General features: G+C 38.8%; 3 protein-coding genes across 18 annotated transcripts in view; all 3 read left to right on the top strand.

Annotated features, from left to right (window-relative positions):
- The window catches only part of HSDL2 (hydroxysteroid dehydrogenase like 2), a 15,773-nt gene extending 13,993 nt beyond the window's left edge, over positions 1-1,780 (top strand). For both annotated transcript variants that reach the window (XM_014889222.2, XM_088156644.1), the window contains exons 9-11: positions 292-480; positions 904-1,032; positions 1,487-1,780. In XM_014889222.2, coding sequence (XP_014744708.2) covers positions 292-480; positions 904-1,032; positions 1,487-1,599 — 431 coding nt within the window. In that variant the 3' untranslated portion in view covers positions 1,600-1,780. The remainder of the gene's footprint in view (positions 1-291; positions 481-903; positions 1,033-1,486) is intronic.
- A 31,146-nt stretch (positions 1,781-32,926) lies between these two features.
- PTBP3 (polypyrimidine tract binding protein 3) lies at positions 32,927-84,210 on the top strand. The gene is made up of 15 exons (XM_014889216.2): positions 32,927-33,067; positions 36,652-36,743; positions 53,720-53,791; positions 56,398-56,561; positions 57,416-57,562; positions 60,476-60,640; positions 64,115-64,225; positions 66,320-66,494; positions 69,518-69,595; positions 70,248-70,369; positions 72,931-72,964; positions 73,598-73,690; positions 74,197-74,413; positions 75,456-75,533; positions 76,223-84,210. The coding sequence occupies exons 3-15, from the start codon at positions 53,767-53,769 to the stop codon at positions 76,353-76,355; spliced, it is 1,542 nt and encodes a 513-aa protein (XP_014744702.1). The 5' UTR covers positions 32,927-33,067; positions 36,652-36,743; positions 53,720-53,766; the 3' UTR covers positions 76,356-84,210.
- A 137-nt stretch (positions 84,211-84,347) lies between these two features.
- SUSD1 (sushi domain containing 1) lies at positions 84,348-134,401 on the top strand. Of its 15 annotated transcripts, none has more exons than XM_088156782.1 (17): positions 84,348-86,695; positions 96,005-96,136; positions 97,629-97,784; positions 98,438-98,590; positions 99,904-100,080; positions 101,192-101,245; positions 102,014-102,193; positions 103,829-104,008; positions 109,115-109,209; positions 110,800-110,989; positions 111,971-112,065; positions 113,142-113,328; positions 123,666-123,759; positions 124,855-125,110; positions 128,608-128,647; positions 130,654-130,747; positions 133,313-134,401. In XM_088156782.1, exons 1-17 carry the CDS (start codon positions 86,503-86,505, stop codon positions 133,434-133,436), a joined length of 2,400 nt encoding a protein of 799 aa, XP_088012908.1. In that variant the 5' UTR covers positions 84,348-86,502; the 3' UTR covers positions 133,437-134,401. The 15 variants fall into 15 exon arrangements, 10 of the variants coding, with proteins under 10 accessions (XP_088012908.1, XP_088012907.1, XP_088012909.1 ...); XM_088156781.1 differs by having other exon boundaries at positions 133,298-134,401; XM_088156784.1 differs by lacking the exon at positions 84,348-86,695 and adding an exon at positions 94,065-94,285 and having other exon boundaries at positions 133,298-134,401.
- Positions 134,402-144,179: the final 9,778 nt, after the last annotated feature.

Raw genomic sequence — 144,179 nt, 5'->3', positions numbered from 1 at the left:
ATTAGAAAACTGTTGTGTGAGCATCTGTAAACAGTCAGAATTAGAATTTTACTGGGATTATATTTTCACTTTTCTTTTGATCAATCAAAAGTCGAAATTTATTGCAGAATTTATGTTCAGATTGCAGGGTGGAGAAAGCATCCTTTATCAGTGTTCAGTCTGAAATGGTAAAACAATAATTTTCCCTACTTTGAAGCTTAAATCTTTTCAAATGGAGTTCTCTGTATATGTTTCTACATTCATTTTTAAAGTGGTTTGCATTTGAAAGAGAAAAATAAACCTTTCTCATAGGTGCTTCCCAAGAGGAGAAGAAATTGAGCGGATCCCAGCAGGAAGGAGCCGATGGAGCCAAGATTCAGACAGAATCTGCTGCAGCCAAGCCATCGGGTCCTGTTGCAGAGACATTCCGAGTTATTCAAGGGGCAATGACTGAAGAGTATGTGAGAAATACTCAGGGCGTCTTCCAGTTTGAGCTGTCTGGTAAGCCCCTCGCTTGTGCAGCCCAGCCTAGCAAAAGGCACTGGGTGTTTTCAAACAAAAACACTTTGGAAGCTGCTCAAGCTGCGCTGCTGCCCCACACAGGGCTGGTGTGGCCCCAGACAGACAGGGCTGGTGTGGCCACGGACAGACAGGTCTCGTTTGCCACAGTCAGGGCGCTCTCAGGGGCACAGGAGAAGCGCCAGCTGCCAGCAGCTCAGTGAGCCAAGAGCAGCCTCTGGGCTCTCCTGCCCATGGCCCCAGCACGTGGTGCCTGGGGTGTCACAGGGGACAAGGGGTGACTCCTTGCAGAGCACTTGCTGGCGTGTGGACTGCCACGGAGCTGCTGCGAGCACACCGAGGGGCAAGGGAGAGGGAGGGCCCAGCACTCTTTGCTGCCTTGTCACCTCATTTCACTCTGTCCAGGTGATGGTGGAGGCACTTGGTACATTGACCTGAAGACCAAGGGTGGGAGCGCTGGCTTCGGAAAGCCTCCTGTGGCAGCTGATGTGGTTATGAGCATGTCAAGCGCCGACTTTGTGAAAATGTTCACAGGTGAGGGACAAAGGCCTTTGTCAAGGGACGCACGTCCCGGGGCCCAGAAAAGCCTCTGCTCTGGGGGAGTAGAGCGGCTTCTGGCCTTGTGATGTGGGATTGGAGGAACTTCCAGCATTTTGTGGCTCAAGGGAAAGCGCAGGCAAGAGCCGCTTGGATTTTTCTGTACTCCTGTGTCCTGAGAACAGGAAGAGTACCAAAGGTTACATTGCTTTTATTAACCAAGTACTGACATTTTAGCAGCTAGTGTATCTTCAGAAAGAATCCAGTCAATGTGTTGGACTTGTGCTCTGCACATGTCTGAGCAGTGTTTCCTAAATGTCCACTGCTTTTACCAGGAGCATTTAGTAGCCATATAGATGCTAAGGTTTCACTGTGGTGGCGTTACGTTTTCCTGTGCAAAGGTTTTTTCCAATTGGTTTGATATTCTGATGGTTCTGTTTCTTCTTTTTAGGTAAATTAAAGCCAACTCTCGCCTTCATGTCTGGAAAATTAACGATTAAAGGAAACATGGCACTAGCAATAAAGCTCGAGAAGATGCTTTCGCAGCTTAGTTCTAAACTGTGAGGGGAAACCCATAGTAGCACAACAGTGGCCTTTCATATATAACTGCAATGCTGTTTAAAATTTTTAGTCCTTGTTTTTCTGATGCAGTATGAGAAATACTGATAAAATGTGAGATTTTTATAGAATAACTCAGTCTCATTAAGAAGGTGTCCATGATTAAACTAATTCCTTCTCAAGAATACACTTAGGTTCCAGGTGTTTTCTTTATTTCTGCTCCTCTGGATTAATGTAGGACATTTGAAGGGACTTTTTTCCCACACAGTTGATTGTGTTCATATCCCATAGAAAGGGTGGGTAGAGCAGATGTCACCCTGCAGATCAGTGCTAGAAGTGCTATGCCTGATTTACTAAGCTATCTTAGAAGTAATGTAAATAGTTTAACAGAGCTTCAGTTACACCTGGTAAATTAATATATCAATTTTTTCTTTCCTTTCATGAGTTTATTACCTACGTGTGCTCTCATACCTCTGCATTGCACTGAGTTTGGCTGCACAGCCATACTGAGTGATAAGCAGGTTTTCTTCTTATGCAAAGGTACACTCGCACACATGCATGCTCATGTGCTTTCTCTCTTCCCCTACCCTCCTACATCCCTGCAGCCAGTCATTTCCCTTTCCTTCCATTTGGCTGGTAAAGATTTAAGCTCACTGGTAAAATGATGCATGCCTTCACTTTGTAAGTGCCCGAGTGCACACATGGGGTGCTGCTTCATGTGACAGCATCTGCAAAGCCAAATGGACCAACCTCTTAAAATGGTGGCCAAAAAAACTGCCCAGAATCTGGATCATTAGCTCTTCTGAGCAAGCTGAGAAGGTTGCAAGACTCAGGATTTATTTCTTAATTAACTTAGAAGTCCAAAAGTTTGCAACTTTTTGAAGCCTGTGCTTGTTTAAAACTGCTTGTGACCTGCATTGAGAAGGTCACATCTGTATTGTTTTATCACAGTTCACAGAATCACAGAATGGGTCAGTTTGGAAGGGACCACATTGGGTCATCTGGTCCAAGCAGCACTGTCCTAAAGCACATTGCACATAATTGAGTCCAGATGGTTCTTGAATATCTCCAGTGAGGGAGTCCATGCCATCTCTATGGGCAGCCTGTTCCAGTGTGCAGTCAACTGCACAGTAAAAAAGTTCTTCCTTATAATTTGAGTGGAAATTCCTGTTCATCAGTTTTGCCCATTGCCTCTTGGGCTATTGCTTGGTATACTGAAAAGAGCCTGGATCCATACTTTTGGCAGCCTCCCTTCAGATACTTGCAGATATTAATGAGGTAAGGCAGTTGAATTCTGGTATAAAACTAATTCAGCTCTGCCCTGCAATCTCTGGAATCTTGAAAAACAGTAAGATAGGTTTCTTTCTCACCAGGCACAAGGGTCTGGGGTGCTGAAGGAGGGAGATGACTTATCCTGTGTTATGGCAGCACAGCCAAGGGTGGCTCTAGCCAGGGGGCAGTGCCAGTAGGCTGTGAAGTGACCACTCCCAGTCCAGCCCACACACTGGACTGGGCTCCACGGCTCTGCTCAGCTCGGCCAGCAGCCTGAGGCTCCATGAGGTTTGTGTGCCCTAACCACCTACCAGTGCTACCAGTCCCAGAGGCTGTGCCCAAAAGATTCAGACTTCACTGGGCAGCGTCTGCTTGCCATCCCCATTGTGGTGTCTGAGGTGGTCACCACTCAGTCCCTGACAGCTGGACTGCTGACTCCAGATTACTGTCAGTCTTCTCAGATCTGGCAGCTGAAGAATAGCAGGAGTGCTGTCATGTGCATGGAAGCAAAGGCTGTACGTGGGATTGGAGGGAAAAATCCGGCACTGGAAACCAGAATCCTCTGGAGGAGATCAAACATCTTAAGTGATGGTGATAATGCATACATACTGCTGGTTGCTGTCAAGAAATCCAGTGCTCTGCTCTCTGCACTGCAGAAACCTGGGGGCAGGGGGAGGACACCCCTCTGCTCTCCCAAATGCCCTTCCCTCCAACGGAGCAGCATCCACCTGGAGCTAGCTCCTGACCCCGCAGCTGCTCGCAGGAAAACGTGGAGCGCCCTCACCTTTCAGGAACTACTCCTTTAATGTTGGTATTTTGCCCGTGGTCCTTTTACCTTGCCAAGGCCGCCCTGGCTGTGCCCGCTGCCCTGGCTCAGCGCGCTCTGGCAGCGCTCCCTGCCCTGCTGCGGCTCAGTGCCAGCCCTCAGCCCGGGCTGGGCACGGGGAAATGCAGCCTCGGGAAGGAGGTGGCGAGCAAGGTCCCGGTGAGCACTGTCAGCTGGGCCCGGAGTGTCCTGGAGACAGTGAGATGGGCTTTCAGCTCTGCAAACACCGTGTGGCCTCCACGGGACAGTCCCAACATGCTTGCAGGTCTCTTTGAGTAGTGTGTAACCTGTGTATTTACATGCTTCCTCTAACTCAGTTCCATTAACTCTCATGGGAAAATCTTGATTACCTGTCCAACGTTTAGAAATGTGTCTTTGAGGAATGCAAGATTTGGCTGAATCTTCCTATCATCTTGCCATTGAACAAACTGTCCCTGGAGTGTACTGTTTTCAGGAAGGAAGAAAAACTTCAGTTACTTACTTTCTTTTCCATCTGAGAGACCTTTTTGTTTATGGTGTAAACTTACATAAGCTCATTTAATTGGAAACATTTCTACTAATTTAAGAGGCATTACACCAGCCACAGTGAATGTATGGTACAGGCTTCCAGGTACTCTGGAGACAGAGGAAGTCTATTCAATTCCACTAGCACTTCTAGAGCCACTCCACGGGTAGAACATATGCTTCTAGTGGCTCACATCGGCCTCTCTAGGATGATTGTGGCAGAGATCGTTTAGTGGCAGGAAATTACGACATCAAGTGCCTGGCACAACACTTGTTTGTTCAGTAACAGGACTTCGAACTGAATTATAGAAGATTGCAGGTTTTTTTAGAACTGGAGTTTGCAAATGGCAATACATTTCTTCTACCAGTGTTTTAAACAGCCAAGCATCTACCTTAAGAGCGTCTTCTGGGGAACAGCTATTTGCTACCACTCCCTCACAAACAGTCTGTTTAACACAGCAAGATCACATTTTCAGTGCACAAGGATGAAAATATTAATGACTTGTACTGCATAAAGTTTTATATCTATTACCAAAATGGGGAAAACGAGGCAGTTTCATGAATAAGTTACAGTAACTTATCTACTAGCACATTTAATTTACCAGGATTGATAGTAGTGTTTCTTTTTAGGATTCCTTTTCAGCAGTGATATAGACACAGGCAGGAGACTAGTTACCATATCAGGCATTTGCATCTGTTCCAACTTAGAGAAACTCCCAAAACTGCAGTCCTATTTAGTCAGAATTCCATTTATTTAATAAAAAGAATGTTTGAAATCTAGCTTTACTTATTACTCAAATAGCTCATCTCTATTCCCTTGCTTGTGGCCTTGTATTGGTTTCACATTTTGCACCAGCATTAGCACTGCGTGTGCTCTAAGATTGTCTTTTTCCCCTCTTTTGCCTGTACACCATACTCCAAGCTTTCCTGAAACAGTCCGGGGTATTTGATTCTCATTAATTTATGTCAGTGTTCAGAATAGAGGAAGAAATAAAAATCTGCCAGCTCAAGTCTTTTTTAAGTTATTGGATAGGAGATTAACTTTGATCTGGTTATGCATGATCTGGTTAATCATATCCAAGTCTAGCCAAATTAGTCCAGGTTTGTATCGCTACCAGCTACTCCTCACTGACTGTGACCACCAGTGCTCTGCATGTGTATCCACAGCTTGGCTCTCACAAGGGGGAGTAACCCCTTCAGACACAGACAAATGTATACTTTGCAGCCCTAAGTGGCATATCACATTGGATAGAGGCAAAAATATGAGGAGGCTTAGAGAAGGCAGCACAAAGCACCAATATCAGGTGCCTCTGCAATGTGGCTCAGGGCATTATGAGGACCTTTCCAAGATGGAAAGTGTATTTGTGGGCTTAGAGAAAGTCCCCTGTGGAGTTGAGAAGATTGTCTAGGAGATCATGATCTGGGATCTTCTGATACAGAGCAAATGAAACAAAAGACCAGCACTTAGAGGTAGGGTTGATGTTCTCCTGTGCCAGATCTGCTATCCATGATTTTTCTATTTAAGATCCCTACTCCTCCATGTTTTAAGGTGACAGGCAAACTATGAACAGAAAAAAATCCTCTCCATTGCCAGCTGAAGCACTCCTAGTCTCTTCCTGTGTTTTCCAACCAAGGTACCTCAGCTGTGCTGGTATAAAACTGTGGTCCTGCTACGAACCAGAATGGGAAATGCAACCAGGGAAATTATGTGTTTTTTCTTTAAGTTAACCCATATGAATTCTGCAACTTTGTTAAAAAGAAAACAAACAACATAACAAAAGCCAAGAACAAAACCAAAGCAAAGCAAACCAGTGAAATCTTAAGCCACAAACCAAAAAACCAACCAAAACCACCAGCCCACAAAACACAGCAAAATCTAAACAAAATAGCAAAACCAAAACAATAGAGAAAGATGGTTATGTTTTGTTGCACAACAGTAGAAAATAAGTATTCAAAGCTGGATATGTAAAGCTGGGCAAGCATGGATCTTTGTGCAGAACAGAAAGTACACTATGAATGTATATGCCTTCACCAACACTGTCACAGTGCAAGCTGTCTTGTAGTGGGCAGTTAATTTGGTCATGTAAGGGAGAAGCAGCCTGGCCTGACAGACCTCCAGGGAACAGAGATAGGACAGAATTGGAGATAGACAAGGATTTGATGCAATGAGTCCCAACCTAAGCTGCAGGAGCTATTAGTCAGAGAGCTGAGAAAAGACGCCAACCTGAAAAGGTATCACCAAACACATAGAAAAACTAGAACACAACAACAGAGAACAAACCATCTTTTCAACAAATGTAACAATTTGTTACTTGCCTCATGTCTTAAGACAGTGAAAATGAAAATTAAAGAACTTGACAACACCAACCAAGGTGATATGAACAGCAATATTCACCTTCAGCAGAACTCAATATCTTCTTCACCCACCTCCAATTTAACTTAGCCAAAGCCTGTATATTTTGCAAACATTACTAAGTTAATATTTGCTTTGTTAACCTGGTTTTTTTAATGTTGCAGTGAAAATACCATGCCAGTACTGCAAATATGGGTTGCAGTTTGCTAAATATGTCCTAAAGTGTGTAGTACAATGTGTGCTGTTATTGTTTGCAAATGCTGAAACCAAAATTTCACAGATCAATTATTTTACAGTTGCTAAAAAAGTATTTTATCAAATCAGCCATCCTGAAAATTTTAAAAATCTTACTTACTCTAATATTATGAGTTCAACAAAACAAATCTCTGTGGATCAAAGTTTTCTGAAGTACCTACCTCTTATCACTTCTGTTTACAATGTTTAAAATTTATTAAAGGTCTGTTTCAAAATATAATAGAAAATTTTCCCTAGTCTAAAGTCTCAACTCTGGCCACATTGAGATTTTAACTAAGCAAAATGAAATGTTTACCATCAAAGCCTTCTCAGTCTATTTCAATGTTGGCCAAATTGAAATTTGACTGACAAGGAGAGAAAATTATAAAATCCAGATATTTCTGAGTTTAAAATGAAAATAAGTAATTTTGACTAGCTAATTTAGCCTTGCAAAAGGTAGAACTTTTCCTTTGGGATAAACATGAAGAACCTTATCCAGAGAAGATTATCCTAAGTTATTATTTAAAGGAAAACTCTTCAACAGTATTGAACACTAAAATTGGATTGTAATATATCAGCAACTATAATTCTCACCGCATAGAGGTAATTTAAAAGTGTATGTTTTGTCCCTGTTCTAATTTCTAAAAGAAAGGGGGAGAAAGGATAGCTAGAAACACGTGTTCTTAATTGAAACAATTTTAAGTTAAATGGTGTATTGTTTTTTTAATAAAACAAAGAAAGGGGAGTAAGGAATAAAGGAAATATGTATGTTCTTATTTGAAATGATTTTAAGTTAAATGGTTTCTTGTTTTTTTAAATGTTAATGGTTTGGAACTAAATGGTTCTTGTCTAATGTTAAATTGTAACATTGTAGTTATTAAGCATTGAGCCTGTAACATGTCAAGCTGAAAATTAACAGTTTTCTAAATAAAAATACCACAACTCAATGATACATCATGCACATCAATAATTTGGAATACTAAGCTTCTAATTCAGTAACAAAAATTTAAGTTCTAGGGAATTGTGGCAGTAAATACTGCGACTTTTCTGAAAGATGCAATTTGAAACCTAGCCAGCCTGTTAAGCAGGCAAGGTACCTGGGTGAAAATCCCAGTTCATCTATTGGACCTTCAGAGCTCGTGTATCATTGGTTGAGAATGTGAATGACAGAAATTGTACATACCATCCTACGCTGGGATGATTAGTATCAAGCTCAGTTATTTTTTTTCCTTAGAAACAGCTGGCTTAATTGCACGTGTCCTCTGATTATTACTATGCAAACAAAAATGTGGAATAGCAAATATCCTGCGTTAGGATAAGGACAGCTAAAACACAGAATTCTATCAGAATTCATTATCTGGTTAGGAACCACATTTTCCACTGCAAGGTGGAAATTATCAATTCCAAACAATTTTTGAATCCTTAAAAAAGGATTTCTATGATCTTGCTGCAATGGAAACATCTTTCTATACATTCCATAGTCTAAAATCTGAATAGATTTGATGATTGAGAGAAATGAAGTTCAATAGCAATGTATGAAAGCTTCAAAAACTGATAGAAGGCTAAAGAGCCGTAAAATGGAAACTGTGGTCAACTTTATTAGAACTTTTACTGCCATTCAAGCAGTTTTCCTATATGGTGTGGTGCAGTGTGGTACAGCATGGTAATGGTTACGGGTGTGGTGTGACATGGCATGGTATTGTGAGTATGGTGAGGTATGGAAAGACCATTGTGCTCATAAATAAAGTGCACAAGATTACCTTCACACGAAATAGCTTCCCTTGTGAAACGAGACTGTGTGTTAGTAATTCACCTTTGATAAGGATTTTCTATCTTCTCTAGGGAATTTTTAAATAAGTGTCTCTTTAAGGTCTACTTGTTTGGGCATGGCTTCAGTGCTTACAGGCAAGCCCCCCTTTTTCATATTCTTCTATCTAATTCGGTCGTACTGTGCAAGTCAACGAAGTTTATAAAACCTATGAGTCACACCGCCAGCCTGAAAAAATGAAGCACGTGTGGTGAACGATGGTCGCTGTTGAATTTTTTATATATTTTTTTTTTCCCAAAGATCTTTGCAGTTGGGTTTGAGGAGTGAGGGAGTTTCTGCTCTGGAAGATACGTGGAAGCTGGGGGAGGGCTGGAATCATTGGGTCGGTCGGCTAGAGCATGGTGCTAAAAGCCGTGCGCTCGAGCAGCCGCGGCCCAGTCATTAAGAGCTGGACTCGACGATCCTTGTGGATCCTTCCCAACTGCGAATATCCCGTCAGTCTGTGAAGATCCCCGGAGGAGGGCACGATGGCTAGCCAGGCTCTTCTGCTCTCGCTGCTGTACCCGGGGAAAGCGGGAGCAGGAGGGAACGACGCGGAGTTTGACCACACGGGGGTGCGTGTGGGAAGCGAGGAGGAGGCGGCCGCCGGAGCGTTTCGGGAAGCGGGACACTGGCAGGGAAAACCCCAGTGCCCAGGGGCTTCTGCGGACTGCACCGAGCAACCAGGGAAAATAATCACCATAGTGCCTGTATGTACTCTAGGCAGTAAGGATATAATAACTTCATGCTTGAAAAGCAGTCACTTTAAAACACCATGTCAGACCTAGAGGAAGTAAAATATCACTTTTTATCACATGGATAAAGTTAAAAAAAAAAAGAAAACACAAAAAAATTCCAAAACCAACCAAACAAAAACAAAAACAAAAACAAAAACAAAAACAAAACAAACAAAAAAAAAAAAAAAAAAAAACCAACAAAACAAACAAAAAACCCCAAACCACAGAAAAAAACACGGACGAGAAAAAGAGAAACATAGTGCACATTCAATTTGGGGATGCCAGTCCAAGACACACAGAAGATACCCCGAAGATCGTAACATTCGTGTGTGTACTGCTGCAAGGAAATGTTCCCTTAACAGCTAGCATAATGAGGACAATGCAGCAGCAGAACACTAATCTGCAGAAGAGATCCTTCTTGATGCCTTAGTAGAAAACAGATCTTGCCAATAGGCATGAAATTCAAAACAAAAAAATATGTAATGTAATGTGTAATCTGTTCTGGCTGAGAACGTCAGTCTGGAGCAATAGCATCCTGCAAAAATATTAATTATTAAAACTCATCAAAGAAAGAAGTAAAAGACATTTGAAACATCTTGAAAATTAAGCAACATCCATCAGTTTTATAGCTGCTGGAGGCACTTAGTGGTGTTTTCTTCTCATCCTGAGCTAAAATGAAGAAGAAATACATTAACTTTTTTGGGGGGGCGGACCACAAGGTCATCTTGACCTATTTCACAGATAGAGCATATTTCTAAACCCTTGATGTTTTTACCTGACCTTGAAGATAAGAGAAGAATCTCAGAAGGACCAAGTAGTAGAGAACTGTTTTTAAGTTATGAGAGAAGTTTAATCGTTCTTGACTTGAACACTTATGAATCAGGTCAGGAGGCTTATGATGAAAATACTGCAGCAATTCCAAGGAGAGAACATCAAAGTCTCTTCCTTTTTTCTTACTAATCAGTAGATAAAGGAAAGCCTTCCGTTATTTAAAAAAAAACCCAAACTAGTGGGAGACTTAATTATTATTAATTTGAAGCCAGGAGACAAGTCATACATTCAAGAGCTAAAGGGTAAGACTTTGATAAAGTAGTGATGAATATGTAAGATGTGTATATTTTTGGTAAAATCTTGTTACATTCATTCAGCCTGCGTTGGCTGAAGCCAAGAGAAACTTTTAAGCAAGATATACTGATAAGTGTTTTGGCTTTGCCTCTTGTTTTTAATAGACTAAACCCATGAAACCTGTTGGGAAAGAATCCTACAAAACTATTTCATATTGAAAGACTGAGTGGCATTTCTCAGGGACTGGAGTTGGGACCAGTGGTCTTTGAACATCCTTGTTGGTGCCACAGAGAGTGGGGTCGAGTGCACTCTCAGCAAGTTTGGCAGTGACACCGAGCTGTGCGGTGCAGTCAGCGCACTGGAGGAGGGAATGCCTTCCAGAAGGATCTTGAGGTTTGAGAGCTGGGCTTATGAAAACCTCATGAAGCTGAACAAGGCCAAGTGCAAGGTGCTGCACCTGGGTTGGGGCAGTCCCAAAGACAAACACAGGCTGGGCAGAGAATTAATAGAGAGCAGCCTTGGGGAGAAGGACTCGGTGGCTGGGAAGTTTGACATGACCCAACAATTTGTATTTCAGCTGAGAGAGCAAGACGTGTCCTGGACTGTATCCAAAGCAGTGTGGCCATCAGGGTCAGGGAGGGGATTCTCCCCCTCTGCTGTGCTCTGGTGGGACCCCACTTGGAACACTGCATCCAGCTCTGGGGTTCTCAACAAAAGAAGGATCTGCTGGAGTGAGTCCAGGCCACAACCCCTGCCACAGCACGGGGCTGCACTGCCTTCAAAGTATTTTCCAACATAAACCATTCCATCATTCTGTGACGAAAATTATGATTTTCTGTTTTGACAGAGTAAATGAGGAAAGTCCAATTTGTACAAGTCGCTGAAGACTACATCTGTAGTGTCTAATCCTGCTGGCATTTAAGTGCATCTTTTGTTCCAGTATTTCAAACATCTCACAGACACTCATAAAGCTGAGACTTCCTCTTTTCAAGATTATGAGAAAAGAAATATTTTACCAATATAGCAGAATTGTTTGGCTCATAGGAATTTTTTAATAGGATAAGATGCTATCAGACTTAGAAATTTGACAGCGTTATACAAGTTTTCTAAATTCATATATAGGATATTCTGTGGTTGCATTTTGAAAAAAGATTACCATTTGCCATTTCCTATGCAACTCTCTCAGGTTGTTTGTACCAATATTGTAGTTCCACCAGGCAAAGGGACTGTAAAAAATGTGCTACGTAGCAGTATGTTTTTGATTTAAATGTATAGCAAGAAATTTCTGTAAAATAGAAATTGCATTAACAAAGCTGGCACTTGGCCACAATTGACTCCATTCTGGTTGCTGCAACCTGTATCACCTGCAAGGTTGTTTACTTATGGAAACAGGTGGAGCACAACTTTTCCCACTGCTGTCCTAAGGAGCCTCTGGTACACATACAGAATATATGGCCTAATCTCAACTTCACACTGCAGATCTTTTGTGTTCATTTCTACTTGTTATAAAAGGGTGACTCTTGCAAGCATAGTGCTGTAGCCAATTGCTCTAATGCTTAGAGAGAATTCCAGTTTCCTACTTTACCTCATCTCTTTCTCAGCCTCTTCATACAAAAGCATAACTGTCAGCTGTGTCAGAGGAAAAATCCAAGTGAGGGAGTGAAGGGGTGAGGGAAGGCTACCTCTCTTCAAAACATTCCACTAACGTTTATAATGAGAGTCTTCTTTTAAAAAGCAATAGAACACCTCCTTTGCTTACATCTTGAAATGAACTGTCAATGTAATGCTATCAGAGTTGCTGCATCTTTTGTCTTCAGGCACATATGCAGGGAGGAGGGTACAATGTTTTCCTCCCTCATTCTTTGGACAAAGGATTGAGACTAACTGACCTCTGTTAAATCTAGAAAAGCAAGTTATAATGACACGTACTGTGCATCCTAAACACAGAGAGCAAGTGAGTATTTGGTTCATAGAAGGTTCTCTGCACGGTTTTCTGTTTGATAACTTGCAAATCAAACTTTCTAACTTATTAGAAATTGACAATAAAAATGCAACAGTGTACCTTTCACAGCAGTAGAGAAGAAAGGTACCAGAATACAGAATTAATTAATCAATCCATGGGGTTAATAAATCTGAAGTATTGGTGAGAATCACAATTAGAATATGTGTTATGAAGAATAACGGTTTGAAAATGAAGATGTTATGAATCATATACTTAAAAGAAGACAAAGTCAAATTAAAAGCTAGAACCAAACAAAAACTTTATATATTACATGCTGTTTCTTTTGCTAAAAGGTGGTTTATTTCTACAGTGATGGTCAGTAAGTTACAAGCTACTAAGCAGATATACTGGAAACAAAATATATTCTGTGCAGCATTTCCAGCATCAGAAACAGAGATACCTACGTATTTGCCACCTTAAAACTTTTCGTGATCTCGGGTAGAAAAATATATATTATTTTTACAGTTAGCACAGAGTTTTAACTATGGGCTGGAAAAGAAGGAACAATGCAAATAATCTGTAAAATGTCACATAGAAGAAATACTGCTGTATTTATCAATTATTTTTGAAACTTGACTGAGAATTACATTCTGGTTTCATTGATTATAGTCCTCCTGAAATATAACTACAGGTAGCACTATATGAAGAGTTATAACTAAAAAGCTAATGCGTCACCTGGGAACTGAGCTGCAGAACAGAAGCTTGTAGCTGAGTCCCAGTTGGTCCTTCACTCTGCAGGTGTGTTTGGCCTCAGTGGAGAAGATGGAAATGCAGTATCTTTGCACCATTTTGTGTTATTTTTGGGCTTCCATAGGGTTTATTCAGCCTTAGTAAGGGTGTATGTTAATAGAAATGAATGTGGATTAGTTAGTGTATTTGCACTTTGGTGAGGGTGGGGGTGAGAAAAGGTAATTCAGATTTCAAATTTGAAATCAAAAGGATTTCCAGTGGAAGAAAGGGTTAATACAGGTTGAGTGGTGTGCAGTGAAGAAAATACTTCGAAAAAGAGTGCAGCAAAGACACTGCAGACTGTGATTCTCTTGGCAATCACTAATACATGAGGCATGTTCCAAAGGAAAGATTTTTCTAAAAGAGGAAACTGACAGGAAAATTGCTCCTGTCTGCCACACCACTGCCCTTCTGATGAAAAATAACATTAATGGTAGTTGGAGAGATTTATTGCCACACAGATCATGCATTGAATCAAAGCATTACTCTGTCACGTTCAAAAAAAACCCCACAGAGACAATCTCATTGCAGTGTTTCAGAAAAGAAGGGAGCCCCTGAAGTAGCCCTTTAAGAGGCCCCTGGACAGGAGAGCTGCTTTTTCAGTCTCTCCAAGTATGCCTGCCACTGGCATCATCATCCATGACTGACTGGGTGTCTTGTCCATAGCAGAGCTGTTACTGCAGGTGTTCACAGACACTGGGGTTGAGGGGTCTCTCATAATCAGTCAAATAATATAAAACCACTGGCCGCCTGAACTCAGACAGACCTACTCTCATCCACTTTGCTTTTAGAATAGGATGAATTCTCTTGCTTTGTTGCCACATTTGCATGGGTCTGTGGCTGCCATGTTTGGGTAGCAGCAGGATCTAGGATCTCTGCCATGAGCAACTGACCGAGCAAGCAAGAAAGGGCAAGAGAAAGCAAAGAATAGGCAATGCTTGTAAAGGTATACAAATAAGTTGGTTTCCACTGAAACACCGACAGTAGGTCATAAGAGTTTATGTAAAGACAAATTACACACATTCTGCTGAGTGGTAAAGGCAGCTGTCACCTTAAAGTGGATGTTTCCAACAGCTGTTCTCAGTTACCTATATTAAAACACTGATGATTTATTTTAAAATCTTCCTTATGATCATTTCTCTCTAGTAAGAAATAAATCATCTCACCTTTCAAATGTGTTCAATATTCACTAACAACTGTAATTTCTGTTTCTTAAACTTGGATTGGTGAGAGGGCTCCTACATGGAATTACGTGCCTCACGTCTTCTGTAAAGGGCCAGGACTTTTCCTTTCCTGTTTGCCCAGCATCTGCTGAACCTGAACCCACACAGCCACACAGTTTACCTTCAGTATACTGGGCCTTGTACTGCAGTAGTTGCACATTAGCTAATGTGACTTCTTTCCAACAGGGATGCAAATGACTGGAGGCAATGTTTCATCTTAATCACAGCTTCCTTATTTCGAAGCTGCTCACAGTCCATTTTCTGTTTCACTTTCTGAATATCACTGGAACTTCTGGTCCCTAGCCTGCTAGGAGTATAAATTAAAGGAATAGTGCATCTTTTGTTCAGGCAGTCAACCTGCCCACTGAACTCATTACCGCTTACTTCTGCATGTTTCCTAAATGACCAACACAGCCCTGTCTCACACAGCTTTTACAATTACCTAGGAAATTATCATGCATGGATCATCTCTGTGTAGGACATCCCTATGAACCAGGAAACATGGTCTCATATATTGAAGCAATACACGGAGATAAATACAGTGTCATTCAGCAACTTCACAGTCTATCTACTACTGCCTGTCTCTGTGTGCCAGTCACTTGAATTAATATCCAGTGAAAACAGGCATGTAAGGATTATGCTTCAGTTTGTGACTTAACAAGTTGCCACAAGCATCAGGTGGGCTGGAATTTTCTCATGTAATCCTTAAGCAGCAGAGGGAAGATCAATCCTTTACAATTTACACTCAATACTGAGTCACTCTCTAAATACAAATGTTTGTAGTAACCCAGAACAATTCTAAGTTAGTCATCCATAAACGAGAATACTTGTGGCTAAAGGCTTAGCTCCTACAGTAACTCAGTCTTTAATTTTGGCTTTTCTCTTGTCTCCCTGTACTTCTGCAGATTTGCACTGATATTACCAGACTCACTGTGCAAATAGCAGAGTGCGAGTTCTTTCTATCTTTCCCCTCAAGATGCTGCTGCTAAGACTTTCATTCTGCATTTCTTTTTTCAGCTGATAAATTTTTTTCAAAGCCTTATTACTCTATATAAAACACTAGGGATCAGGTAATGATTAGAATATTGGAGCTTTCTATTGCATATACTCCTTCAAATGGAACATTGTAAAAGGAAAACTCTTTTGCACATCATTCAGCCCTCTTAAGATCCAGTCATGAAAGTTGTTGAGAATTCCTCATTGAAAGTCAAACTTGAGTGCAAGTGCACTGCAAACTTGAACAAGCCATCAAACTTGGTGAGGAGAAAGATAAACTTTTGCTCGGTGCTGTGCATTATATATGCCCATATGTATTTGTGTTTGTCTTAAACTTGGTCTTCAAAATAATGAGAATGAGAATAAAAATATGTGCACAAGGAAAGGCTGCAGGATCAGTAAACTAGTAAAACTAGTAAACTAGTTGGTCTCTAGCACACTTTTTTTCCCAAGTGGAATCACTCCTTTATAGTACTCCTGCAGAGTATTATTTTTATACATGTTGATAAGTCTTCTTCCTTCTCAGGCTATAAAAATTAGGCGTGATACACCTTGATGAAAAGACAGCCTATGTAATCCTATTGTTGTGCAAATCAACCACTGACTCAATTAGTAACTGCATTCAGCTAAGGCCAGTATAGGATTTATTCTGACATTTGTCACTTAAACAAATAGCCTAATTTTATTCTGAGCACGCAAAGCTGAGCAAATAAAGCTGATTACTTTAGTGAGGTAGGGCATCTGGCAGAGAAGGAAACTGTGCTGGTACCAGTTTCGTTTTTTCCTAGAAGAAAGAGAGAAAAAGTAACTGCAAAGAAAAACACTCCCCTCCACACACACAGAGACACATAATGCTGTGTGTGAAATGCCCACAGCCATATGAAGCACCATACAGCACTGTTGCAGGAAGTTAACAATGGCTCACCAGGAGTGAGTGCTTCTAAACTAAGAGATGTTCTTGCTAATACTAGACAAAGTTCTCCCTAGTGATAGGCAAAGCACTGCTTGATCAACCAAATGTTTCCTGCTACTGCACATCCACACAACTGTCAGCTCTTCCAGCCACAGTTCCAGAGAAAAATCAGGCTGTGAACACTTCCACTGGGTCAACAGCTTCAGCCTTCTGATTCATGCAGAAACCTCTCCGGGGAAAGGCATACTTTCTTCACAAAGAATTGCCTGAGAGGCCGTCTTATAGAGCAGTTATTTTATAGATCAAAGGGAAAAGACAGGAAATGTGCCAGCAATCAGAATTACTATCTTCTGATCTATGTGGTATTCTAACGAACAGGTCAAAGTAAAATTGTTAGAATATGTTCTAAGCTGTCTGCACCACTTATCTGAACATTATTTTAAAAACAGCAATAAAACAGAAAAATTTAAAAAACGCAAAGCAACAAACCCACAAACAAAACAAGCAAACATAAAATAAAATAAAGAAATAAAATGTTCCAAAACAAGGACACAAGCCAAGACACTTGAAAGAAATATCAATTAAAAATTCAGGAGAAGAGGAATTCAAAATAAATTAAGAAACCTTGTTTTTTAGAATAAACATAAGGACAGCCCCACCACAGTGAAATAATATCAAATACCAGCAGGACTGTCAAAAATAAACAACATGATTTATTTTTTACAAAGGAAGTCAGTTAATAATAAGTCACAGTGAAACACAGCGAATTAAGAAAGCTTTGATGCTAATGTTTGGAGCAATGACTTAGGTTTATGAGTATTCTTGATGAACAAATATTTATTGGAGCATGAGAAATATAAGATAAGCATATTCAAATACACAGGATCAGGACTGAATCAAACAACTTCACAGAAATATTAGTAATTAAGCTTATTAAAATGAAACCAAAACCTTACACAAAAGAATGATACAAAACTGTGGTTTCTGTATGTGATTGGATTGAAAAAAATCAGACATAATGTGTGTTAAAACTAATCTAAAATAAGGGAACAAAATACAACACAACCCCAAGCCCAGGAGAAGCTGGTAAAACAGGGGTTTTTGTTACCTGACACCGCAAGGTTATAAAATATTACTTCACATTAAGCCAAAGAGAATCTGTATCCACTAGCTTCAGTGGGCTTTATTATTAGAAAATGCTGCCTTGGTCTGTGCAGCTATTTTCATCAGACATTGTGTCTGACCACAGCGATCTAGCTGTGAGCTGGAGCTTGACAACGATGGCCTGTGATGGTAGCACCAGCTCCCCCAGTTAGCACCCCCAATTAGCCTTTCACCACTTTGCTGGTAGGCACTGCACTCATGCATCCTCAGTCAGCATCACCTTCCAGGCTCTAATCTGGGACCTCTTTGACTTCAAGTTTTCTGCACATCCTCCCTAAACTACAGTTTAGTTTTTGCACAATCTTATATTGACATCTGCATTCTGAAGTTCAGCTGTCTGCTCACTGTGTTTGGCCAGTCCTCTGTTTCCCACTTCTGGAGTAAAGAAGCTGTTTACAAGAACCCCAGAAAACTGAAACTCTCAGGTTCACAACGAAACCTTTCAGAACACCTAAGTTCCACATGCACAAACAAACTGATGGTGAGTTTTCTTAGTATTTCTAGACACGTAGAATCATAAAATGTTTTGGGTTGGAAGGGACCTTAAACACTATCTAGTTCCAACACCCCTGCCATAGGCAGGAACAATTTCCACTAGATCAGATTGCTCACAGCCCCATCCAGCCTGGATTAGAACACTTCCAGGGATGCAGCATGCACAGCTTCTCTGTTCCAGTGCCTCCCACCATCACAGTAAAGAATTTCTTCATAGTGTCTAACCTAAAATTACCCTCTTTACACTTGAAACCATTTATTCTTGTCCTGTCACTACATGCCTTTGGAAAAAGTCTTTCTCCAGCTCTTTTGTAGGAACTTTAGGTACCAGAAGGTGCTAGAATTTCTTCCTGGAGCTTTCTCATCTCCAGGTTTAAAAATCCCAACCCCCCTCAGTCTGTCCTTGTAGGACAAGTGCTCCAGCCCCTGCTCATTTTCATGGTTCTCCTGTAGGCTCATTCCAATGGGTCAATGCCCTTATGCTGAGGACCCAGAGCTGGATGCAGGGTTCCAGGTGGGGTCTCACCAGAGCAGAGCAGAGCAGAGCAGAGGGGCAGAATCCCCTCTCTCTCCTGCTGCCCACACTGCTTTGGATGCAGCCCACAATACAGTTGGCTTTATGGACTACCAGAACACGTTACTGGGTCATGTCCAGCCTCTCATCTACCCCAAGTCCTTTTCCTCAGGGCTGTCTTCAATTCATTCTTGTCTGGTCTGTGTTTGTGCTTGGTATTGCTCCAACCCAGGTGCTGCACCTGCCATCTGGCTTTGTTGCAGTTTATGACATTTCCATAGGCCCCTCTCTCAAGTCTGTCCAGATCCCTCTGGATGGCATCCCTTTCTCTCCAGCATGTTGACTGCACCACACAGCTCAGTGTCACCAGCAAACTTGCAGATGGTGCACTGGCTGTTTCACCAATAAACACACCAGTGGCCATCCCTGAGGAACACTACTCATCTCTGGTCTCCACTCAGATGTTGAGCCCGTGCTCACAACTCTTTGAATGCAACCATCTAGCCAATTCCTTATCCACCAAGCCTTATATCCATCAACTCCAGCTTAGAGACAAGGATGTGGTGAGGAAGAGTGCGAAAAGCCTTGCACAAGTCCAGGATAGATGATGTCAATCACTCTTCCTTCATCCATAACTGCTGTAACTTCATGGTAGAAGGCCACCAAATTCATGAGTTGTGATCTGCTTTTCAGCAAAGCCATACTGACTAAATTGCTTTCACTTCAAAAAGAGAAGTGAAAACCATTAGAATGACCCTAAACTTCTTTTAGTACAGTTTGTTCTTCCTTACAGCTCACTGGAAGCTGAATTGCTTTCTTCTAAGAACTAGAATTCACTTCTCTCCACCCACACTGAGATGTTAAAAATTGTCTAAGAAAGCAAAAAATCCGACTCCTTAATTTTTATAACAGTGCATTTCCCTTCTCCTCAGGTGATTGATATGGTGCACTTACAGGCCTCTTCCACAATTTTCTGCTAGTGAACATGTGCTCTTCGGAAATAGTTAACTTGTTCTTTTCCAGCACATATTTTGTGATTGTGAACAGGAGTCAACAGATTTTTATTACCAGTCTTATGCCAAGAGCTCTGTGGAGTTTTACTGTGATATCACAGTGTGAAGAAAAAGCTGCTGAAATGGGACTCTAGGTGAAAAGATTTTTATAAAGCAGTATGCAGTGGTCCTCTTTGTAAAAGCACTTCAGACCAGTACTGATGCAACTAAATGCGAGCTTCTTCTCTTTCTTGCAAGCAAGACATTTCCATGATAAACCTTTTGTTTGTCACTGTTACCTAATTTTGTATAGTGCCAAAAGGATTATTTAATTTTTTTCCCAGTACAGCTACTTTTAACTGAGCTGTGTTCAGCAATAGGAGTAAGTAACCTTCCAGATTCCTTAATCTACATCATTCATGGCAGCAAAAGCTTTTCAGTGTTGAAAAGCAAACCAAAATAACAGGCAATCTCATGATCTGACTATTTCTATTTTGACTGTGTTTCCACATGGTAGCAGTGGTGAGGATAATGTGCTGTATTCACTATGTGGATTCTTCATGATTTAACTTATGAATGTAATATACAGAAAACCAAGGGAAAAACATAGAAGGAATAGTTATGCTATAGTTTTCATAGTGACATATCTCAAAATAAGTTGATATATGGGGAACACTGATTGTAACATCTGCACAACTAAATGCAGATGGCCAGAAAAATCTGACTAGTGTCCACATGTAATTTCTTATTTCTGTTTGATATCTCACTGATGTAGATCTTAAAATTGTTTTCAAGAAAGCCAAGTTCACAGAAAACCAAAACAAAAAGCTGAATAAAGTCATTACCTTCTTCAAAGTTAAGCTTTTAACAAGTCTGTAATAAATTACCGGTGAGTACAACTAGCATAAAGGCTAGGCTGACAAAAATCTCACTACATAACATATTAACTAAGGTGCGGCCTCCCCTTTGTACGTTCACATATTCGAGCATACAAAGAAGCAAAGGGCCAATGTAAACATGAAGATTAATTAAAAAGACTCCTGCTACATTTTTCCTTCATTTGATATGCTGACGGTAACTGCAGACCAGGGCAGATAACCTGTGCCAAGCACAAAACTCACTGTTTCCATTTCCCCAGTGCCTTTGAAAACGAGGCACTCTTATTTCTACCAAAACTGTTTGTACAGCTTTGAACCATGGGGGCTCTTAATAGATGTATCTTATTTAATACAGTCTGAAGCATCAGATTATGAGTAGCCGTTTATGCAGAAGAAATTATACATTCTTTAAATACCTTGTGAGCCATCTAGTGTTCCCATTCTTGTAATTTTCTTCAGGAAGCTTTATTTACCTAGTTTTCTCATAACTATGGATCTTGACTACAGAATGGACAAGGAATGCAACAAAAGAAGCATTTCTATGGGGTGAAAAATATCATAGGGAAAGGGACTGGATTTCAGCCTTTGTCATGCTGCCAGCAGCAGGGAGAAGTAGGGCTGTGATATAACCATGCACTTCTTTATGAAGGATGTATCAGGAAAGGTATTTCAAAGCAGGTAAAAGTGGAGTATTTTATTCCAGTGAGACTAAGCAAAGCTGGCATGCAAGACAGACTATAAGGCGCAAAGGACACTGCAGGGTTTCAGCTCCAGCTCAGCTGTGTCACTTTAGGCAACTATTTCTATACATGTTCCTCTTTCTTATCTATCCGTATTGTGAACTCCAAAACACAGACCTTTTCCCCCACTACTTTCAAGGCAGCTATCTGTGAAAATGAGTGACATTTCTAGCACAGGAATATGCTAAAGTACCTACAATCATTAATCACACCAGCTTTAATATATCCACAGGAGAAGGACCTAAATCTTGGGGAAAAGTGAGTATTCAACAAAGGTTAAAAAATAGTGTCTCTTTCGAAAAAAGAAATTTTAAACAAAAATCAAGGTACCATTTATTAAAACCAGGTTTCTCAAGCTTTAAAAGAAGACTTGCTGCTTCAAATAATATGTTCATTCGAATGTGTTTAATTATTAGTAATAGTCATCAGGACTGTTGCTACTGTCTTATAGAAGTGTTTACAGAAATTAGCTGCAGCAAGGTTTACCTTGGCATGTTATTAATGCTCACATGCACTGCACTGTTAAAGAGCATACTAGAGTCTGAATATGTCTCCAAATACCTGAGAAATACTTGAAAGCCTAAAGTGTGCACCCTCCTCTGTTGTGCTGTAACCAGGATAAGACTCTTCAATTTTACAAGTTACATTCTATAATATTTATCCTGTAATTCTGACATCTGTGAATGAGGTAGTGTAATGCAGTATATCTGTCCATGGTTTACAGTTCTGCAGATCTTTCAAGACAGAATATCTTCTATTTGAACAGGTGAAATGCACTTCAGACCTTCACAAAATTATTATTTCCCATGCTTAGTGTGTCTTTAAACATTTCAAGGTTAAATAAGGTTTCTCCCCAGTTGCTATGATACTCTCAACAACTTCTAACCCTAAATGCTATCACATTTCAAGCTTGTGCCTTGGAGCCCAGCTTAGGCTTTGAACCTACAGAAAGATCTGCCACGCAGATGAAACCTCAGTTTCTCTCTTCTCTTACCATCTCTTTATGAGATGCAGACATGCAGCTTTATATTGAATGGAGTGGTGAATCAGAAGTTGTCTCTCTTCCATCCATCAACCAGTATGACTTTTGTAGGGTAAGAATGAATGCCTGACCATGCCCTCAGTGTCATGCTGGAGATCAACGCAGAGCAACTCTGTCAAAACAGCAGGAGATTTGAGTGTCCTATTACTTTCATACCGATAACTGATCTGAACTAGTTTTATTCACAGCATCCTTACAAACTCTTTGAAAGGACTCCAAAAGAGCACCAGTGTTGGAAACACCCTGGACAATTTCTTTGAACATTCCTCTGGCTAAGACACATATGCCTATTTATAGTACTCCACCTAAGACACATATGCCTATTTATAGTACTCCGTCCCAAGGAACCATTGAGACTGGCCCAGTTCCCTTCTGGGAACTTGGCAAGAGTTAGACAAAAAAAGCAACAATTTGTGATGGCACACTCTGGGTTTTGTTGTTGCTTAAGGTTATGCTAACAGGAACTAACAAGAGTGCTTACTACAGATAAGCAGACTTTGTTCTGAAGTCTTCTAGAGTGAGGTGAAGCACAGACCATTATGACTTTCTAATCGTCTTGGAAGGACACAGTTGCATAGGTAAAGAAACAGGTCAGCTACATGTTCAGTCCTGTTCAGGTAAGATGTGCTGGAAATCCCACTGGGTTCAGTAATACTGACTGAACATTGGGAAAACTGGACTTGACCCTAAGTGTGCATTGTTTGAAAACATTAACTCTTAAACATGAGTTTGTTTGTTTGCTTGTTTGTTGTGAGTATGTATGCACGTAACTCTACTGGGGATGTAAACAAATGGCAAGGTAACAAGAAAAAACTGACTTCAGATGAACAGTGAATCTGCTCCAGGCTTGCAGAAGTTACCTTGAACATATCTATGACTATTCTTGCATGTACAAAGGTCTGAATATGTGGACTCACTGGATTTAAATTTTAAAATACTCACAAATATGAACTGAGTAAGTTACAACCATTAGGATTCTTTCAAAACCCCATGTATTAGTACTTAGTATTCTTCAAAATGGTATTATTGTTAAAAAAGCTCTTAAGCAGTTTCTTGAATCGAATGTTCTCTGGCTGGAGTTTTCAATAGATATTTTCAGGTCCTCCTGAACATGAGAAAGTAAGATAAACCATTTCTCTGTCTTTCTGAGTTTACAACTATGTTACCTTGATTTTAGCCACCTTCCCTCCCCACTGCTGCCAAGTACTTCATGGTCACTTTTACAATAATAATGCAAGAAAACCTTACGGTTAATTAACTTCTTTCTGACACAATGCCCCCTCAAGCCTTCTCAAAAATAATTTCTATTGATACAACTGACCACATTTTATATTATACAAGTTCTGAAAACACAGTTTGAAACCAGAAGTAGAAATATAAACACACTTAAGCCCAGTATCCCCAACTCAGAAATTAACTCTGCAACTTTGATCCTGTATCTCATAGAGCCTGAATTAAGTCCTTGGATCTCAGCACAGAAGAGTTGCAGAACTAGGCTCTGGTTCTTAATGAACTGCCCTTACTGTAAGATTAAAATGACTGCCTTCCAGTGCATTATATAAATTTAAGTTCTATTTATAGCCAAATACACTAGGCCACTCTTTTACCACATTTTTTATTCCTTCAGACTGTAAAGGGCTCTTGATATCCCAATATATTATAACTGAAATAAGACATATTGTCTAAATCTGAAGTCTTCATACTATAGTCAAAAGATATTTGTACTTTAAAACAATGGGGAATAAACGTTTCCTACTCGGTCCAAAAAGAGGAACACAAAAGATACAAGAAACATATAAAGAGACTGTGTACTGCAACTGCTTGACAAAGTTTCTCAGTTGTCAGGCATTTCTCTGGAAGGAGTAAAATCTGCTAGGAGTATGGTGGATTGTTTCACTAGCCTGTTTTATCCAGTCAAACACTAAAACAGGCTTCCCAAAGAGGTGGTAGATTCCCCAAGCAATGCCCTTAACCAAATACTTTAGCTTTTGGTTAGCCTTGAAGGGGCCAGGCAGTTGGACAGGAGGTCTGTAGGTTCCTTCAAAAATTCTCTTCTCTTCTCTTCTCTTCTCTTCTCTTCTCTTCTCTTCTCTTCTCTTCTCTTCTCTTCTCTTCTCTTCTCTTCTCTTCTCTTCTCTTCTCTTCTCTTCTCTTCTCTTCTCTTCTCTTCTCTTCGTCATGTTGCTTATCTGTAATAGACTAAAGACTGAGTCCTGTAGGTCAGTTGCTGGGCAAATATAGAGTGTGTGACTAGCCCTGCCCTGAAGAATGGGCAACCTAAAGAGAAGCAAGAGGCTGGGTACACAAAATAGCAGACCAACAATACAGTCATTAATAGAGCTGCTCTAAGTCTTACAGATTATGATTTTTGACAGATGTTCATCACCTTTTGATAGCATTATCAGAGATACCCAACTTCTCCAAATGAGCATCTTCTCCCACCTGTGTTCAAGTACAGTCATATATAAAGTTGATTGGTCATTCCTTAAAACTGTATGAGAAAAATGAGTCATTCAGAAAGAAAAAAAGAGAGGGGAAAAGCATTCTCTTAAAAGCTGTGCCAAATCTCTAATGTCAGTTCTTCTTCCCCACACTCACTTCATCTCCTGCTGGATTATCACCTTTTCTTTAGTGCTACTAGGTCAAGCATTTGTAAGACTAATCTGAGCTGCTTGAAGAGTCTTCTTAAATAAAACTAAGGACACCTTTTTCATACTATTTTTTAGTTTTTCCTAAAAGGCAAAAGAGCTCCACTTCTCATGCTCATTTTGCAATTTTCTGTTTCCCCTGACAGTTAGTTAAAAATGCGGAAGAGAACTATGAATGGAAATACATTTTCACTAAGGCAGATGTAGCCTTGTAAATCTGCCAGGAATACGGATGGCTCCCTGAGCAGAAATAACAGGGCTTATCAAAAGATCATTCAGGAGAGTCTATGAACAATTTGGTATATGAAAGAAAGCCTTGGTTTAAGTCTAGGGTATACACTGTTACCAGCAGCAATTAAAAGCTCTTCCAATGGAAGAGGCAAAAGACAAAGCGCAAAATTACCAGATTTGGTCTCAGTCCTTCAGCACTTTTCTAGGCATTCAAACCATTACTTGAAAACAGACACAAACAGACACTATGCTACAGCCTAGAAAGTCTTGGCATAAACAGCTTAGTTTAGAAACTACTTATTATTTAGATCCACAGGACTGCAAGCAGAGAGATTAATCTTCAGAAATGGCCCATATGCCAGCTGTGACCTGTTTGTGACTATGTATGACCAAAACACATGAGCGAGTTCAAACTCTGCAACTCTGCGAATTCTTCGGTACCAAGTAATTCCAGAGTTGTGGAATAGAATTATTAACTGTAGCAAGAAATACGTACAAGTAACACTGTGCAGTTACAAATGATCCATATTCTACATGTCCAGAAATTAAAGCTAGAGCAGCTGTTTCCGTGGGTAAAATTCCTCACCATGTGTATGCTGGAACACGTAGCTATTTACAAAGTTCATGTGAGATAGTGCTTCTGTATCTGTTTATGAAACAAAGTTTATAGAGCAAGAAACAATAATTTGCTAAGTATAATGTGGGAATAAACTCTAAAATCACACTAGAGCACCCTAAGGGTGTATACATCTGTCTAATGACAGATGTATAGAAATAATAAGTTGTAAAAATTATACTCTTTCAAATTAATCAAAGTCTGTAAGGGAAAATATGAATACTAAGAAAATTTAAATTTGCAGTTACCTACCAAAAATAGATTATTTGAATATTTGGAAAGAAAAAAAAAATAAGTATGCTAGACATGTAAAATAAGGACCTGCTTCAATTGTTAGAGCCATGCACTGAGAGGAAATTTGGTCCACTAATGAAAGTTGCTACCATAAAGTCATCTGTAACACTGGAAGAATGTCAAGAAAATTCTTCAGGGAGAAAAAAAAAGGTGCTGCGTGATAATGATATTCCACTATAACAGTTATCAGATAATTGGCCATCTTGGAAGCTCTGCTGTTTCCCTGACACTTCCAAATATGCTACAAACAAACAAAGCTTACGACTGGAGAGCATTTTATGTCAAAGTGTAAAATAAAAGCGCCTAGAAGTGCTAAGAAATTTATTACACAGGTGTTATGTCAAGCTGTAGCAGAAAGGCACATGAAGGAGGTGACAAACCTGTTATACCCATGTGGTGCTGTTCACACAATGAAGTACAAAGGCTTCTTTACAGAACAGATAAGACCATTTCTCCCTTATTAAGCACACTAGTAGCTGCATAAAAATTGAGAAAACTTTCTGAGTTTTACAGAAGAGAAGATGTACCAGAAATCCATGTCACAAAATGTCAAGATATAAGTACAAAAAATTACTCTGTGTCCTAAAATAGGCAAGATAGATGTTTCTCTTCCATGAACAACCAAGTCAGCTAAGAAACCCTAGGCCAAATTATCTCCAGCATTCAGTTTCATTACCAAAATTACTACATCCTGAAGATATTCTCATTAGCTACATTAGCTACATAAGTGCTCTTAAAATGCAAAACAAATAATGCGAACAAGCCACTTCCATCTGGGGAAGAAATGGAGTGAGAAAAACATGAGACAGAGTGTTTTGATGTTATCCAGAAGGCTTGGGGGCGGAATTTCTTTCAATAGAAGATGCTATCACTATTCTGTGTCCCATCAGGGGAAAAAAAATAGGAATATTTCTTCATTCAAAAGCAATCTCTGCTTTTCCAACAGACATTCTGCTCAAAGGAACCTCTGACCATTAGTTTTCTCCCAAACAGCCCTCCACCCCTAGTGAAGATGAAAACCTTTCTTCTGGTTTCTCTTCATCTTGATATCCCATCTTCCTTCTGCCTTTGAAATAAACAGTGAACAGGAGAGCCCACACCCAGTACATCCCTGTCAGGGACCTTGACAGAAAATGGGCTTTTGTTGCCCTGACAAGCCTCTGCCAGAGCCTCCATCTACAGCTTCTGGCTGGAGCCTCCATTTAACCTCATGTCTGCACCTTCAGTCTCTGCTTAGCTACATCATAGGTGCACTCACCCCTACTGTGCCTGAATTTTTGTTTGGATCCCCTGCCTTCAGTGCCAGGGGACAGTACTTTGTTGCCAAAGTCACTGCCTGGCCTGCCTCATGGCTGCTCTCCTGTGCTGGTTTTGCACATTTGACATTTGGTGAGGAGGGAAGAAGCCACTCATGGAAATTATTTTTCTGAGAGGAAAAAGACTTTTCCTAAAACCTTCTTTTGGGAAACAGCATTTTCTTGCTGCTACCCGACCTTCCCATGATGAAAAGACACTTACCTTCCTAAAAGAATCCTACTTGTCCTTAGGACTGTAATTTCTGCCTCTGAAAGCCCTCCTTGACAACACTCCTTAAGTGCTTTTCCAATCTGTCACATCCAGTAACATCTAATCAGTTTGTAAATGGTGGCAGTGAGTAACTCAATTCAGCATTAAAAAAATGCAATGGGAGACAAGATAGAATACTCCCTGACCATCTCCAAGTATGTATTATGAATTAAAGGGAGAGCATACCAAAATTTTTGATGCACCCTTAAAACAGCCACCTCATTAGTGATGCATTACATATATACCCATGATTCATACTGATTGGATCCTGAGAAAAGGGCAATGAAAAGGACTAAGAATTAGATCTTTGCTGCCATATGCATTGCATGGACTCCTATTAAATTTTTCTACTTTTTTTTTTTTTTTTTGTCTCATGGACAAAGGGTGTCTCAAAACAGTCAGATACAACAGGAAGTGTTTGGTATTGTCTTATCAGCATTGAAAAATTATTATCCTGAGAGTTGAAACAGCAAATACTGCTCTTCTCTGTGCCTATCTTTTGTCTCCAAATCCTCTGCTCTGTGATTCAAATGTATACTTTTGAACTTAAACATGGAGTTGGGGTGATATTCTGATATTTCCTCTGAACTGGCCAATGCCAAATATTTATTTTAAAAATAAAATGCATTTACCTCACTAGGGATGGGGTTTAGAGATTCTGTCAATTCTATGCACAAATACTGATTTTGGAGCATAATTTTGCATCCCAGATTTGCTACATTTTGCATCAATGTTTTCCTTTAAGGTAACAATTTAAAATTTTATATCCACAGGCACAATCATAATATCTTTCAATTTCTGCCATTCCTAAGTATTACACACCTTTTCAAGGCTCTTGAAATTCAAACTCTGTCAAAGACTTTTGTTGTTCTCACCTGATCTTTTGCCACTTTCTAAAGCATCCAAAGACATTGCCAACTCTGGACTAATTAGAACAGGCTATACTTAACAGGTTAGCTCTGCTGTTTCCAACACTGGTAAATTAGTTAGTACATTCCATGATACAGACATATATTAATTTGTTGTCATTTGCCAATAAATGCTATTTAGGTTAACTGTGATCTTGGAATGATTCTGCATTGAAATCAGGAGATAAAACATGGTCTCGAATGGTGAGTCCTAACTAAAAAACCTCATGTGAGGTTTCCTCATGTGAGGCTTATACAGACTTTGTAGTGAAACTGTGTAGCTAAATTCTTTAATGGTAACTTAACACAAAAAAAGCCAGTGCTGCTGAACCATGTCCACACAGTGATTTCTAAATCTGCACCCACTTTTCTGCAATGCATCAGGCCCCTTAGTAGAAGACATGGAATGGCAAATCACAGTATGTAAATTGTCAGTATGACTGGTTCCCTAGAGGAACTGTTTTAGTCAGAGAAAGCATCTACTTTCGTTTCTCTCCAGAAGTGATCAGCAGAGTCAAAGCTGCAGCTTGCATTTCTGAATCTCAGCACAGTGAGCAGGTCAGTGGAGCAGCCATACCCTACCAGGAGCTGCCAGCCTGTACAGTGCATGCTAAACCTGAGAGGGGCTGGACCATGGAAATCCATGGCTGCTCCTTCTAAATGTCTGCTCTGCTACCCTACTGTACTAATCCTAACCAAAAAGATAGAGGAAAATACTTTTCTAAATTCACTTTGCAGTTTAGTTGCACCACAACAGCTGAGGAGCCAGTAAAATTGTAGTGAATTGCAAAGTTTAATCAGGACTGTTATTTCTTGCACTACAGTCTCTAGTTGAAAGCCCTGTGTTGTCAGGCTGGAGCAAAGCTAAATGACCTAGTGAGTACCCTGCTAAGAAATCTCTTACGTTTTTTTCCAGGAAACTAAACAAAGGAGTTCCTACTAGAAGTGGTACTGTATAGTATTCTCAGAAATATAATGCATTTGGTTGCATAAACATTACATTTTACAAAGAATTGGAATTTTAGTAGGAGAATTACCTGAAAAAAACAATGTATCTAATTATTCTGAGTAAATGGGAACTACATAAAATGGATAATAGGTTCTCATTGAATAGACAGCAGCTTAGAAGACCTTTTAGCAGTCAATAATGATTTAGGTCATAAACACTCAAAACCATGGAATTACAATTACAACCCCAAAACAGAGAAAAGGGTAATTTCTTTTTGTTTGTTCTCATAGTGTAAGCAAGTGTTAGCAATACGGACAACAACAATATCAGTACGAGAAAAATAGAGTAGGTGTTATTTTCTTTAAACTTGATAGAATAACATCAAAGACAAGTTATTTCTAGTAAAATATCGTGTTGCTAAAATCAGATAAACATAGTTTGTTTAAAAAAATCAGGTTGACTAATTGCATCTGTCTACTCTCATTTGTATGCTGAGCAGACAAAATAGTGTGTGCCCAGGCCCTGATGCTATAACTAGATCTGTGCATGCAGATCTCTGTTCTTCCTCGACTTTCTGTTTAATTAAATTACACTATATAACTCTTTAAAGTAAACAAGGCCATCATTCAGTTTATATGTCCGTATAAAAGAGGCAGCTGGAAACAACACATCCATTCAACACAATCACACACACCTAATTTATAGACAGCACAATTCCATGGACTTCCTTAAAGTTGCAAGAAACATGAAATTGGCATAGATCAGGAAGAATACACTCTAAATTAATGAGAAAAAGAGAAAAAGCAACAGACATAAACAATCAGAGAAGCAAGGAGAAATTAATAAATAGAATAAGTGGACTAATTAGAAACAAATAAAACCACAAATGAATAAAACCTCTAAACACAAAACAAACAAAAAAACCACTAAAAGTGTGACAGGTGAAGTAGGAATATAACTCTCAAAACCCAAGTTTGCTTCCTAGAAGTGTTTTCCCTCCAATTATCTTTATCTCTCTTCGCTTCATTCCTTGCCTCCCAAAAAGGGAATGATCAAAGTTTTCTTCCTTCCTGTTGTTCCCTGCTTGTGTTAGCAACCAGTTCACAGGCCCTATCACAAAGGATTTATTTTCTTTTTCTATTATAACAATCTATCAAAATTTCTATTGGCTTTGTGAAATGCAGTTGAAAGTTAATTTAAAAGCATTCTTCAATGGCAGCAAAGTCTAGATTACATGCAAAACACGTTTCTTTCTATTTTTATAGTGTACAGAGCAATTACAGGAGAACCCTTATAGTATTTTAAAATTACATTGTATATTTAACTTGTAACAAGAAACATGTGTGCTAAGGGATGAAACTGTATGTCATTTTTCACAATCTGACCTCTAAAGAAAAGTTCTTTCAAAGGACTCAAAAATCCTTAATTTTAAAATTCATACATGTATAAAAATTTAATTACTAACATATATAAAATATAGTCCAATACATTGGAAATATTGATTATATTAGTATATTCTCATATGTGTGTATGTATATACTTATATTAGCATATCTAAAATAGATATGCCCAGATTTTTACTTCCTTTTCTCAAAATCATAACAACTGATCCAAACATCATTTCTGAGTCTGCTGTTATGTCTAAAATTTATTTTTAAGCCTTATGTTAAGACTAAAATTTATTTTATTCAAACAACTACTCCCCAAAGTACTTCTTTGATCATGATGATTTGTCTTGTTCCTATAGTTTGTGGGGGAACAGAACAGCAGACTTCTAGATACTCCTGTATTCTTAGGAGTGAAGTCCATCAGAGTCACAAGACATTCAAGGATTGTCCTGCGACTGTCATCCATGCGGTTGAGGCTACAATTTTCTTTAACAACATAGCCCAGAAAAGGAGTAATGTCAGGGAAGTCCACCCTACACAGGACAGAAGAACACAACTCCTTGGAGTTACATGGAACACAGATATCTCTATCTGCCAGGGCACCTACTGCCCTCAGGCACCCTCTTCTAGGGAGCAGGATCTAGGGTGGAACTCACTTGAACTGCACACAGCCATGAGTATGTCATCAGCATCACTCAGCTTCCTGCTCTACTCTCCAGTCAGGGGACCAGACATCTATCTCCTGTCCCACCTATGGACCACGGAGGCACCAGCTTGAGCTGTTACTTTGTAGTTATTGCATCCAGAGGATGTGGGCGTCTGAAACTCTGCTATGGGAAACCTGGGGTCGAGGTAGTGAGGAAATCTGGTGTGACTGTTTGAGCAGGGGAGTGTAGCTGTGAAGGGATCTTAGTCCCAGCTCAGGTGGTGCAAGAGTGACTGCCAGGGTGGCTCCTGGTCAGGTAGAGAAATTTCCTAACATATGGCTCAGCAAATTTACAAACCCAAACAGGCACAGGGCCTGACCACTTTTTAATGGTGCAACAGCCAGTGCTGATGCTGTGCCACATGGAGAGATGATACGACCAGCATTCAGCTCAGGGCTGGTACCCTAATCCTGTCTGGTGGTGCTGGGTGAGTGGCTGGCTTTCTCCCTCTGTCCTGGCTGCCCCGAGTGCTCTGTGGGACTCAAAGGCCAGGAGGACACTGAGGACCTCAAGGGATGGTGCAGTTCTTGACCTGTGGCTGCCCCCCTGACCTTGCAGCACTACAGGCTGTGGGAAGAGTTCAGAGGAAGCTGCCAAGTAGAAAAGGAGCTGGGGATGCCGGTTGGCAGATGATAGAACATGAGGAAGCAGTGTGCCCAACTGACCAAAAAGGACAATGTCATCTTGGCTTGTACCAGAAATAGCGTGGCCAAAAGGACCAGGACAGTGACCATGGCTCTGAACTGGGGACTGGTGAGTCCTGCTCCCAGTTCTGAGCAGGAAAGACACTGGGGTTCTGGAGAGAGCCCAGAGAAGGAAAACATAATTGAGGAAAGGTTTGGAGCACAAGCCTGATGAAGAGCGGCTGAGGAACGTGCAGATGTTTAGCCTGGAGAAAAGGAGGCTCAGGGGGACCTCATCACTCTCTGCAACTGCCTGAAAGCAGGCTGTAGCCAGGTCGGGGTCGGTCTCTTCTTCCAGGCAACCACGGACACGACAAGAGGAAATGGTCTCACACTGTGCCGGGGTAGGACATTAGGAGAAATTTTTTCACAGAAGAGGTGATTAAAGTTTGGAATGGGCTGCGCAGGGATGTAGTAGAGTCACCGTCCCTGGAGGTATTTAACGAAGGACTGGACGTAGTGCCACGGCGTAATTGACATGGTGGTCGGTCACAGGTTGGAATCGATGACCTCTCAGTCCTTTGCAGCTTAAGTGATGCTGAGTGACGCCTCCGTCTGCCCGTGCCCCGCGGAGGGCGAGCGAGGCCATTGCACAGCCCGACCGCGCCCCACAGCGGCGGGACCGCCACACTGCGCAGGCGCCGCGCAAGGAGAGGCGACGGGGAGGGGGGCGCGGGCCCTCGGTGCGCATGCGCCGCGCTCCGCTCCGGGGCGGTCCCCGCCCGCCGGCGCTCCCCGCCCGCCGGGCCGGGCCGGGCACGGGGGTCCCGCTCCGCCGCCGAGCCGGCGCCGCGCTGAGGGGCGGGCGGCGGCCGCTGACCGCGGGGAGCGCCCCGAGGCTTCCACCTGGTGCCGCCTGGGGCGGGGCGGGGCGGGGCGGGGCGGTGACCAACACATCCCGGCTCCTTCTTCCTTGGAGCAGCGGGGGTGGAGAGATAGGGGCTGGGGGAGGTCCTCTCCGCCTCCGTCGGAGGGAGCGGAACGAAGCGAGGGGAAAGGTGGGTGTTAGAGAGGGGCCGGGTTTCGGAGGGGCCGGGCTTGGGGTGGGGGTATTCCCGAAGGTTGCTCCGCCAGGTACTTGTGGAAGGAGGAAGCCGGCGGCCGTCACCGACCTGGAGTTGAGAGGCCGGGCGCTGCCGCGGGGAACTTTGTGGTACTTGGGGCGTGCGGGTCTCGCTTCCGTTCCCTTCCTCTTTCTCTCTTTTTCTTCCAGCGCGGCCGGAGGCGCGTTTTCCCCAGGGCCGTGGCCGGGGTCGGTTTCCCGCCCCACGGGGGCCGTGGCCTCGCGCCCGGCCGCGGGCCGGGATGCGCCGGGAGCGCCGCTCCGCGGGGCTGAGCGCGCTCCCGTCCCTGCGCGGGGTGGAGGTGGCGGCCGCCGCTCGGGGCCTGCGCTTGCCTGGTTTTTAAACTTTATTACGGAGTTACCCCTGTTAAAGTGTTAAAAAAATCCTTTGGCGCGCGGGTTTCTTAGCAGTGGGTCCCGATGAGTTTTTAGGTGTTTGGTTTCACGTGGTAGTTGAAGTTAAGTACCCCCAGTCCGGGGGGTGCTTGTCTGTAGCAGAGAAAACGTGGAGCCGCTCCTACTTGCCTTGTCGCTTGTGCTTGGTGGAAGTGCATATGTGGAAGCGAACTGATTGACATCTATTCTGCAGGGTTAATCAATAATCAGAATGGTTATTCATGTAATGCATTTTATAGACCTTACTGAAAGCCTTAACTATGCAGCAGATTGGGGTGAAGGGATGAAGTTGCTACAGCATTGTCGTCCTCAGAAGATAAAAATATTTTTAACAAGTCTAAAGTATTGTGCTCCCATTGCTGGGATAGTGTGATGGTAGCTCATTGTCATATGTCTTGATAAAGTTTCTCAACTTGAAACTAAGTAATAAACCCAAGTTCATTTTGTGTACTGCCAACTTCCCTCACTGCTTTTTAAGTGAAAATGTGATTGCTGTTATTTTTCCTTTACCTATAGATTTTTCAAAATCCAGAGTCTGGGAGGCGTGGCCGTGGTGGGAAATTTAGCTGTCTCAGGGAACTAACCATGCCTAATGTTTATTTTTTTTCCTCGTAACTATATACAGAGGTGAAAATACAAATGTTCCCTGAAGTCAGCGCTTCCAACTTCATGCAAAGATATAGATGTTACACTAACTTAAACTTGCATCCTGCATCTCAATGACATTTTGCTGTTCTTGAAATCTAGGTATTCTGATACAAAAGTTAAGAAGGCTTCTTTTTTTCCTTGTGATTCAAAAAACTTCCTGATGTCTTTTAACAAACTGTTGTAGTAGAAGCCTTTATAGGGAGACATGTGGACTAGGACAGTCTTTTATAAATGCTGATTAATCAAACAGTAAATAGTCTTAAGAAATATCTTTTTGAAGAAATTAGTTTTAAAAATGTACTGAGTAATTCTGCTATGATCAGCATTTTTTCACATTTGCTTTAAAACTGCACGTTGCAAAATTTCAAGAGAAAATTAAGGAAGTTCTCACTGGAGTGAGAATCTTTTTTTTATTAATCTGTCAAATGTACTTATGGAGGAACTTGTAATTTTGTTTTTCTTTTGTTCTGTTTGAGAATACAGGTCTTTGTTTTTTTCTTAAGTTGTGGAATTGCTGTCTGTTGTGGGTGTATGATTCCTATGCTGTCATACAACTAGTATGAGTCTCTTTTCCCAGGTATTTTTAAAAATTTTCATAAAGGTTTTATTATTTTAGTTGAGAAAGTAGTGAAAAAGAATCGTCTGTCAGTTAGTGTACTGCTCTGCAATACTAATAAAGATAACTTTATATTGACATTGTTTCTGGTTTGGGTAGAAATGATGCAGATAAAATATATGTAGTTCTTAAACTGTACAAATCTAACATTGCAATGTAGAACTTCCCTAATAAGTTTCCTTTTGAGAGAGTACAACAAAGACTGTAGACACATTAAAGCTGAATCACCTGAGTGTTTTTAAAGAAATTTTCTGAAATAGAGCCTTTGTGTTTCAGTGAAGATACAGGTGATTGGTGATAACTGCAAACTTGAGTATGCTCTGGGATGCTAAGTGCTGCCTGTGACACTTCAGGAAGACTTGGGGTTTTTTTGGGTGATTTGGGGGTGTAGTTTTTTTGCTAGAAGATGCTAAATACCTTCTGAGAATTGAATGTCATTGGTTGATCTCCAAACTGTTAGTCAAAAAATGCAGATGTTAAGAAAGGTGTTGGTTTAAACTGCCATAGGAAAACTAAAGTAAAATGAAATTTTTCATAAGCTGTCTTGTGACTTTTTATTTAATAAAAAAAAAAAGTAAAAGAAAAAAATTACACTTCCTTGCTGCTTTCATACAGAAATGGGGGCATCAGTTTATTTCTGTGGAACGCTGAGGCTAATTTAGATCCCAACCTTGTATTTAATCAGGGTGAGAATATGTAAAAGTAAACACAGAGAAATAATTTTTATTTGATTCAGAAAATTTCTGTAGAAAGCTGTGAGAATTTCAGTTTTATGGCAAAGAAATTGGCTCTTTATTTCAGCTTATTGTGTTAGCAGAAAAATGTGGCTCAAGTTAAACTGATAAAAATCGAAGAAGCCAGAATAGTGTGAACTGTAGTTTTTTGTTGGCTATCAAAAGCAGACCAGATATGTGCCTAGACCTATGGATGTTTGTAGTTGAGGTTAGTGGCCTCCTTGTGGGTTAGTAAGAGGGGAACTCAGGAACAACACTAAACACAGCAGCTGTATTTCATTTTCAAATTAAATTCAGTTGTTCTGGTACCCGATTAAATCTTCAGGTAACAAGACTTTGGAATTCTGGAAGATAATGCTCAATCTTTTAAAGAGTCATCAACAACTTCCTTATTATTATCCATAGATTTCTGGCTCAGAAGCCTTTTTTTATTTATTTATATTCTATATAGAATTACATAGTTTACTTTTTCCTGTAGTTGTTTCATAAATACTTGTTTTTAACCCATATGTGCTTGTGGAAAACATGTAGCGTAGCCTAGTATGAATGAAGTTCTCTCTCCTTCTGAGCTTGCTGTTCACTCCCCAGTCTTGTTTATTACTACTAGCTGATATAATCAGAAATGGAAATCATCTGTTACAATAAGAAACACGAAAATAGCAAAATATAAATAAATCTCCTAGTTTCCTTAGCAGCTGTCAAATTACTGTTCATTTGATTTGGTTTGTAGTCAAGAAAATTGATCTGTTTTGTGTACCCTGTCTGGGAAGATAAGCAGTTGATTTGGGTTCTACCAGGACATATTTATCAGGTTTTCTGCTGAACTAATCCTGTGTTAAGTGATAAGCACAAGTGTGTATTTGTCAACTTTCTTTTAAAGGATATCCTGATTAAACAAAATCTTGCATCAAAACATGAGGATGAGAGTTAGTTATATCATAAAATTATGCCTGTTGTTTCAAGGCACAGTTCTTAATTCTTTTGTACTCATTAACTGTTGCATGCAATTGCACTCTTGCTTTTGGTTTTCTTGCTTTTGACCGTTGTATATTCATTTGGTGCTGCATATTTTTAATGAAAGACTATAATTAAGAGACTATTTTCCTCTTTCTTTTCTCATTTCAGCATGTGAAAATTGTGCCTATTTCTTCAGGTCTGAGGACGTGAATTTTACATTGACGTTAGAGGCAGCATTTTTTACACGCTTTGCAGAGTGGGTAGGTGAAAAAAGTATTTTGTCTACTCCTGTTGATACCACTTTTCCCTGCTCTTGCTGTTTGCCTCTTGGCTGAAGTTGTTCAAACTCAGGTCTGCTGCCAAAAGAGCCGCACCATCCTCAACAGTTCATTTCTGCACCTCCCTCATAGTGTAGAAACTATCATATGTGATCTGCATGGTAAAATAAATTATTCTGGTACCCTGCTGCCTTGCAGTTGTTAGTCACTGCACTGAGAGCTGTGAAAACGCAAGGGTGAGGAACGACATGACTGCCTTTGCTCACTGCAGCCATAGATCACCTTAAACTGACCAGGAAACCACACCCTGAATTTCTTGTGAAAGCCAATGGAATGAATGCTCATATGATTCAATAAACCAGCTATTATCTTTGCAATTAACTTCCTTAATCACTCTGAACTACTAGTAATTTAACTTGCCTTTCTTATTCATTAAAAGACGTGGTGTATTACAATGGCATTTAAAGTCAAGGAGAAGATAAATCATTTTTTCCGCACAGTGAATAGTAGAAACAAAGGAATCAGAATTGTGTTTGTATATGTACACTCTCTGAAAGTGTGCATACTTACACAAGAGCACAAGTGTGCAGTGGACTCAGTGATCTCTATTAGGATCTTGCCATTTAAATGAGACATTTCTGTTTTCTTGGAAGGTGGATTGCATTAATCACGGATCCAAAACCAGTTCACATATAGGCAGAAATCGAATATTACCATGTTGTCTGCTTTGGGTGGGACCAGACCGTATGGCAAAACTGGGCAATGGTAGCCCTTTCCTTGTCTGTAGCTTGCATGGCAGCTACAACTGAAGTGCACATGAGAAGGATGTGACAAAATTTTAGAGTATTGCTCCAGCTTTTCATCCAGCTTACTAGGTGATTCCTAGACTGTACGACTTTGGAAGAGACAATAAACATTTTTAAAGCAAGAATTCAAGGCACATTTTTGCACCTGTCCAGAATGATAACATACTTCAAGGGCTGCATTTGAATGTGTAAATTATGCTTCAACACTTTGAGATACAGACTCTCCTATCTTACAGGTCTTTTCCAACCTAAATGATTCTATGATTCTCTGTGTCTTTAGGCTTTTAACCATCCTGTTTTCTAGGCTGAAATCAAATACTGTTCAGCAGTCAGCAAAGACTGCTGAAAATGAAAAGAATATAGCACCCAAATATTTTATTGACTTGTAACATTACGAGGTTATGTAATTTAATTAATAAATTACATGTAATCCCTCTTGTTATTTTTAGGCATTCTTTGTGCTCCTAATTTTGCTCAGCTTAATTAGGATTTTATTTTTCTAATTTTTTTCCATTTCTGTGGGTTTTTTTGCTGGTTCACTTCCTCATTTTATTACACATGATTCATTTTCTTACTCTTTTGATTTGTCAGTTAATCTGTTTCTATTTTTTAGTCTCTAGTTTGCCTTTCTTGCTCCATGTATACAGACAAGCTGATTTTTTCTGATCTTGCATTACCAGGAAAACCACTCTAGCTTCATGTCTGTTCCTTTTCCTTCATCTCAGTTATAAACACAATCAATGTTGAAGTAATTTATATGAAGTTATTCAATGCCATCAGTATATGACCTGGGATATGGTGGAAATTGTAATTCAAAACTTAGTTTCTGTGGAGGAAACTCCTTGAACTCAAAAGTAGATTATATACTAATTTTTTATTTGATTTCTGACAGTGCTAGAAACTTTTTTTCTGTGTGTCCTGGTTTAGCGCAAATTTGGGAGAAAACCTCCAAAGGGCCCCCCCAGGAAACAAACCTGAGCAGCCCCTCTTCCAAGAAGTTCGGGAAAAAATTTCCTCAGAGAGAAGTGGAAAAAACCCGTTTATTCAACAGGCAAAACACTGCCCAGCACAAAAAATTAACAGTACCAAACAACAAAACCTCTCACTGCTCTGAAGAGATGGCAAACCCAGAAAGTCTCTCTCCTGTTTGTGTAGCTCAGCTCAGTCTGTTCTCAGTCCCTCTGGCACTGGAAAATGGCGCTGCCCAGGCCAGGCCCCGGTGGCTGCAGGTGCGAGCTCCTGGTGCTCCCTCGGGTTCCCAGTCCAGAGCAGGGTCAAATAATTCCAGGAAAAGGGAAAAAACCAAAACTGTCCAGGGAACTTCTCTGTCTCAGTTAGTCAAAAAGTAACAGAAAGCCAAGGAGAGCTCTCTGCTGTCCACCAGGGTGACACAGTCCAGGAGATGAAGTGATGAAACTCCTATCTCTGTGTTCTGAAAACAAGAGCCTCAGACATTCCATCATTTCTCCCCCTTCACTCTCAAATCCAGCCTTAAAGGTACAAAACTTATTTCTGGGCTAAACAGACAAATGGAGATACAATTCAACAGGACAAAGTCACCCCAGGACCTCTCACCTCTTATCCCCATATTGTCAACTCGCTACCAAAACTAATTTATATTCTAACTCTGCACACGCATATCTTATGCATACACATATATATGGTATAAAACTATGTACAGACAATAGCTGTAACACTCAGCAAACTGTGATATTTGTGTATGGCTCTCACCCAGCAATCATATCTCCCTCAGGTACATATCATGTTGTTCCATCTTTCTGCATTATCCACCATGTGCAACCTGGTCCCTGAGCAAAGACATCCCCACGAATGGGTTTGTCTGTACTTGAAGCAGAATTGATCCAAACTGTCTTCCCTAACAAACCTCTGACATGCGCCACTGGGACTTTGTCTCCATCTACTATATGCAAGGGCTCAGATTATGCAGGGCCTGCTTGGTTGGTGGAGCCTCGGGTGTTGACTAACCAGGTGGACTTTGCTAGATGCTGCTCCCAGTTTTTGGAAGATCCCCCACCCAATGCTTTCAAGGTGGTTTTTAACAGTCCGTTGTATCTCTCCACCTTACCTCCAGCTGGTGCATGGTAAGGGATATGGTACACACACTCAATGCTGTGTTCTCTAGCCCAGGTGTTTATAAGGCTGTTCTTGAAATGAGTCCTGTTGTCAGACTCAATTCTCTTAAGGGTACCATGCCTCCAAAGAACTTGTTTTTCAAGGCCCAGGATAGTGTTCCAAGCAGTGGCATGGGGCACAGGGTAGGTCTCCAACCATCCAGTGGTGGCTTCCACCATAGTCAGCATGTAGGGCTAGCCTTGGCGTGTCTGGGGCAGTGTGATGTAGTCAATCTGCCAGGCCTCCCCATGCTTATATTTGGGCCCCTGCCCCCTGTACCACAGGGGCTTCACCCGCTTGGCTTGCTTGATGGCAGCACATGTCTCACAGTCATGGATAACCTGAGAAATACTGTCCATGGTTAGATCCACCCCTCGGTCTCGTGCCCACTTATAGGTGGTGTCTCTGCCCCAATGACCTGAGGCATCATGGGCCCATCGAGGCAGGAACAACTCTGCCTTGTGCTGCCAATCTAAATCTATCTTTGACACCTCTATCTGTGCAGCCTGGTCTGCCTGCTTGTTATTTTGGTGTTCCTCATTAGCCTGACTCTTGGGGACATGAGCATCTACATGGCTGACTTTCACAGGTAGTCTCCCTACCCTAGTAGTGATATCTTTCCACTCATCAGCAGCCCAGATTGGTTTTCCCCTACATTGCCAGTAGCCTTTTTCCACCTCTCCAGCCATCCCCACAAAGCACTGGCTACCATCCATGAATCAATGTAAAGGTAGAGCTTTGGCCACTTCTCTCTTTCAGCAATGTCCAGGCCAGCTGAACAGCTTTGAGTTCAGCAAGTTGACTCGATCCACCTTCTCCTTCAGTGGCCTCTGCAACCTGTCGTGTGGGGCTCCATACAGCTGCTTTCCACTTCCGGTTCATCCCCACGATGCGGCAGGAACCATCAGTGAAAAGAGCATAGCGTGTTTCATCTGCTGGCAGTTATGCGGTGGGGCTTCTTCGGCCCGGGTCACTTGGCTCTTGTTTTTCTTCATCTGTGAGACCAAAATTTTCACCTTCCGGCCAGTTTGTAATTATTTCCAAAATCCCAGGGCGATTTGGGTTTCCAATACAGGTGCGTTGCATGATGAAGGCAATCCATTTGCTCCCGGTGGCATGGTGGGTAGAGGGAGCCTTTGCTTTGAACATCCACCCCAGCACTGATAGTCGGGGTGCCAGGAGGAGTTGTGTTTCCATGCTAACCACCTCTAAAGTGGCTTGGAGTCTTTCATAGGCTTCTAAAATGTCTTTCTCTGTTGGGGTATAGTTGGCTTCGGACTCTCTGTAGCTCTGACTCCAAAATCTTAGTGGTTGGCCTTGAGTCTCAACAGGCACCTTCTGCCAAAGGCTCCAGGATAGACCATTATTCCCAGCTGCAGAATAAAGCACATTCTTCACCTCTGTCCTGTCCTGACTGAGCCAAGGGCTACGCATGAGCAATCTCCTGCTTGATTTGGGCGAAGGCTTGCTACTGCTCAGGGCCCCAGTGGAAACCATTCTTCTTGCGGGTGACCAGGTAGAGAGGGCTCACAATCTGACTGTACTCAGGAATGTGCATTCTCCAAAAGCCTATGGCACCTGGGAAAGCTTACGTTTCCTTCTTGCTGGTTGGTGGAGACATTTCTGTAATTTTGTTGATGACATTGGTAGGAATCTGATGCCGTCCATCTTGCCACTTTATTCCCAGGAACTGGATCTCATGATCCAGTCTGGTCCCTTAATTTTGCTCTTCCTGATGGTGAAATCAGCTTCCAGGAGAATCTGGAAGATTCTCTCCTTTCTCGAACACTTCTGCTGCTGTGTTCCCCCACACAATGATATTATCGATGTACTGCAAGTCTTCTGGAGCCTCACCCTCTTCCGGTGCAGCCTGGATCAGTCCATGACAAATGGCAGGACTGTGTTTCCACCCCTAGGGCAGTTTGTTCCAGGTGTACTGCACCCCCCTCCAGGTGAAAGCAAACTGAGGCCTGCACTCTGCTGCCAGAGGAATGGAGAAAAATGCATTGGCAATATTGATAGTGGCATACCACTTTGCTGTCTTTGACTCCAGCTCGTACTGCAGTTCCAGCATGTCCGGCACAGCAGCGCTCAGTGGTGGAGTCACCTCATTCAATGCACGATAGTCCACAGTCAATCTCCATTCCCCTTCAGACCTGCACATGGGCCAGATGGGACTGTTGAAGGGTAAGTGGGTCTTGCTGACCACCCCTTGGGTCTCCAGCTCATTAGTCATCTTATGAATGGGAATCACAGCATCTTGATTTGTTCTGTACTGTTGGCGGTGCACCATCAAGGTGGCAGTTGGTACTCATTGCTCTTCCACCTTCAGGAGTCCCACTGCAGATGTGTTTTCTGATAGTCCAGGCAGGGTGTTCAACTGCTTAATGTCCTCTGTCTCTACAGCAGCTATTCCAAAAGCCCACTTGAGTCTCTGGGTCTTTGAAATACCACTTTGGAGGAAGTCTATGCCCAAAATGTGTGGGGCCTCTGGGCCAGTCACAATAGGGTGTTTCTTCCAACTATTTCCAGTTAGGCTCACCTCAGTTTCCACCAAAGTAAAATCCTGAGATCCCCCTGTCACGCCAGTGATAGAAACTGCTTCTGCCCCCACATATCTTGATGAGATTAATGTGCTCTGCGAACCAGTGTCAAACAAGGCCTCATATTTTTGTGGTTCAGATGTGCCAGGCCAGCAAGTCCACATAGTCCAAAAAAAACCAGTTTTCCCCAGCCTCTACCTGGATAGAGGCAGAGCCCCTCTAAGCTTACTTATCCTACTTTCCCTGGGCATATGTCTTGGAGGTTCCTTCAAGGGAATTGGACATGTCATCATCATCATCATCACACCTGGCAATTTGGATACGGGCAACTGGAGCTGCTTCCCTTTTGGTGGAACTCCCTCTCTTAGTCTTGCCTTCCTTCAATTCATGCACCCATTGGGCCAGAGCAGCAGTAGATTTTCCATCCCATCTGCTCATGTTTTCTCCACAATCACCCAGGAAGAGCCACAGCTGAGCTCGTGGGGTGTACCTTCTCTCCTTATCTGGGGAACGTCTGCGCTGGATACCAGAATCTCTGATCTGTACAGCTGAGATTTGGAGAAGGTCCTCTTTAATCTCCTCCCTGAGTTTCTCGTGATTCTCCTGTATCTTATCTTCTAATTTCTGCAGATGTGTTTCCACAGCTGCAATTCTGGCATGTGTTGGGCCATGTACAGCATCTACATATGCTCGGAGCTTTTTCGCCATATCGAGCACGGTCTCATCCCTCTCATCCCACTTCATTATTGTTAAAACAGAAGTGTATTCTTGTGGCCCAAGTCATACAAGTTTTTGCCACATCACAGATGTACATGCTACCAAGTCTGGATTCTTAGTTGTTAGGTCATCTGAGAAGACAATCTCTGCCACTGCCATTTCTCTCAAGTGTTGAATCCCTTGTTCTATGGGATTATGTCCATTGGGTTAGCTGCATATAGAGATATCTGCACAAAGCTATCTTTGTGCCACACATCCCAGGACCCATTCCCAGAGACTCTGAGAGTTAGCCCCCCTCATCATTCCTTGTCTGATAACCAGATCATGTGACAGGGATCTCAAATACCTGACTTCAGTACCATACAGAATTGTAGCCTCGCCTGCAGCATCCCAAAAACGGACTAGCCAACTAATTATAGATTCATCAGATTATACCCAACCGGGTGTAGTCCTTTCTTAGGCCACAAAGATCTTTCAGGGGTAAGGACTCAATAGCCCTTTCAGGGGAAAGGACTTCTGATCTTGTGTCAGGTGCTGTGATTTCTGATTTTGTATCAAGAGCTCGCTTTGAGGGTCCTTCCCCTGGATCATCATCATCCACTGGCTGATCAGTTTTGTTGGTGTGGTGTGCTTCCTTCCTGCAGCAACTGCCAGTGGCTTAGGCTCACTGTCTGGTTTAACTACAACGTGAGTAGCTGGGGTTTTGGCTGCAGCCTGAGTGACTGCTGATTTATCTCCCTGCCCCCCTGCCTCTGTCTGCTGCCCTACTGTATCTAGCAGTGTGTGATAAGCATATGCCAAGGCCCAGCTTTCTGCAATGATCTTTTTCTCCTTAGAGTCATCATGGCACCTCTCTTTCAGGTATTTCCCCATCTCATCTGGGTTCGGAATTTAGTCACACAGAAAGTCCCAGACTACAGGGTCAGAAAATTTCTTCAGGATTTGACCCATATCCTCCCATTCTCCACACCACTCAGGATTTTCCACACCTGGGTCTACTCCTAGGTCAGCGATCTCATCAGCCCCTCCAGAAATCTCAGCCCTCATTCTAGAGAAGCCGAAGACTGTATAGAGGAAGTTTACCAGATTAAATACCAGGAAGGTGGTCTCTTTAACATTGAGGAGAAACTGAACATTCTCTAAAAGTGATGTAACAGATTCAAAGGAGAAGGAAAAGAAAGGCTGAAAAGCCTCATCCCCTGCTCCTCCTCTAACAAACTGGGTGCATAACCCTAACTATGAATGATATATACCTTGAACAGACTCCAGTACCTTTATAAACATTGTATAAATTATTATCACCAAACCCAGCATAATAGCTATTGTAATCTGTGCCCCCCTACTGAAGAAACTTTGTGTTAGGGACACTAGTGGAGCTAGTTCTGGATAAGAAAATAAACCTGGGGACCACAAAGGTATTACAACCTCAAAAAAGCCTAGGTACCAGAGGAACATGAAGGCCTCCACCCCAAGGGACATTGTGAATTCAAGCCACATGGCTACTGACTGCTTTAGCCCAATACAGAGTAATTACAACCAAAATGCAATCAGTACAAGTGTTTTCCACTTTCTCAAGCCATGCATTGGGCACCAAATAAATATATTTGCCCTGGTTTAGGGCAAATTTGGGAGAGATCTTCCAAAGGGTTCCCCCAGGAAACAAACCTGAGCAGCCGCTCCTCCAAGCAGTTCGGGAAAAAATTTCCTCAGAGAGAAGTGGAAAAAACCTGTTTATTCAACAGGCAAAGCACTGCCCAGCACAAAAAATTAACAGTACCAAACAACAAAACCTCTCACTGCTCTGAAGAGATGGCAAACCCAGAAAGTCTCTCTCCTGTTTGTGTAGCTCAGCTCAGTCTATTCTCAGTCCCTCTGGCACTGGAAAATGGCGCTGCCCAGGCCAGGCCCCGGTGGCTGCAGGTGCGAGCTCCTGGTGCTCCCTCGGGTTCCCAGTCCAGAGCAGGGTCAAATAATTCCAGGAAAAGGGAAAAAACCAAAACTGTCCAGGGAACTTCTCTGTCTCAGTTAGTCAAAAAGTAACAGAAAGCCAAGGAGAGCTCTCTGCTGTCCACCAGGGTGACACAGTCCAGGAGATGAAGTGATGAAACTCCTATCTCTGTGTTCTGAAAACAAGAGCCTCAGACATTCCATCATTTCTCCCCCTTCACTCTCAAATCCAGCCTTAAAGGTACAAAACTTATTTCTGGGCTAAACAGACAAATGGAGATACAATTCAACAGGACAAAGTCACCCCAGGCCATTGTGTAATAAAACTTGGTAGAGAAACTCAGTTGTCTTAATTGTCATTAGTTTGAAATTCTGTCATAAAAGATTCTTTTTCTATATAGTTTTCTTTTGCTGTGTATAACCCTGCTTGTAAATGTACAATGGTTTCCTAAATTAGAAAGCATATGTATGGAAGTAAAATTAAATACTTTAGAAGTGTGAAAGTAACTTGAAAATAACTATATTACTGAATCTTTCCTGCAGTGCTCCATAACATACTGTCCATAGAGAAATCAGACAGTTTGCTTATGGCAATTTTTATTTTGCCATTGCTATTGATGTCACACATCAACTCTGTGTGTGTATATTTATATGTATGTACAGTAATGGGACTTCTATGTCTATGAAAAGGTCACTCTTTCCATACTGTTCTTCTGTAGCATCTGCTCTATATAGCTTGTTTTTTTGGTGTATAATGGTTGCTCTCTGTAGGGCTGAGGATTGGACAATAAATGCAATCTTTGGTGTAGAATCCATAAGCAACAAGATTATAATTCATTAGAAATTTTTTATTTTTATGAACTTTATGTTGGACACATAAGGCTCATCTATTTTGTGTACAAAAGTAATATTTTTAGTGCATGTGTGTAACAAGTGTAGCCTAGCATGTTGTGAAGGATGTTATGTTCTCTCAGAAGAGCTATTTATCATGGTACTGGTTGCCATTTCAGTGTGTACCTTAAAATATAACAAGAGCAACTCAGAACGCACACACACACAAAGCAGCGTCTCAGCAGGATCCAGGGTTCTCAAAGCATGCAATCCAAAGACTAGATTTGAACTGTCCTAGACTGAAAAGTGTTAGTCATTCAGTTTTCAACCAAACGGTAAAATTTAAAACTGTAGACTTTCCAAAGATGGTAACTTGTTTAATAACTAGTATTTTATAAAGCACAGAGTATTAATAGGGTGCATGGATTTAATTATTGATAAAATTTAGGAGTTATATTCGCTTCATAGGTTTTCTTCTCAAAACCATGTTTCTTGCATACCTGGTTGTATGTTTTACTGTTAAATCACTTCATAGTATACTTTAATCAGGGAAAAATATTTTTTTTACCTGCTAACTTGTGTGTTCCATTGAGAGGTGGAAGAAATGAAGACTGTTAGAGGATATATCACTGTGAAGTAAAACTGAAGGAAAAAGTTCATGTTGTTTGACTGATATAATATTTAGGTGAAAGAATAAGCAAGGAGAGGAACTTGTCCTTGGTCCATGTATACTGAAAATGTGAAGCATTCATTTCAATGAAAGATGCATGTTTTCTGGATATGCCGGATAATGCAAACAAAAATTGGGGTTTATTGGTGCTGTACTATCTCCTGAGTCTGCCAACAGACTGAGATTATGACTTTTCCCTCATTTATGCATCTAGTGTATTAATACAGAAGCTTTCATCTAAAGGATGATCCTTTCAGGGGCTAGTTTATTCCTAAGTTTTCCAAAAGATGAAGTGGAGGTGGGCCTGAGAAACACAGACCATTGCATGAGAGAGTTTCTTAAAACTGATAAGAAACATTACTAAGGAAGCAGAGAGGAAACCAAATACACACGAGTCAGAAAGGACAAGAACTGTGGGATTCATAGGTGTGACCGTGTTTTCCTTGCACATAACACTGCTCTCCTAGAAAGCATTAAAGAGTAATTAAAAATTCATCTTGTGAATAGAAATATTGAATCTACTGTTGATTTTGAGGCAAATCTTTCACCTGTTAGATTAAGTGTATCTAACTCATAATTTATGTGATACACATCATCAAACAGACTTCTGTTATTTTCCAGCCTCTTTAAGTGTGCAATTCTTAGAGCTTTTAGTCCTAGATTTAAATGATTGTTTGCGCATATGAATTTTCCTTTGAAAAATGTAAAAATTATTATCTTTTTTATGAAATCTTTAATAGGGAAACAGAAAATTCAATAGTCAAAAACCCTACAGTCAAGAATATGTGCCTTTAGAGTATCACAGTTAAGTTGAGACTGGAAAGATTTTTTTTAAAACTATAAGACACTGAAAATTTTAAGTTAGATAAAGTAGTTTCATGCTTTTAAGTCAAATGATTGATCAGTTAAGAGTCAAATCTTTTTTGGCATCTTCCTGTGAATCTGTGATGGTTTTTGGATACATGGGAATTGAGTTTCCTCCTCCCCTCACCCCGCAATGTTATTTTCTTAAACTAAGCTGTGTATATTTAGTTCTGCAAAACAATAGGGATCAAAGTAACAAAAGTATATGTCTTTTATGCTGCAAGGTAGAGCTGCTGATAAACACTGTATCCTGGAATTTTTCTGTTTTCAGAAGGAACTAGTTAAAAATGAGTGCTAAAAGGGATGCTTCAGATAGCAGTTTTGCAGAAATTTAGATTGCTATTGTGATCCAGCTAGTTGTTTTCTTTCTCTTCTTTTGCTGTGCAAGTTAAACTATTTCCTTTGCAAGAGGACAGAAAATAATCCACAGTTCATCACATTTTCATTTTATCAGTGTTTTTCTTTCTCCCTTTAAGCTGTTTACCATTACCTTTGTATAATTTGCTAACGTCTTTCAATCTTTTTTTCCAATTTTTTTAAATACATCTTGTAACATACCATAAGGGTTGTTACAGATCTCTTAGAAGTTGATTTAAATGGAAACATCTCTTATATCCTTTCTCACACATTAGTTCTTTTGTTAAAACCCCTCTTGGATTTTGCTGTTACCATATTGCTTGGCATTAGTGTCATGGTTTTGTTCTATTTCTTTCAGATCTACTTCTTTCTTGATTTTAACCTTTAAGAATAAATTATAAACCAGATTATGCAGTTATGGTACTTTGCAAGGCTATGTGAATTTTCTTCTGACCAAATTCAAGAGAGACAGCTTACTGGTGGTTTATTTGGGATCCTGGATGTTTAAAGCATGACTTGTGCATGGCAGAGTATAAAATGATGCAAAACCCTGCACAGTGTGGCATTGTAATAGATACATTTGTGCCTTTGAGTATAAAACCTTTAAATTTAAAACCAGGTATCTTCATTCTGTATAGTGTTTATTTTCAGATATTTTCCCATATTCACTTGTTTATTAAGAATTAGAATGAAAACTTTAAGTAAGGATTGTGTTGAGTGTTCTATTGATAGTTTGAAATATATATATACGTAAAAGAAATATATTGCAATAACTTAAGTAAATTTCTTCACAAAAACCTGTATTAACTACTGACGAAAACTTAATCTTCACATATTTAAGGCTTAAGATAGCTAGGAATCATAGACATCAATCTTTGGTTTTAGTAAAATTTGTATTTATACTGTCAGAAAACAGTGTTATTGGAAATTGTAAATGAGTGATGATATCACAAAGAAAAGCAGTCATCTTTGATGACACTTTCAGAGAAAGTTCTGTGTCATGATGCCTGCTGGATCTCTGGAATATTCAAAGTGATGTTTGGGTTATTGTCCTTTTGGATGAGCTTAAAGTCTTCACACTAATTAGAGGCATTTCTGACTTTAAAAATCAAAATGCATATTTTATATTCATTTAAAAACAAAGTTTGTCACTCTTAACAGCTCTTGATAATCACATTCTCAAGGTTGCTTTTGCATGTTTTGCATCTTAAAGAGGAAAATGTTATTTCCTTATGTTCCCGCCCTGTGTTTAGCATAAATGCAAAGTACAAAATATTTTTCTCTTAACATTTTAATTACTGTTCCATAATTCTTTGGAAGTGTGCAGTACAGGAGGGAGCCTCAGTAGCTGACAGCAGAAGCAGTGGAGCACTGTGTTTCTGGCAGAGCCAGTGAGTGTTCAAGCCTGCAGAAGAGCAGCTACCAGTGCTAAGTGAGAGCTTCTGGGGTGACGGGCAGCCAGCAGCCTGAGCCTGTGCTTGGCAGGGCTCTTCTTAGTGGAGAAAAGGAGGCTTGCCTATTTGTGGTTATTGCCTATAATTTCTTCAGCTTACTGAAATGGTAGGCTTTATCTATGTAAAGTCAGTTTATTTTTAATACAAATATATGGTTTTAAAATTTCCTGTAGTTTGTTTCTACTTTCTTTGAAATCTTTTTATTTTGGCACCAACAGCATTGTACTTCACATTAAATACCCATTTTGGAAGTAGGAGCTGCATATCCTTTGCAAACATGAAAGAGGAAGAAAGAGTAAATGAATTTAGCAATTATCTAGAGACATGCTGCAGAAGGAGAAGATAGTGGAAATTTTCACTCTTCTCATGGCCCTTAGCTTTTGCTTTTATAGTCAGATTCTATAAAAATAATAAAGTATGGAGTATAACAGTTAGTTTAAATATAACTACATTTATTACTAGTATAGCTTGAAATTACTGTGTTTTGAAATTTGCCCTTTTGGGGCAAATTTCGAGTAATTAATTTGTTTTGTCATACAGAATCTTGTAGAAAAATGTACAATTTTAAATCACATGCATTATTTTTGAAATAATTATTTTCCCTTAAAATTGCCCAAGGTCTTTTTTTCATAATGAAACCTATGATCATATTCTTTCTTATTGCTGACTTAAAAATAATAGCATAGAAAGATGACTAGCTAAATTCTAGGAAAACCATCAATACAAATATAAGTTTCTCTGGAACTATCGTATTTCTAGTTAATTGAACTGTACTGAAGAATTTCTGACTTCTAGAAAATAAAAGAGAGGAAGACAATATTGGAGTTGAAAGCTGAGGGGAGGGTTATAAGCGTTTTTAAAAATTAAAAGATTGTTTCTAGGATTCAGTGATCTGAGAAGTAATGCTAAATAGATGCCTGCCATAGTTTTAACACATGGACATGTTCTAAAGAAGAATTTTGTAGTACTAGACTTACCCTTCTGTTTCCAACATATGTCATTCACAAAGATTTTAGAAACCTAGAGTTGCTGACTTTCAGATGTTTGTTTTATGCTTTTCTGTGAATGCTGTGGGTTTTATCCTGGAATTGCAGAATCATTAGCATAAATGACTATTAGAATTTTTTAAATCGTCAAACAGCTGAAGTGGTTTCAAGACAGGCACCTGTTGCTGTAGTCAGTTGTGTAATATGCCTTATTTAGTCAGGGAAATTGAATTTTATTGTGTACTATAGATGTTAGCTGTTTTTAAAGGAATGTCCAAAATCAAACTAAGCTTTCTAATCAACTGGTTTCTAGTTCCTTCTCAATAATACAAGGAAAGAATGAACTTAATCTAGCTGTAGCTGTTCTGTTGCTCTTGCCTTACCCATCACCAAGTAATAATTCCCAAAAAATGCAAAAATGCTGCCGTGAAGTAGGAGAGATGGAAAGTCTTACGGTGTAAAAAAAGGAATGTTAAGATGTTAGGAGATGATTCATGTGGATGGATGCAAGGTGTGCAGGAATAGAGGAGGATGTTGCAACCTTGGTTTGGTAGCTGTCCTTGTTTTGAACAATTCCGTTTGCCTCATTTACCAGAGCCTAAAGAAGAAGTGTTCACCATGTAGTTGGTGCAGTCCTGGCAGTCAGAAGGCAGGCGCTGCTTTCTGTGAGGGAGGCTTTGTGCTGGAAGAAGTGTTTATCAGGGAAGGGTTAGGCAGCATGGTTACTTGACCTGCCTGCCTGTTCACTTTCACTGTGTGGCCTCACAGAGAACTGGTGCAAGCAGCTTGCTGAGGTTAAGCAGCTGTCTTACCCCACACAATTGTGCTGTGAAGACTGAAATGGATGTGATGGCACAAGGGCAGTGTGAGCTCCTGTCTCTGCTTAAAGAAGTGCTTGTCAACTGTCTCTGAACTGTGGACAAGGAAGGATGTCAAGGTAGCTTTAAAAGCAGGATTTAGCTGCTCTTTTGACTGTTTTACAGCTGGATTTAAATCGTGGATAACTAAGAAGTAACCAGTGAAAAACTTGTATACAGGGAGAGATTAGGGGCATGGCAGGAGTCTCTAGCCTCTGTAGAAAGAGTCAATTAGAATCCTATAAGACATTGTCTATGGCACACTACCCTCTTGTGTGGACTTTTTTAGCTCTAAAGGCCTTGCAAACCCGTTTACCAGAGCAGCCTGTAGGAGATCTTTGTCACCACATTAAATGCTTCATGTTAGAAAGCATTTAAAAATATCTCTTTCACCTCTAGATGGGAAAAAAAGAGATTGAACAAATGGTCTTTACAGACTTAAATTTTGTAATTTCTTTGTGTGTTCTCTGTCTTTTTCATCAATCCAGAATATCTCAAACATACACATTCTGTACTTCAACTTGCACAACTCCCATGGTGTCGGTTTATATTTGCAGTCTCCTAAAATATTTTTGCTTTGTCAGTGACTGAGATAAGTTTTAATTTATCAGGTTGAAGATACGAAGACAGTTACACATTTGAAATTGTGATGGTTCTCAGTATTGTAAGAAGCACAAAGATTTTATCAAACCAAGTAAAACAATTGCATAGGTGATGAGCTTGGGATTTAAAGACTTCATTTGTGTTTTGACTGCTGTAGTGGGTTAATGGTTGTCGGTGTAATAGCAAAATCTAGGGAACTATCATAGGATATAGTGACTAAATGATGTGTCAGTTTTAAGTACAGACACATGTCATGAATGAAGGTTTTAATTTTGGTGTATTTTTTCTGTTGAAGCTGGTTTAGTCCGTCATTCTGGACTAGCAGCTCATTGTGTGCTGCAGTGATCTACAGCTTCAGTTTTATGATACAGGCCAGTTACACAGAGTTGTAACACAGGTCACTGCAGCCATCTGAATTGTGTTTCTTTGTGTGGGTGCTCAAAATGGAAGAGGTTGGAAAATTTTCTTCTGAAAATGTCTGAGGTGGGTTTTTTTAAAATACCGATGTATATAAAATTAAATATGACATTGTAACAATACGTGTTGGACATGGTAATATGCCATGCTTTTTCACAGCTTTCTAGAAATATGCAGAGATTTCTTCTGTTGAATAAATGGTAAGTTAAAAACTAAATTAAAGTCTCCACAACAGGAATTGCATCAGTGGTGGGTTTTCTTCCTGTCTTCCAGTAGATAAAAGGGAGGTTTGTTGTCCTAAAGTGCCATCATTACTATTTTCTACTACATCTGCACATACAGCTTTTGTTTAATTAGCATGATATGCATTTTACAATCAAAATATGCTCTTTAGGTGCAATACTTGAGTGCTGGTATATTCCAAGAACTGCTAATAGGTGAAAATTAATATCAGTATTGCATGTTAATTACATCCTAGTACAGTGTGATATGCATGACATCTAGTAACCATTTAATTGATAGTTCTTTAAAATACAGGCTTTATAGTTTTCAGTTCTTTTAGTTTAAAAATTATTTTGCTGTTTGCCACAATTAGATGTTGTATTTAAATATACTGTTAAGATGCAGTTTTATGGTTAAAGATAAGTCCCTACTGTTGCTGGAGAGGACACACTCATGTTTTCTTCCATCCCACACTAACACCTGTGCTCCTTTATGAGCAGCTAAATTTGGCTGAAAGGGTTTATAAGCACAGTCACAGTCTTCTGTTGTGAATGACTTTCCCCCCCTAGGGAAGCAGCAGGAACACATGATTAACAAGGATGAAGAGAACCTAATTGCTCCTTTAAGCTCCACATAAGCCAATACTCTGAGTGGTGCAAGCCAGCATGGTGGCTTATCCTTACCCATTTTTTTGCCAGGGATCCTGCCACTTCTCAACCCCTCTTTCAGCTGAATACTAATCTAACTCATCTTAGAATTCTGGCAAGCTGGAGAATTGATTAATCCCATAGGAAAACTTTTTGGCACTAGACTTCATGCAAGATAAACATTTCATGCGCATGTGGGAATACTGGACCAAGGGCAATGAGGAGTTCTTTTTCACCAAAGTGATAAGAAGCTATTTGGATCAACTTATCCCACCTTGTAGAATCACTCTCTTGGTTTCTATTTTTCATTAAAATACTTTTATGGAAGAGTGTGGTGAAAGTTTGAGGAAACCTAACTATCTTTTAGAGGTGTTGTGGTACCTTGTTTCTTGTCTGTGTTTTGAAGATGATGCTTGGCTGGCATATTACAGCAGTCTTAATGAGTAAATGGGCATAACTGGAGCTAGGTGCTGATTTTTGAATGAAGGACCTGTAGTACTCAAACTCTTCTCTGTCAGTAGTTAGAGCCTCAAATTGTTAATACTCTTAAAGCAAATACTTCGATCGTTGTCCTAAGAAATTGATGGTAAGTCATACGTGTTTTTAAAAAATCTTTCTTTTCTTAAGCATGTATTATTCTTGGTCTTTTAAAAAGGGAACTGTAGTGGGATAGATTTAAATATGAAGTGTAAAACAGATGAATTTGCTGATGAATTCTTGAGACATGATAAAAATGTATGTCGTTGGCATTATTTTTCCTGAAAAATAAGTTTCTCGCAGTTGTGGGTAATGTGTATAGGAAGGCAGTGTTCTTGGGAAGAATAAGTAAAGGGAATTATTGCACTTTTATATTGAGCTTTTTCTGTAATTGCTTTTACTAGTAATCTTGTCTTTTATTTCTTAGTGTGGTCCTGACAAGCTTCTCTTGGTGTCGGTAACAGACCTTTTATCATGAGCAATTCTACTCCAGCTACAGGTATACATAAAAAAAAAAAACAAAGTTCTTCAACTTTTCTTTCTCTGTGTTGTTTTTTCCCTTTCTTTGTTGCTTTGTGCGTGTGTGTTTTGAGGAAGATGCAGTAAGTGTATATGTTCACTTGTAGCTTTAGATCAGACAAGAAGTTGAAAATGAGAGAAAGCTGGTACCAGCTTTTGTTAATATTACTTCCAGCATTAGGTGTACATGGAGTGTTAATGACCAATGGTTGCACAAATTAACTTTATGTCAAATAAATTAACTAAATCATGACACACACAATTGCCTGTCAGCAGTGGTTTCCAAATAGTTTATTTTATGTCAGGGCAAAGGACAGAGCAGATCACCTTTTGGTAAGTGTCTAAGACCTGCTATATTTTCAGTAGAGAAGAAGGAGGAGTCTGAGGAGCTAACTTGAAGATTTTTCTTCTTGATTTCTTTGACATGCACACAGCAGGTTGTTTATACTTCTGCTGATCAATTCAATGTGATGTCCAAATATTTCTGCTTGGCTTGAAATAGCATTAACTTGTAGCTCAGCAATATAATAACTGAAATATATGTTATTAATTAACAGTGCAATGATTGATCCTTCACAGTGGTATCCAAGATGTCTAAATGATATAGAGGTTTTTAGGATATATTAGTAGGCATTCTCAATTAATAATCATATAAATCTAAAATTAAATATAATCGCTATTGAAATGCGTCTTTTTACCTAATACAGCATTTCAGCTGCAGCATTTGTTTTTTGTTGTTAGGTTTGGCATTTAGGGTTTTAGGGTTTTTAGGGTTGGTCTGGTGGATCACATATCTAAGATGTGTACCTCTTTACCTCAGGCTACTCAGGGAATACATTTGTACCAGTCACGAATTGCAACTGTAATGAACTTCCCTTTGTACATCAGGAGCCAATTTTCACTTTGTTCATGAAGCTTCTTTTGGTCTGCCTGACAGTGTTTTTTACTCAACTTAGTGTACAATTCAGAAAGATGATCACCTTTGGCATGCTTTAAAGAATTGTTGAATCAATTTTGAAATTTAGGTGCTGGAAGATACAGATGATTATCACTATGCATCAAAATTGGTATCAAACCACAGCTGGAGATAGAAGCATGGTTTAAAAAAACTAGGAAATTTTATATTTGAGATGTGCTAGTGTTGATTGCTGATTGAGTAACTTAGCTAATGTGTCATTTTCTTTTCACATGAGAAGAAGAGCTGCAATAGTTTGCCACTTTGTTCCATTTTGTCACCTCTGACAATGTGTCAGAACCCAGATGATACTGCTTCTGCATGAGTATCTCATATTAAACTAAAGGCAAAATTCATACTAGGCTTCATTTCCTGCTTTCTTTAGTCAAGCATTCCTTGACTTAGTCAGGGACATCTTGTCCATTTTGAACCTGAAAAGTAACAAAATTAGTTGTTAGAGTTTACTAGTAATATGTCCTCTCATGGCTTGGTTTCAATATGTGTTTAGTATGGTCATGTTTGTCTTAAAGTTCACATTTTTCAGAATGCATACAGAGCACATGAAATTTCTTGATGGAAAAATCAATGCATAACAGACTTTCAGTTTTGCAGCTGGAAGAATTGTTAAGTGTGGTATCGTTGGGGCTTTGATCGTCCAGTTTGAAATTTTACAGGCTTCCACTAATGAAAAGACTCTCTGTAAATGTCCCTATGCAGAATGACTTGCGTAAACCAGTTCTCTTAGCCTTAGACTGCAAAACCTACAGCAAAATCTGAAATGTCTCTTAAAGCTCATACAGAAATTTCTTCCCAATCTTTTCTGTATCTCCTTGTAAGGCTAAATGCAGCAGATTAGGTATTAAGGCTCTCATGCCTCCATTGCAATTGCTTCTAGAGCAATATGCCCGTTCCAGATGTGGTGTTCTGCTTGAAACTGCTCTCAAGGATACTAAGTAATGTTCTTGAAATGTAATCACTGGTCACTTACCAATCCAAATCGGTCACTTAAAGGATCCAAATAGGTGTATGTTAAAAAAAAACTCCACTTCTGGCAGTGTGTCAAAGTGGTAGACTTAAGAGTTTGTATGGATTTCATGCTGTCTATCTTTTTTGAACACTTTATAAAACTTAATATCATTTGGAACAGCAGGCTTTCTTTATTAAAGTAAAAACAAACCCCAAGCCTTAAGTTAGTAACTTGATCAAAAAACCATAAGTTGATGATAAAAGAAAAATTAATGTATTACCTCCCAATTACAACTTTCCCCTCTTCTGTGCAACTAACATTTTGTAAGTATTTTATGTAGGCATTTGGGGAGAAGTTACTGGCCTCCCATTAAAAAAAACAAAACAACAGCAAACCACAACCAAATCTCCAGAAAATAAACAAGTCCAAAGCAAAGCCAGACATACTCCACCCTTATCTTGCTATCAAGATATAGAATAGCTGATGATGTCTTCTTACACTGTCCTGTTGTTAGATATGAAATATCCTTTTTTAAGGTTCAAAGAACTATACCTAAGTCAATGTCAGTGCTGAGGCAGTAGTTTCTCTCCTATAGGTTTTGCTATGTACACTGTGCAATGGGTATCTTGTTTACCTCTCTGTATCCCTCTCTAAAATATTTTAGATAATGAGAAGAAAAAAAGTAAAGGAAGCAGATTGCCATGTTCCCCTTCACGTGTCCTTCATATTCGTCAAATTCCAAATGGTGTTACTGGAGCAGAAGTTGTTTCATTAGGTCTCCCTTTTGGCAAAGTAACCAATCTCTTGATGCTAAGGGGAAAAGGTCAGGTATGTAATTTTCAATGTTTTAATAAAGAGCAAGACTGAAGATGTGGTTCACGTTATGGTAATTTTAATTTTGTGCTTGAGTGAAATGATTGCAACAGTGTCTAAATATTTAATTGATAGCAGAAGATTTTAATATTTTTAAATGTGAAAGGATGTTTTGAAACTTATTTTAAGTTTTTAATATGCTTTTGGATTAAATAATGAACTAGAAATTTGTTAATAGTATTGCTGAACATTGTATTTACTTTATATGAGATGATAAAGAACTACATTGTCACTATTGATGACATGTCTTCATGGAGCCTGCCTGCTTAAGTTACTAACATGCATATTAATTTTTTGACATCTGTTTAATCCTATTAGATGTGACAGAGTAGTTTGCATCATGCAGAAACACAGAAGATCTTAAAATAATAAGCAATCATTCAAAAAATTGCCTGGAGCACTGAGCTGGATGAATAAAATGCATAAACTGATGGATGTTTAATGTTCTGTTCCAGCTTTTTCGATCAGTATCCATATCAGCTGTCTAGATAATAGTGCTTGGTTTCAGGAATTTAACAAATTGCTTAGCAGTGTGGTACTTATAGCAGCATTGCTTCCCATATATCATACTTACTCCACCTCTTCTTAAATGCCATAGTGTACTTACAATGGAAAACTTTTAAAGAAAACAGAAATTGAATAAAACAGCCCCATAAACATGCACACACAAATGCATTCTAATGTTGAGCAAATCAGTATTGTATTTTTACATAATCTTTTTCTAGTGGGAGTGGAATTGGGAAAAAATGATGCTTTTTTATCTCTTGTGAATAAAAACAGCATTGAAATCAGCTATCTATTGGTTGCAGGCATTTTTGGAAATGGCTTCTGTAGATGCTGCTGTTTCTATGGTGAACTACTACACTCCGGCTCCACCTCACCTCCACAATCAGCCAGTTTATATTCAGTATTCCAATTACAAAGAACTTAGGACTGACAATCAGCATAATCAAGCTGTAAGTACAGTATTTCCATTTAACAGGCTATAATTGCATGAGTTGTGAATGCATTTGTTAATACAGAAAGTATTAAGGTCTTTTTTGCTTCTCACATTGCCCTGCCAGTGAGAATGCACAAGAGGATGGAAAGGGTCTCAGCTAGGACAGTAGATCACAACTGACCCAAGGGATGTCCCACACCATATGATGTTGGGCTCAACATTGAAAGCTAGGGAAAGGATGATGAAGGAGGGATGGTCAGAGTTGTGGCCTTTTTCTTTCGAAGTAATTGTTATCAATTAATTGTTAACAATGAAGTTCCTACTTTCTTGGAAATAGTTAAACATCTTTCTGCCAATGGGGGAGATGTTGAAACACCATGTTTTGCCTTACTTGCACACGCAGCTATTGCTTTGCCTGTTCAGCTGTCTGTAACTGAACCCATGTAACTGAAAACTAAGTTTTCTCACTTCCACTCTTCCAATTCCCTCTCCTATTGTGCTAAGGTAAAGTGAGCACTTTGCTGCATACCAGGGTTAAACCACAACTAGTAAATAAACAGGCTACTCTTCACTGTATCGATAGATAAATTCTAATATATATACAATTTCAGTAACTTCTTACAGACAGGGACTTCTCAATATCTGTAAAATTATTGTGGAGGAGCTTGAGTTCAAAAGTAGTTCATCATGATGACCATGAAATCAAGTGAAGATGGCAGGAGGGCTGCTTGTATGAACAAGGACTATGCCCTGACTGGGCATAGAAAAGTTGGGATCATGAACAGGTGCCCCAGGAGGATCATAGGGCATTTTCTGAACATGCAAGGATATGGCTAGGAAAGTCAAAGGCCACGTGGAGTTGTCTCTGATGAGAGATGTGAAAAGCAGGAAGTTTGGTTTCTTGAAGTATATCAGCAATAGAAATGAGATCTCTTTTTTGAAAAAAATACATAGGCCTGCTGCTGAATGTGGCAGGGACAAAGAAGATGGAAAAAGCTGATTTACTGAGAGCCTTCTCAGCAGCCTTTAGTGGCTAAGACTTGCCCTTGGTATTATCAAGCACATGAGAACAGTGAAAAGTCTTGATGAAGTAGAGAAGAATCACGTTAGAGAACGTTTAAACTAATGGGATAAACAAGAAGTCTATGGCCCTAGTGAGATAGACTTTTAAATGCTGAAGGAGCAGATTGATGGCATTACAATGCCACTTGATGATCTTGAAAATGCTAGGGCAGTCGTAAAAAGTTACTGAGGACTAGATAAAACAAACTCTTTCCTTCTCCTATCTCAAGGAAGGACAACAAGGAAGATCAAAAGAAAGATCTAGGCAACCACTGCTTGATCAGCCTTACTTTGGTCCCTGGGTAAGGAATGGAGCAACTCATTCTGGAAACTATCTCCAAACATTCTAAGAAGAAGAAAATGGTTAGTCATAGTCAAGCATAGGTTTTTAAAAGGACGTCATGCCTGACCAACGTGATGGCCTTTTATTTTTAAATGACTGGACGAGACAAGAGGATATTGTTTATCTTGACTTCGGCAAGACTTTCAGTGTTGTTTCCAGTAACGTCCCAATAGATTAACTGATTAATGCAGTCTAGTTAAGTGAACTGTGAAGTGATTTGAAAGACTAAAATGGTTGTGACCAGCGGCAAAAAGCTGGGGTCCAGTCACTAGCAGAGTACCCTAGGGGTTTATACTGGATTTTGGATTCCTGGATGAATTCAATTGATCCCATTTAGATACATAAGTTATATACTGTGATGTGTATATCATGGTATTTTTTTTTCTCTGTAAGAATGTTGACAGTAGTGATTTGGGCATAAATCATTCATTTGTGCTCACAGAAAGTCACTAGTCTTGCAAGCTTGTTGGTATGGTATTGTCTCTTTCCTCATCTAAAATTGCTGGATCAGTTTGTTATCTGCAAAACCAAATAAATAAACAGATTTTTGTTCTAAGGATGTGGTTTGCATAACAGCCTCAGGAAAAGTATATGTATATTTGCAAATAAGACTTCTTGGGTCTCTGAGTATTTTCAACTGGGTATGTGGCACTTGCTTTCTTTATAACAGCATTGTCTACTTTTAAAAATAGGCTGTTTGGCACTTATATTTGAGTTTTGTCTAAGTTTTAAAGAGACTCTAGTTGAGCAGCTGAATACTGATACTGTGCTAGTCCCTAGGCTGAGCCCTGAAGTACAGATTATTTTGCAGGGTTGTATTTTTCTGAAACTAGGTAATAGTGCCATGTGCCCTTTCATTTTCCAAAGAAATAGTGTAACTGAGAGATGACTTTATATCACAATACTGCATTGTGGAAAGGAGCATCTCTCCATAGTCCTGCTACTCACAGGAGGTATGAAGACCTTTTTGGGAAAGCCCATGAAAAATAAGTGAACAGACTTGTGTAATCACAGAAGTCTCATTTGAGGAGTGAGGTTTGAACCTATTTTTTGGAGTTGATGGCTTTGCTCTGAAAGAAGAGTAGGGTGTGCACTTTTAAGCTTATCACACCGAATCTTGGTTCCTGAAGAGAATGAAATCCTAGTCAAGCAGAGCAAATATTTTATGGTGCTGAGTGGTTGTTAGTCTCTCACAATATTACAATTTTGTCATCAATATTGTCATCAATAATTTTGCTGGAAAAATAGCTTACTGGATCAAAGAAAAATCATGTCTGTAAGTAGAAGCAGTTTAACAAAAAAGATAGTTGTAATTCTGTGAATTGCACTGACTAGTTGTAAGGGAGAGGCATGGAAAATGAGAGTTATGATTTATTTATTAATGTGGGGTTTGAATCAATAATATAAAGGAAATACGGCTTTTTGAAGTTATGTTTTTTGTCCGTTTCATTTAGGAGAACTTTGTTTCCGTATGAATAATTTGTATATAAAATAACTGCATTCTCTGCTATGACTTAATTTCAGAGACCTCAGGCTGCATTGCAAGGTGTGAATGCTGTGCAGCATGGAAACCTGGGTATTACAAATGCTCTTGCTGCTGAAGGTGGGGTCCTTCCAAGTCACGGTTCTGTTCTTCGAATCGTTGTTGAAAATGTTTTTTACCCTGTCACTTTAGACATACTGTATCAGGTAATGAGGATTGCTTAAAAATAGTCATAATCTGTTCCAATGTTGCTACTGTAAATCCATTAATGTATATTTAAAAATACCTGTGGTTCCTGAATCTTCTGAGTGAGGACTGTCTCTTTAAAGTAATTTCCTGTATTCAGGGATCTAGGTTTGAAATAGTTCTATGTAAATGAAATTCAAGTAAACAGGGTTTCAGTACTCAGATTTTCATGTTGTCTCATTTAGTTCCTTGCTGTGGAAGCAGCAACAAACTTGAAGTGTTAATTCTGCTTTCATGATCAGCTAGTGAAATATTGAATGTTATGAACTTGTGAGTCCATATTTTAGCACTCTTTCTGATGAGTAGCTTTGTAGTCTGCTTTATATTTAGGGTTTTATATTCAGTTTTATACCCCAGTGCAAGTAACGTAATATGCAAATTTCTTGGACAAATGTTTTTGGTTGTTCATCTTTGGAATGGCATTTGACTACCTCTGAAAGCTTAGCATAATGGTAGGCTATAGTTATGAAAGACATTACTGTAATCTGCTAGGTGTTTGGGCTGTGCTGTTGAATGCTCTAAGTTTAAAAATAATAACTTTGAGACTACTTCTTTGTGTCCAAAGAATTTGTTGATATTTTACAAATATTGCAAAGCTTTTCATACTTGAAGCTTTTGTAATTAGTAGTAATTTTTGCAGTAAAAACCATTCCCCACATTTGAGTTTCTTAAATAATACAATCTAGAATAACTGTCATAATTTTGTAGGAACCTGCAGTCCTGGAAGAGTCTTTTCCTTCTCTGTTAAGATCTCAAACGATAGTTGTTTTTAGCAACACACTGTTTTTCCTCTTACTTCTTAAAATTTTATGTTTCTCTGTATCTCCTCACTATGATACTGATTAACTTAAGTGTATATATTAGTTGTCACTTGGATGTAGCAATTTGCCTGATCTAAACCTTGGTATGTGTCTTTGAGTGTTGTTCATTCATTACTGAACCTGTGGAAATAGTATGTCAGCTGCTTAGGATTATTATTGCATTCAGAATAACCTCAGAACAAGCTCCTGTGGTTATGGGAGCTGTACTAGTTCTAAGAATGCAACAGCAAAGAGGAAATTTATATTAATTTCTTTGTTTCATTTGATTTTAGTCTACTTCAATGCAGCACAATTATATTTTCAGTATTTGAATTGCTCTCACTCAGCTACTTTTCCAATATGTCTGGAAAATTTAGCAGTATTTAAAAAGGGATCTTATTTGGAGTTCTTAATAGGGGACAGTCTCCTCTAATTAAAGCAGTACTTTGTGCCCAATAGCTACAATCTAGCTTCTATTTTGTGTAGTAAGGTTAATGGAAAATGAGTATTTTCACTGACAAGTATAGCATCTTATGGAACACTAGTAGGTAAGCTGTCATCCCATACTGGGATTGTATTTTGTAAGTTGTCTTGCTTGTCAATAAATTAACTTTTTTAAACTACAGTTCCCATTAAAATATTTATAATAAGCTGAAAATTCAGTGTTATATTTGCAGAAACAAAATTGATATATACAGTGTGTTTTGGTTTAAAATCAAACAGGAAGGAGTACCTTAAATTTCATTATGTTAAAAAGGTCTATTAAGTTTTCTGGTGAACATGGAAAAACCTATATTGAGAAGCTGTATTTAAGCATTTCTTAAGAGAAAGTGCTTTATGAATAGGAACTAGAAGACTAACTTTAAATTGCTGTGGAAGGGTTTCTGTTTGTTTTTTATAACTAAATTATGATTGCAGCATTAAAATCTGTTTTCTGAGGGATGGAAAAACTGGTTGCAAAGTGTTGGGACATGAGTTTTATATTGTTGATTCTAGGCCTAAGAGGCTGGCAAGAGATGCTTGTACTTATCTATGGCCTTTCTTTCCATTGCAAGTTTAATATTTCTCGAGGGTTTCTGCTTTCCTGACTTTGCATTGATTCTAACAGATTGTTTGATAACTAATAGTATTTCTCAAACTCCCCTTTCCTCTGACTATTATTTTGGACTTTTTTTTTCTGCACTTGCGTGATATGCCCTAGCTTTAATTTTGTCCTCAATCTTTGTGGCTTTGCTTTTTTATAGACACTTTCATGTAATGCACATTCTCATTTTGAATGTGTATATATATTTAAATTCAAATTTTAAAACTATTTCTGCAATGCTTACGTTTGCAATAAATCAAATTATTTTGATTGTAAGGTATAGGCGTAGGTTCAAATCTGGGTCTTTGTCTTGCTTCTTTCCTCTTTGTTTTCTAGTTTAGGCAGTGGGTCTTAATAAGCACATCAACTATTAAGTTGTATTTTTGTTCAACAGATTTGCAGAATTTGTCTAGTATAGAACATAAAGGTGGATAACTTGAAATGCAGTTTGCAGTTCCTATCTCAACTGACTTTCAGTAACAAGGAATAATATTAATAGAAATAGACAGATCCATCAGGTCAACAGGTGGCTCCATGGTGTACTTGAATAAATTTTGGGGGTTTTGACCATGGGATAATCTTTTCAATACCTGTTCGACTGACACCTGATGTGATGCACCTTTTTCACTCAGAGGGGAAAAAGAGTTCTAGTGTAGGAGCTAGTGGGGTTTGTTGACAGGGCTTTAAACTATCTTGGAACAGGGAAGGGGAACGTGTAAGCTAGAGAAGAAAAGGCTGGAGAGCAGCACTTCAGAAAGGGACCTGCATATCCTAGTCAATGGCAAGTTGAATGTGAGTCAGCAGCATAAAAGATCCGGAGAGGAAGCCTTATGGGGAATGGCTGAGGACACTTGGTCTGTTCAGCCTGGAGGAGACTGAGGGGAGACCTCACTGCAGTTACAACTTCCTCATGAGGGGAAGTGAGAGCAGCAGGTACTGATCTCTTCAGTCTTGTGACCAGTGACAGGACTTGAGGAAATGGCGTGAAGCTGAGTTGGGGGATGTTTAAGTTGGATTAGAAAAGATTTTTCACCCAGAGGGTGTTGGGCTTTGGAACAGGCTCTCCAGAGAAGTGATCACAGCACCAAGTGTTCCAGAGTTCCAGAAGCCTTTGGACAATGCTCTCAGGCACATGGTGTGACTCTTGGGGTGTCCTGTGCAGAGCTGGGAGCTGGACTCAGTTGATAATCCCTGTGGATCCCTTTCAGCATGTTCTGTAATTCTATGATTTGTGAAGTCCATTTCTCAAACCTGATTTATTATCCACAGTTTATCTGCAGACACTGGACAAATACCTGTTTGGACTTCCTTCCCTTTTCTTAATTGATTAGATATTGTTAATTCTTTAAGGAAATTTTATCCTATTTTCCCATCTTTTGTAGCCTTTAATTTTTTTTTTACCTGAAATGAAATTCTGAATTCACATAATTTTTGTTCAGCACTCACAACAGAAATGTTTTTCAGAAATGTATTTGTAATATTAAATGCTAGTTTTTAGTATGCGTGAATCATTCACTGCTTCTTAAAGCCCATGTTTTTTCCCCTAACAGATTTTCTCTAAATTTGGCTTTGTCTTGAAGATTGTCATGTTCCATAAGAACAATCAATTTCAAGCTCTGCTCCAATATGCTGATGCAACGAATGCATATTATGCCAAAATGGTAAGTATAGTATATTCAGCTTGATTTTGTTTGTTTGATGGTGGGTTTTCCCAGCTTAGGGACAAAGGAACCATTTGGAATATTTTGACTGCTAACTTTGTGATTCCTCATCATTCTAACACTCTTATTGCACATTAATAATTTTGACATCTCTCTTCAGTTAAGAGGACAGCACTCTCTCATCAGCTGCAAATAAATGGCCTGCATGAGTCTGTCAAAATAAAAATCATTGATAATATTCCCTCTCAGTCTTTTCGAGACTGAACAGGCCCAGGTCCCTGCCTCTGCTTTTCCTTGTGAAATAGATGCCTCAATTGCTTAATGACCTTTGTAGATCTACACTGGACCCATTCCAAGAGCTCCATGTTTCTTTTAGGCTGTGGGGCCCACATCTGAACACAGGACTCCAAATGTGGCCTGACCAGTGCTGAGTAGAGGGGCAGGGTCGTCTCTCTTGACCTGCTCTTTATAATGCATCCCAGGATGCCATGGCCTTCTTGGCCACAAGAACAGATTGCTGGCTCACAGGCGTCTTGTGGTCCACCGGGACTCCCAGCTCCTTCTCTGTAGAGCTGCTTTCCAGGCCCCAGTCTGTGCTCTGCATTTGCCTTTGCTAAATTTCAGAAGGTTCCTCTCTGCCCATCTCTCCAGCCTGTTGAGGTCCTGCTGAAGGGCTGCACAGCCCTCTGGGCTATCAGCCACTCCTCCCAGCTTTGTGCTGTCAGTGAAATTGCTGAGGAGGCCTCTGCACCTTCATCCAAGTCATCTTTAGTTCTCGTATAAAGGGAGCAGGAGGTAATTAAGATGTGTAGAAAAGCCTTAGCAATCTTTGCATGGAACTTGTGATTCAAGTTCCGGAGAGGCATACTGGAGACCTTTCTAGACCAATGGTCAGGTCAGCAAATGGGTACCTCTGTTTGCTGCAGCAGGGCATCACCCACCACAATTATGCACCATTTCTGGGTGTTCTTGTGCACAGGATCTTGCTGTTCTGTTGTTTCACTTGAAGTCATGCCCAGGTCTGGGGATTTATGTTGGAAAAGACCCTTAAGGTTATTGAATCCAATGATAAACCTAATGCTGCCAAGTTCACTTATAAACTTGAAGCACAACATCTGTACATCTGTACATACCTTCAGGGATGGTGACTTCACCACTTGGCTGTTCCAATGCTTGATAACCTTTTGATGAAGAAATGTTTCTTAATATCCAGTCTAAACTCGCCTCGCAGAACAGGAGCCCATTTCCTCTTGTCATCTCACTTGTTTCATGGGAGAAGAAAGAGACCCCTATGTTGCTACAGCTTCCTGTCAGGCAACTGTAGAGAGCAGTAAGATCTCTCCTGAGCCTCCTTTTCTTCACAGCAGACAACCTCAGCTCCCACCAGCAGGACTTGTGCTTCAGATGCTTCATTAGATTTCCTCATGTAAGGGTCAGCTCCTGCAGTTAAAATTTCCAAATTAGTATTCCTGTTACCCTCTGATATTGTATGTTGAGTGTGAGAGAAATAAGATTAGAAACAAAGGAAGTCAAGTCAAACTTAAAGCTGTTGTTTTGTCCAATTGGCACAAGGTGATATAATACTAACTAGTGGACACACTAGAACTCTACATGGGATATTTAGGTAAGGATAGTGGCAGCCTAATTGTCTACTTTGTATTTAAAAAGAGGGCTTAATCACAGAAGGTGAATTACTCTTTGGATCCAATTGCAAGGTGAAAACTGTATAATGGTGGAATGGTTAGGATTGGAAGCAACCTTTAAAGGACATGCAGTCCAGTCCCCTGGAGTGAGCAGAGTCACTTCAACTAGATTAGGTTGCTCAGAGCCCTGTCCAATGGGCATCAGCCTCCTCTCAGGGTGCCCTGTGCCAATGTTTCATTACACTCATAATAAACTTCTTCCATATAGCTAATCCACATCAACCTTCCTACTATAAAACCATTACCCCTTGTCCTATGACCTACCCGCCCTACTAAAAGATCTGTCCTGATCTTACCTTCAAGTACTGAAAGGCTGCAATAATAATATAAACTTATAGTGGTGACTGCTGTGATATGTTTTATCTCTGAAAATGTAATTACTTTTCTTCAGTCTCTGGATGGCCATAGTATCTACAGTGGGTGCTGCACTCTGCGTATTGATTTCTCCAAGCTGACTAACCTAACGGTGAAGTACAACAATGACAAAAGTAGGGATTTCACTCGCATTGACCTTCCTTTTGGTGATGGCCAACGAACTGTGGAGACATCTTTATCTACTCCCTTCGGTAAGAAACCTTCACTTCTAGTGCTACATACACACTGAGATCATAATTTTTATGTCCTCTTTATGTTCTGGCTTTATATCAGGTTCATAGAAGGGTACATTTTGCATACGTATTTGTTATGTCCAGTAAAATTTGTATGGAAAGCATGAAATCCAAGTCATGGTAGGTGAATATCTGAAACAATATCATGAGTAATACTTCTGGGCAAATTTAAAGTGTTGTAAAAAAGCTACAAAATACTGCTAAAATGCTGTGAAATTGTATCATTGGGTAATGTAGTAAATATTGCATATCAGAATGGAAGTAATCACAAATTTGCACTGGATGCCTAAATCTGCTAAAATCCAAATAAAATAAAAGTATAAAAGATGTATTTTAAGGGTATTAGCTCTTATATGTGGATATTTTAGGATACTTGAGTGCTGCAAGAAACAAAACTGTAAGAAAATCTAAAATTCTGCAGTTATTTATATATGTCTGTACTCATCTTCTAAAATATAAAATTAATGAAATTTTCTTAGATTTTAGAAGTAATTTTGGTCTGCTTGAAGTGACACTGGAGAAATGCTCACAACACAATTTGAGAGATTTTACCTATTTTTCTTTCCAATGCCAACCATTAGGAATAATACACAGCTAAGAACTGTCTTAGCTGTTGAATAGGTATCCAAGTGCTGTCCAATTGATTGGCACAGTAAAAAGTATGGGAAAATAATTCCCTATTTTTCCTTTACTTTTCTGTGACAACCAGGGCAAACACTGGGTTTGGTTTGATTTTTTGAATAGTTGAGTTAGTTAGTTTACATTAAAATAAGAATGTGAGTTACATTCATTACTTTCTTGATTTTGCTCCCCTTAAACGCAGGCCTTGGATCTTTATGTAATGCACAACTGTCTTTACAGTCTGTGGGGCAGAGGAGGACGGTGGAATTTGTCATACAGCATTATAGAAATGTGCTGTTACAGGTCTAATATATTCTAATTAATTACACTTGCACTATTTGAAATGTCAGAGGAAGGAAAAAGTACAATTAGAGTAATTTATTTCTGCACTTCCTTTTAGGGCAGAAATAACTATGCTCTTGGAGAATAACACATGAACACTTCTCCCTATCTTCCCCCTCACTCTTCCAAGCTTCTCATTGCTAGGAGCCTTGTTGTATTTTAGTATAAGAGTAAAAAGTGCTGGAATAGTCTGATGTCAGTACCAAAATTTGTCTGTGATGCATTCACTGTGAAGCAGCTGCACAGCTGTTTAAAAAAACAATGCAAAATAGCTGTAGACAGGGAGAAGCATGCTTCCTAGCCTTTCTGTCAGTGGTAACAACATGCACGTATGCCATTAGCATGTTCTGAGAGGCTCAATTACAAAACATGCGGAAAAGATGTTCTAAGTCATGTGAGTACTTCCACTGCCTCGTATTACTAGTGGATGTAGTTTTGATACAGAATTATAAGACAAAGCTGGTAACAGAATAATACATCTGTTTTTTATTATAGGCTTAAAGTTATCTTAATAGCAAAACTGAACTGCTCTTGAAACTTATTTTTCTTCTCTTTTTTTCTTTTTCTTTTTGTGGAAAAGGCACTGCACTATAAACAAACAGATTTTGTGCATATTTTGCATTTAAAGGGTTCTTGCATCCAGTGAGCACAAATACATGAATTGGCTTGCTTAGAAAGCTAGGCTGATAGCCATGAAGCAAATGAATTTAAAAAAAAAAAAAAAGCAACAAAGAATTCCAGATCTCTCTGCATTAGCTCAGTTTAACCATTTTTACATTCCTGATTTTGGTATCAGGGTGAAACATGCAGGTCTTCCTTGGCAGAATAAAAGTTCTTGATCTATTTCTTCATTAATGTTTCCATTACCGTTCTTGGATTGTGAATAAGTGATTAATAACTATATTGCCAGAACTTGTCAGTATAAGGTCAAGAATGTATTTACTGCTTTGGTGTGATGTGTTCAGTTTTTTGTATGAAAGACACTTTGTTGCCACAGATAAGAGGAGGTTTAATGTGATGCAGTATTCACGAATGCTTGATCTGTGGTGTCTGTTCCATTTCCTTTTGTAATTCATAATAGATTCTTCTTTTGGCATTGTGTTATCCCTATCAATAACCATTTGCTAGTAGCTCTGTTTTAGTCAGTGATGTGGAGGTTTGAGTAGTAAAACAGACATATTACCAAGCTTGTAGAAAGTGCTGTCTGATGATACCCATTCTGATGCCCCATTAAAAAAATTAAAATCTGGTGTGTCCTTACAAATGAACGAATCTACAGCTCAAGCTTGTATCTAACTGCTTAGAACACAGCTTTGTGTGCTATCCTGGGTAGCACTTAACTCCACATACTAATGTGAAAGTCACTGAGCTATCTTTGATGCTGGGACTCCCCATATGTTGCTATTCTAAATCTGGTTAATGCTTGTGGTTTCCAGGGGAACTATAAAAAACAGTGGTTATTTATAAAGTTGCACAAACTTGGAAAGTACATCTCCTTAAAAAGCAGAATATGTATGCTTTATGGATTTCAGCAGCTAGTAAAAATCAGAACCTCAGATTACTTTAGAAGTTTGTATTGTTTATCTTATACTGATCTTAGTATTCAGGAGGTGTATCTTATCATTGCAAAACATCTTTGACTGTATTTACTTGTGAAAGATTTCTAGAATACATGTCCATTGTGTGAATAGTAACTATCAACAGGCTTTAATGGATAGTAATCGCTGCTGTGCTTTCCTATTCAAACTTCTCCAATTTACATTTTACCCTGACTTCATTTTAGAGAAGAATGTTGAGGCTGACCAGAATATTTGCCTTCAAAAGTGGCTGAAAACTGTCTTTGTGAAGCATGGAATCTTGGACTTCAATGGGAGTTTTAACCCAAAAGTTTTATAAACATCTGAAGTCACAATTAAAGTCCAAATAGCAACACTGATACCTGATTCTGATTGCTGAAATCTCTTCTGTTTTCTAAAACTTTTAAAATCTGCTTTAAAAAATCTGTCTGTTCTCTCTAGCCACCCAAAATACCGTCTTTCCACCATATACAGGGCCTCCTGGGTTTGCCCCACCCTTGGGCTTCCATCAGGGAACAGGTAAGTTTGTTTTCTGAAAATATGGTGTCTCTAGTTATGGCCAGTGGCTCATCTAAATACATCTGTTCAGAGCCATTTGTTTTAAAATATAGCAATCAGAACACAGTATTAATTTGAGTAATTGTAATTCTTTCTCATATATATACACTCAGTAAAATAAACTTCTGTAATAAAAACCATATACTGATATAGTTTATTGTTTAATAAGCAAAGAACCTAAATGCCATGATAAAGTTTACCTGCAAGAGAAGAAATTAAGCATTTGTTTTTCTCAAGAATCATAAAACTGCTATGACTTTCAAAGCAAATAAAGGGAGGTCTCCCCTCTTCTGGCTATCAGGTGAAAAAATAGTTAATTTTTTAGACTGTGATCTTTGCTAGCACAGGATAAACTTGTGTGCTGAATTATTTTTATTCATTCTTGGGCTGCAATTTATGTCCCCTTTTGTTTGGATCTGCTTGTGTACCTGAATGTTTCTCTTTTCTCTGAAATGGAGGTGATTCCTGCTTTATTGGTCAGTTACTAGTAATAACTAAATTCCTTAAAAACATTTTAAAATCGAATATTGATGTTTTTGCCAAATATAAGCTGCATGTGTATTCTTTCTTCTCCACTTTGAGATGTCAAGTGATGCTGTTTATACCTTTCCAGGTCCTGCTGTTCCTGGAGCACTTGGTCCTCTGACAGTCACCACATCAGCAGCGCCTGGACACATGACTATTCCTGGTATTCCAGGAAACTCTGTTTTACTAGTCAGCAACCTCAACCCTGAAGTAAGTTTGATTGCTGAACTGATGCAAATGTCACCTTGTGCCAACTGCCAGAATCCTTGCAAACTGCCATTAGCTGAAGGAATAAGAGAAATTCTCTATGCTGATAATATAAAAAACAGGCCAGCTCTGTACTTGTTTTAGGTAGTTGGCAATATTGCTGAGGATTAAAAACTCCAGTCATCAGTGAAAAGCTTCCTAACAAAATTTACTTTAGGAACCCTATGTTAGCAGTGTAGCTAGTAATTAGAGAGACGTCTGTGGTCATATATGAGAAATGTTTGAAGATGTAAACAACATACATAATGATAATTTATGATATCTCTGTTAGTATGACTCCTCTGTGTGCTGTTTTATCTGTAAAGAAGGCAAAGGATTTTTCCTCACATTGGTTAAAAACCAAGGAATTAAATGGAAAGGAGGGAACAGAAAAGGAAATAAAAGCATTCCAAATCAAACCTTTCTAAACATGTGTAGGATCTTTCTGGTTTTGCAACTTTTTCGAAATTGAAGAAAAAGAATACAGGTACATTGTACATTTATTTTTAAAAGTTAATAAGTACCCATGTTCACTTTTCAAAGTACCACACAGATACTTTTTCATGTGGTGGCACTAAAATTACCAAGGACAACTTGGAAAGTTATTTTTGTAGTGGAAATGATACAGGCTGGAGTATAATCTTACTCATGTTATTTGAACTCTGATCAGTGCTTAATTAAAAGCAATATACATATTCTTAAAAAATTAAAATCAAGATTTACCAGGGCCATCAAACACAATTCTTTTTGACTGTTGATAGGCAGTCCTATTGCAGCAGTGTAAAATTCTTGTAACACATACTCAGTACATTTCTTTAACTGTAAAACTTCTGGGATTTGTTGGCACAATTGAAGTTACCTTCATATTCTGAGGTTTAAAAATCTGTTCACCAGTTTCTTTAAGTAATTGTTCTGTTTCTATTTTCATACTAACAGCCAAATTCACAGTAAGCATCAAAAACCCAGCTGTAGATAGGGATGTAAGACAAGTCACTTTTTCAATATATCAGTGACTTTCTGATGATGGCTCAGGATGTGCTTTCTGCAGCTGACTATTTAAGATGATTTTCTGAATCTGAAAGGAGCTTGACTCTTAAGTATAAGCACATGTGAAGTATAGGTCAGGGCTCTTTTTAGGACGTTGATCATTTACAAAGTACTAATCATACCTAAGATTTCATTTAGAACTTAGTGCTGTAATGCATTATACAATATAATTGTATTAAGTAATGCTCAACTTCTTAAAAGGATAAAAATAAGAATGTACTACAGCATTAACTGTTGGAAATGTATTTCTTGGTAGTTCTGTAATGCTTGTCCTTCAGTATTGGTTGTCTGACCCCTGTCACTCCTTTTACTCTGTATAGAAAATCTGGTTGTCCTTATTTCAGTTCATATTTCTCTCCTGTTGCAGGGTTTCAGTGGGCATTTAAACATTCCTTCATTAATTTCAAATTACTACTTTTGTCTTTCCTTCTCCTCTCACCTCGCGGGGTTTTTTTAAGTAGAAATATTGTCTCATTTGAACAAGAAATTTCTTTTTAAAAACAGAAATCTCCGTCCTGAATTTAAATATTTGGGCCAGAAGAATAAACTCGAATTTAAATATTTGGGCCAGAAGAATAAACTCTTGGTGAAGTTAAATTTTACATCAGTAGTAATTGTTCTCTGCCACTAAATACCGAGATAAATGGGTATGGCCTTTCACTTAGGCTGCAATGTCATCTATTTGTGAATAGTTTAGGTATGTTTGGTACACATTTGAGAAGGAATAGGGCTAGAGAGTGTGCGCAGGTAGTTTTAGAACTCATTACTGGCGAAACTTTTGCTCAGTTGAAAAAATTTTGACTGCATTAGATTGTAAATTATCTTCTTTGGTACTTGGCACAGAAGAATTTAATTGAGAATCATTGAAGAAAAAGAATTTCTTTCAATATTTAGCTTTCTATTCACAGCTTCTAATTGAATACAATTTAAATACTGCCTTCTATATGCTTCATACATAAGCAGTTAAATTTTCAGTGTCTCCCTTTAGAATATCACAGCCATGTAGAGGAATGGGGACAAAAATTATGACAAAGCAAATACATTTTGAAGAAACTGGGTTTAGTTTTGTTGATATTGCCTGTTCTTTACAACATACAAAGGAGTTCTTTAATGCTTTCTTTTTAATTTAACACATGTCTTTCATTTTTTTCAGGGAATGAGCTTCTAGCTAAGAAAGGATAAGGTCAAATAATGAAGCTACTTAAAAAATGAATAGCTTCTTCAGCATGATAGAATGACTGGAGTGATGAAAATGCATGAGCTGAAGTGTTTCCTTGTTTACGTATTTGACATGTGGATAGCAAATGTGTATTAACAAGAGTGCCATACACTGTGGTTATTGCAGGGAATGGCTGTTGGAGAGACAGGTTTATGTATTAGTATCTCTTCCATTCTTTTTGTTTACCATGCACTTATGGAATAGATGTCTTTAATTGCATGGCTTTAGAAATAATGTACTCATTTTATCATTTAAACAGGCCATCACACCTTATGGACTTTTCATCCTATTTGGTAAGATATGTCAATATACCTTGACAAACCACAGGGCTAGTGGTTCTTTTTATTTATCTGACCCCTGCTAGTTAATTCCAATTTCATTGCTCTGTGCATGTCCAGGAAATGCAATGAGAGAACGCACTGGTTTTAAAATGGCAGTAAGTTGAGTCAGGACTTAAAAGCCACAGATACCATAATGACAAAACTGTAACTGTCAGAAGAATTTCGGTGTGTGGTCCAATTTGTTTACTACAAAAAATAGGAAAGCAAAGTAAGATGAAAAAACAGAGGCTGCATCAGAGGAAATGCTGTACAGAATTGGCTTGTACGTTAGTTGCAGGGGACAGTGTTTGGCAGAGTAATATTTTAAAATGCCTCAGTTAAGAGGGCTTTGACAACTATTGCACTATTTAAAAACTGAACATAAACATGTAGTAGTATGATTAGGACCCGGGGGATTTTTCTCTACTTATGACCCCCAGAAAATAATACACAAACTTTAAAACTCTCCTTCTACTAATATTTTAACCAGCCTGTTTAATGAGGTGATTGGTCTCTGTAACACTAATGTTAGTCAAAAGAAACAGTCTTGGCCTTGTGCTTTTCATAGTAGTGCTCTGAAAAAATTTCCTTTCTGGATTTCCACAGGTGTGTATGGTGATGTGCATCGTGTGAAGATCATGTTTAAGAAAAGAGGAATTGCTTTGGTTCAGATGGCGGATGCAACCCAGGCTCAATTAGGTATTGATTTTTAAGGCACAGTTATGCTTCAAGCTAACAAGAGTTTAATATAAAGGAGGAATTTGTCCTCTGTCAGTGACAAGCATAAACAAATTAAATGCATCATTGTGCTGCATTACTACATGTGGTTTTAAATAAAAGTCCTGTCAGTCTCAATCTAGTAAATATTAGAATTAAAACATACAACTCTCCTGTCATTTATTTTAATCATATATTATAATATTTTCCTGTAATTTATCTTTTATCTACCTATTTAAGAATAATCAACTGGTCTGTATTGAAATGTTGTTTTGCATTTTTTGGCATTTGAACTAGAGATTATATTATGTCCTTTTACCATTTTTAAATGTAATGTTGTGACATAGCTCACCTGGTAGATGTGGAAGTTGCAGTTTAAATTTAGAATGTGAAATTTGACACTTTGCAGAAAACAGTATTAGTATACAAAGAATTGTCTTTTCTTCACCTCCATTAATTCCTGTTCAAATTACATTTCCACTGGTTAGCTATCAACTATTTGAATGGACAGAGGCTTTATGGAAGGGTCATGCATGCTACTCTTTCAAAATATCAGACAATTCAACTTCCTCGTGAGGGACAAGAGGACAAAGGTCTGACAAAGGACTATAGCAATAGCCCTTTACATCGCTTTAAGAATCCCTGCTCTAAGAACTTCCAAAATATCTTTCCTCCATCTGCCACCCTGCATCTTTCCAACATTCCGTGAGTATCTGCATGTGTCATCTTCTTGGAAAGATGTTTTCAGGTTATGTTGTCAAATTTAAAAGTCTGACATAAGTTTTGGTTTTCTTTCCTTGGCATTTTACAATTCATTCTGCTGTGGGTCATTCTGGTATGTAATTAACAATAAGTGAATCCTTTAACTGTCTCATTTTTATCATTAGCAAAGAGGATAACTGAAGGAATTATCTTCTTTGAGTTTTGATCAGTTTACATTTTCTTGAGAGTATGCTTTTGGTTTTTGACATTAAATCATGTGTCACAGATTTTCACAAAGGTTAAAGACATGTTTGTTTGAGGTAATGTACATGACAACAAATTCATCATTGGCATTGCTATTTAATATAGATACAATTTCTAATAATTCTAACATTTTAAAGAACACTTTTTACAGAATTCAGATCTCTTATGTGTAGGGCAAGTTGTGAGAAAAAAAATAGTATTTAGTGTGTTCTTTAAGACTGAAATAACCTTTTTCATGTCTAAAATGTTATCAGTAGTGTGTGGAGTAACAGCCAAATGTAAGTTTTTACAGGCTTCTCTTGTTTGACAACTGTACAGGAAGGGAAAAAAGGAAACTGGAATTTTGCCCAAGTAAGAAAGGAAATTATAAGACACTCTGAAAATAGCTTTTTGAGTAAAATGAAAATCTTTCAAAATTGAAAATATGTGACGTGCACTTGCACAAATTGCAAGATGAAATGTTTTCCTTAAGATTTTAGGAGATTGTTATGCAATTTGAATTTTACTGAGAAAGAAGCAGGGTTGGATGAAGAACAATAGATTGTGCCCAAAATATTTTTGTGGCACAATATGACACTAAAATGTAGAGTAAAAGGCAAGTGTTTTGGGCTGAAGGGTTGACATGGTTTGAGTTGATGGAGATTTAAATTTAAACAGCAAAAGCTAGTTTAGAAACTAAAATTGAGATCTTGATATTATTATAGAACTCTGTGCTCTTCTACAAGTTAAGGGGAGTTTGTTTTTGTTTTGTTTGTTTTTTGGTCTTTTGTTTTCCAATTAGGCCTTCCGTTACTGTCGATGATTTGAAGAACCTTTTTACAAGTAAAGGATCTACTGTGAAAGGCTTCAAATTTTTCCAGTAAGTTCTCTTGTAAAATTGCTAAGCAAGCTTTCATCCTGGAAAATAGCTAATTGCTTTTTTGTGACTTTCTATGTATATATAACTGCAGGCAGAATTCCATATATAGCTATAGGCAAAGGTGGCACACCTATCACGATTTTTATGATACTTTCAGTCTTAAAATTTTAAATTGAATACTAGGTTAGCATAACTAAACTAAAATATGCAGCTTTTTGACAAATACCATGTATGTTCAAAGTAAAATAAGTTTAAGGAAAGTAAATGCTCACTTCTTGAAAAAATACAAGCTTTGTGTAAGTAAAATGCCATATAAAAAATTACAGTGATGACAATGTATATTTATTAATTAAGGTCAGTTGGCAGCATTATTTTAGTACAATCACACCTGCTACAATAATCCCATCTGTATGGACAATGCAAGTATTTCTTAGAGGTCTTCAAGTCTTATTTTGACCTAGCTTTTTGAGGTCCAGTGTAATGAAAGAATGACATGATTTTAAGCCATAAATTTGCAAAATTTATGTAGTTTTGCTATCTTTACATTTTAGCAGATGGATAAATAGCTCTGATTCTTTTGCTGTAGAAGTGTGTGTGATATAGCTGAGAAAAAACCCACTTATGCCACTTTCCTGTGTTGGCTAATGAAAATTTGGTTAGGATTAATAATAGTTTTTATTCTTCTTTAGGAAAGATTGCAAAATGGCTCTTATCCAACTGGGCTCTGTGGAAGAAGCAGTTCACGCTCTCATTGAGCTTCACAATCATGACTTTGGAGAAAACCAGCATCTCAGAGTTTCCTTCTCAAAATCGTCAATCTGAATTTTCTGTGAATTTTCCCTTTAAGGCTGCATAATGGTTTTAGTAAAATCTTCAAATAGAGACCGAGACAGTTGTGACCAACTCCGTTTCCTGATAGAAAAACCTCCTTCATATACAAAGAATTAAGTGATTATTTATTCTAATTCTAGCTGGAAGTATGTCATCCATATAAAGATTCTTCTGTGAAATAGTTTTAGCAACAATATTTATCATCAAATTTCCTACTTAAAATTATATTTTGAGAACATCCTTTCAGCTTTTGTTTGAAATCAGCCTTACAAAACAATTTAGAGTGCTTTTACAATGTACCAAACAAGTATGTTTAATGAAAAGGTAAATCTACTCTGTGCAGATTAAACACTAATTTGAATGTGAAATAGTGCTTGGGTTTCTTGAAGAAAAGCAAACAGTAACTGTGAGTATCCTCTAAAAATAGTATTTATATTACCAGGGTGTGTGTTCATACTTTGGTGAATCTTTACAAATAACTTGTTTATAAAAATAAAAAGTCTGTGCTGTTCTTTAGATTAAATTATTAGAGAAAAGGCAGTGCCTTCTCTCTATGGAATAAAAGGTATTTGACAAGTTTCTTCAAGGTGTGGTATTGGAGAATTAGCTTGACTTGACTGTGGGTTGGAAGTTTGATGTCCTATTTCTACTATGAAGGGATGTGTAATAGTACCTTGGAGAAAATAAAACAAGCAAATGGTCTTGATTTAAAATATTTTTTTTACATTTCTCTAAATAATTGTTTGCAGTCTTATGGAAAATATTCAGGTCTATGATGGTTTCTCAACTTTTTAAGAAGCTATTTTTGCTAAGGTCATCTTTCAGGGCAGAAAAACTAAACTTCGAGGTTTTTTACCATTCTAAAGTCTAATACTTAAATTACTGTGTATTTACCTAATTTCTTATGATGTGCCTTATACTGTGTGTGTGAAACAATAGACTAGAGTGTTATCTGAAGTATCTTGCAAAAATATTGTGGGCTTTGTGAAAATTCTCCTCTTGCTCTTTTTGAAAATATTTTCATTTATACTTCAAGATATATTTTTTCATTAATTAATACTTTGAATTCTAATTTCTTGTGCTTTCTTAAGGAGGTTGAATATAGATGGGAATGAGGTTTCATTTGTTGTAAAATCACATAGTAATTCTTTAAATTTACCTAGTTGCACTTCTCTGATGGTAGTTCTTCACTGATAAAAAATTCACACCCAGAAAAAATATACTAAAAAACCAAACAAACCTGTATAGGAAGGCCAAACAGCAAATGCAGTTCATTTTCTGCTCTTCATCTGATTTTTTGAGAGACACTGGCTGTATCAAAATATTCTCTTATGGGTTTCTGCATTTCTTTAATACTTTACAGTATTAAACTTAAAGTAATAGAATGCTATCATTCTTTCCTTTGTAAGTATGAAAAAATGAAAATGTTTGATACTGAATCTTGATTCCTCTTTGGGGAATGAGCTGAGATGCAGTTAAGTTTTGCCATGACTGTACAGATGAATACAAATGACTTTTGGTTGCATTTTAATAAGCTGATTTTCATTTTAAGAGCTTTTCTTTCCTAGTGTTTTCTTTCACATAAATTAATTGAAAATTGATTTAATTTTACCACATTTTAAAGACCAATTTATTTCAAGCATGGTATTCATTTACTTCTAACTGTTTCAGAATTTGTTTCTGCTGTAATGTTTTGCCATTCATAACTGGTTTTGTTCATCTGATTTGTATGACTTAATCTTTCTAGAAGAAAGAGTATGTTTCTACCATGACCTGAGTATTCTGTAGTGAGTTTTCTCAAATTTTCCTTCTGAATTATTTTTGCAAAATCAGCCTTATAGTAGCTTGCCAGATACTACCTTGATGTATGTAAATTGATTACAGATATAGTGTTAAGAAAACTTCCCTGCCCGACCATCCAGGAGCCACTCTGGCAGTCACTCTTGCACCACCTGAGCTGGGACCACCTGTAGCTGGAGCCTTCCCAGCTCTGCCCCCACATTCCCACTGTCATACCAGATTTCCTTACTGGGTGGACCCCAGGTTTTCCATAGCAGTCTCAGGTGTCCCAACCATTAAAATAATTTCATCATGGTGCAATTACAAACAAACAGCTTGAGCTGGTGTCTCTGAGGAGGGATCCAGAGCAAAGGAGCTCCTGGGCTTTTATCCCCTCAGCAGTCTAAGCATGGGAAGGTCTGGGATCACAGGCTCCTGCCGTGCCTCAGTGTCCTGTCCCCTGGCTGGGCCACAGGTCCCCCTTGTTGTGCCGAGGGTCAGCTCTTCACGACCTTTTTGCCTGGGCTCCACCAGCCAGAGCTCCACCTGCAGCTCCCACTGCAGCTGCACCCCAGCTACCTCAGGGAACGTAGTCCTCAACAGTAGCAGCCAGTCTGACTGCACAGATGTAGCTATAATAAGTGTTGTACAACACAACTATATAAATATGCAGAATGTGCTATGTACTGCAAAGTTCAACTGGCTTAGGAATAATATTCCCCTAAGGGATGTTATCTTTTGGATTTCATAGAATCCCAGAATGGTGTGGGTTGATCTATATGAGGTTCTCACAGGCTCACTGCTCAGTTTGTCCAGGTCCTTCTAGATGCTATCCTTTCCTTCCAGGTGTCTTTTCCTTCCAGGTGCACCACACAGCTTGGTGTTATCAGCAAACTTGCAGAGGGTGCAGTTGATTCCACTGTCTGTGCCACCAACAAGGGTGTTTAACAGCTCTGGTACCAGTGCTCTTTCTTACAGAACACTGCTCGTTATTGGTCAAGCTGTTGACCACAATGAATGTGGCCATCCAGCTAATTCCTTTTCCAGCTAGAGGTCCACCTACCAAATCTATGTCTCCAGTTTAGAGACAAGGAAGTTTTGTGGGACAGTGTCATGCTTTGCTCAAGTCCTGGTAGATGACATCAGTTGCTCTTTTCTTATCCACCATTGCCATAACTCTGGTGTAGAAGGCCATTCAATCTGTCAGGCATAATTTGCCTTTAGGGAAGCCATTTACTTCATAATCTTATTGAGAACCAAGGTGGGACTTCCAGACTTACAGTTCTCTGGGTCTTACTGATTTCCCTTTTTACAAATACAGGCTATATTTCCACTTTTCAAGTGAAGCTTTAGCTTTCATAGTTTCATAGACTTGGGCCTCTCAGAAAACCTCTTCCTTGGCTACATATTGTTACTTCCACCCTCTGTACCTTTTTTTTTAGTGTTTGAGTTCATCCAGGAGTTCCTTGTTCATCTAATGCCATCCTGACATTTTGCCTGACTTTCTCTTTGTTGGGATAATCACTCCTGAGCTTGGAGAAGGTGATCCTTGAATACCAACCAGTTTTCCTTGGTCCCTCTTCCTTCCTTTATTCCATGATATTCTATGGGGCAGATCTTTGAGAGGCCGAAGTCTGCTCTCCTGAGGTCCAGGGTAGTGAGCTTTCTGTGCACCTTCCTTGCTGCCCTAAGGATCTCAAACTCCATTTTGTGGTCCTTGTGGTCCAGGCTGCCCTCGGACTTCACATTTCCCACCAGCCCCTCCTTGTTGGGGGAAAAAGGTCCAGCATAGTATATCTTCTCATTAGCTCCTCTATCACTTGAAGAAGGAAGTTACCATCAATGCATTCCAGGAACCTCCTGGGTTGTTTATGTGCTACTGTGTTGACAGATATTAGGGTGGTTGAAGATTCCCATGAGGAACAAGGTTTGTGAGCCTTCTCTCTGTCTGTAAGGGGCCTCATCTTCTCTGTCTTTCTGGAGATACCAACGAGATCGTAGGCACCCCCACATCTTTAACTCTTCTTGTTTATTCCCCTTCTTATGTGCTATTGTATAAATGCTTTGGAGTTGAGACCCTAATGAAGCTGACTTACTGGCTGGAATAGCTGGAATTCCTTTGTGGTGTTCTGGTGCTTTTCTGCTGACCTGTGATCCGTCTTCAGGCTCTGGCAATCTATTGCTGGCACTGGCACCAAACTGGTAGGAGTGGGATGGACTGAGGTTCTCTTCCCCCTGGCATCTTTCGTTTAAAGCCCTTCTCACCTTGGCAAGCCTGTGGCAGAAGATGGTCTTGCCCTCTTCTGACAGATGGACCCCATCAGCCCTCAGTAGACCCAGTTTCTGAAAGCAAGTCCCATGGTCAAAGTAGCCAAACCCCTGGCACACAGCCAGGGACACAGCCCTAGAAAGCATTTGTTGATTCATCAGATTTGACTGGCCCTTTCAAACACCTTCCCTTTCACTGTGAGCATTGATGGAAAGATTTCCTGCAGAATCTTAAAAATTTTCAACTTTAGAAAAATCTGAAAGTGGGTATTACGTTTGCTTTTTGTGGTTACTGTGCTGCAAAGAGAGAGAAAGGACAGCAACACACCTGGACCTCTTTAGGGAAAAAAGGCCAACTTTATTGTACTGACAGCCCGTATTTAAAGTGTGTTACGTGCAGCTAGGACAGGACAGTAGCTCATTGGACAATTGGGAAAAACATCTTTGGGACAGTACCTCAGGATGTATCCCATGGGAAAGACACCAGGTGTTAATCTTTATTATGAATTCCACTCTGTTTTTCACCATATTATCACCCTGGGAGATTTCCTCCCTAACTGAAGCTGTAGTCAGCTTGTCAGCCTGAGAATGGAGCTGAGAGTCAGGAGAAATCCAGGCCTGAAAAGAATTTCCAAGCTGTAATTCCCTAGCTCTCTAAATGTGTGTGTCCACAGCTTTCTGGTTTTGTGATACAAGTATAATTTATCCTTTTTTATTCATCTTTATTGCTCTATTTTTTGCAACCAAATTATTCTTGTCAAGATACTTTTAGATTTGTGTGTATCTGAAAGATGCTGCCTCTTAGGGAGATCTGCTTTTACAAGATATGCAGATAAGCTTTGAAACTTGACAGTACATCTTAACATTTGCTTAGCAGCATGAAGGCACTAGGTAAGGCTACTTTTCCCCTTTTAGTGTTCTGCCTTGAATAACTGAAAGCACAAACATAACACCTTAGTTATTACAATGCATTGTTAGTGAAGAATCATGGCAGAAGGAATATTTGTTGTGCTTGACTCAATAGTGCCTGGTGCAAAAGCACAGTTGCATCTCAGTTCTTGATTCTCTAAAGCCTATAGCAGATCCCTTGATATCTGTGAAAAGAGCAGGATTTGGGAAAGAATGATATTATTCTACAGAATCTTACAGTGATGTGGATGGAAAGGAACCTCCAAAGGCCGTAGTCGTACCTTTCAGTCAGATTATGGACAACTTTGAGCAGTTACTCAAAAAATTGTCCATGTAAAAAAAAAATAAAAAAATCAAATGGAGCAAATTATCTGTTCTTTGCTGTTCTGTTTGGCAGTCCTCACTGTCAATTTGCTTCCTTAATATGTACGCTTTAAATGTACTGCATTCTATGTCTTTTGCCTTTTTCCCTGTTAACTGTGTAACTCTGAAGAGGATTCTGGCTTCATCTTCTCTATACTGTGGCCTTAAGTTGTTAAAGATAGGTTTATAATTTCTTTAACATATGTTATTAGTTTCTGAAGTATCTGGTAATGTGCACAGTGTAAGTTTGGAATTTGGGCACATGGTGTGATTCCTTGGGGCTGTTTTGTGCAGGGTCAGGAGCTGGATTCGATGATCCTGTGGATCCCTTCCACTTCTTCATATTCTGTGATTCTATGACTGTATGGTTATACCTCTGTATATGTCATGTCCTTGAATCAACTCTGAGTTACCTCCTAGTCCATTTTTTTTTTTGATGGATGCACACTTGGTTCAAAGTGTAATAAGGCCTTTTTAACAGCCCAGGAGCAGCTAAGTGCCTTTTCAAATTATCCTTGATTTGTTATATAATGGTAAAACTACTTCTTGAATTTCTGCAGAACTCTTAAAACATCAGAACAAATTTCTGAAACTTTGATTCATAATTTGACTTAGTTGCCTTGTCTGCTGGTCCTGTAAGTTGCACTGGTTTTGTGTACTGATAAATTGAGGTCCTTTTTATTGGGAAGATATTCCACATATCTGTGGAGACTTGCCTATTTGTGACATTTTCTGATTACAGACAGCAAACCTGTGTTTGTATGCCAAGAAAACTGTTAGTCTTTATGGGTAGTAGTGCCAGTCAGGTCTGTCTGATCAATTATCTTGCCCTCCTCTGATTCATGTCAGTAGGAAAGTGGTAAGCGGGGGTTTTTTATAAGAGATGTAGCCCTATTACTTGCCATTTTATGCTGTAGCTTATACTTCTGTTTTTCAAATGAGAGGTCAGCTGCCTACAAAGAGCATTGTTTTGCCTTAACATTTGCCCCTGATACATTGCTAGTTAGAGCACAACTACCAGACTTCGTCTTGTTAGTGTTGTGCTGAAACGATACTAGTCAGATTGCACAGAATTTTTTCTTTAACTTTGTCTTCTGAAGTTTGGTTTGCTATATACAAGATTGTTTGCTTGCTCTTTTTCAAGCAAATGCTAACAGAATATAGAATTTCTGAAGTATTTAACTTCAGGGTTTTATTGATGGGGGATGTGATATAGGAACAAAATTGGACCAAAGTTTTTGTGCCTTTAGTAGTTTTATATGTAGGATTTTTCATATCTGTAGGTATCCTAAGTAAAATAAATACATTTTTCCCCTCTGGAAAATGTGTATTGTGAAAAATTAATATTGCCTACTGACTATACAAGAAGTGAACTACAGCTGTTTCAATACAGATTTAATTATTCTACTGTCTTGCTCATTACAGTTTTTTCTTTTGTCCTGCAATATGCAGGAATCCAAGCATAACCCACGTTATTTCCAACTTCAGATAATAATGACATGTTGTGCTTGGAGCAGTCCCAAAGGGATTAAATGCTTACATAATTGAAGGTCCTTGATAAATGAAGAAAGCTTTTACTTTAGCAGATTAATGTCATCACCGTAAGCAGTTTTGCAGTTCTTGGAAACTCTGCTTTATTTATGAGTGGGAAGTTACCACACATAAACTTGATTTGAAGCACTTTCCAAATATTTTTGAATATGTTACCCACTTTCTGCAGAAGTTCCCTATAGAACTGCAGCAGCACAAGACAAAAGTTACTAACCAAGCGGATTCTTGCATCAGAATGTCACTTCACTCTCTGACCAAAGATTTCTGGTTTTACTGAGATATATGAAAACCTGTTTTCTCTCACACTCTTTCTGATGGGAAGAAGACCCAATGCAAAGTGGCCTCTGTTTGAGACTATTACTGGTGGCAGAAACAGTGGAAAATGAGATAGTAATGTGAACCAAATGATGTGAGAGAAGGCAAAAAGTTAATATGTTGCTTTTAGTACTGTACTCAAGTAAACATCTCTAAGAATTGCTGTCATTCCCTCATTTCACATGATCTGTTCATAAAAGTTACCTTTCAGTTTATTAAAATGTTCATCTAACACAAGAAAATACTGTAAATATTTATAACACCATGTTTTGGTTGGTTTTTGTTTTTGTTTTTTTAAATCTGGCAAAAGAGTGTTTGGGGAAACAAATGGAAATGTAAAATGTTTTTATATAAAGATTGTCTGTATATTTTAATAAGCAAAAGCTTTCATTTGTAAAGCATCTTGTGGCATTGCATGAAAAGTATTCCATACCTGTGGAGATGACTTAAAACTAAAAGAAGATATAAGATGTATTAAAGAACCGTATTTTGTGACTGTGTAGTGCATGGTGAACTTGATTTTGTTTGTGCTGTAATATATTCTGTTTTTTTAGGTAAGTGTGTTTTCTGATTACATGATATCTATACCTAACTAATTTCCTAACTCTAGTTGTTGTGGCATGTCTTTTAATAAATGTAATTATGGCTGTACTCTCTTAAATTTTCCTGTGTTATTGTCTATTGCTTCGGGTTTCTTCTGGTCTTATAACTGTGCAGCTAATAACATCTAATTTTCTATTTTTTTCCATCAGCATACATGGGCATCTGAACAGAATCTTTCCATATCAAAAGTATTTTAAGAGAGTTAATATACATATTCAGCAAGAAGTGAAAGTCAGCAGCACCTAAACCTTTTCCTGAGCAGGGCCGAAATTCTTCTTTTTAGTAGGATGGAAATATATTCTACAGCTCTAAACCAATACCGTAGTTGATGACTGTTCTGTTATTTGAGACAGGGATGAGAGGCTTCAGTGATGGGAGACTTGGGGCCCTATCAGTGAGAATTCTTTTATCTTTTACCATGCTGTACTCTTTTCTAGTCCTAGGATTGAAATTCACATCCTTTGCACAAAGATTTAAAAAATGTAAATAGGAGCTTAAAAAGACGGTCTGCTTTCAGCTTCCTGTTTCTCAACTGTCTTGTTGGTTGCTTTTCTTTCATACTCCTTTGTCTGTCTTTCTCTGTGTTGCACCACACTAATTTAGACCCTCTTATTCTCGCATCCAAAATTCAGGATTGATGGTAAACAGATAATAGTCTCAGACCATAGATAAAAATATGAGGGGAGTGCAGCACCTCTTTCTGAACTAAAATTTTCAGCCAGTCTGGCAAGGATTTAATTGTCTGCCACCTGGTAAATTATGCTATTACCAATCTCTGAGTGTAGATGGTTTTGTAGGTAGAAAAATCTGATTCATTTCTGACTGACTAGCAGCAAAATTCAGCAAAATGCTTATTCTCCAAAGGTTAGCTATGAAATTGTAACTCTTGATTTTGTCCTTGATACTTAAATATTTGATGAGAATTCTGGGGAAACAGGTAGCTTTTGGTGGCCATAATCTGGCTTCTTATTTTTTGACCAAGTATGCCTGAGAATGTGTGAGAAAGTGAAATTCCCGACTGTTGTCTTCTCCCATTACTCCTTAACCAAACAATAAATCACATCTTGTATTCTTGTCTCCTGTTGTTAACCCTGCAATACAATCACAGTAATTTTTTTTCCTTAAGCAGTTTTTATAAGTGTCCATCTTGGAAAATAAAAAATTAAATACAACTTTGAAATAGCACAGATGTAAAATTTTGGTACCCGAATTTGTTACTTGCAAGCTGAAAGAGAAAGGGCAGTAACTAGTCAAGTTGCCAGCATCTAATTTCTGGCATGGTTTCGATCAATCCCAAAAGATTGCTTTATAGCCCCATGGCTCACCCATTTACAGAGGTGGAAAGAAGATAATGGTATACTTTGAAAATAAAATAAAAATTCACACGTGCATTTTCTTAACTGTGCTGAGATATTTGTACTTGAGTTGTTTGGCGTGTAGCAGGTGAGTACAAGGATGTCTAAACAAATGATAATGAAAGCAGAAGTTGGGGTAGAATATGTAGGTGAGAGAAGGTGTGGGGGGTAGAGGCAGAGGGAAGAAGAGACCTCAGGAAAGTGAGTCATCCCAGAGACCATTTCCAGACCAATGCCTTTGCTGTTGACCATAAACTCATCTCAGATACTGCAAAGAAAACCTGAGAGAAACAGTCCAGTGACAATGAGAACAAATGTCTTTAGGCTAGTGCCAAGGTAGCAGTATGAGTTGCCTGACTCCAAAAAAGCTCCTACAATGAGAGTAATACTTTAATCTCAAGTTAGTGATCATTCTTCTTCCACAGTATTTGCTGCTAGTCTCAGACAGTTCATCAGGGTAACACTTTTAGGTCCTGTGCTTTGTTTCCAATCTGCTTTAAGTACTGCTACTTTGTCTTTCTCTGAGAATCAGAGCTTTTAATGGAAGCAAAGTATACCTTCTGTAATTCCTCCATTAAATCTACTATGTAAAGTGTTTTTCTAGCTGTGCACTTTAGGGAGATACAAGAACACTGGAGAGGGATTTTTTGCAAGAGCAGTAAGACAAGAGCAAATGGCCTTAAGCTGTAAGAGAGTAGGTTTGGATTAGATCCTAGGAAGAATTTCTTTACTGTGGGGGTGGTGAGACACTGGAACAGGCTGGCTAGAGAAATTGTGGATTTCCCATCCCTGTAAGTGTTCAAGGCCAGATTGGATGGGGCTTTAAGCAACCTGGTCTGGTGGAAGGTGTTGCCCATGGCAGGCAGATCAAACTATATGATCTTTAAAGCCACTTCCAAGTGACACTGTTCTATGATTACATGAACTGTTTCCCTTGTGCATGCATATTGTTTGTACAATGAAGGGTCTGTAAGGGTTTTTACTGAGGTATTTCTATGTTTTTTTTCTCTCTTAGAGCCCATCTTGATCTGCAAAGCCACATTGCTCAATGCTTGGAAATTTTTTTTAAATTACAGTGGACTGAAGGATATTGCATAATACTGCAGGCTTACAGCTCTGTGGTTGGATACAGCTTCCATTTCTACCCTGCTATGGTGCTGCTTAGCACACACCTAGAGAATATATTCAGTAAGTATTGCCTGTAAAAATAAAATTGAAGCTCTTTTTAAAACAAATATGATCTCAACACAAAAAAATGACAAAGGCTAAAGAAATTAGGATAACTCTGCTTTTCAGTACTATGAACTCTGTTGATGATCTGGGAATAACTGTCTGTAGCTCCATGGTCTATTTTAGTCAATGCAATGTGGGTGAGTGCTGGAAAGGAGGATTGTGGGTTCTTTTCTAATTAAAAACTTCTTATAAAAATCTGAAGTTGTCAAGTTTAGTTCTTACCAAAAAACGTGGCAGTGTTACTGGCTCACTTTTCAGCATTACTGACCACCTTTCTTTCTTTATTTTTCTTCCCTTTTCCAATTCTCTCCTATGGCTAAATTGTCCAAAAGCAATGTGAGATTTAATAGCAGCAATACAGTACCTTCAGCAAAATGTCATTTCTGTATATGCAGAATTTGACTCATCTGGTCATCAGATTTGAAGTATCTTGTGAATTGTGTAACTAAGGTTCCCCATTTTGAAAAGCTCTGAAAGCAGTTTTTCTATTTAAGGTCACAATACATTTCTAAAAAGTTTATTACCCAAGTAATGTCTTATATCTATTAACTGAAAGTGGCTTCTTTACTTTTCTTCATACATGATGTTTGGTTGGATGACATGCTCTTTTCCTTTTTGTGTGTATGTTCTCATTACGACTGAACAGCTTAAAATTCTGTCTTGCTGGGGCTTTAATTATCATTTCAAAAGCACACAGGGTTTATACTGTTGGTCTTTGTGTTTCAACAAGTTTATCCTCTTTCTCAGAGCCTTCATTGGTCTATCATATACTGAACTGGTTAAAGATTTTTGGTAGCAGACCTCTCACAATTAAGTCCATCATTTTTGAATGTGTTTGTTTCAACAGTAAATAACTATGCATTATGCTCTTTAAGCATTAGATCTTTCCATGTTGATTCAACCACAGAGACACAAAGGTTAATGAACACCACACTTCTTGATGCTAAGACTTGTTATGTATACGTGTCTTTTTTTCTGCTCTGGTTTGGCACTGCTTGTTACAGCCTGCCTGATACAAGATGGCCTGAGTTAATTTCTCCTTCAAGGCATGCTATATGTGCCTGTAAGATTCCCCAAGGACTTATTAGAACTCTTTGTGGAGCTCTTTATTCACCAGTGCAGAACTATGCTATTTGAGTGAACAATTTTTCTTCGAGGAAGTTGTTCAATGACTGTGTATCTCTAGCTTTTACACAAACTGCTTATTCTCCAGGGCTTAGTTTCTCCCAGTTTTATAATATGGGAAGATTGCATTTTTCATTTAGGTTATTTTAATGCATATGATTTTAATCAAGGCCCTTCAAAAATATTTTTAGGTCATTGTTGCCATTCATCAACAGGAAAATAGATAAGGAAGAGGTTACTATGGAAGGGCCTGACCATAAGATGTTAGCAGCAGCATCCTGTCTTGCCTGGGATATCTCGCTCACTTGCTGTCTCACGAAATCTAACAGGAAAATTGCTGGTAACTTTGCAGATCAATTGCCTAGAAACACCGGGCTTGATTAAGATGCTTGATGTAAATTTTGAATCCTTTTGAATAATCTTGATTCTGTCCCTTTTGAAGACTAGGATCCAATCTAAACAACCACATTTCTAAACTGACATATACATAACTTCTTACACTCCAAATGATGGGCCTGTACCTTCAGTCAAAGTTTAAAACCTCCGGTGTGCATCTGGTTGTGCATCAAACGGGTATAAAATAAAAAAATCTGTAACTGTAATTTGACAGTGGATTCATGTAGCACATAGCAAGAAAAGATTTCTCAGCCTCGTGCAGGCCTAAATGGTTAGTCATATTTAGTTCTCGCGGGGTTACATTATTTGAAGGTCAAGTTTTTCTGCTATATGGAAAGTTCATGAGCCCTTGTGCTCTTGTGGCCAAGCAGGCCTGTGGTATCCTGGGTTACATGGGGAGGAGAACAACCAGCAGGTCCAGAGAGGTGATCCTGCCCCTCTGCTCAGCCCTAGTGAGGTCTCACCTGCAGTGATGTGTCCAGTTCTGGGCTCCTCAGAGAGACATGGAGCGGGTCCAGTGAAGGGCAACAAAGGTGATCAAAGGACTGGAGCGTCTCTCTTATGGGGAAAGGCTGAGAGAGTTGGTGTGTTCAGCCTTGACAAGAACCAACTGAGAGGGGACCTCCTCAATGTCTATGAGTATATGAAGGGAGGGTGTCGAGAGGATGGAGCCAGGCTCTGCTCAGTGATGCCAAGAAATAGGACAAAAGGCAGAAAATGATGCACAGTTCCACCTGAACATAAGAAAGAAATTCTTTACAGTGTGAGGAACGGTGCACTGGAACAGATTGTCCAGACTGTTTGTGAAGTTTCCCTCAATTGAGATATTCAAGAACCATGTGGATGGAATCCTGTGCCATGTGCTCTGAGATAACCCTGCATGAGCAGGGAGATTGGATCAGCGTCCTCCAGTGCTCCCTTCTAACCTTTCCCATTCTGTGGTTCTGTGATTGTAAAACAAACTTGATTTCTTGCAGATACCATTTGAAGGTAAATAGGGCTTTCAGCTTTGCAATTCGAATGAAAAAGAAAATAAAAAGACTAGGTGGCGTTTTATTTCCATAGAAATGCCAATCTTAAGTCTTTATTACAATTTATAACAACGTAGAAATGCCATCACCCAGGGTGCATTTCTCCTCTGATTGCCAGTAAATGTAGAAATAATAGTTACACCTAATTTAATTTTCCAAGATCAAAGAGCAGAGCTTGTGCTGATTTTGTAACAAAACAAAAAGACCCTCTTTTTTTAATGCCAATGAATGCATAATTTTATGAATCTAAAATCCAACTAATTCTGCTGGCTTTGTATTCCCGGGGTCTAAAAATATAGTAATTTAAGGTACTTTCTAATTGAGGTAAAAGCAGCTACTTTAAACTCGATAAACAGCATGTAAAAGTTTAATTGCTTACAGAACAACTCAGAGAGTGAAGGTTGAGGTATTTACTATGAAAGGTTTGGTTACTAGATTTCCTTTTCTTTCCCAATGCACAGTGTTGATGCAAATCTGAGATTGCCTGGTGACAAAATACAATTGGTCCATAGATAAAGAAGCCATGGCAAAAGAATCCCCAGCTGCCTGAATAGCTTCAGAATGGTTTATTATTGGTTTATTATCTCTGGTTACAGAACCACAGAATGGCTGGGGTTGGAAAGGACTTCTGGAGATCATCTGGTTCAACTTCCCTGCTAAAGCAGATTCACAGGAACGTGTTCAGACAGGATGGCCAGGAACTTGTAAGACACAAATATGGAATTTACCTTCATAGATAATATAATTTGACAAGTTGCCATACTTCCCATGTAATGTTTTTACACTCACTTTTAGACTCATCTTGCCCATAAATACAGCAAAGATGATGGTGAGGGAAGGATAATACAACAATAATTGTACAGTCAGCGGGATTTGGATTTTTTTCCTGTACCTATCAAAAATATTGTCATAAATTTTTGCCTTATTGACAAGTTGTTATAAAGTTTCATGCAGCTGCAATAGAAAGGCCAACACCCCTGTGGGTGAGCTTGGGAAGCCTGGCAGAGAAGAAAGCATGAATCTTGTTGCCAAGTTCTTTCTCTTCAGATTTTAGCAGATATTTTAGGATCTGAAAGGAAAAGATATCTGCTCATCTACTTGGAGCTGAAAAAAAATCACAATATTGCTTTTTATTTAGTTAGTTATTTTTTTTAAATGTATGAAGAGGGTGCTGTTACTGTTCCTTTCTGAACTTTTCCTTTGTGCGTTTCTGCCTCTGTCCTAACTAACTATGGTCTTCCATCAGCACAACCCTCAAAAAGACATAGCATGAAACAATCAGAAGCAGTGGCTATCAGCAGTATTTCTGGATGACATTCCAAGATCTGACAACACTAGGACACCCCCATAAACCAATATACACTAAGTCCTTGTGGCTTAAAAAGGTCTAAGAACTGGGGCAGACTGCTGTGGCATGAAAGCTTCTACCAGAGGTTGTGTTGCACCATACACACTTATGTAGGAATACTATCCCAGTGACACATCTAAGTGGGAGGGAGAGTGAAGAGAGGCAGAGAGGGGTTATCTTATCAAAGCTCCCAGTGGGTTTGTGGCAAAGCCCAGTTTGGTCTCCTATGCTAAAACCCACAGATAGCAGCCCTTTTGCTCTGGAGAGCTGCTTTTCTGATTAGCAGTAACTGTCAGCAGGCTTTATCACCTACTCTGCCCTTGTTATGGGATGTACAGGGCATACTCTGACATATGTTACATCCAAGGCCTATTCTCTAGGCAAATTGTATAGAAGCATTCAATATTTAAGGTTCAAATTCAAGTATCCAATGCTTTTTGCAGAAAATCTCATTTACGTTTTCATCTTGACTTAATCTGCTAGGAGATGAGACAGTGGCATAGGCACCCTGAGAGTACAGACACAAATGCTGCAAACAACTTGAGTGATAATATTTCCTTTAAAAAAAAAAACATACAAGATACTGCTTTACTTCTGCACAATATTTACTGAAGCATTTTCAATAGAAACTGAAGAGGGTTCACCAATTTTTTCAGTTATTTCTGAAATTTTGAGTTATTTTCAACAATTGGTGTCTCATTCTGGGTACAAAATGGGTAACCAGAAACAAGTTGTTAATTTGATTAATTTTAAATAGGCAAGAGAGACAGAATTCAGATACAAGGAATTTTCCATCAAGCTGTAGTTACTCTTTTCATTGCCAGTTGGAAAGAAGTACTTGATAGCAAGCTGTTTGAGAATGCAATTGCACTATGAATAGCTGTGTGATCTGTTAACAAGGATGAAATAACATTTATTCACTCAGGCTGAAGATGTATGTTGTGTTTTTAAAAATGTGTTTGCTGAAAGAGCTATTAGTATCAAATATTTTGTCTTCATGTATCAAAATAAGCAGTATAACCTATGCCAAAAATCCTTAGGAGAAAAAAACCAAAGAGATTTAGATGACATGGTGATATTCATTGTCTGCAAAGGAGAGCAATACAAAATGCAGATGGCTGAGGAGATGTTTAATCCAGCTTGCCCTTCTGATTTTCAATTATCGGCATGTAGACACTTGCAAGCTGAAAATGCACAGGAAACTTCCAAGCATCTCTGGATGAATTTACTTTGACCATCACAACTATTTTCTTTTCACAAAGAAGAAAAATTGAAGCAAATACCGGTACATACATATTCTGGGTAATTTAATGTTAGGGATGAAGGAAATACTGTAATTACAAACAAGGCTTCCTTTAGGTTTGACAAGGAAAATATCATTTTTTTTATCATATCTGGAACAGAAATTATAGGTAGATATTAGTCTGTGTTTTCATTAGAGAGATTTTTATGTGAAACAATCAAGATTTGCCCAAGATGTTAAGGATCAGCATGTTGGGACACTAGTCTGTCTTACCCTCCTGAATCTTTAATTATCTTTCTGTACCAATTATCTAGGGCTTAGGCAGGTGACCTCAGGGCAGAAGTGATCTGTGATGAATCTCACTGGTGGATTCAGACCTGACGTACTGGAAGAGATTGTTTGGGAATGCTGTGAATTCTACACCACTGTCAGCATAAAAAGCAAGTTAGACAAGCACGTCAGGAATCATAGTTGACCTTGTTGTGGAGCAGAAAACAGAACAAATGACCTCTCAACATCTTTTGACGCTTATTTCTTATGTCCATGCATTGAATTTAAAGTAGCCTTTGTGTAGTTTAATTATTTGGTTCTGAAGTATGTCTTAAAGAGCAATTACTTGTCTATCTGAGACACAATGGACAGGAACATAATAAGGAGGTTAGTTCCAGTCAAGGTCCTGTACTTTTTTCAGCTGATACACGTTTGTTGCTTTCTTTAAAGAATATTTCTATTACAATTTTTAATTCATTCTCTTTATAAATATGATGTATTTCTTCAGGCCTCGTGCCAAAAATATTTTCCTGTTTGCTGCATGAGGTGTTTATAATTATAAAAAGTTGCTTCCGCTAGTTTTTATGAAAGGAAGAATAGAAATTGCAGTGATTAGTAGGTCTACTACACAGTACGCTGCCAAAGAAAATTGTAATTTCCAAATAATTTTAATATGTTGTGCAGAACAATTGCTCTCTGAACCATTCCTTATAATGATAAGCTACTTACCACCACTGAGAATGCATGCTTCTGATTTCAGTCATTTTAAGGGAGAGACATGCAGTAATGACATCTGTAGTGTGTTCTTCCAAAAGTAGGATCACTTGTATGTAACTGGCTGCTGTTGAAGAATCTGGTCAAGATTAATAAGTGTAGCAGAAGCTGATTAAAAGTATATACATGGTTAAGTAGGCAGAACAGTAATTAAAAAATGAAAACCAAACAAACTTCCAAGCAAATAAAACCCAGAACAAACAAAAAATTCCCCAAAAACAACAAACCAAAACCCTGAAACCTGTAAGACAGCCACTTGTAAATAAATTAATGAAGTTGATAATTCAGTGAAACTGGGTTTTATGTGCCTTGAAATCAGATACCGATAGTTTGGTGTTTGTTATAATACAGCAGTAAATGATCAGGTTATACCACTTAACTGCAGTGGTGATGGAGGACTGGGCTGAGTTAACATTCAAGGACATTAATGAAAAGCCACCGTAGCACACGAGCAAAACTTCTGGAATCTTATTAGAGTCCCCAGATATGCCTCATTCGACCTTTGTGTTAGGCTTCCCCGATTCCTCACCTTGGCACTCCTCTGTTGTGGTAACTGGGCAACTGTTTTTGTAGATGAAAAGTTTATGCAGCTTTGTAAAATGCAGGCTCATGGACATAAATGAGGACTATGAGCTCTAGGGCTATTACTTCTCTTCTACAGCAGCAAACTCTTAAGGCAGCGCTACTGGTCCTGCCTAAACCCGAGGTTTGGGGATTCACCTGAGCGGCGCCTAAGGCCTGCAGTGAGAAAGCTTTATTTCAAACACTAAGGGCTAGCGGTGTAGGGCTGCACCAGCTTCCTTCACCGAACGGCTGATGTGACAGCTGCGTGTGTCCATCCAGCCGCCCTTCCTGGGAATCGTAAATAATTCCACCATCCGTTTCTGCCGCCGTCCGGGGCTATGGACAGCAGCAGCCCTTATCAGCCTTGCCACCTGCCTGGCCGGGGCAGAGGCGGTGTCCCGGGGAAGGAAAGGGGTTGTGCCAGAGAGGAGAGGAAAAGGAAAAAAAAAAAAGGGAAAATAAGAAAGGGGGAAGAAAATAGAGAGGTTTGCGGGCAGCGGGGCCGAGGAGGAAAGGAGCCTTGCTGAGGGTGAAAGCCCCGGGGGGATCCGAGGGCGCGGCGGAGGCGATAAGGGCGTGCCGCCCACTAGCCACCCTCCGCCCGTGGCTGCGGGCTCTGCCCTGCCCCAGGGCTCTGCCCTCCCTCAATCCCTCCGCCCCTAGGGACCATGCTGAGGGCCCGGGGCCGTGAGGCACCGACGGGGCCATGAGCTCGGGGGGCCGACGGGCCCCAGGGCCGCTCCTGCTGCTGCTGGTGCTGCTGGTGCTGCCGCGGTGCGCGGGGCGGCGGCGGGGTGAGTGCGGCCGGGCGGCGGGACTGTCAGCTGGAGCCGGGCGCCGGCCCTGCCGCCACGGCCAGCGCTGGCGGTGGAGGCCGGACAGCCCTTGGTGGTGGTGCTGGGGGCAGCCCGTGCTGGTATGGTGCCCAGGCATCGCCTGGTGCCGGTGGCGATGGTGGCCGTGGTGGGTGCTGTCCTTTACGCTGGCCGGTGTCTCCTCGACACCTGCTGACGGCGACCTCGTGTCGGGCCTTGGCATGGCAGGAGCCACACCTGAGGGAGCGTATGGGTAGGACCAAAACAGTGAGGTGACTGTAGTGCTGGCATGATAAATTGTGTGTTGTGAAGGACGAGTAAGTAATAAAATGTCAGCTGTAGAAGTAAGGGGAGGTGGGGGTTGGAAACATGTTTTTTATCTCCCGAAGCAGCAATCTGAGGAGGAAACTCCCATGTCTTATCAGGAGATTGAGGTATCGTGAGAAAGTTCTCTCCGTGGCTGTTTGTAAATTTAATTTTCTGGTCTATGTTGGCTGCAGTGGCAGCTGACAGTTTTTGTTTTCCGTTCTTATCAGAAACACACACGCAAGTATATAAAAGCATGGATAATTAGGAGTAGGAATCTATGATACTTCCCACAGCCTTAAGGCACTTATGTGTGTAAATGCACTGTGAATAAAACAAACTGTGTGCATGTGGAAGGCCAGTTTTATCACAGTGATAAATTTGATGCATACAATAATACTAGTGTTCAGTTGCCTTCTCCTTCCAGTTATGGTTATGTATTTAGACATTGTAGAGTAGTCAAAATTTTGTCAGAGATGCTAAATATACAGTGATGTTAGTGTTCTTATCAATTTCAGCTATCTTAGAAAAGTAAAAAATTCCATGCTTGTGTGTCAAGCATCATGAGACAGCAGCTTGTGCAGTGTTAGTTCGTTCTTTTAAAAAGTAAGAAGGCGTTAGCATGTGCATGCTTTGCCTACATTAAATCTATCCATTCTGACGTTTATCATTTGGAAAGTGAGGGTATGTGTAATAACAAAAAGAGTTTATCCAAAAAAAGGAGGAAAGTGAACATAATGCCATGAAAGTATGACTACAAAGAAGAGAACAAATTTAATTTTTATTCTAATTTCATGTATATTTAAAGCCCTATCAAATTATAGTAAATTAGGTTGTGTGCTTTTCAAGCATTTTTAATAAAAGTTAATTTCTAGAATTACTTTACTGTAAGTAATGTTACTCCTGACAGCATTCACAACATTTTTATGAATAAGATTTTTACCATATTGACACATGATACAAACAGGTTGATAAGTATCCCAAATGTCTATGTGTAAATAATAGAAGAAAACCACAACAAAACAGAGGAAACAGAAATAAAGAGAAAAAATTCATATGGAGAAAACATGAATTATATTGGATAGAGTTACATACTATATACTTCTAAACCTTTCTGATTGCTGAAAAGCTCTTTTCATTGTTGTCAAAGAAGAGAAGGATGGACAAAAATGCTCAGCATAATTATTTGTTTAATTTTCTCTGTTAATTTTTCATCTTTAGTGTTTTAATACAATAGCTGTGGTTTTTCTACAAGTTTCCAAGTTAGCTAGTGGTCTATCCAATGTGTTTTAATCTGGATTGTATCTCCACTTTGAATTCTGTGCTGGTTATCCTACCATGCCACTTGTAAGGTACTTAAAAAAAAATAATTGTGTTTTTTTGTCCTTAAAGCAATTGTGGGCAGATCCATTCCCGATGTCTGTGCAACTTGCCACATTCATGCAACATGTCAGCAAAGTGGAGGAAAAAGTGTTTGTATCTGTAATTATGGATTTGTAGGCAATGGAAGAACTCATTGTCAAGGTAGGCTGCCTGTTTATAAAATGGAAATAAACTCCGTAAATTCCTAAAATGCTCCTTCTCAAATAATTTCAAAGAATTCTTTGAAGCATGCTAAAAACTTGGTCATTTCCCATTTCTATGGTCAGAATTTCCCATGGAATATATTTGCATTGTTTTTCCTCACCAAAAGGCTTCTACATGTTCAGAATTGTTGTTTAACATTTTGTGACTATTGCTGATAGTGTCCTTCTAAGACTATCTCGTGTGACAAATCAATATGTGATTCAAAGAGCAATGTCAAATGCTTTGTCTCAGTGTCTGTAGTAGCTTACTAGTGCTTAAACGTGGTGGTCCTTCACCAACGATCTCCTCCTCTCCATCTCTTACCCTTCTTTCACAAAGCACTGGCAGCTGCTGGATCCTGCACAGAGTTCAGGTGTCTCGTTGTAGGAAAAACATAGAATCATAGAATACTTCAAGTTGAAAGGGACCTTAAAATTCACACAGTTCCAACCCCCTTGCCATGGCCAGGGACAGTTTCCACCAGACCAAATTACTCAGAGCTCCACCCAAGATGGCCTTGAACACTTTCAGGGATGGAGCATTGAGGCATCCACAACTTTTCTGGGCAGCCTGTTCCGGTGCCTCACTACCGTCACAATGACGAATCTCTTCATGATACCAAATCTGAATCTGTCCTCTTTCAGTTTAAAGCAGTTCCCACTTGTCGCAGAACTACAAGATGCTGTCCAAAGTCAGTCTCCAGCTTTCTTGAAAGTCCTCTTTAGGTTCTGGAAGGCTATAATAAGATCTCCTCAGAGCCTCTCTTTTCTAGTCTGAACAACCCCCAACTCCTTCAGCCTTTCTTTGTGGGAGAGGTGCTCCAGCCTGTAATTTTCTTCATCGCCTCAATTGAACTTGCCAGTCTTCTTGCTCAGTTTGTTCTTGCCAAGGCATCTTGGTTATCAAACTGCTTATGCTAATTAAATCCACCGTACTCTCTGTCTTGGCTCCCACACCCCTCCCTTCCCTGCTGGCCAGCGCTGCTTTGGATGCAGCACAGGACACGTTTGGCTTTCTGAACTATGAGTACCCATGGCCAGGTCATGTCCAGCTTCTCACTCACCAGCACCCCTAAATCCTTCTCAGCAGGACTGCTCTTGAGCCATTCTCTACCCAGACTGCAGCTGTGCTTGGGGTTGCCCCCACCCAGGTGTTCCATGAGCTTCTGCAGTGTACACCGTAAGGAAGAGTGGAAGGAGAGAGCAGGGCCCTCTGGTTTCAGCAACTCTTAGATTCTTTGATCAACTTGAGCTGTGTCACGAAACTATTCACATTTTCATCCAGGGACAACAATTTCTGTTGTTCTCCAGCTTACCAGCAGTATTTACATCCCAAATAATTTATAAAGGAAATCAGTAAGGAGAAGTCTGGTTACTTGAGCATGAGTGAGGAGGGAAGGATACCTCCCTTTTCTTAATCTCTGTCTGATGTTTTTTAAATGTACTCACAGATAAAGATGAGTGCCAGATTGGAGCCAGCAAGATCTGTGGAAATCATACTCTGTGTCACAATACACATGGAAGTTTTTACTGTGTTTGCCTTGATGGATACCGAGCCTCCAACAACAACAAGACATTTATTCCCAATGATGGCACGAACTGTACAGGTAAACATCACAAAGAATCCTGAACATGACAAATCCAGAACTTAATTTGCTACTGCACAATTTTTTCTTCTCATCGCTGTTGAACTTCTTTTCTGATGCTATATTAAAGAACTTTTTGTTCTTCATACACTTGTTTGACATCCAGGTTTCTAACAGCTATGAATTAGTTCCATTTTGAACTCTGCTGTGTTACAAATCATTGCTTCACAGTCTCATTCAAACAATGATCTTTTCAGAAAAAGCAGCAGCAGCTATAGTAATGAAATAGGATGATACTTAAAATTCTCCAGGTTGTCATTTTTATGTTTAGAGTAGAATATTAGCCAGTTCCTTGTTAGTGATGACTTGTTGTAACCGTTCAAGAGATGTCCAGATACAGGATTTTTCTGGAATTGTTTGAACTGCATATAACCTTGGAAACTATTTATCAAGTAAACCAGCAGTAATTCTGAAGATAGCTAGCTACAAAATTGCAACAGTCTTCTTTCCAGATGCTTGAAGATGAGACAATAATGAGCTCCTTTGTTTTCCTAGAAGAGCTGTGAGAAGCTATGTAGAACTCTTCATGGAAGAGTTAAGCTTGGGCCGTATATTAATTAATTAAAACAAAAAGCCCTATTATGTAGTGCATCTACTTTTCTCTGAATTTTTAGATATAGATGAATGTGAGGAGTCTGGGTTGTGTGGTCACAATGCAAGATGTGTGAATACTGAAGGAAGCTACATGTGTTACTGCAATGATGGCTATAAATTAGAAACTGGAGAACATTCTTTTCATCAAGATGGAAACACAGTTTCGTGCAAAGGTAAGAGCCTTTGGATGCTATTTTGCTAGCAGATAAAATCACATGTTGCATCATAGTGTAGTGCCTGTTCTGGCCTGTGCTTCTCCAGGGCAGAAACCCTTTCTCTGGACTTTGCTTGCTGTATAATGTTTTTTCTTGCATTTGGTTTGTTCTGGTGATGTCAGGATCCCAGAGTCAACACCAGATATTCCTACACGTTCTCAGCAGTGCTACAGATGTGCAGTCAGAGAAGCTTGATAATGTTTTGAAAGTAATGTAGTTAGTTTCTGAGTAGAAAGGAAGTGTGTTGTAATCCAGTTGTTTATACAATCACACCACATAAAGGGGAAGAGAAGAGAGACTAAATAGCTAGTAAGAGAGGATAGATGAATGAAAAAAGCCTAGGGGAGAGGAATAATAAAATAACAACTTAGCTATTTATTACATGCTTCGCCTCCTGCATAAATAAACGGTTCTGTTTATGTTGGCATAACAATGAAACCATAACCAAAACCAAGTTTCCAATTTGCAAGTCTTTAGTGTCGGTTTTCACAGATGCAAACTGCTAGCAGTGTAACTTGTGGATATCAGAGTATATAATGAACACAGGTGTCCCAGGTGGAGGGCGCTGCCTAAATTATATTCGGCTTTTATGTCTGAATTATTGCCAGAACCATCAGTAAAGCTTGCAGCCTGTAATTGCTCAGTTTTTCTGACTGGAGTGCTCCGCTCTGTTTGCCAGAATTGCTGATAACCCTGCTTCTTATCTCACTGACTTGCCTCTCCATATTCTGTGGTGGAGTGTCTGTACCGATTGTGTTTCTTGCAGAGTTGCACAAGGGAGCCCTGTCCAAGCAGATGTGCTGGAGGAGTGGAGCTTTTATATGCGGGCTATTTCAATGAGAGTGAAGTATTTGAGGGGCAGAATATTTCTTTTCAATTTATCTGCTGCAAAGTGCTTCACTTCTCCCAAGCACAGGGAAATAAAGCTGTGCATTGGGGCCTGAAATTTTCCTCTGATTTTGAAGTATCATTCAGCCATTGCTGTAATGAGACTCGCCCACACAAAGCACTGTCCCATTGCCGTGTCTCATCTTTGGTGAATGGCTCCAGCTGTATGTTAGTAAAGGTGTTGCTCAATAACTGCTTCCCTGTGTTACTCCAACTGTGGCCAGGACAATTCTTCAAATCTAATATTCTACCGCTTTGGCAACCTTTCAGATTCATCAGATAAGGTGTATTTTGTGATGTGACCATCTAGTTCAGCTAATTTTGAAGTGCTCAAGTGTTGTGATTTATGTGTTGTGAGATCTTCCAACCCAGTCTCTTTGCAGAAATCGGATGTGGCTCCCCTCCTGAAATGAAGCATGGCTACATTGTGGGGAACTACAGCATGCTACCAGGAAGTGCAGTTCATTATGAGTGTCAAGAAGGGTTTTACAGCAATGAAGGAAAGTTCTCATACTGCACTGCAAATGAAACTTGGGAACCTCCTACTTTAAGCTGTAAAGGTGAAAAGAGTCTTAAATCTTTCTTAAATTCTTCATTAAGGGGGTTCATGCATGGGAAGTGTGTTTGTGAAGATAGACTGTTTCCACAATCTGAAGGATATGTTTTTTCAAGATCATGTTAATTGCAGAAAAAGAAGAAAATAAAAATACATGTTATTGTCCTTAAGTATAGTGACATTTTATGTGACATTTTTGATGCTGGTCCCTACATTTTTACAGACACAGCAATGTGTCCTTCTGCCTGCGAGCTGAGGCCTAGAAAACAACTAAATTTCTTTAGCATTTCTCTGGACAGGCTACTGGGTTGGAAGGCATCACTGACCTCTCGTGAAAATATCAATTTTCCTGACGCCTTTTGAAGTTTTGTCTGAAGGTTTGCTGTAGTTGCAAAAAAGAGGCATCATAGCACTCTTCATCTTCTGGGTAGTCTTCATAATTTTAAGAGCATTTGTGCATGAACAAACACTTCCACATCCTGAAGAGTTAAGTTTTCTATGACTGTCTTTAAAATGTTCACTTGCTTTGGTGTTCTAATCATCCATTCTCTAATAATATTACTGGTTATGACTGCAGGATTCTTTTTGTGTTCCCGTGAGTAGTTAGAAAGCCTTTTTATTAGTTAAATGACACTTGAAGTGTCATTTAGTGTTAGTTAGCTAACAGAAGACACACTGTGTATATAGCAATTCTACAGGGGAAAATTCTCATCCTGGAAATTGTCACTTAGTGAAGAGAGTTCTTTCTGTCTCTGAAATGACAACAGTCCTCTTGGTTTCCAGTTCTTTCTCTCTTTTTTTTTTTTTTTTTCTTCTCCAAGAATGGATAGAAATGCAACATTTATGGGAAGTGAATAAATTAAAATAAGGGTGCTAAAACAGTGTGGCTGGGAAAAGCAAAATATGAACTATCACTAGAAATTCATAAGAAAGAAGAGATAAAACAATTATAAAACAATGCAAGTAACACTTCCCCCAAAAAAACCATAAATAAAATACAATGAATTTGAAAACAAAAAGAGAGTGCCCAGAGTCTCAAGTGGTCCCATGAGAAAGATTGTGGAATGCAATTCTTGCAAGTTGTTGATATTTTTTTTTTTGTTAATGTTTTTCAGAAATCGCTTTTTCCATGTGCTTTTTTAAATTTCTACAATCAAACAGTATGTCAGGTCAGACTTTCTCAGCACATCTCTTACAGTTAATTGAAGTAAAATACATGACACATCAAGAAGCAGCCAAAAGTCTGAAATGTCAAACTTATTTCTTCCTTGTATTGCAAACTCTTTTCGTGGTTTTCAAATAGGACTTCTCTTTCCTGTGAAACAAGCAAGTCTTTTTTTTTTTCTTTTCTAATACTAGTAAATATACTTTTTACAAATTCTTCCTATTTGTGTGTGTGTGTGCATGCTACTTGACTTCTTTAAGCATTATATAGGCTCTTGCCTTTACAGGAAACTCTTGTACTGTATGTTTGAACCTTTTCTATGGTTTTGCATTTTTACAGTTTTTAAACTTCTTTAAAGTTTTCCTTTCTCAAGGGAGTTTCTGCTCATTGGCCTTCCTTTGAGTAATGCTCATTGCGAATGTTATAGAGCCACCTTATCTGATGCAATCAGGTTTGTAAGAGCAGGAGAGTCTAAAGATTCAGAAGAAAACCAGGACTTTTCTGTATACTAGCAGCTAGACTGAGGGAGGATTCATAGATTTAGCATGCTATTCTGAGAGAAGACAGAAAAGTGTCCTTTTACTTGGAAACAGATGTTTGGAGGAGCTACAGCACTCTCAGTCGTAGTGGGAATATTGTAGAGGAAGTGTTTTATTACTAGGGAGAAGAGGGTTAGAGGGTAAAGATGAAAGAAATACTTCTGTGAGTGCAGCTATCATTGCTCCTGCTGGATGACTATCAGGTCTGTCTTCCTCTTCCTTCATCTCCTCAGGTGTGGACTGTGGGGTTCCACCCTCTGTTTTGAATGCACATCCAACATCTGTGAGCGGGACCACCTACAGAAGTGAGGTTACGTACGACTGTGCTCGTGGTTACCTGATGGCAGGCGGCAATCGCACTGCAGTCTGCAATGCCAGAGGACACTGGGATGGCCCTGATTTGGTGTGCAAAGGTAAATAAAGTCTGCCTTCAGATTTATTTACCATAGATACCATTTAAGTCACTGTAGTAAGTATCAGTCATCCTCTTTGGGCGTTCAGTTTTTACAGTCTTAGTCAAATCTCTTAGAGTGCATGATTTGGAAGAATTTAGCCTAAAGAGTTCCTCAATAAGATGAAACACAGAGGTATATTTAAAAGAAAAAAACCTCTCCTGTTTTGTTTTTTTTTTTAATCTGGGCTCATATTCTTAATTAGGAGACCTTAGAATAGTTACACTCTTTAGTCGTTTTTCACATTTGCACAGCTTCACTTTTCCATTTGTTGAGTAAGCAATATCTTTCCATCTTGTTCATAAGGGTCAAGCTTTCAGTTTATTGCAGTCAAATGTAATTTCTTTGAATGCTCCATGTGTATGTTATAGCCACTCCCTACTTTTAGAATGACCTTTAATATTTTTATTCTTTGTCATGAGTCTAAATAGAGGATTTGCAGTATTGCACAAGAATGTGCTTCTGAATTTCAGTCTGCTTATAGAATGGCCATGGGCAGGTAGCTGGAACAGCAGGAGTTTTTGAGTGTTGTCACATACTGTCCTTCTATGAGTTCAGGACATGCTTGCATGTGCATTAGTTATTCCAAGGCTTATTCTGATGATTTATAGTGGATACATTCATACTCATTGGTGTATGAAAAGGAAGGTAGTCATGGATGGATGTATTGCCCATTGCAATACCTAAGTATAAATTTTCCTTTAAAGGCTGTACAGATCATGATTCTATAAGCTTTGGTTTTTACTTATTTGCTTTCCTTTTTTTAAAATAGAATTTCAGAATCACTTAAAATTATTGAATATTTTAAAAGAACTTGTTTGCTCCTTTAATGTGGGTAAGATTTTAATTGTTACAGTGTTTGCTTCTTGTAACTGAAGTGGTGTAGAATCTTTTATGGAGGTATAATGTTCATTGTGAATTAAAAAGCAGATTTTACCCTAAATAATAATATTCTGTCTATTTGATGTTCACTTTTTATTAATTTTGTTCCCTGTTTTTATTATGCAGCGCCCAAAACCTTAGCAAATTAATTATATTATTAGTTCATTATCTCAGCTTTTAATTATCTGTAAAGTGGCTTGCATAATCTATCAAATTTTCCCTCGGAATTGCTCATTCATCTTGTGTGTAGCAGCTTTTTTTTTCAAAACTTGAATTAAATCCACTGACAAAGGAACATAACCTTCTTGATGCTGTTCTTTCATGACAGTCCTTGGACCCTGTTTTTTAATATCTGCTGCTACTAATGGTAGGTAAAATAAAGGAATAAATAGCATGTGAAGGAAAAGAGAGTGTTGAGGAAAAATAGACTTATTAATAAAAATCTGCTTTATGATCCTTGCTCTCCATTTCTAATCATGACACTGTTTAATTTTATGGGTCATGTTGTAGGATAAATGTCCCACTCCACTAGAAAGTCTCCAGCCACAAAATTCTGGGTTCTGATGAACTGACCTGACTTCTAGAAACCTCTAACAACTGGAAAAAATTGAATTGTAACTTGCTGGGACAGTTCATCCCTCCATCTGTAACATTTTTATATGTCTTGCCTGTTTTCATTTCAAGGTTTTGTTTGCCTCTTTTTCTCTGTTCCAGAAATAGACTGTGGCAAACCTTTGCTCATTCCACATACGACAATGACCTGGGACAACTCCACCACTCTGTGGAGCAGAGTGTACTATCACTGTAAAGAAGGATATTATTTCAATGGAGACAGGAATTTTTCAGAATGCACAATAGATCAGTCATGGGAGAATATTACATATGTATGCAAAGGTAAGTATTACCATACAAAGTTGTTGTTCAAATTGCAATTTAATTGATCTGTCATTCCTATTCTGAAGTTAGGAGCAGGAGGAAGGATGACAGCAAGAAATCCTCTTCTAGTTTAGGGAATGTGGTGGCACTTTTGTATGGAAAGGTCACAGAAAAGTGTTAACAATAGAGCAGCTTCTACTAGATGCCACAGATCTGTCTATAGCTGTCTTGCTTTTATATCAAACAGAAAGAGACTAATGCAACTAAAGTCTTACTGCCTCACTGAGAGCCTTCAACTTAAGCCCATGGATTGTCACTGGAGGAGCAGGAGACGTTTGAAAATATTTTCTTGTGAATCTATTACTGTGGAGTACACTCCAGTGAAAGTAGTGACAATTTAATTTGGAGCCCTTTATCTCTCCCCCCATCTTGTTTGTTTTGGTTTTTGTTCTTTTCTCGTAATGACCAAAGCAGAATTTATGATTGGCTTTCCAGCCTAGATCTAGTTGTCAGAATTTCGTTCCAGAATTATTTTCTTATACTGGCATTTTATTAACAGCAACAACTAGCAAATATTTTAGACTATTGACTGTTGTGATCTTCAGTGTTCTTCTGTGTCCTAAAAAGGAATTGTCTACCACTGTCTATCTCTAGTTCTTAAGTAGCAGTGCTGTCTTTTGCAGAAGATAGTGTTCATTTAGCTTTGAAACATCTTCGTGGTTTTCAGAAGGACTGTCACTGCTGCCACTGCACTTCACATGGAGTTACTGCATGAGGCCTCTCTTCCCTCACTTGAATTGATTTTGAAACCAACGTTGTGTAGAGTGACTAAGTTAGTCAGATCTGTCAGTCTTTGCAATGCTGAGAGTTGTCTTGAGCGCTCTGAAGCTGTGAAGGGCCTGAACCTGCAGACTGCACTCAAAGGATTACTGTGGATTTCAGCAAGAGCTTTGCCAGAGTCCAGCTCTAGCTGCTGGATCAGAGTCAGATAAAAAAGTCAGTTATGGTCGAATAGAATGGTAAGGAAGTGTTACAGGAATAACCTAACTAGTCCAGACTCCTTTAAAAAAAGTTAATCATCAACAGAAAGTTGTTACAAAATCTTACATCTTGTTGACTTCTACATTTTTCATATTCACTAGAGATAATAAATTGCTTTAAAATTAAATGAAATTCCTGTTTTTGCAGTGATGCCTTTGAGATTTACATGCTCTTAGAGGTGTGTGTATAATTTATCAGTAAAGCCCATTAAAATGAGAGAAAGTTATGCTCCATTCCAAAATAATTTATGATAGATGTTGGAAAAAACAATTATCTTTTCTTCCTGCCCAAAAGATTCCATTAGAAATAAGGCAGTTAAGAGAACATCCACAGGAAATTCTCTTTGACAATAAATTTCTTCATTTCTTGAAAAGTGATTTATATGGATTCCTTTTATTTGCATTGTTTGGTGCAGTCTATTGGGATATACGGTAAATATATATGTGTGTGTGTGTGTGTATACAAGTACTTCTCTAAGTAGCTAGTTTAAGTATCAAAAAATGTCTTTACAAAGTTAATTTCAGTTGTGATGCTGATTGAATTAAGCCAACAGTAAGGTAAGGCAATAGTAAGATGGATTACAGTTTTTAGCAACCTTTTATTTATATACATTAAAATGAGGTGATTGAAGTGCAGAGAGCAGACCAGCAATTAAAATACCTGCTGTCTGGTGTGCTCAGTGTGTGATCCTGGACATCCTGTGTAGCTGGCCCTCACAGAACTTCTTTCCCTCTGGAGTAGAAGTGCTTGATTTCCCCGAATCTCAGAACAGTTAATGTTGGAATGACTTCTGGATATCATCCAGTCCAATCTCCCTGTCAAGTCAGGGTCACCTAGAACGGGTGACGCAGGAACACGTCCAAGTGGGTTTGGAACATCTTCATGCTTCCCTGAGCAGCCTGTTCCGGTGCTCTGCCACCCTCAGTATAAAGAAGTTCTTCCTCATGTTGAGGTGGAACTTCTTGTGTTTTAATTTATGGCCGTTGCTCCTCATTCTCTCTCTGGGCACCACTGAAAAAAGTCTGGCACCATTCTCTTGGCACCTGTATTTGAGATATTTTAATTTATTTCATTGCAAAAATGTCCGTATTAGTAGCAGATGGCATTTGCAACATTGTTCACCACTTACAGAAGTAACAGCCAAAAATGTACAAAGAAATCTAATACCTGGGTTTTTTCTTTCCACTAAATTGCTTGTATGTGTGGGGATAGGTGGCAAGAGCTCTGTAAATGAACTTGTATGTGTGGATTCTCTTTTAGCTACTTGCTGAACTTAAATGTAAGAGTGGAGCTGATTCTATCTGCTTTCTGGTAAAAAAGTAGATATTTTTTAATTTCTTGACATAATTTCTTCCCCCTCCAACATTCACTGATGCTGTTGCAACACTTTGCGCTTTTTTTGGTGTTCTACCATTTGTGTTGTGGTTACCAGCACCTGTCTTTGCTGGCTGCCAACAGCCAGGTACTATTTGCATTTCTCTATCCTCTCCCAAGTCTGCCTTTCTCTATTTGACTCCTCCAGGATTTTTTTTCACCTTTCACCTCTGGTCTTCAAGTTTTTATTTGCATGCTCTTTCTTGGACACTTTCTCTTGGGATGGGAAAAAGATTGTGAAGGTAACCTGAAGATCAGTGAGGTAGCAATGAACTTCACTCTCCTTGGTTAATCACAAGTTAAAATTTATAGTGCTGAGATATAGGCAAATGAAGGGGCTTTGCTTCTCCCATTTTATTTATGAGTTTGAGTGCAATCAGTTGATCAAAATCAGATACATTTAAGACTTGGATGCTGCTGTCTGCTACTGTGTATTTCACAAACTGAGTTCCCAAGCTCTGTAAGGCACTGGCACTGTTAGATTTCACAGCAGAATGAACATTTCAAAGAACCTGTCTCCCTCTAGTTGAAGAGTACTTTTTTCAGACAAACCTTTTTGCTGTTATTGGATGCCATGTTTTTGCTACTGGGATTAATGTTAAACCAAGCCCTTTCTGTATATTTGGTTGTCCAAACAAAGATTGTATGATCAGTAGGAGTAAAGGAGAAAAAGCAGTCCCCTCAGAAAGCTGAAGACTTTGTTGTGGTAATTGCTCTGTACAGGTTTTCATGCTCTTTCACTCACATCCATTTAAAGTGAAAACTTTTGAGAAAAGATCTGCCAGCTGTTCTGTGAATTTATGGTTATTGCCCGGTGGCCTTGTCCTCAAAGTTCAGAAAGCATAACAAAAAAATGGATGTAGTTACAGAAAAAAAAAAAGCTACTAGTTCTGCCTTCTTCCTTCCAAGGAGGCCATTGTATAAGATTTATTTCTTTGCCTAAATACCCAGCACAATCCTTTTTGTTGTTTGTGGCTTTGTTTTCCTTATTTTTTTTTAGCTGCATTTTATAAACTCATAAGTTGCAGATTTTCTTGCAAAGGAGCTTTGCAGATTCCTCCCTCTCTTGTACCCCCCACCTCTTTGTTATGCATTTTAATTCAGCTCTCGTGGATATGGAAACATTTTCCCTCTATCTGCGAGTCCTTGCTATCCACTCTTTTAATAAAACTGTGTCTGATTTAAAGAATACAACAACTGAACTTAACATTTTGCTTTGTGTTCTTACAGAAGCCTTAGACTGCAGAGTTTTGGGACAGTACTGTGAAAAAGATAACAGTAACAATAAGCAACACTTAGATACAATTAATCAGAAAGATGCTTGTAAGAAATTTGTTTTAGAGGCCGTGCAGATTAATCTCTTCTGTCCTGGAAACATGAAAGCTTTCAACAGCATTTCCATATACAACGAATGTGGAATGGAGGAGTTAAAATTAGTTGGGAGATTAGTGAGTGAGGCATCTATTTGCTGAATATATGGAGAGGGAGATAATGTTACAAAGTTTTATGGCAGTTCTTATAATCAAAGAAAAAGAAAGAAAAAGTGCTGCAAAATATGTTAACAGTTAAACTGTAGTTCTAAATAGCTGCCTAAGTAGGAAATGCTAGAAATTCTAGAAACTCTAAATGTACTGATTTATTTTAGTCAGAGCTAGATGCTCGCATGCTACAAGGGGGCCCCTGTGGGATCGTAATGAAATTTATATGCAGAGGAAGAGTGTCCTGACCTATGCTTGCTTTTACGGCAGAACAATACACCAACTCTTTCGTGAATATTCCCTGAAGTATCTACCAATGCTGTCCTATAAATACCTTTCGATTTTTCAGCAGCTAGTAAGTGTTTTTCAGCTTAGAATCTGTATCAGGTTGGGTTTGTATGACTCAGTCATGTAGTGAATGTAATAAGAAAATATGGTGGAAGGACAAAGGAATGAGAATTAGGAGGCTGGTGAAGGAAAGGAGTAAGTATGTTCACTGCCAATCTAAGCTGGGACCAGAAGGAGCTTTGTTCTCAATTACATGAGAATGTTATCTCTTCATGTGAGAGCAACTGAGCTGCGTCTAATGACTGCAGTGAGAGAGCTGAAAAAAAGCATGTGTGAGCTGACCTTCCTGTGCTTTGTCTATGAGAAAGCCTGCTCTTGTAAGTGTGTAAATTAACAAGTGTGTTGAGGGATGTATCTCTGGTTGCTAAAATTGTACTTCTTATGCGATTGGTTCTGTGGGCTCCATTGTTTTCATATTGTGTTTGTTTAGAAAATTGTTCTGCTATGTTACTTAATTTTATTTCTTCTACAGCAAGAAAAAATGTCAACACCTTTTAAAAAGCAACTCAAGTAAATAAGGAACCAAAACATTAATTCAGCTAAAGTAAACTTTTTTTCAGTCTAAAGCAGAAGCTTTCTTAAGAGCTCCTTGTGTCAGTTTATGTACTGTATGGCTGTATGTTTAAAGAGTTCACAGTTTTTAGCTCAAAATGTTCTTCTTCAGTTAGCCTATTATTTTAAGTTTAGAAGCCAACACAGTTAAGAGAAAGTTTTCTACCTAACATGTACTTACCTTCCTTGTTTTTTTCCTGTTTGGACAGCAAAGCAAAGCGAAAAAAACCCCTCAAGACCAAACCACAGGAAAAGTAAGAAATAAGCAATTGCTCCCAACATAAGATCTGCATAAGAAGTAATGATTTTCTTTCTGTGTTTTTGGTCTCAGAGGAGGAATTACTTAGTAATTTGTCCATATTCAATGAAACATGTGTGAGGTGGCAAAGGAAAACTGGAAGACTGGGAGTGCAGGAAACGTACACAGTAAGTAAGAATGGAAGTATTTGAGATTGGGAGTGACTTTGTCCTGGTTATATCTGCTGAATCAGTGGATACTTTTTTGTGGGTTTTGTTGGTATGGTAGTTTGTCTTGATCTTCTCAGTGGAACACCTAGAAACCTAGAGGTGACTGGCTGGGTTAGGAAAGAAGAAAATTCCTGTCCTAAAACTTCAGGGTCTCATTCCAGTAAATCACCTAAATGCCTGCTTGAATCTGTAGGAGGTTACAGCATAAGTTTATGTTTTATTGAAGTTCCACTGAAGAGCTCAAGCTCACATTGCCACAGAACATATTGCAAAACTTGGGCTCTCTCCCTGTCTTTGACAAGTATCTCAACTGTACTGTGTATCACTTGCAGACACTGGATATAACATGTTTTAGAAATGCAAGGTGTGTTGAAGTAGTGTGCCTTGCTCAAAAGGTTTAACTAATATATATCTGAACATTTTATAACTGTTTTTCTCGGAAAATGAAAACAACCTTTGAACTACTTCCTTTTGTTTTGTTGGGTTTTTTTTTAATATGAGCATAAGAATAAAAATCAAGGCATAAATTCTCAGAAACAAAACAAATAGTTTGGTCAGTGTTATTGAAGGCCAAAACAACATGATAAGAGTTCCCGTGTTTTCACAATGACATCCCAAGAAGGGTTTTTTTGTATGTGTGTTGTTTGGGTTTGTTTTTTTCCTTTTTTTAGTATGTACATGTAAGGAAGAAAATACAAGCAATTATTTAGGGTGTCCAGGGTGGGTACATTAATGTGGAAAACATTGCAAGGTTGGGTAATAATTTTGGAAAACAACCCATCTTTCTCCTCCTGTGTTATAACCGAAGTATTTTTAGTTTGTATACTTTCGTTGAGCACTGCTGAGATAGAAAACACAGCTTCCCAGTTCCCCTAACAGGTCAAAACTGTTTTTTATGTAGCCAGTGGTAACTGGCAAGCTGTGGATCTCTGGCATAATGTGCTCTGTGCACGCGCGTTTCCTGAATCCAGCCATCTGGAAGACACTCTAAAATATCCAGCGAAGGTGAGCTTTATCTATCCCTTCATGTCATACAAGTAACAGATTTCTTTTCCACTACACTGGGACAATCTTAGACAAGCTTGTCTTTTACTGTTGTTTGGCATTCCATCTTACTACTGCTTCTGTGGGGCAAGGGGGAAAAGCTAGCAAAAGGGAAGAAAAGTAACAAGGAGATGTAGTTTCTATCTGTGTTCTGTAAACAAGAAACAATATTTGCTTACACCTTACTATTGGAGTTGGAGATGTTTGTAGGGTACACAATAGGCCAGGTTCCTAATAGATTGGATCAGATTCTGTAATAGATTCCTTTTACTTGTTATAGAAATACATGAAAAAGTATTAATAATTTTAACAGCCAGAAGAAATAAAGATCCAGTTTATTAAGGCATCCTGTGGCTAGTCAAAACCCCATATATTTTCCTTGAACTGATACTTTAAACCAGATGTAATCCTGCGTTCCCTGTAAGAACCAGTAGGATTAAATAAGATAGGATTGTGAATATTGGAGAGCCACAACGAGTTGCACTATTGTCTTTGTTTCAATAGTTTCATATACTGGGCCAAAGATTGGATGAGAAGATATTCTCAGAAGATGTGATATTTAACATCAGTACAAGTGAAGATAATCCAAGGGTGTGTTTAGATCTGAACTCTGGAAGTAACTACATGGTGAATATAACTACCATTTCTTCCACAAACATCACTGTCTCAGTTACACTAGCAATTCAAACAAAGGGTAGGTTGTGTTTTGTATTCTATGTGCTTATAAAAGAACTCAGTGTGGTGCAGAGTGTTCACTGATTTGAATCTGGCAGACAGGAAAAGGGGCTGTTTCCTGGACTTCATAATTCTTTATGCTAACTACGTGCCTGTAGCCACTGTCAGCATCCTCTTTTTCTGCAAGATGTTTTTCTTTCTGCTCACTTGGCATTGACTCTATGAGCAAGGATAGCAGTGGCAGTAAGGGCCCTTCAGAAAGATATGGCAAATTTGCTTTTTCAGGACTTGCCTTCTGGCTGAGGCAGGCTTGGTACAGAATTTTGGTCCATGGTACAGTGCTTACTAGTTTCCATTTTTTGCATTGAAATATGATTCTCTGCCTTTAGGAGAAGTCCCTGTTGACTGGCTATGTGATACTTACGTAAGTGGTATGAGCATTACAGACAATGCTCCAATGTTTAACAGTACTTAACAGTTATCTGTAATTTTACAGAAGTAATGTTCTAACAGTGGATTTCTGTAGTATTTTAGTCATGGAAACTTTAGGCTTACCTTCTGACATAATATTTCTAGTGAGACAGACCTTGAGAAATAATTGCTTTTGGAATCCATGAAACCGCTTTTACTCACATGCTTTTTCCTGGAGGGCATCAATTATGACAAATTGTTCTGTGATTATTTTATTTACATCAGGAGGCCTGAACCCTTGATCTTTCTGTCGCTATAACTTTCTAGGCCTGGACAAGTAAATTGTGTATTGGATTTCCTGAATAGCATGCTTGGGTTTTTCTGAAAGCTGATTTCTCTGGAAAATGATCATGCTTTACTTACCTTCTTTGTTCATTCAAAAAGAAATGATAACCTACTTTTCTGTCTCAGAAGAGAATGAAATTTAAAACTTTTTAAAAAAAATTATTCTCGGCTACTCATATTCAATTAATTTGAAAGAGGTAAAATTTTTAAAATAAGTTGATCTCTTTTTTAATTGTCTCTACAGTAAAGGAAGCTTTCAATAATGTATTAATTTTTAATGATACTTGCTTGAAATGGAGGAGAAATGTCAGGGGAACTGACATGGAAGACAGATACTCAGTAAGTGACAAACTATATTTTGAATCTAGAAAGCAATTTTTATCAATCAAAAACCTAATTTTTCAAATGCTCACTGCTAGCAATGTTCCTCATTATAATAATATTTCATAAAACCCTAATGAATAATCTTGCATAGCAGCCAAAGAAAGACCATGCTTTCTTGTAGTCCCCTGTTTCTTGCTTATTTTTCCCATACCTAACTCTTAATTTTCTCTCCTTATCTGTAGTTTCAAGTTTGCCATGTTCAGGCAAACAATTCACACAACTCTATTCCAGTTCCACTGAGTCAGTTCTCTTTGCCTTGTGGTATGCCTTCAGTTTGCCCTTATCCCAGTGGGGAATTTCTGCATGAACTACTTCTGCCAGGACTCTTGACCACCTGCTGTTGTCTCAAGTTTCCCTGTGCCATGAGGCACTAAGAAAGTATCTGAAGGCATAGGATCTATTTAAAGGAAAATTAATGTGCAATTAATATCCAGCAAGCATTTTAGTTTTCATTAACAGAGAAATAATTTGATCAGGAGAGACCTTAAATTAGGGACTTTATGATCATTTCAGTCATCAACAATAAAACACAAACACCTACTGAAACAAAAAAAAGAACGTATGATGCTGTAAATTTCCCTGGAAATACAGTGTCTGTAGACAGATCCCAGAGTGTGGTTGGCATTTTGACATGCATCAAAATAACTTGATTTTGTCTTGATCCTCAGGGTGAAACTAGAGATGTGTTCATGTGAGCTTACTTTTATAATTCAGCAAGAGGGTAGACTTCAATGAAAGTGAACTGTTACTGGAAGCCAATGTGGTAGCAGGAAATACGGTCTAGCAGAAATTAATAAAAAAGATAATTGACTAGGAGAAGAAGTGAAAGAACCAGGAAAATATCAGATCTGATCAAGATGGATCAAATTTTGGAAGCACTGGAATTTGAGTAACTGTCAATGCCAACAGTTTTGACACATCATATGCAGTGCTCTCCTCTGCTGTTTCTTCTAATTAAGAGCATGAGATGGCTGAATGCAAGTAATGTATTATAATATTTCAATTTTCATGCTGTGATTGTTTGGTTACAGTTTCATATCCAAGGCCAGCGTTGGTACCAGAAGAACTTCTTTCATGAAATGACCTTTGAACTTTCCACGCACAAGCAAGCTCCTGAAGTTTGTTTAGATTTGCAACCAGGCACCAATTACTCTATTAATATTTCCATGGTAGCTTTGAATTTTTCACTGCTTGTTTCTATGACAACACAAATTTCAGGTAGGTCTTGCCATTCACTTTATATATTTACAAAGCACCTAGTGGGTGTAAGAACTCAAGTGAATCTGCATTGTTGATCTGAGTGTTGTGTGAAGCTTCTGAAGGAAGAGCCTTGGCTTCACAATTTAGCAAGATGTATGTCAGTAAAATGCTCTGATGAGAAACATCTTACAGGTCTTGTTTTGTTTAGAACAGTTTTCACCATCCCTGTACTGTCCCACTCTCTGTATTAGGTGAAGTGCAGTGCAGTGTTTGATGATGGTATCACTTTTCCTGTCAGGGACACAAGTTACAATAGGTAAGAAACATGAAAGCTCTCTAGGTGTCTGTAGCTCTGTTTAGCCACTAGATGGAATCAATACTCTTCTGACTGCTTAGGAAGAGCTGGAGATTTGTGGTTTGAAATTGATAGTATTTCTGTATTTTCAATAGTAAATCTGAGGGTTTCAAGCTTCAGGAAAGGTAAATCGTCTCTTGTTTCTTAAAGCTGCTGTTGAAGATATACAATTACTTGCTCATTTCTTTTTTTTCTAAATGCAGTTACAGTAATGATTTTGAATTTGATTAATTCCTTTTCACAAGTTTCCTAATTACCACTCAAAAGTAGTGCCCATGAGTTCATGAGTACGTGTCTTTGTAAAAAAAGCTAGTAAGATACCTCAGAATTTTATTGATAGAGGTAATGTTTGATTACATACTCAGAGAAAAGGAAAAGCTCTTTACTCTGTCATCCTGTGGTATTTCCTCAATTCTGCAGAATTGCATTAGGTCACTGACTCAGCAGTGTTCTGGAGAACACTTTGCAGCAGGTGCTGTATGAAATGGTATTTGTGTCTTGGCAGCTGGCATATTTTCCTCTCTGCTGAGTTAGTGCTTAACAAATGCACGTGCATAGCCCCAGGAAAGGTCTGCGTAAAAGTTAGGTAATTTCCATTTTGAAAGAAGATTGTACTACACAAGCCTATTTATACCTGGTAGTTATCTTCTTCAATAAGCAATAAAAGATAGGTGTTGCTCTGTCATATTAGGCGTCTTCATCTAAAACTTGATGTGCAAATACTTCTTACTTTTTGACTAGCACTGAAAAAAATTAAAGTATGTATTTTTGAAGCTTTTTCTGCAGAAAATTAAAAAGCAAATAATGATCTTGATGCAAAACTTGCCAAAAAAAGAAATTTAAATAAGTTTAATTGTGTTGTTATCTAAGATGAAAAGGATCCAGCTGAAATAATTCTTCTGGCGGGGCTGCTTTGACTTCTGTGTCTTATGTCTTGGAATTGCATTACCTATGCAAGCAATTTAATTTATATAAAAACTATCATTTAAGAGTAGGTGTATAATTTTCATCTCCATTTGTCCAGTTATTTTGTAATCATGAAAGTATTTTTCATGGTGGATGGAATGATCTCAGTTTATCTACTAAATTAATTCTGAAAATTGGCTTTATTAGCTCTGGGGGTTTTCTAGCTAAATGGTATTGTAAAAATGCAAGATATGCCTTAAGCACAGAAGCTCTAGGGAAACTGAGACTTAACAAAGTGTTTTACTGCTTATGTTCTCATGATTGTTTAAGGTTTCACATGCCATCCTTTAAGAGTTACATGATCAGTTTGTCTGTTTCCACAGCTGGGGGCAAATCCAGATGTTGTGTCTCCTTGACTTTTTCAAACCTTATATATTTTGATAGTTTGGAAAATCTTAACTGTGGAGTTTTGAATAGTGTGAAGAGACATGTCCCCAATAAATGGATGATCACTGCCTTTCGGACCTAATTTCCTGATTGGGATAGTGATTGTGTAAATTTTTAGACTGTTGCAGAATAAAATGAGTATGTAAATGCTAGCAATAAGTTTGGGTATTTTTTTCAAAAAAACAAGATTTATGAATGCATGTTATGAAAGTTACTTCTATATCCTGAATATCAATATCTATGCCCATATTCATCCTGAATGAGGGTATGTTATATCCATATTGTTTGTAAAGAAAAAAGCCAAGGACTTGGACTTAAATGCCTGTTTTTCTCCCTGACAAGTAGCATCCTCTGAAAAATTAGTTCAGTGCGGAGCACAAAGTTGGTTTTGCCTGTCATCTTGTGGATAATAAATACAGTCTAGCAAATGCTTCAGGGATCATTGTAAGGCATGTTGTACAGTCTTTTATGTTGTCTTAACTGTAATAAAGAAACTCTCACCGCTTTCATACTGGAAATAGGAAACTGAGTCAATAATCAAAAATTATTAGGCAGTGATTATATTGTAACTGTAAAAAATGGTAGATTGTCTTTGAAGCAAAGAATCTCATGTCCCTTTCCAGAGAATGAAAGAAGTGTCTTGTGGGGCATACTTGTGATTATACTACTTACACATGGCTCTGTTAATTTTCCTTTTGGAATGTCCTTTTTTAAGGCATGCTCATGGGAGGCATTGTCTGTTTTTACATATGAATTTAAGATGATTGAACTTTGTAAACATTATTTCAAGGATTTGAAAAAGCAGAATAATAAATAAGGAGCTAGGTCTATTTTACTTTCATTGCTAATGTTCTGAATAGGAGTATTTTTTTCAGTTCAGCCGCATAAAAATTTTATTGATATTTGAATATTTTTTTAGCTTTGCTTTGGGTAGATTCTTTATGAAGACTCTGGTGTTTGGGGAGTTCATGAATGCCTATGTGTTTACAGAGTCTGGTTAGGTTTTTCTTTTTTTTGTTTAGAGCAGACCACTATGACTTAAGATATAGTAAGAAAGAAGAGTTTCTGGACACTAGAAACAGATCTTTTGTGCCTGAGTTACTGATTACCTTTCCTTCTTGTAAAATAATATTAGGTTCAATTATGATTTCTCATTGCTTTTCCATCTCTTGATTTTCTGCTTAGAATCAAGGTGTATTTTGAGTTTGTTCAAGGCATACTATTCACACATGCTGCAATTCCTTAGATATTTGTACCTGTACTTTCCAGGGAGGTTGAGTAGGCTTGACCTTGAGTCTGTGTACCTCAGATAATTGTAGTACTTCCTATTTTTCTCGGCTGCTATTTTTTTTTGTTTAGTCCAGGATTCACCTGCAGGCCACATATTCGTGTGTGTCTCATCTCTGTCTTCATATGAACATGTGAATGAGAAAGTAGACTCACAAGCAGAGAGTCTAGAAGGTGATTTGAATAAGAAGAATGTATTCCCTCACATATTAAGTATAATCTTCTAGAGCCCTGCTCCTTTGTATGAAAAATGTATGACATTACAGATCAGACTGTGATGTCTAATTTCTTCTGCCTATGGATGTACACACACACATAAAAGATAAACTATTGTTCTGATCTGTTGAAGGATGGAAAAGATTTACATTCATTCTTTGATAAAGGGAGTTCTTTAAGGTCTGGAAAAGGAGGGAAAACCCAAAATCTACTTTCCGGTGAGGAAGTGAAAGACTGTTGGAGGTGTGGTGATCTGACAGCTCTTACTCTGAGAGCACGTAATTTACCTCCAGAGAAAGTGTCCAGAAAAGTGTGCAGCATCAGAGCACAAGAATTGCCAAAAAGAGAGTTTCTGATTATGTAATGGGGAAAGAGAAGTGATGAAAACATGAGCACGATTACTTTTTTTTTTAAAATAGGGGGAGATTAGCTGCCAGTCATGTAAACAATTTTATACTTACGCATGCGCTTTGTACTTTTGTGGAGACTCTTTAAATGTGTGATAATTGAATTCATATGAACACCACTTCACTATCATTTTTCTGAACTCTTCCATAGTAAGAATTTTTCGTAAGTATCTGTGAACTGATGAACATTCAGATAATTTCTCTTATTCTGTTTCCAAAGCAATTGATATCAGTGACACAGCCTATGGTTTACAGACAGTGCTTTGCAAGAGGAATAAAACTCTGATTTCCATCCTGTTTGCATTCGGTGGATTGCTCACAGAAGAGAAGCAAGCAAAAGAAAACATGGTGTCTTCTATCAGGCCTTCTAGTTGAAAGCACCAAAAGCATCTTGCTGAGCTTTTCCTGACCAAATTTTCCTCCTCTCCCATGGCCAGGTACTGTGAGGTGCCTTCATCTTGGTGCAGAGGAGTGTATTCCACTCTCCTGTACTACACATGCCTTTTAAACAGCTCCAAGTCGTGCAAAGGACCCCTGCACTTGGCAAAGGTCCCAGAGGAAGGGAGAGCTGCAGAGTGCTGACCACAGGCAGGAGATGTCACTGTAAGCCTGGGTGCTCACCCTGAGAGTCCAGCATGGTGCTGCACCCCTCTGCTTTACCCCGGCGAGGTCCTGTCGTTGGCTTAGGGAGTGGGTGAGAGCAGTGGTAGCTGTTTGCAGGGTCCCAGCCCCCTTTCACTGAAGAACTCTTTCACTGAGGTTAGGAGGCTGTCATACCACATCCCCTCTTGTGGAAGGACCAGGCATGCCCCTAACCCAAACACCCTGAGCCAGCAGCACCGAGCTCTTGTTCTGCTGCCAGACCCTGAACACTGCCCCCTGGGTCTGCAGAACAGCAGACCTAACCACTCAGCACACCTCATTTTTGTTCCTAGCGATCATAAGGGAAAGGTGCCACAGGAAGAACCGGAGCAGATGCCGAACTATAGAAATGTTCAGGTAGGGATGAGACAGGAGATAGGGAACACCTTGGCTCACCTACACACATGGCAGCAGTGTAAGAGGACCATAACACAACCTAGAAATGATTAGTGCAAGAAGCAGCTAGATGTAGGCAAATTTCGTTTCAAAGGTGGAGTTCCTGGCCCAGACGTGCTCTGCAGCTGGAATGGGGGCCTCTTCAGGCCGTGCTGTGACACAGAAAACACCCGATGGGCACAGGCTGGCTCCCTGGGTGTTGTGTGGCTGCGAGTTGCACTCGCAAGGTGGGGGCAGCGTGACAGCTCACTTCCTGGCATGGAGGAGACAGAGGGGTCCCAGCCAAGGCCCCCTAAAGCACATCTCCCTACTTTTATTTTTCCTTCCTTCTTTCCTAGCCGCGTTTCACTTCAAAGACAGGCTGGCCCCGGGCGGTGTTGTCCCAGAGAGAAAGGCCCGTTTGTGCCGCAGAGCTCAGGCTCCTGCCCAGGAGCCGGGGCCGCAGCAGGCCGGACATGGCTGCAGGCAGAGTGGGCCTGGCTGGTGGCTCGGCACCGCGCACAGCTCTTCTGCACTGCCTGCCCCGCTGCTTTCACACCTTCCTGGGGATGGGCAGCATGGTGGGATGGCTCCTCTGTGCTCCCTTCCCTGCTGCTTTCACACCTTCCTGGGGATGGGCAGCATGGTGTGACTTTCAGCCACAGAGCAGCAGAATGAAGGCCACAGTCAGCAAAGGGAATCACATTGAGTGAGATTTCTGGAAATGACTGGTCTTTAAAGAAGATACTAAATTAGTTTTTCTGTAAATGTGGTCTTGATTTATTTATTTATTCTTCTTCCTTCCCTCTCTTTACATAATGTTCCTCGCTAACTGAAAATTCTCACGCTATACTAGAACAATTATATTTAAATACATGAACTTGATTATTCTTTGAGCAGTAATACAAACAGTAAACAATGTTTTCTATTGTATTATTACCTTCACCTTATTTTAGTTTTACAGAAGTATTTTTTACTTCCTTGTTTTAAAATTCAGCAAAAACCTTTTGGACCTAAAGCTCTCAAATAACTATGTGATGCCCAAAAGATAGGCTGGTAATAAATCCTCATAGACCGGTGTCTATAGAGCACTGGTGGTGAGGGGCTGTCTCTGCCTAACTCACCCACCTTTGTCAAATGCTGTGGTGTATTTATACAGTAATTGTTGCTTCGTGTTATTACGTAACTATAGCATCATCATACATGTGCCGGAACTAATTTACATAGTACAATCTTATGGTTATAAGTAGTTCTTTTGCGCTGTGCATGTGCCTCCCCAATTCAGGGGTTGTTGGGCGTCTTTGATTAAGGCTTCCAAGGTCTTCTTCACATCTGAACTTTTCAACTTTGTCTTTGGAGCATGCACAGTTAATGGTGTTTCTTGGTCTGTCTGGTCCTAACCGGCCTAAATTCTTTATTTTATGGTTAATTTGCTTTACATTTGCCAATTTCTCATTAGTACTATATCTATCTCTAAAACTATCCACCTGGTGAGTTTTTAACTGGCCATTCATTGTATTGAAAATTATTGTATTATATTATATAAACCTTATATTAACACATCAGGTTATATAAGCATAAAAAATTATGATTCAGGTTATATAACTATACAAAATTGTGATTCAGGTTATATTGGTATCAGTTTATATAGATATATCAGGTTGTTTTGATATCTTATAACTCAAGCTATATAAGCACCTTGTAATTTTGGCCTAAGTTATATAGGAAAGAAATACCTTGTTTGCAGGAAATTAAGATGATGCAAATGGTCTTGTTTCACTAAACAGACCAGTTTTATTTAAAACCTGGCCTTGAGAGGAGTCTTTAATTTGACTTCAAACTGTCAAGTTTGGTGAAAAGTTGCCATGTGATTTTGGACTTTGTTGTTCAAGTCTGTTATTATTTTTAAAGCTTTGTTGTTGCCCTTACAGTATAGCACCAAGCAGGCTTCAGGCTTTAGCTCCAGCATTGAGACATGTGATGATTCTCAGTGTTGCTGCAGCAGGAAGTGTTTCCTGGCATGTACTTTCTTCCCTGCAGTTTGCCTTCAGATTAAGAGAAAATCAATAGATGGATTCTTATTGTAGAAAACTAGCCTTTACATGAAATGTTCAAGTGTTACTCAAGTGCTTAGAGTGGGACAATCTCTGGATATGCTCTCATTTCTTGCTATGCTTTTCTCTGTTTTCCTGGTGTTGCTACAGATATGTTGGTCTGTTCTGCTGGTGAAGACTTAAAAAATTCTTTTAAAAAGGCAAGCTGCTAACAGCACCTGAACAGACTGAAGGATCTTGATTTCTTCACACAACTCACCTAGTGCAAGTCCTTACTTCTCTCTAATATTACTCTTTTCCCTCCAACTGTTCTGTGTGGTATTAAGTCACTGTTTTTAATATGTGGATTTTAAATCTGGTAATAATTTTGACTTCCCAGCAGACGTCTTTTTTTTTTTTTTTAATTATATTTTGAAGTGCTTAATTTCTAGCAAAGTTCTTTTATTAAAAAATCAGCGTGGGCAAATACTGCATATGGAATAAGTCCTTCAGGGTTTATTTTCTGATCACCGAAGCAAAAATTAAACTACTCCTTTCAATTATATAATTATTATTATTACTCCTTCACATTGCTACAAACTGTACACCTTTTTATTAAAACAGGTAGATTGTCTTCTGTGTTTGATGTTTTTAATAACTAGTGTTTTTTACCAGAAACTAAACATAGCAAAAGACTGCATCCTTTGACAGCACTATGTGTTTTTTCAGATTTTTCTCTCTTTTACCCACTTACTAGGGCTGTCAGTTCTGGATGGCTACTTATTTTCATTATTTGTATTTTCTATCAAATTAAAGAAAATAGAAAAATCAATTGTTATGACCTTAGCCAGCATCTTCTTGTCATCTGAGTCCACATCTGTTTCCTCTTGTGGTATTTATCTGTAAAAACAATGCAAAACTGTTGCATGCAATGTACATTCTGGCTGGCATTAGAGAAGAAATTCCCAAGTTTTTCTTGGAAATTGAAAAATACTTAAGAGAAATTAATAGTAGTGTCTTGTGGTGATACTGAATGTCAAAGGAAAGGAAGATAGAAGAAGTATACGAGATAAAACCACCTTGAGAGATATATTTTCCTGTCACTCTGCCTTATGACAGTGTCTGTGCTAAGGGACCACTGAAATGAAGAGGTGATTTCTGTCTCTTAATTAATGTTTGCTTAAGTTTTCAGTGTGCAAAGGGCCTAAAGATTGGCATTCAAATATTATTTGTTCATTTATTTTGTTCAGATAGAAATTCTGCCAGTACCTTTTACAGTATCTGCAGCTGCAGGTGTATTGAAAAGACTGGGAGCAAAGACCATTTCCTGTTCTTGAGAGCAGCCATGCAGTGCATTTATTTAGCTCAGAAAACTCTCAGAAAGGGTTTTCTGCCCTGTCTCTGCTAGAGACAAGTCATTCTAGAACAATGGCTTTCAGACGATCATAGAATCTGCTGAGAAGGGACCCACATGGATCATCAGAATCCAGCTCCTGGCCCTGCACAAGACATCCACACCATGGGCCTGAGACAGTTGTCCAAATCCTCCTTGAGCTGTGTCAGGCTGGTGCTGTGACCACTTTCCTGGGAAGCCTATTCCAGTGCCCAGCCACCCTCTGGGTGAAGAACCTTCCCCTGACGTCCAACCTATGCCTCCCCTGACACAAATCCAGACCATTCCCTTGGGTCCTATCACTGGTCATCACAGAGAAGAGCCCCTCTGCTTTCCCTGGGGAGGAAGCTGTAGAGCACTATATAAATCTTACTCTCATTTCAATCGTAAACATTCATAGCTGGTTACTTCACTGCTAGTTCACCCACGGCCTGGTTTTGAAGATAACCTGGTAAATGGAACTACCAAAGCAATTTATTTGGGTATGTAACCTTTTAGGAGGTTCTTCTGGGGATGATTTTTGTTAAGGGGTAAGGTTTTTCTTGCTAGGGATGCTTGTATGGCCAAAACTGTTAGCTTTATTTTGGGCACACCATGCTAAAATTGTATCCCCTCAGAAGTTTCATCTCTGTTTAAAGCAGAGATCATATAAGCTTTCCTGTTTCCTCTTCATACATTACAAACTCGAGATTTTGTTTGCCTCATATAAAAGGATTTCTTTATCTATCTCCTCCTTGTATCCTGTGAACTGGTTTCACATAACTCTGTTGCACTGATGATTAGAACTTCAGGTGCCACAAAATGGTCACACATGGACCTTGTGTACCTTGGGTGGTACTATTCAAGTATTATATAAGCCTGTTTCTTTCTGCCTTTTAGAGCAGCCTTTTGGATTTTTTCTTTCATTTTGGTGCCCAACATTCATTCTGAGATGCACTAATATGCCATCCCTACTACTCAAAGGAAATTAGAATATTTAGCATAAATTCTTGTTAGAAGTCCAGGTGTATCACCTTGTATTTTATACTCGTGAATTTCATCCCAGTTTTGAGAAGCAACAGCTGTTAGGGTGATTCAGTTCTCCTTGTGTAAAGTCTCTGTATTTCTACCATTGAGCAGCAAAATTCATCTCTACATACTGGGATTTTGCACCATGATTGTTAAAAAAATGCTAGTAGTACTAGCCTCTAATAGCCTTCCTGCACCCCAGCACTTCTGCTTTCAATATGATGTATATTTCTAGCTCCCTTTTTAGCAGTTACTTACCCTCTTGACAGTTTTTCTAATAAGCCTCATTTTCTTCTGCAAAACTAATGATTTTCTATACTTCAAAAGATACGTGCAGGTCTTTGTATTCCAGCTCTTTGAAAAATCCATGTATCTCAGCAATATTTTGCCTGATGTCACTTAACTTTGGGAATTGGTTTTCTTTTGTTTCTCCTCATGATATTGATTATTCTTTCTAGTTCTGAATCCTTGGTTTTCTGTACTGCATTTGTTACTCTTCAGTCGGATATCACATCAGCAGCCTGATACACTGGTGTTCAAAAAGCCTACTGTACCTGTATGTACTTGTGCAAGTCCTTTCAGACTTCTGAATTAGACGGTGTCTATGCTTCACACTCTGTCCCCTTGGTTGTGCACACTGAAGCTATTTTCATTTTTGCTTCCAGAGTGGTAGTGGTAATTTCCATATCAGTGTGCAGCTGTCATCTTTGCCATTGAAATTAAAGGAAGAACTATCTGTTCAGCATTGGTCTTGATGCAAATTCTCACTAAAACAGATTAGAGTTCTGTTTCATATTGAAATCCAATTTAAGGGCCTGGATATTCATACCTGACTATGAGCAGTATCTAAGGAAGTTGCCTTCTTGAAAGTACTTTTGACACTACTAAATTCTCCTTTATTCATACCATTGTATTTCTTGCAGTGGGCCCTGCACAATTGCATATTTTTCTTCTCCCTGACCATCTCAAATAATACAGCTTCCACCAACAAAGCTTTCATGGCTCATTTCTTGGTAGTCAACCACCATTCTTGGGCATCTCTCTTTTTCCCAGCTAGCAGAAGTACAGGGGCTGCCAGACCATCATGAGCATATTTGCTCAGTGTTTTTCTTGGCCAGTTTGTGTTGCCTGCACACTTTAGCTGTTTGGGGTTCAGGGCTCAATTAAGAATGTTTTGGTGGAAAAAGTAGCTAGCAATTGAAAAAGGAGCTGAAAAGTAGCTAGGAACTGATGCCTGAAATATTTCTAAAACTTTTCTGAACCATTGTTGTTTGTTTGCTTTTCAGATCCCCCTTTCCCAGAAGTAGAATTTGTTGCAGTTAAAGGTTCTGCACCTTTGCTCAGACTCCGGAAAGCAGAAGATCAAAATGGACCGATCAGGTTTGATTGGTTTGTCTTTGTGCTCTTCACCCTTTCAGAGAACGTTCTGCAGATTCGTGTTATGTACAGATTAGAACTGTTTTGAGTGGCAAGATTACTTTTTTAGCAATGAGGAAAAACTTAAGCTGTACCTCTCAGTTTCTCCCCCCTTAGCAGAGTAATATTTAAATTCAGGTTTTTCGCTATTTTCTGGAACAAAATCCCAGTTTGGATAATTGTGAGTTTTCACCACTGGCTTTGTGGTTTGATTTTGTTTTTCTTTTCCTTTTATCAATGGTGAGATACTCTAGATCTTTATTGATGGATCCAAACACACCTCTACTGATGTGATTTTTCTTTTCCAATGAACTCATGCAGACAGTACATATTTCTCCCCAGAGCCAGAGGAAATAGTGAATAACATCCTCATTTATGCATATTCTGAATACTTTTTTCGTAGCAGTATATTTCTATCATAATGTATTTCTAAAGTAAAAAGATTTACCCCTTACTAAGTGCTGTTGGTGACAGAAGGAAATGGTAACTCTATATTACACTGAAGTAGAAAATACTTGAAAGCTAGTAACATCTCATGAAATGGCTGGTGTAACAACCTTAATGGACAGTCTTCCCATGGTTGAATACAATAGACTAAAAATTGTGTTGAGAGGAATGAAAACAGATTTTATTTATTTTTTAATGGTATCTGTCCTCTCCTTCTTTCAATAGAAAAAGTCTTGTTTCTGTGAACTTTCAAGTAATTTTTAGAGAAAATGGTATATTATTTCATAGGTGAACTTCACTGTGAGGAGGAGGAGCTAGTCTGAAGTATCTCGGTTTTATGTTCTTCTGAACATAAATAAGTGTGTAGCAATAACATGCATGTGGTGAGAATACCCAGCTGTAAGCTGTGCATGCAGTGCTTTTGGACAAAAATGAAGTGGATAACACATGCACAGAGAAGTATTTTTGTGTAAGAAGTTTTGTATTGGACATTGTTAATAAAAAACAGTTAAGGGGCTACAAATAGAAAAAAACAGTATGGATTAATGAATATCTGATGCTTATTTCAGTGAAATGAGGGCTAATACTTACTTTCTTTTTGTTTCACTCTAGTTTTTATCAAGTGATTGTGCTTCCTCTGGATTTGCAAAGCACTTTTATTTGTGATTCCTTTGCTGCTACAACTTTCTTTAGTAACACCACTGACATTAAAGGATATGTGGCAGCTGAATTTCGTGCGAAGGATGTTGCTGATAATATGTCAATTACTCTTGGAGACAGACATTATTATGGAAAGTTTTATAATGCTCCTTTAAAGCTGGGAGAAGAGTACTGTGTTTTTTTGAAAATAATAAGTGAGTGGAATAAGGTAATGAATGTTTTAAAACTTTGCACCTCTTGAATGAAATGTTGCTGGGGGAGAAGACAACAATATTAGCTGGGTATTAAATTTTTCATGACACTTCAAGGATCTCCTAGTTGACAGAATTAGATTAAATCTGAAGCTCTTTAAATATCTCTTACAATTCCTTAATGGTACTTATGTCATTGCAATGTTGAAGCAACTCTGAATGCCAAAAGTCAAACAATGGAAAATAATCTAAAATGAATGGCCATTTCTGCCCTCAGTAATTGAAGGTGTCTGTGTTGGGCTAGAATTTACTAAAAGAGATTAGTATGAGAATTTGAAAATCACTCCTTAGCAGTGATGAGTTCACCCATTTTCATTTTTAATTAAACGTCTTACAACAAAATATTCCAATTCTCCAAGTGACATGGAAAAATATATTTTATCACATATTGTCTGTTAGCTTCCAAAAAGCAGTGAGTGTCAGCTCCAGCTCCATTGAGAAAGCCTTATGAAAAAAAGTATATTATTATAATTAAATTTTTTATCATTTTAAAGTAAATATGTATTTTAATTAGAAACAGAAAGTTGTTAAAATGTACATATCGTCTAGTTTTCCAGTTGTATCTGTCTCAGGAGTCAACAGCTTTAAATTTTTTTATACTATAAGTCTCAGCAGTAGAAAGTTTTTCTTATGGGACTGGGGATAACTCTTTGTGTGCAATACAGTTCCTGAATGTCAAATGTAAAAGGTGAACTAAACAACCTCTAATAAAGAAAGAAACACCTAAACAGTGCATCACCTTGCCGTCAAAAGTTTTTAGGACTTTGTGTATACAGCACAAGACAAGGAGACATGCATAAACTGATCCACGACTCACTTATAAGTAATTCTCTAAAATTTTAGGAGCTTACACACAAATCTCAGTAAGTGAAAACAGCTTCTATTAAGAAATAGTGGGTAACGTCCTTATTTATGCATATTCTGAAGTACTGTTTCATAGTAGTGTATTACTATCAAATTGTATTTCTAGAGTAAAAGGATTTACCTTTTACCTGTAACTGCCTCATTTCAAAGTGAGTGAAATAGAACAAATGCATGTAATATGAGGATTATGGTATCTACTACTCTGTGAGATGTTTATAGCAGAGATGAAGTGGTTTCTAATTCTGATACAAGTCTGTTATTTGTCATAAATTTTTAATTAATTGTGTGAGGGGAAAAGTGGGAAAATAACAATAGAAGGCATTTTATTTCATGAATAATGTTTATTTATTAACATTGACATCCAAAATATCTTGGAATTTCGACAATGAACTGTATTTTATAGGAAAAAGTACTCTGTGGAGCAGGATTGTTAATCAGTCAAACGTATACAAGTTTGGCCTCTTTAAGTGCTCCTAAATATATCTTTGGGCTTACTTTATTTATCCTTGGGTTTTATGCATTTATATTTTCTAATACTGGGTTATTTTAACTTCTTTTACTTTTGTGGAGGTTTTTGTTGCACAGAACAAAGTAGATTCTTATACATCTTTGCCAGCTGTTTATTAAGCTGTTTATTAAGCTGCTTCTAACTTTCTCTTTCTTATGGATTATTTTCCGATCCTTCACTGCTGACATTTGCAGACATATTTTCTAGGCCATTGATTTGATGGATTAATGTTACAGATACTTGTGGAGGTCACTCTTGCTTCCTACCATTTAAAATGCATCAACTCCTTAGTGTACACACTTTCTTTTATGGCTTTTTTTGGTTGACGAAACACAAAGTTACATGCAACATTTATGAATCATTATTGGGATTGCAAATGCCAAACTGCTTTGGTTTGCAGCTCTACTTCTTTGAAATGGAACTTGGACTGCTGGTTCAAAAGTATTGGCTATCTTCAGTTGTCATGCCCTTTTATTTTGTGCAATTGCTTATATTAGAAGGTTAAAAAAATTGGAATTATGAATTGCAGGTTGTTAGGTTTTGAGACTTTCTAAAAATGTGGTTACTAAAGTAACTGCATTTGGATTCAAGAGGTTAGTCTTCTTAAAAAAATTGCTTGCCTTTCAGTTCTTAATACCTGTGAAATCAGTATTTCTGAAGTGTCTTTTACTTGCTAGCACATTTCCATTTGAATACAGACAAATTAGAAATAGATATAAAAGGCTCCTAACTAATGTTCTCATTATGTCCTTTTATATTCTGGCATCCTTAAGGGTCCCTTCTGTCTTCTTTCATACTGAAAATGGTACAATTTATATCATCATGCTGCAAAGTCATTGCTTGGTTTTGATTTTTATTAACATTATTATTGAATATCTCTTACATATTATTGTGTCATTTTTCCATTGTTGAAATTTGGAGGTCTTGAAAAGGAGGTCTGCTGTGAGGTTTTTACTTTCCGTTTAATTTTTACTTCTCTGAGATTCATAGGATCTCTGTAACTTCCCTGATAGACAGGAGATGTCTGATTTCCTGCACACTAGAGTCTGTTATGAAGGTAGCTATTTCGAAATGATGGCACTCACACCAGTGCCCCAGAATATGGCATTTGATTCGGTTTCTAAATCTCCCCCTTTTTCTTTATCTTCCCTCTTCTAAGAAGATTTTCCTTGTCAGTCCTTCGTCTTTTTAATTAACCAGAGAATTCCTTATGAATAATGGGTTTAAGAATCATTGAGATTCCACAATTCAGCATGCAGATACACGGAAGTGAGATGAATCACACAAATGTGCCTTCATGCTTTTATCCAAATGCTTCAAAATGTAGCCTTCTTTCTCAAATGTAGTGTTATTCAGAACAACATAATACACAATTTGTGACAATATGAAAAATGCGTGTATTGTGTATGTATTATGTGAAAGTCATTTAGCGGGAAGCACTACAAAAATACACTTCACAGTAATTACACAATAGATAATAGAACCTAGAATAGAAGGTTTTGTGTATTTATAACTATGAAGAGCCAGGGAAAATGCTCTACAGAGACCAAAGCTTACTCTAAAAAAATCAAACTTGCTTAACAAGTCTTCAAAAGCAGACCCATGATAAATATTTCTTTAACTGTAAGTATTCTATGAAGTTATTAAAAATTACTAAGCATGTTAACATAACTGAAGAAAATGCCACATCTAGTATTTGTGAAATGTGCCATCAGATACTCTGTTTTAACATATATGTTCTTCATGGGAGAGAGTTAACACAACATATTCAGCCTTATCTTAGCATTTCATAAATTCTGAATTCTTACCGAAGCAGCATCAAAGATCCTTCCATGGATGGAAGGTTGTAAAAAGAAAGGAAGAATAATGAGCTAAAAACCAGAACCAGCCTTTCATCAAAGCACTACGCCTAATATTATTTTTATATTTTACAATCTTTTAAGACAATATAGAGGCTGCTTCCAAGGAATAACAAACTCCATTCCCAGTAGTCATTTTTGTTGATGGCTGATCTTTCAGAGGGTGTTAGTAACAATAAATTTTTCTCATGAGAAACAGTAATTTTTATGTTTTCTTTTTTAGGTAAGAACACAGTCCTGTGCTGTTTGGGCACAAATTAAAAGTAAGTCAATTTTTCCTTCAATAAAAAGGTCTAAGTTATCATGGCTTCGCTGTGGCTGTTTCTTCTTTTGCCATTCATGGTCTGTTGCCTTCAAGGATTGAAAAGGTTAGAGACTGAAAATCTTCCTTGCTCTTCACTATTCCATTCCAATGGATTCAGCAGTCCATTCTAAAATGGACTCTTCTGTTTTTCCCTGGTTTTCAATATTGCTATTTCTGTGCATCACATCCAAATCCTTACAGCAATTTTTGTGCACAAAGGGTTTGAAGCACAGAAAATGTGAAATTTTGGAAGCCTATTTTAAGATAGTTCTATATTGGCTTAAAGATTTAAATAATCAGTCAAAGAACAACGACAATAACTAAAAATAATAATAAAAATATTTTTGAAAACAAGAAACAAACCTCCCCCCAAAAAGAAAAAAAACCAACAAAAACTCACAAAAAAAATTACAAAAAAACAACAAAAACCAGCTACACAACATTCCCACCATATATTTTAGCTTTTAGAGGCCATAATTTGTATACTGGTAAATAGAGTTTCTTAAATATATGAGTGGCATAACTTTAAAACTCAGTTTATTTCTCAGTGTCATTTTATTTTGATTTACGTTTTTGACTTAAAAATGTTTCCAATTAGTGAGTTTACCTCAGAGGAGTTTGGAATCCACTAGAGATCATGTTTCCTTCCTTTCCACCATAGTTGAAAGTACTCTTTATCGACCTCACGTCTCAGCAAAAAGCCAATATTTGCCTCCCCTGACAAAGAAGGCAGCACCACTGCAGTCTCCTATGAGCCCTAAAATCTGCTTTTGAGTTTAAAGTCTCACAAATGCTAGTTAGGAAAGGCAGTAATGCTGGAAAGTGAGACAGTACTTTGTGATTATGTCAAATCATGTGGTGCATGGAGTGCTTGAGGTGCACTTCCTCCATATCTGATTATCACTATAACTGATCTTCTGGTGACAACTTTGTGTTTATTTCTGGGTTTTCTTTAGTTATTCTTTCCTTTAGTTACTCTTTTTTAATTACTCTTATGACCTACTTAATTTACTACCACCCTTTGAGTATAATATAGACAGTTCTTTGTTGTGGAATCTCTGCTAAGATCAAGGATTCCTTAGGTCTGGCAGTTCCATTGCTAGGACTGTTTAGGCACTAGCTGTAGAATAATTCTGGAAAGACAGAAGATTGTCCTTTTCTGAATTTGCCATTTGTCAACATGTAGCACATCATCAAAGGCTGTCTTACAAACAGGTGAATTTTGGTTTGGGGGCTAAAACAATGAACACAGGGAAGTGAGAGTAGGACAGGTCAGGCCTTTGACCTTTTGTTGTAAATCCATTTGCCTTAATATCGAATGGACTTACAGTCAAAGTATTGTTTGCCTTAATGTACTTCTGCAGCTGGAGAGGCTGAGAGTATTTTTGGCTTGCTGATTCCTTTGAGAAATGTTTCTTAATTCAATTTGTGTGGAAGGCAAATCTGTAAATTAAATCTAAACCAAATGGCTCTGTTTCAGGTGCCATCTAGCTAGACATTATGTGATAGATCATTGTCATTAAATGGTAGAAAACTGTGTTAAAAGCACACTTTCTTCTGCCACAAGTAAGTAAAATGAAGTTTTAGGGTTTTTCATGATACACGCTCTACAATATGGAGGGAAGACAATTATGTATATTTATAGGGAGCTGATATCTTCTCCGGAAATGTGTAATTTGCTGATGGAAACTGGTGTTATAGGACAGTGTTACAAGGACTAGTATATCTTTGAACAAAATGAGTATAATAATATTTTTTTTAAAGAGCATATTAATAATTTTTTTTAATACTCTAATTAATCTTTCTTCCTGAACTGGATGGTAACTACTAGATAGTTAGCTCCATTACTGTCATTTACTGAGCCGTAAGTCCAGCATCTGGGTTTTGTTACTGTCTTCAGCTATGAGCAGACTGAAGCTGCACTATTTGGTTGGTTTGTTTGAATTGTTTGATACTTTCTTTCAGATTTATCACCCCCTCTACAATACATGACTGCTGTTGGATTAGGGTCGGTGGCTGCTGTCTGCCTTATATTGTTCCTGTCGTTCTCTGTGGCACGGTACGTGGTGTTGCTGCCTCCAGTTTTGCAGTCCTTCTTTGCGTCTTTTTCTTCTCAGTTTTTCTTGCCAGAGTGCTTGGTTTAGGCATCTTAGGTGCTTAGAAAGTGTAATCGAGGGTGCTTTCAGTGGCCACTAATGCTGTCCATTGCTTGAACTGATGTCCTCTCTGTCTCTGCAATTAGTGGCAAAGCGTCTGAAATGTGTAGGACTTATCTTAATAAGGGAAGGATTTAATACAGTGAACAGAACCAGGACTTTAGTACAGAAGTGTTCTCATTTAATGGGAATTAAGTACATGAAGTTTATATGCTGTAAAAATGTTGATGCACTTTGTTATCTACAGAGCTAATTTTTTGTCTTCTTGAATTTATTCAAAAGGTCTGAAAAGAATTGGTTTTCAGTAATGGTTGAACTTTACCTAAAGGCCATTATAAAATAGCTTAAAATTTTTAAGAGATTTATTAATTTATGTTCTGTGATCCTTCAAGCAGGGTCAGTAACTTCATCGCTGTCTTCCTTTCAAAGTTAAAACAAATATGCAAGTTATGAAATTGTAAATGCCTACAGGCATGTAAAACCTCTTCAGTAAATGCTGTGTCTTTGTTGTTACTTCAATATGCATATCTACAAGAATAGTCTGTTGATATATTTCCCCTGAAAGGTCAGGAGCCTCCAGCTTGGGGGCTGTGAAATATAATGTTGATTGGTTAAGCTGCTTGTTTGGCACTCTGAAACAGAAGGAACTAGTCATATATAGGGCTGAAGAAAGTAGGTTTACTTGGATTGTTTGTGGTTGTCTAAATTTCAAATCAGTTCTTGCAATCAAAATTCTGAATGAAAGGTTCCATGGTCTCCTTTTTTTCTTTAAGTAATCAAATAAACAGGTCTCAGACTTTGCTTGGCAGTAGCATGCAGTGGTAAACTTAGGCTGGCAGTCTTGGTTGGTTTTGGGGATTTTGAAAATGTTGTCAGAGTTAGCTTTGGTATTTGAGGAAGAGGGGGCTTTTACTGATTTGATTTCTAAAGTTGCTGACTCCTGAGAGAGGACTTATTGCAGGAGGAAAGGGTTCCCTGGGCTGTCATAACGTGAAAGGCTTCTCAGTTATTTCAGTTTCTCTGGCAAAAAAGTGGCAGAGGAATATTAGTACTTCTCAAAACTATGTCAAAGCAATTAGGTTCATAGTGATAGGAGAGTGATTTGAGGTGAGACAGTACTAGAAGAATCATGTATGAGTATGAGCCACATGTGAGAGTGTGCAGAGAAGATAGACCCTGAACTTCCACTTCAGCCTTCTTTTGACAGGATTGAGAGAAGATTAAATCCTTAAGGATTACATTGAGTATATTTGACAGTGGTGTAAATTAACCATCAGTTTAGTGCATTTCTGAATAAGAATGTGATTTGAAAAAAACCCATATGACGTCAGCTTTCTGCCCTACCCAGTTGTAAAACCATGGTCCTGTTTTAGACACTGTATTCCAAGACAGATGTGGCCTAGTAGGAAAAAAAGAGAGTGGAATTTGATGGAGAGACCTAGGATCTATTCAATCTAACTGCAAATAGGGCATTCTAATGGCAAGTTGGTTGCTTAGCCTGGCAGAGAAGATACTACCAAGAAGCATGATATGCAAATATACACAATGCCACCATATAAAGATAACTTCCTCCTGTTGGTAGTGCCAGTGGTACATGTACCATCCATGGGCAGTATACCCATATGCTTCTGAGCTGTAGGAGAGGGAGGCATGGGAACAGATTACTGTGAATGCAGCTTCTGGGTGGTCTGCAAGAGGAGGTTAAACAAACTTGTCAGTAATGACATAGCTATGGCTGATCTTGCCATGGTGTCAGGTGAATGGTCTTGGATTATTTCTTGGAGTCCCTGTAAGCTTCTGTCACAAAGAGCCACTGTATTCAAGTGCTCACCAGCTTGCCACATGTCTGCTGTCTCAGGAATTATGTTTCCACAATGGGTCAGGGTGTGAATTCCTGCTAGTGGGGCTGCTGACAGCAGTTCCAACTGCTCCTCAGTGAATAGAAGTCTGGCACTGGATTCGCAAATTAAAGTCTGACTCCTGATGTCCTTAGATTTTGTATTTTTCATTTTAAGTAATGCATTACCCCATAGCTCTTGTTATTAAAGTTGTTGTCATTCATACACCTTGCTCCATTCCTTAGTTCTTTGCTTTCTTTTATATGTGATGCCCATTTATATGTATAAGGACAGTGTCAGAACTCCAGATTTCTGAAGATCTGCACTGGGCATCAGTGTTGTTGATGCCAAGGTTAACAATGGTCCGGTAATCATCTGCTAACCCATGAGAATGCTTCCTACCCATCTCACACTGGCTATAACGATCAGGATTTGTACCAGCACCATGCGTCTTCAAAAAACTTCAGAAGCGTTGTCATGTATCTAATCAATATGAATGTGTCATGGATGTCATGTATAATCTAATATGAGTGATACAAGTTCCCTGTCACATCCACGCTTGAGTCTTGAATAATTTATAAGTTTTTTTTAACCGGAATTTTCTCCTCTCACCAGCTCTTGTCTCCACAGCTCAGTGCATCCCCCACCTGCTGCTGTAGCCTGTGAGGCTGTACATTTATCTACTACAGTAGACATGGGACAAGCAGGGATTGCATCATCATTCCTAGAGACTGAAAGTGTCTCTCCTCTCTGATGGTTTATTCTCTGAAGTCAGCATGGGAAAAACGTGCTCTTCTTTCAAAGCTAGCATGTGCCGGGTATCTGCATGTCACATATGTACTACAGCATGAGCAGTTTAAATGTGTTTGTCAGGATGTTTATTCTCTTGCCTTAATCCAGATGGTGTGGTGTGTAAAGGAGAACCTTCTCTCACAAGCAGGTTATCATGCATCCCATGTGTTGCTCACAGGCTTTCAGCTATTCCAGCTGCATAAGTGCCTGATAATGAGTGCTTGTATTGTACTTGATTACATGAATAATCCCGTGATCCAGTTAAGACTGTTTGAGGATTAACTGCTACTTTAGATACCTATGCACACATAAACTGGCCTATTAGGAACGAAAATACAGACCTACACTTATGCGAGACAGAGTGGCTATTGTATGTCCAATTATGAAGGTAGAATGCTTCTGTCAGTCACTTACAAGTTATGATACATCAGTAACAAGTTACACTTGTTAGCCATGGAGTTGCCACATTCAAGTAGTGTCAGCAACTGATGTGTCCCAGAGATACTGCAGTCATTGCTCATAGCAATTAGCAGTAATTGCAAATAATGTAACAATCTATAAAACTGCAGTTTGCTCAAAAGCTGCTTGCTTTAATGGCATGTGAAACTAATTTAAGGAAGGACCTTCCTGTGTTAAGTGCAGTTTTGTTAATCTCTGTTCTTTTCTGTTCTGTAATTACAGCTGAGTAAAGCTATTAAATCATTGTCTGGTTAATTAACTGATGTGTAATATCTGGTTAGAGTCACTTAATAAAGTACAGTTAACCAATTTCCTATGGAATATTCCTAGTTAATACATTTTTTTCTTCTGTAAGAAAGAATCCAGTGGCTTTGATTATTTCCACTCCTCTTCAGAAGTTGCTTTGTTATATGTTAGCAAAAAAATCTGTTAACTGGTGAAATAAAAAAGCAAGAGCTTTGTTTTTTACTCGGTTTTGTGATTTTTTTTTCCTAAGTTATGTTTTGTGTTTTACCACTTTAAATATATGCTATGCATTTTTTGGAATTGTTAAGTTTGTGAATTGCTAGGATTCTGATGCCTGCTGCTCTTATAATTTTAGATGTTCTGTCTCTCTGTGACATGTAATTAGGGTCTTTTTGTCTTAAAGTGCAACAGCAGATTTCATAGTTAGAAGTAAAGAGAAATAACAGCCAAAAAGAGTTTTCAATTGCTGCATCCAGCTAAGAGTATCTTTTCCAGGTCTGGACAGATACTATTTTGGTTATCCAGCATTTTCACAGCTGTTCTTCAAGTTAATAGCTAAGTAAGAACACCTTTGTCTACATTAGCATTTTCTGTTGCTAAGTGAGAAAGAATAACTAAGCTGTTCATACTGGGAGACCATGCCTTAATTTTTCAGTTTCTCGTGTGGAATTTATTCTCACATGCCATGCCTAATTCCCTTTCTCAATGGAATAGATTACAAGGTTTGGTATAACAGTACGAACTGCACCACTTCATTCTCATTCAGTCTCCTGCTGCTCTGGTCCTGTGAGAGAGTTCATGAGCAGCTGTTCCTGTGTAAGGGAGAGCTGGAGAGGCAGGAAATTATTTAGAGAGATAGATGTGCCATCCTCTGTGAAAAAACTGAGCTTCTTTACTGAGACCAGCAGTGTTCCACTAGTGCTACACTTGATCAGACCATAAAGTCCATCTTGTCAGTGGATATAACTGGAAAACTGGAGGTCTTTGTGTAACCTTCAGCAAGTTATTTCTTCTCTATGTGCTTCTTGTTTACCTAAGTTGCTCTTTCATAATGTAAAATTTTCAGAGCAAGGTTCTTTACTTTAAAAACATCCATACTTCTGCTGGTAGTTAGCTAACATATTTTATGACTGATACGGACATCTCCACACAGTGTAGCTTCTTAATACCAAGAAATGGACTGATAAGGGAGAAGAGATGAGGCAGCAGTCTCTGGCATCTTCAATTTTCTTCAGCAGCTACAGTTCTACAAGTTTCCCTCCTTCCTTCTACCTCCCTTGTCTCTCTGAGCAGACCTACCTCTGGCTGTGAGCATATCTTCATCTGTGTTTAGCTTATTACTTCACGTGTACTTATCTTTCTTCCACCTATATCTGTTTCAGTTAAATGCAGAAAGAATAGAGAACTAATTTAATCTTGCCATCCTCAGATAGATGTGGAAATGTTAACAGCTTTTTGTTAGACCCTTGATGTATTGCTCCCAAGCTTTTCTGCTGAACTAATTGCAATGTCATAACCACACTGTCATGCTTCCAGAAATTCTAGAGGCATTTCTAGTTATCCTTCACTGCTGTACTTTCAGGTAACACTGAAATTCATCTTTTTCTTCCAATATTTTCTCTGCTTCTTGGATATGTGTTCCACACCCAGGCCTGGTAAAGTTAAGCAAACTGAATCTACTCTGCTTTTACTGCTGATTTATACCACTTCATGATGCTATATTGAAATGTGCTATATTGAGAAATTCATTGGTTTAGATCCATACCAATATCTGCACTACATGCAAAGTGTTTTAATCTTCTTTATAGGAAATGGGAAATTACTAGTCCTGGATGAACAATTCTTGTAAGCTTAAGTGAAACTAGTTTTTCTATTTCATTTTATTATTGTGAAGTAACACAGGACACTGTAAAAATCCAGCACTTATGCAAGTAATTATGATGGTATGTCAAATGAAAAATATTTTATTGTAAAATTCCACTACATGTCACTGACGGGTCCTTTCAACCTTTTGGTGAGATTTCTTTGTTTAGGGCATGATAAAGCCAGAAGCCAGTCAGGCTTGTCTGTTTCAGTACAAACAGGGCCAGATAAGTAAGCCAATGTCCTGGTTTTAAGCCCAGCAAGTCCATGGAAATTGAACTCCTCACAGCCCCTCCCTCCCTTCTCCCTGCAATCCAGTGGAATAGGGAGGAAAACCAAAGTAAAAGTTGCATGTTGAGCTAAGAACAATTTAACAATTGAAAACATAATAAAATACAATAATTACGGTGAGTAATAATGAGAGTGGAAAGAGAAAATAAACAAGTGATACACAATGCAATTGTTCATTGCCCACACAGATGCCAGAATCTCCCTCCCCCCCATCCCAAACCCAGACTGGCTGAGCTTCTGGGTGACTCCCCCCAGTTTATGTACTGGGCATGACATTCTGTGGTGTGGAATATCCTTTAGCCAGCTTGGGTCATCTGTCCTGGCTAAACTCCCTCCCAGTTTGTTGGGTGTTTTGCATACCTCCTCACTGGCAGAGCATGAGATAAGGGAGAAAAAAGTACCTGATTAAGGATAAACACTATTTAGCAAAACTCAAAACATCCGTGTGTTATCAACACCATTCTCATTCTAAATCCAAAACACAGCACTGTAACAGCTACTGAGAAGAAATAAATCCTACCCCAGTTGTAAACAGAATGCTCCTTGTGTTTGTGTAGGTTCTCAGATTTAACTATTCTCAATCACCACTCCTGTTTCCAAGGTCTTGCACTATTTTGTGAGGCCATTTCATATTCAGCATGGTTCAGCCAGAATCCAGGGTGGGTGCACAAGTCTCTAGCTCAGATGAAAGGATTTCTGTTCCTAGTGACAGAATTGCTGGGAAGTTATGAAAATCTGTGAAAAATCTAACTTTGCGATTCTTTCAAGGAAGGAACTGGTGTCCTTGAATCATAGACTAAGTAGATTCTGTGAAATTAGTTGGTGATCTCAGTGCCGAGCTCTAATGTAAGGGAGTAAGTGTCAGCATTGCAAAAGTGCTGCAGTTCCTAGCAGCAGAAGAATGACACTTTGGACAGCACAAGCACTGTCATTTCTGACAGAGATGAGGACTGAGGAGTCAGAGCACAATGACTGAATTTGTGGTATTACTATTATGGAGCTATTTCCATTTTGAAGTTAACAAAAATGGCATCATTACAGCCACAGAAGAAAAAGTGGAAGACTTTTTCTGGAGTTCTCTTTTTCTTCCTCCCCCTCTTTCCTCAAATTTTTACGTGTATTTTTTCTAGAAATAGAGCCTTTGTTCCAGCAATACCACTGTAGAATAACCTTTTATTAGTGTTTTCCCGATCTGAAGGCAGCAAAATTTATGCAGTTGTAGTTCATGTTTTATCTTCCCTGGAGTCCTTGTTGGATTACCATATGCAAACATTGTACATGTACTCTGTGTGTGTGTGTGTAGTTTATTCTGTTTGTTCCATTGCACTTAACTGAAGATACAGTCAAAATTTCTCAGCAAGGGTGGGAAAGCTCGGTTTTCACTCCAAGACTGTAAAAAAATACTAGTAGAATGAGAAGCAACAGAGAAAGAATTATAGAAATGAAGCAAATTCTTACCAGAAAGTAATTTCCAGAGGCCTAGATTTTCCTGAGCAGCTTTTAGCGTGGAATATTTTAGCCTGATTTGATAATAGTTCATATAAAAGTCATTCCTGCAGCCATCCTGGGAGGAGTGAAAAGGCAGCAGTCTGGTGAAGATGTTCCAAGCTAATCACCACACATCAGCTGGGCCAATACACTGAATAAAGACTAATATAACAAGAACAAAGAGTAGGGTTGGTGAAAGCCAGCTCTTAGCTATCCCTTTTAACTGTGTAAAATGGCCTTCTCAGTTTTACTCTTAACTAATTAAAATGTTAGGAAGTTTCATTTTGGTTTGTATTCCTGTGAAGTCTGACCCATCCTGGGTATTTATTTTCATGCACTCACTTGTCCAGTCCTTTCTTCTAACTTGGAGTATTCCTTCTTGCACAGAAAAAACAGAATTAGATCACCATGGAATGCCTAATTAGTAGCAATTGTAAATATCTGCTGAGAGGCACAGGGACAAGGCATGAGTGTTTAACACATTCTTTGCCTCTGTCTTCAGTGTGGATAATGAACCAAAGGGGTCTCAGTACCCTGAGCTGGAGGACCATGACTGTGAGAATGATCAACTACCAATTGACCCTGAAGTTGTGCAGGATCTGCTGCTCCAGTTGAACATCTACAAATCTGTGAGGCCTGATGGACTTCCTCAAAGAATTACATGATGTCATGTCAAAATCTGTCTTGATTTTTTGAGCAGTCTTGGGAATCCAGAGACCTCCCAGCTGATTGGAGCCGATGAACATTGTTCCAGTTTTCAAAACGGGCAGGAAAGAGGACCAGGGAAACTACAGGCCTGTCAGTTTCAGTTCAGTGTTCAGTAAAGTTATAGAAAGATTATTTTAGGAGGTATTGAAAAACATGTGGAGCAATGCAGTCACTGGTCACAGCCAGCACGGCTTCATGAAGGGAAAGTTCTGCTTATCAAACCTGATTTCCTTTCATGACAAGGAAACCGACCCAGCTGATCAAGGGAAGCCAGTTGATGGCTTTTGGATTTCAGTAAGGCTTTCAATACTGTCTATCCAGTATTGGATAGCCCTTCTGGAGAAAATGTCCAGATTGTAGCTGAATAACCATGTTACATGATGGGTGAGTAACTGGCTCAGGGGTCAGTCACAAAGGGTTACAGTGAATGGGTGACACCAGACTGTAACCTGTCACTAGGGGGGTTCCACAGGGCTCCATCCTCAGCCCTGTGCTCTTCAGCTGCTTCAAGAAGGACTTAGATAGACATTGATCTCTCCTCTGTGGTAACCAGTGACTGGACGTGATGGAATGGCCTGAAGCTGTGTCAGGAGAAGTTTAGGTTGGATATTGGAAAAAGGTTCTCCACCCAGAGGGCAAGTTGGGCACTGAATACGCTCTCCAGGGAGATGGTCACAGCACCAAGCTTGACACAGTTCAAGAGAAATTTTGAAAATACTCTTGGGCTCATAGTGTGACACTTTGGGATGGTGCTGTGTGGAGCTGGAAATTGGACTTGATCATCCTTGAGGGTCTCTTCCACTCAGCATATTCTGTGATTCTGTGAAAGAGTGCTTCAACAGCAGTTCTGCATTTTTACAGTATACCAATCTCCAACTGGCAAATTATGATCATGATGATGACAATGATGATTATGTGATTATACAGCATGTTTCAGTATGACAATTTGAGTGGTTTATGGCTTAATGAAATCTGAGTCCTTCTAGTTCTGCTTAATACTACCTTAATTACATTACTCTTCATGGGTTCAATCTGCCAGATGTTAATTTTTATTACAATTAACAAGTTCAAAACTGAGCCTAGATTGAGGTATACTGAGGACTTCATTTTTCTCCCCTAGATTTTAATGAAATTCCTTTGAATTTATGTAATCACCCATATTCTCACCCTGTGCCGTTTGACATTAACATATTTCTAAATTTAGTTCAATGAGACATATTTGCATTAATTTAGAATCTACTGTTATGGTTTAAGTCAAGGCAGAAAGAGGACACCAGAGGGGTGAGCACACTGTATTTTTTCAAGAAGATTGAAACAACAGGTGTAGGATTGTTTCCTGGTATAGCCACAGCAGTATCCGCAGAATCTTCAGCAGTACTATTATTTATCCATTGTTTGTCTACACAGGAGGTCAGTGTGAAGCAAGGTGGGTCGGAATTTCCATCTGTGTACTGCCTTTGTGCAATTCCCTTTATTGTTTGAAGATACAATTCCATGCTTTATGTGTGGTGTGTGTGTTCTTTCTTTAAAGATTTATTTTTTTTTATTCTGTCCAACAGCGTATGAGATGAAATAAGATTTGGAGTTAGTTCAGGATCCTATTGACCTGCTCTGCTTTCTGATGGGACTGCTGGTGGGTTTTTTGGGGTTTTTTTGGTTGGTTGGTTGGTTTTTTGTTTGTTTGTTTGGTGGGGTATTTTTTTTTGTTTTTAAAATTGCACAACCTGATAATTACCACAACAAGACTGTTTAATGTTTTTATCAGTTATATGAATTACTGCCAGCAGCAGCTCTAGCTTCACCCAGCTTCACCCTCCAAAGCAGAAGGCAGAGTTCATGCATTGAAAACGGGCTACATTTAAGGTGACTGAGTAAGACTTAAATTACAATGATTTTGTAATCGCGGAAATTATGAATCCAAACCACTTGGTAGAATATCAGCAAGCAAGAATACTAAGCTAATATGAGAAGCAATCCAGTGTAATGCCGTTTAGATGTCACAAGATTTTGTGCAAACATGCCCCAGCAGACAAGAGTAAAACAGTATAATAGTAAAATACTTTTGCCTCCAGGTATTTTATCTGGTACTTGGACTTTCCCTTCCCGGATATTTTCCTTGCAAGTCTACTTTAAGTATTGACTAATTGCTTCCTGTGTTTAGGCATACTTTTTCCTTTTAGTTATATGCTTTCTCTGTATGGGTAAAACTGCTGCAGTCAGGATATACTTCTTTACAGGAATAAAGGCATGGTGAAAATTATTTCAAATACTTTGATACAGTGTCTAGAAACTACAATATTTAAAAGAGGTCTACAACAATCAACAATCTAGATATCTAGTGCTGATTTTAAATTTTTTTATTTCAAGTCCCTCTTTAAAATCTTACCTCAGCAGTCATTAAGAACCTGAAACTCTTACACTGAACATCACATCTATATCCCTTTCCATTTTTAAGGTGTACTTTCCTGTGAGTGGCATATGAGTCAAGACTTAGAATCAGAGTATCTCAAATTGGAAGGGAACCATACAGACCATTAAGTCCAACTCCCTGCTTTTCACAGAGCTACCTAAAACAAAACCATATGACAATGTTCAAGAGCTTCTTGAACTTGATCTGGCTTGGTGCTGTGTCCACTTCTCCAGGGTCCTATTCCAGTGCCCATCCTCTTACTGAAGAACCTTTTGCCTAATGTTCAACTGAAGGTTCCCCTGATGCATCTTCATTCCACTTCTTTATGTCACATTGTGGTCACCAGAGAGAGAGGTCAGCATCTCCCCTTCTGCTGAGCCCCACTACCCTCATTCATAAGCTCGGGGTTGGTGTGTCCAAATGTTGCTTCTGCATCACTTACTGTAAGTAGCTGTCTCACATTTTTAGGTTTTCTAAAGAAAAAACCCCACTACAAACTCTGTCTCCCCACAAAAAAATATCTTTGCCTATTGTCTGTGTTAAGGCACATTCAAGAAAAACAGAAATATTAAAATTGTCTTTTGAGTTTGGTAAAAGCAGGCAACTGAGAAGGGCAAGAATCCAGCCTCTCTGCCTGTCAGACGCCAGAGAATCTACTGCACTAGTAATTGATGTTCTGCCCCAGCTTTATGAAACAGGGAATACAGTACAATCCATTGCACAGTCAATTCTCTCTGTCTCTTGATGAAAAACCTTTACTCCTTTGTATGTGATTAGTCCGTGCCTCCTAAGAGCTATGTTCATTTAACAACACTACTCAAGTTATATTAGGAATTCAGGTCAGTAACAAGATGAAAATCCAAGGAAATCTAGGCTTGATTGAACCCACTGTTCATAGATCTGCTTGTTATCTAAATTCTTTCAGCATCCCTGCAGACTGTTCTCTGCAAACCAATTTAAAGAATTGTAGAGCAATGGGGGTTTTTTTGCTATGCATTTGCAGTCTGTTAATTCTTAAAACCTGTTATGAGAATCAGAAAATCAGTGGACTGGAGGTGTCTGCCAGAGAGAATCACAGAAGTGTTTCTCACTAGATAAGAACAACGATATTCTCAGAACTCATCTATCCATATTTAGGAGAAAAAAAATTAATGTAAGTGCAATCTTTCCATAAATAGGTCATTTCTGATAGCTGCTGGTCCAGAATGATGACACATGAGCAAAAGGACTCAGGCTTCCTTGAGGAATGTGTTTTTCCCCAGCTCTTGTCTTTTGGGAGACATGGACACAGCACAAACAATGTCTAGGAAATATGCAACACATGGAGAAGCTAAACCTTGGTGTTCATATGAATAGTATGCATAACTGACCAGAAGATTTTAAGTGTAAATGAAGCTATCATTTAGATTCTTTCAGATAAAATAAGCCTTTGAGTCTCAGATATTTACTGTGGTATTTCCAAGATGTCCACTAAAACCGTTCTCTTCACACTTCATTCATGCTCTTACCCATTTTTGTTCTTTCAAGAAACTGTGCTGAGAATGAAGATACCCATGTCTGTAATGCTCTGTATTAGAGGCTGAAGATTAAAGGTCCTTGTGTGTGTTAGCAGGAATTTATTACTGTTTTTTGCAGCTTGTAATTTATAGTCTAAATTTGCTGTTGCCTGACTTTAGCGAAAATGTGCTGATTTTTAATTATCTAGGGGAAGTCTTCACTTCAACCTTAGCCTTCTCACAGCTGTAGAAATCTGGCGACCAGCTGCTGGAAAATCACAGACAACAAATACAAGTCATGAAACTGCAGAAGCAGCAGTTTCCTTTCCTGCCATCCCCAACTGCAAATCACTATAATCAATCCTTGTTTTTCAAAATATAAAAGGAGCTTTCAAAACCAATATAAATTATTCTCATTCCTACCTTTGACATCCCTGAGCAAACCTACCATTTTTTTTACTTTTGCTTTGTTACCTTTTTTTATTTTGTATTAATTTTCCCCTACATTATAAATTACATTAATTTCCTTTTGTCTTTTTCCAGTGGAGTCAACATCCTGTAGGAATATAGGATTGTCTTTTTTATTTCCTCTTTGGAGGAGGGAGGGAGAGGAATGACTTTTTTTTTTGTGGGGGAAAAATAAAATCGGTTAGACCACTAGGAAATATATTACAATTAATAGGTCTTCTAGCCTGAGGATTTCAAATGTGTTTGCTGTGACATTCGCTCTTTTGCACTGTTCCACTTACACTTCAAATCAAGACAGAAAAAGTGCATGGATATACCTTAAATTTAGAACTTTCGATTCAGCAGCAGGAAAATCAGGGAGAGATAAAGAAGTGCCTCTTAATGCAGTTTTAATCCCTATCTTGCAATCTGACAAGAAAACTTTGCTGATTCTTCACAATAAATTATTGATCTAAAAACAAAATTCTAGTGAGACTTCATATTTTTAAAAATGCAGTGAGGAGTCAAGCTGTCCCAAACTGCTTCAGAACATCATCCCACATGTGACTGGCTCTTTTGCTATCAGAATTTTGAGAAGGAACTGCTTCTCCTGCTGCCAGTCATTGAATCTGCCTTTTGTTATGGTTCCCTACAGGCTCTTAAAACACTTGCCATCACATTTGAGAACATATGTTTCAGAATCACAGGAGTCATTGCTTGTCTAGCCATTGCATTTCTCCATGGCACTCTTAATAGACTGTCTGTGTCTCAAGACCAGCACTCATGGCAGTTAGTCTTTCTAGTGAATCTGACAGGAAGAGTTATCCAATACTTACTTATGGATTATTTTTGCCGATAGATTTTCAGTCAAGGGATCAGCAAATGAAAGCAAGTGACAGAACCTCTGCAATTTCAGGCTGTCAAAGTCTGCAGTTTTTATATGTGTCAGTAGGGAAGCATTACCACAGTTCCAATTAAAGATCCCACTGGATAATGAGGAAATGGTCTGAGACCCATTGGAGGCACCCTTTTGTGTAATTGCTGAGCCTTTTTTAAAAAACAATGTTGATGTCAAGACTGACCATTTCCATCCAAATAAGTCTCCTTCTGAGGAAAGGTTGAAGGTCTGCTGGTATTTTGAAGATGAAGTTCCTAAAAGTGGTGTGTCAGGTTCAGGGAGACACACTGTTCTTAAATTCCTTTGATTTCTTTTTGGAAGTGTACATTTCCTTGGGGAAAAAAACAGTCAAAAACAAAACCATAAAATCTGATTAAGAAGGAAAAGCATAAGGTAAAT

Source organism: Sturnus vulgaris, chromosome Z (genome assembly GCF_052056855.1).
Source record: "Sturnus vulgaris isolate bStuVul1 chromosome Z, bStuVul1.hap1, whole genome shotgun sequence".
Classification (NCBI taxonomy): Eukaryota; Metazoa; Chordata; class Aves; order Passeriformes; family Sturnidae; genus Sturnus; species Sturnus vulgaris.
The sequence above is the reverse complement of the archived record's forward strand: the minus strand, read 5'-3'. Positions and strand labels throughout refer to the sequence as shown.

Coding starts and splice junctions, on each gene's coding strand:
- SUSD1 (XM_088156781.1), top strand. CDS start 86,503: ATGTTTTTTTTCTCTCTTAGAGCCCATCTTGATCTGCAAAGCCACATT. Junction 104,009..109,114: donor TATTACATATGTATGCAAAG/GTAAGTATTACC, acceptor TTTTGGTCTCAG/AGGAGGAATTACTTAGTAAT. Junction 123,760..124,854: donor GATCAAAATGGACCGATCAG/GTTTGATTGGTT, acceptor GTTTCACTCTAG/TTTTTATCAAGTGATTGTGC.
- PTBP3 (XM_014889216.2), top strand. CDS start 53,767: ATGAGCAATTCTACTCCAGCTACAG. Junction 53,792..56,397: donor CAATTCTACTCCAGCTACAG/GTATACATAAAA, acceptor AAAATATTTTAG/ATAATGAGAAGAAAAAAAGT. Junction 74,414..75,455: donor CTGCATCTTTCCAACATTCC/GTGAGTATCTGC, acceptor TTTTCCAATTAG/GCCTTCCGTTACTGTCGATG.